The 115,075-nt window shown below is 37.0% G+C and overlaps 1 protein-coding gene across 3 annotated transcripts; it reads left to right on the top strand.

Annotated features, from left to right (window-relative positions):
- The first annotated feature begins 34,992 nt into the window (after positions 1 to 34,992).
- LOC121975074 (mechanosensitive ion channel protein 2, chloroplastic-like) lies at positions 34,993 to 97,853 on the top strand. Of its 3 annotated transcripts, XM_042526450.1 has the most exons (14): positions 34,994 to 35,231; positions 35,683 to 35,861; positions 35,940 to 35,993; positions 51,429 to 51,586; positions 73,605 to 73,725; positions 73,831 to 73,925; positions 73,998 to 74,111; positions 74,985 to 75,045; positions 76,327 to 76,476; positions 76,606 to 76,716; positions 76,830 to 76,997; positions 77,119 to 77,232; positions 96,476 to 96,532; positions 96,818 to 97,853. In XM_042526450.1, exons 2-14 carry the CDS (start codon positions 35,787 to 35,789, stop codon positions 97,571 to 97,573), a joined length of 2,034 nt encoding a protein of 677 aa, XP_042382384.1. In that variant the 5' UTR covers positions 34,994 to 35,231; positions 35,683 to 35,786; the 3' UTR covers positions 97,574 to 97,853. The 3 variants fall into 3 exon arrangements, with proteins under 3 accessions (XP_042382383.1, XP_042382384.1, XP_042382385.1); XM_042526449.1 differs by having other exon boundaries at positions 34,993 to 35,231; positions 73,831 to 74,111; XM_042526451.1 differs by lacking the exons at positions 34,994 to 35,231; positions 35,683 to 35,861; positions 51,429 to 51,586.
- Positions 97,854 to 115,075: the final 17,222 nt, after the last annotated feature.

Raw genomic sequence — 115,075 nt, 5'->3', positions numbered from 1 at the left:
CATGAGTTTTCATGCCCTAAAACACCACAACAAAATGGCTTAGTAGAGCGTAAGAATAGAACCTTATAAGAAGCTGCCCGAACCATGCTAAATGAATACAATACACCAAAATACTTTTGGGCTGAAGCTGTTAACACAGCTTGTTATGTTCAAAATCAGATTATAATTAATAAAGATAAAAATAAAACATCCTATGAAATTTCTTTCAACAAAATTCCTAATATAAAATATTTTAAAGTTTTTGGTTGTAATGTTCATATTTTAAATCTTAAAGATCACTTAGGCAAATTCACTTCAAAAACTAACTTGGGAATTTTTCTAGGGTATTCATCTACAAGTAGGGCATATAGGGTTTATAACAAATCTACTTTGAAAATTGAGGAAAAACCAAATGTAACATTTAATGAAATTGATACTGATTCTACTACTCAACCTCATTCAAATGGTGATCAAGTAGATGATGAAGAATTACCTAACCTTAAAGAATCTGATAATTCAAAATTATTAAAATCTAACCCTCACCATCCGGTCAATCAAATCATAGGAAATCTTGAATTGAGAGTTCAAACAAGATCTGCTTTTAGAAATCTAAGTCAAATAGCGTTGATATCTAAAATTGAACATAAAAATATAAATGATGCATTAATAGAACCAGACTGGGTAATTGCAATGCAAGAAGAATTAAACCAATTTGAACGAAATCATGTTTGGGACTTAGTACCTCCACCAATAAATAAAACGGGCATTGATACTAAATGGGTGTTTAGAAACAAATTAGATGATCAAGGAAATATTTTAAGAAATAAAGCTCGTTTAGTAGCAAAAGGGTTTAGTCAAGTCGAAGGACTAGATTACGACGAGACTTATGCCTCGGTAGCTAGACTTGAATCAATTAGAATGTTGTTAGCCTATGCTGCATTTAAGGGGTTCAAGTTGTACCAAATGGATGTTAAATACGCTTTTTTTAAATGGCGTTATTAAGGAGGAAGTCTACGTTAGTCAACCACCCGGTTTTGAAAATCTAGAAAATCCAACCTATGTCTTTAAACTTAAAAAAAGCTTTATATGGATTAAAACAAGCACCTAGGGCTTGGTATGAACGTTTATCTAGTTTTCTAAAATCCAAGGGTTTTAAAGAAGGCCAAATTGATCCTACACTTTTTATTAAAACCTTTAACTCAGATATTTTTATAGCCCAGGTTTATGTAGACGATATTGTATTTGGTTCAACTAATTCAAAGTTCTTAAAAGAATTTGTCACCTTAATGGAAAATAAATTTGAAATGAGTTTAGTTGGTGAATTAAATTATTTTTTAGGTCTCCAAATTAAACAAACTAAAGATGGTAATTATGTACATCAAACTAAATATACAAAAGAACTTCTTAAAAAAATTGGTATGGAAAACTGTAAACGGCTTAAAACACCAATGGCTAGTAATCTAACCCTTGATAATGATGAAAATGGTATACCTGTTGATTTAAAATATTACAGAAGTATGATAGGGAGTTTACTTTATCTAACTGCAAGCCGACCTGATATTTTATTTGCAGTTAGTATGTGTGCCCGATATCAAACTTGTGCAAAAGAAACCCATCTTTCATTGGTTAAAAGAATTATCAAATATTTAAAAAGCACTATCAATGTGGGAATTTGGTACCCAAGAACCTCACATTTTGACTTAGTCGGATACTCGGATTCAGTTTAAGCTGGGTGTAAGTTAGATAGAAAGAGTGCAAGTGGAGGTTGTCAGTTGTTAGGATCTTCTTTAGTTAGTTGGTTTAGTCGTAAGCAACAATGTGTTGCCTTATCTACCACTGAAGCCGAATACATAGTAATGGGTGAATGTGTAGCTCAATTGTTGTGGATGTCTCATACATTAAAAGATTTTAATCTAGATTATAAAAATGTAAAAACCTACATTGATAATATTAGCTCTATAAATCTTACTAAAAATCCAGTACATCACTCTAGAACTAAACATATAGAGGTTAAGCATCACTTCATTAGAGATCATGTGCCTAAAGGGAATATTGAACTTAATTATATTGAATCCAAATCTAACTTGGCAGACATTTTTACTAAACCCTTACCTGAAGCAGAATTTAGTAACCTTAGAAGACAGCTAGGGTTATGTCTTGTAGAATAGGTTCTTTGTTTTTGAAAATTACTACGTAGTTTATTTTTCAAAATTATTTTTGTAAAAATTCTCATTTCAAATTTTTGTTTCAAAAATACTTTGAAACTATTTTTCAGTCTATGGAATAGCCTAGGTTTTACCGTAGAATTGCATGATCCTATATTTCTAGGAGCCAGCATCTCACAAGCACAGTAGGATCCCTTGTTTGATAACTTAGAATGGGTGAGATGCTTAGGTCCTAGCCCTAGATTTCAGATGCATATGTCAGTGCATCGCTATAAATCTGGGCTTTAAATAACAAACATTGATCAATTTGAGTTAACTAGTAAGTAAAACCTTACTAGTTATAAAATGCTCAAATTGACCAACCTGAGTCAACTTGCTACTATCTTGTGATAGCTAGTCTTGGACAAAGGTTGGACATTTCATCATAAGGACTTTTTCCCTTAGTTTACCAAACCATGCTTGGACTTTTAGGATAAATATCAATTTTAGGGGGAGTTATCTTCAAAATAGTTTTATAAACTTTTTCATTGTTTCATATTATTTTCTTTAAACACGTTTTCAAAATTTTTCACTTAGTCTATTTATTTTCAAAATTGTTTTCTCTAACATCTTTTTCAAAACATTAATTTCAAGATTGTTTTTTTAACTTCCCCTAGTTTTGATGTGTGTCAAAGGGAGAGAGATAGTGAATTCAGGGGGAGATGATTATTTCAGGGGGAGAAATAAGAATTGAAATTGCTTGTTTATTTACTAGTTGCATATGTTTAACTTAACTTTGAACCTTGGTTGTCAAACATCAAAAAGGGGGAGATTGTTGGTGCAAGATGCACCAGAATCAAACCTGAGTTTTGATGTTGTCAAAGATTCAAGTTAAGTCTTGTTATGATCTAACAAGTTTACTGAGTGTGCAGAATGTTTACTCAACCGGAAAAGACCTAGTTGGAGGCTAAGCAGGAGAAATCTTAGCAGATTGTGGAACCCAGGTGAAAGTCCAAGTAGGTCGAGGGGAGACGAAGCTTGGCAGTGTGATCGAGAGGTCTGAAGGACCGAAGATCAAAGGAAAAGTCCTGGGGAGCCGATCAAGGCTAAGTGAGAAGTCCAAACTAGATCTGGAGGATCAAAGTTTGGCAGGTAGGTTGAGGTAAGCAAACTAGAGGAGCGACAGTGAGGTCGGGTTCTCGGAGGGAACAACCTTAGGTCGCTGATCCAACTGAAGAAACCGGGAAGGTTTCCAAGTTAAGATCAAGACAGTTCTATTGCTGTCTTTTATATTACTCATTGTGCTATCTTTTATTCATTATTATGCTGTGTGCTAACATCTGTGTTACAGGAAGTTTTTGTTCTAACACTGTGTTGCAGGTCAGACTGGATCGGTCGACCGAACCAGCGGTTCAGTCAACCGAACATGAGCATAACAGAAAGCAAACAGTTCAGAACAGATCAAAGTCAAAGTTCGATCAAAGCTTGATCGGTCGACTGAATAGTAAGATCGGTCGACCGAACTTGATGACTCAGCAAAGCCAGCTCGTCAGCACTGATCAGCAAGCAAAGGAAATAAGCTGATCGGTCGACCGAACCTGGGGATCGGTCGACCATTCCAATCAACATTAATCGCGCATTAATTCAAGATTCTGGCAGACTTCGACGAACAAGGTAACAGCTTGTTCGGTCGACCGATAAAAGGGTTCGATCGACCAAATCATTGAAGGCCAGTTAATGCAGAATTTACGAGCCAGCATCAGATTCCAACTGTGGGTGATCGGAGCTGGTTCGGTCGATCGAACAGAGGGATTGGTCGACCGAACCTCAGTCCACCTATAAATTCAGACTCGAAGACAGAGACTTAGATATAACTTTCTGATCACAAGTTACTACTCTGCAAGCAACTCATCTTCAGTGCAAAGCTACGTCATTTGGAAGAACCGACCTACGCTACATCTTCGATTCATTTGTCGGTATACTTGTTTTTTGTTTTATACTTAATTGCTAATAAGATAGTAGGTTTGTTACTATCTTATTCTATTGTACTTATACGATCTGCTTCTCTCCGAGGAGTTTGGAGAGAAGGGTTTTAGTGCTTTGCCCATCGGTGCGGTCAAGGACCGCGGGCCTTCGAGTAGGAGTCGAGCTAGGCTCTGAACGAAGTAAAACATTTGTGTCTCTATTTACTTTCCGCTGTGCACGACTTTGATTTAAATACGAAAAGAATATTTTTTAAAAAGAAGCGATATTCACCTCCCCCTCTATCGCGCTACTCGATCCTATCAAGATGATCTACTACTAGATTCTCCTTCCCACTTTTATCGCGTATCTCCACGTCGAATTCTTGGAGTAGAAGCATCCATTGAATCAACCTCGATTTCGCATCGGCTTCTTGAGTAGCTATTTCAAAGCTGCATGATCAGAAAATCCAATCCATGAGGCACAATAAATATGATCTGCACTTCTTCAACTCTTTGTGCTAATACTAGCCTCACTGTAAAGTTTGATGCATTACACATCACTTTGAATGGAAATGTCCAATTCGGAGGACTAATAATTGGAGCAGAAGTGAGAGACTTTTTGATCCTATCAAATGAATCTTTACAATCCTGACCAAAATTAAACTCCACATCCTTCTATAGTTGAGAAAGTGGCAAGGCAATCTTGCTGAAATTGTAGATGAAGCACCTATAAAATCTTGCATGTCTAAGAAATGATCATACATCTCCTATGCATATAGGGTAAGGCAAGGATAAAATAACATTAACTTTTCTAAGATCTACTTACATACCTGCCCTAGAGACTATATGACCAAAGACTGCCATGTTCAACCATGAAGTGACACTTCTCAAAGTTTAATATGAGGTCAGTCTCCATACATCTAAGCAACACTCGGGCTAATTTATCCAAACACGTATCAAATGATGAGCCATAAATAGTGGAGTTATCCATAAACACCTCCATGCAATTCTCAAGAAAATCAGAAAAGATACTCATCATTCATTGTTGGAAGGTACCTAGAGCGTTGCAAAGACTGAATGGTATTCATCGATATGCGAAGGTTCTGAAGGAACACATAAAAGTTATCTTGTCTTGATCCTCCCGAGCTACAGGAATTTGGAAATAGCCCATAAAACCATCCAAGAAATAGTAGTGTGATTCCTTGCAAGCCTTTCCAACATATAATCAATGAATGGTAAGGGGAAATAATCCTTCCTTGTGGCTTGATTTAGTTTGCGGTAATCAATGCAAACTCTCCATGAATTTTGCAATCAAGTGGGTATCAGTTCATTCTCTCTATTGGCCACCATCGTGACACTGGATTTCTTAGGTACTACTTGTACCAGGATATATGATACATGCCTGCAAAAGGTTGGTCACCTATGCCTTGATAGCATCCAGCATGAGCGGGTTAAGTCGATGCTACAACTATCTAGAAATACCTGATGCATGCATATAGATGGACTGATACCCAATATGTCTACAATCATCATGGCAATAGACCTTCGATGTCGTCGTAGCAGATCTAACAATCTAGTTTCTTGATCTGCATTCTGAGAAATGATAATCAGTAGTTGCTCACCCTCTTTCAAATAAGCATACTTCATATGCCCAGACAATTCAACTCTAATTTAGATTTTGGATCCATTAGTGGAAGTGATTTTCATGAACATGCTTCCATCACTAGCATTCAATTATCCTTGGCTTCCGAACTACTGTCACAAAGGGAGTAAAGTCCACTGCTATGATTGTGTATTTCTCCTTAGTCAATGGTTGTTTCAATCAATGCACAATCTGGGTGGTAGAATAAATCTGTCAACACTTTGAACTACCTAACACCTCAAGATCCAGCTCACCAATACATCAATGCTTAGGAGTGAATGGTCCTCAGCTAGATATCTCATTGCATCAAGGATGTTGAATTGCACTATCGTATCACCAAACTCCGTTATAAGAGTCTCAGCATTCATAACGATTTTGGTCCTAGCAGTTTTGAGAAATGGTCTTCTAAGAATTAAAGGAGCCTTACCAGAAGAAATATCTCCCTCCATGTCCAGGATATAAAAATCTACTAGAAAGATTAAATCCTTAACTTTAATTAAGATATCTTCTACCACTCTAACCGAATGCACAAAACTACGATTGACTAGCTGAATGACTACCCTAGTGGGCTGTAAGGGTCCAATTCCAAGTCCTTGGAAGATGGATTTTAGCATGACATTGATTGAAGCCCCTAGATCTAGCATGGCGTCTTTGAAATCACTATCTCGATAATACAAGGTATGGTGAAAACTCCGAGGTCCTTGTATTTCTATGACATTAGTTGAATAAGTGTCGATACGCTCTTTCCTATACTGACCAACTCACTACCCTTCAACTTCCTCTTATGAACACACAGGTCCTTCAAGAACTTGAAATATTTAGGAATGTGCTTGATGACCTTTAGCAATGGAATATTCACTTTTACCTTGCTAAAAGTATTCAGAAGTTTTTGAAATTCCTCTGCCTTCTCTTTATCCTTATGCCCTGTTGACACTGGCCTTTGACGAAATGATAAGTGTACTGATGAATCACATCCTCCTAACTATGGCTCAACTTTTCGCTCAACTTGTATTGAATTTGGAGCTGGTGTAACACCCATAGGATCCCTAGCAATTTTATAAATTATTTCCCATGATTAAAATAGGCTTTATGTAGATTTTTTTAAAAAAAATAAAAAGAAATAGAACCAAAAAGAGGCATAATCAAGGTTTGAACCTTGGACCTCTTGTTAGATGCATGTATGTGATAACCAGTAGCCCCAGCAGGGGTGTGCTGTTAGGAAGAGAAGGAACATTGTAGTTAAAGGTAAGGAAAGACTCCCTTTCACTAAGAAGGAAAAGTCTAAGTTTTCTTCTTCTTCTTTCAATGAGAAGTGGGTTTTGTTTTCTTCCTTCATTGAGAATAAATAGGAAAATAAGAAAGGAGAACTTCACTTTTGCTTCCCTCTCCCTCATTGCTCCTCCTTTCACCGAAATCTAAAGTCCTTCTCTTCATTGTGGCCGAATTCAAGCCAAGGGTTTCTCTCTAGGAAAATTTCACAAAGCAAGGTTACTTCTCTTAGTGGATCAAGCGAGAAGAAGTAAGTATTCCCTCACCTACAGTACAAGTTGCTCTCGTATGTTTTAGGTTTTAAAAGTTTGAAAATCTAGAGATTTACCTACAAGTTTCGTCCAAGATTAGATACAAGGTCTAGGGCAAAGTTTTGAAATGAAAACATGCTTGTTTATGCTCCTTCATGATATATGATCTCTTATATGTTGTTAGTTAAAGTTTTATGCTTCATGTGGTATTAAAAGTTTAGGAACCCTACCTTGAAGTTTCGGCCAAGATTAGATACAAGGTATAGAGCAAAGTTTTGAAATGAAAACATGCTTGTTTATGCACCTTCATGATATATGATCTCTTATATGTTGTTAGTTAAAGTTTTATGCTTCATGTGGTATTAAAAGTTTAGGAACCCTACCTACAAGTTTCGGCTAAGATTAGATACAAGGTCTAGGGCAGAGTTTTGAAATGAAAACATGCTTGTTTATGCACCTTCATGATATATGATCTCTTATATGTTGTTAGTAAAAGTTTTATGCTTCATGTGGTATTAAAAGTTTAGGAACCCTACCTACAAGTTTCGGCCAAGATTAGATACAAGGTCTAGGGCAAAGTTTTGAAATGAAAACATGCTTGTTTATGCACCTTCATGATATATGATCTCTTATATGTTGTTAGTTAAAGTTTTATGCTTCATAGGGTATTAAAAGTTTAGGAACCCTACCTTGAAGTTTCGGCCAAGATTAGATACAAGGTCTAGAGCAAAGTTTTGAAATGAAAATATGCTTGTTTATGCTTCTTCATGATATATGATCTCTTATATGTTGTTAGTTTAAGTTTTATGCTTCATGTGGTATTAAAGGTTTAGGAACCCTACCTTGAAGTTTCGGCAAAGATTGGATACAAGGCCTAGAGCAAAGTTTTGAAATGGAAACATGCTTGTTTATGCTTCTTCATGATATATGATCTCTTATATGTTGATTAGTTTAAGTTATCATGCTTCATGTTATATTAAAAATTTAGGAATCTTACCTTTAGGTTTCGGCCAAGAATGGATAAAAGGTTTAGGAAAAGTTTTGAAACCTAACTATATTTGTTATGCTTCCTCATGATGTATGATCTTTATATATGGTTGGTTTAAGTTTTCATGTTTAAGTTTTCATACTTAGGGTTTGTAGGAAGTGCAAAACCCCAACCATGCATGATAATGATTTTTCATGATATGATATAGATTTTTATATCACCATGTTATATGTTAGGTGCACTTATGCCATCATATATGTTTTCCTCTATGATAAGCTATATGTTATATGCACCCTATGCCATTATGTTTATGCAAGGCTTATGTATGAGAAAAAAAAAACCTAAGAGATGCTTCCCTTAAGTTGGGATTAAGAGCACTCTTCATGATATGACAAGAATATGATATGCCATGATATGACAAGAACATGATATGATATTATATGATAAGAACCATGACATGTTATTTTACTTTGTATGGCTTGTACCAGGGATGAGCTCCTAAGTTGCCCCTAGGTCGATGGTCTATGAAACGGGCCTAGTAAAAAGGGATGGGCTCCTAAGTTGCCCCTAGGTCGATGGTCAATGAAACGGGCCTAGTTCCTAGTAGGTTCAAGATTAGCTACCTTGGATCTACTTAGGATGCGCGCATTCATATATGTATGTGGTACAAAGCCGGACCCTCATGTTGAGATTATGTTCAAGTATTTATATGATATGTTTTCAAAGGACATCTTGCATATACTCATTTCATGACACATGTTTTCAAAAAGACATCTTGCATATACTTATTCATGACAAATGTTTTCTTATGTGTTAGTAAGATGTTTCTTGGAAAGAATATGTTTATGATGCTTTGACGATCACGCTACTACTTTATGTATGAGCTCTCACATGCTATGTTATGATTTACTTACATGAGTATGACCCTACCTTATACTAGTATGCAAGTTGATATTATATGAGTATGTCACCACTTCATGATTTATGATTTTGTGAGTAGGAAAGAATCTTACTAAGTCTATGTGCTTATAGTTTTATGTTACATTTTCCTTGTACTGCAGAAAAGGGTAAAGAATGGCTACACTAAGAGGAGCAGCAGGAAGGGCGAAAGATGTGTGTGGCAGTGACATGGTGGAATAGATCCATTGTGTCTCAAAACTTATATATATATCTAAGTTGTGCATGTGAAACATGTTTTGACCTTATGCTTATGCTTTTGATAATAACTTGAGCTCGTATGGATAGCTATGCACTTATGTTCTTCTTGTTCATGTTAACAAGCTTATGATATCATGAATCATGTTTTAAATGGTTAATATTAAATCAAGTTATATGCATGAATACTAGGATGTTCACATGTCATGTTGAAGGGATTAGCTTGTTAGCATGTTTAATATGTGATATGATTATATTCTTCACATACCATGGTTAGTTAATATGCATATGATCAAATTGAATCTTTAAACCTTGCTTCCGCTGTCATGATTTTCATATGTATATATATATGTGTGTGTATGTATGATTCAAGTAAGTAGCCCCGTCCCTCCCTTAGGGTAGTAGAAGGGGCGGGCGTTACAGCTAGGACCAATGAGAAGGTTCAATGGTGGATCTACCACTCTGAAGTGTAATAGCACTAACAATTTCCCTTCGGGATTGGGATGATTTGCGAGGGTAATTGGCCAAATCCCTATGATTGTAGATGAGTGATGCACGATGTCATTTGACTAATTTGTCTCTCTAAATTCTAATGATTACTCATCATTAATTATATCTACTGAATAAGTTATTCCCACTTCTGTGTTGTAGGTTCTGGTTTAGGCAGTTGAGTTATGGTGCTCTATAAGGAAGTTGGGAAAATTACGATGCAACTGGCCTCTAAAATGAAGAAAGTGGCTGGAATGGTTGTCGATATGGCTACTAAACTGAGTTTTTGTACCTCAAATTAGGATGATTTCTCCATCCTAGATTATATATGGGAGAAAAAGGGTATAGCTGCTTGTTCCCATAGTATTACTGGTAAACCTTAGATCGAGGTTGAAGGTTGTTAACTACTGCTACTTGGTCTGACAAAGAAGAAATCCCTTCTTGCTGCAGCTTTGGACATATGTCTGTAGTATGAGATGAACAAGAGCAAATCCCACAAACCATTGTCATTTGTATCGATTGAGCTGCGGGTTGTGAAGAGTGGCTGAGTGCTATCTATCTAAAAGCAAACGTCATTTCTTGAGGCAAACTATTCATGATTTCTTAGGCATTTGTCCTAGATAACTAAACCTCATTCACTCCTTTAGTGACCATATGTTTGCTACCAAACTATTGTACATTAGCTACCATAGTATAAATGAGTTCACATGTCTCTACAGGTGTCTTCTTTATCAGTTCTCCTCCACTAGCTGTATCGATTATGCATCTATCCATGGGTAACAGTCCTTCATAGGAATATTGTATGAATAGGTGATCACTAATTTGATTATGTGAACAACTTGAACATAGCTTTTTGAACCACTCCCAATACTTATACAAAGTCTCACCATAGAGTTGTTGAACGTTGCAAATCGCCCTCCTAATGGCTCTGGACCTCGAGGTAGGAAAGAATTTCTCCAAAAATAATCTCTTCATATCAACCCAACAAGTAATTGTACCTAGGGCCCTAGAGTATAACCAATCCTTTGATGCTCCTACTAAAAAAAATAAGAAAGCTCTCAAGTATATATCTTCCTTGCCAATGCCATAAGGTTTCATGGTGGAACAAACCGCATGGAACTCTTGTAGGTGCCTAGAAGGGTCTCCTCCAACTAACCCATTAAATTTTGGAAGAAGGTGAATGAGCCTAGAACACAACTCAAAATCCACATCCAACTCAGGGGTATTAGATACATAGTCAATTATAGGAAACATCTTGTGCAGCAAGCTCCCTAAGCATTCTATAGTTTTCCATGTTGGATTCACTCTCTGGAAGGCTGCTCATAAAAGTCACAAATGCACCCCTCTGATTCCTCATTGAAGTATGAAATGTTCTGCTAATTTCTAGGTCAAAATCAAGTAAATCTTTGGTTGATGTTCTAGTCATGCAATTTCACACTATCACAACTAAATATTAAATTGAATTTATTGCAAATCTAAACACTAACTAAGATCATAAGTTTCCCCAACAGTGGTGTAAAAAATTGATACCGAAATTGAAAATGATGATTAATAAACATATTGCTGTAGGGTTCATACTACGGTACCAACTTAATTTCTATCCCTATTTTAAATTAAACAGTATAGATATAGAAAAAGACATGGACTCTAAGAGAATTATTCAGGTTGGTTGAAATTGTTACCTTACAAATTGAAATGCCCTAAGTTGAAGACACATAAGGCCACACTAATTAACAACAGCAGACTATAAAGAAAAGAATTAACTAAAAAAGAACATAAAATCTAGTCATCGAACTTTACAAACAGCTTGAGTACAAAAACTGAACTAAACTAATACTTAGTGCAAAACCATGAAATCAAATGGGAGGGGAATTGACAATGCAATGCTTAATGCCAAAAGAAAAGAAAATAAGATAAGAGTGACCAATTCAATCCTGAATATGCTTGAAGATGAACAAAACATCACAACAAGAGTCCCTTGGGGTCTCAATTGAAACTTCAAAAGTAGATGATAGGGGTGAGGTGTATCAAGTTCCTAAATCTGGGAACCAGGTGGAAATACGAGCTCAACTAGATCTAGCTACACTTGAATGTATGTTATCAGACGCAAACTCCTCCTCGAATCTGTAGGGAAAGTGGATGATGGTGGAGTGAAGGATGCTTGCCAGGATGCCTTGATGGAGCGATCTTTGCCTTGAATCCAAGGGAGAAGAAATGACGTGGATGAAGATGGAGGTAGCTGCTAGGGCTTCTAAGTCGAAAAGATGTCTTATCTACTTGAAATTGGAGTTTTATACTTCTTTCACAACAACCCATCTGACCATAAAATGGAGACTTGGGCTAGTTCCACTAGTTAGCTATGCGAATATGACCCTAAAGCCCTCCATGTAATCTTTGAATCCCTACACAATACAATAGCATCAAATTAGTGCTAGGGATATTAAATTAAAAGATATTTGTATTAAAGTGATAAAATCAACCCAAATTTATAAAATATGATAAATATAATGAATTAACGTGCGAATGGATTAGAATATCTAAAAGAATGATAAAAAAATATCATATCAGAATGTGAATCACGTGTGCAGTGATTCCGAGGGACAAGAAGCTGAGAAAAAAGATTACTCTAGGAGAAGGTCGGAGTTAGGTTCGGATGAGCTCAACTTTGGATGACCGGATAATCACCCAAGGAACCAAAAGAGAAAATGGTCAACTCTAAAGTTGACCGTGTCCAGAGGCTCGAACCAGGTCTAGGCGCCCGAAGCAGTATCCACCAGGTCAGCAAGCCATTGCAATGAGGATCATACTAGAGTCCACGTCAACAAGACTCTAGGCGCCCGTACCCGATCCAAGCACTCGGGAACCGATAAGACGTTGATGAAGAGTCATTGCAGAGTGGAATGAGGCAACCAAGTTTAGGCGCCCGAACCAAGTCCAGGTGCCCGGAAGTTGTCACATCAACAAACGGCTAGTTACAACCGGTGGATTATAAATAGAGCCCTAGTCATCAAAGTTGTACAACAACACACCATACTTTTATTTCTAAATTCATGTTTTAGTTCTATTTGTGCTTAAATGTTGTAAGGGGCTACTCTAGCTCTGACTCTGTCGAAGAAGGGGCTTGATAGTGCATGTTCTACTACCTTGAATTAGTAACTTCTCCGGTTGCAAACCAAGTAATTTTTAATGTTCCCTTTTCTTTTTATGTTATTATTTTTTATTAACTAATGTGTGTTTGTTTTTGCTCTGTTTAGAACCAAGAGAAAGTGCTAATTTATTTTTCTATGCTATTCACCCCCCTCTAGCCGACCTCAATGGGACCATCAATATTAACTCAAGAAACAAATAGAGTAGAGTCATGGTAAGTAAGTAAATGCTATCAATCAATATAAATGAAATAAAAATCATGCATTAAGATCAAAAATCTAAAGAGGTTAAAGAAGAAACTATCCACCTCTAAAGTGTAGAATATTCAATCTTTAAATTAAATGATCTATCTCTAGCTTGTATCTACAATTATAAGATACAAAGAAAAATCTAAGGATCTATACATCAATTAATCAATCTATTGATTATATTAATCAATTAATACCCAATTCTCGATTACCTACTTAATTAAGTTATCTAAATTAAATATGAATGTTTAAATCAATTAAACTTCATTAATTGATATTTTTTTTTATTAATCAGGCTAGGTAACGTCGAGTCTGGGGTAATTGGCCTGGCCCCATGGAAGTTTTCCACCGACCACCAGGGTAAATCGGGAAGCGCTCGTAGTGGGCAGCCAAGGAGTCCAACATCCTTTAGTTGTGTGCCCCATTTGGAGGAAAAATTCCTACAAATTCGTCATAGCTGGGGCTCGAACAGTGGGTGCCTCGGTGACAATCTGGATGCCCTACCGCTGCACCATGCCCCGAGGGAAAAAAATGATTAATCAGGCTGGGTAACGCCGAGCCTGGGGTGACCGGCCCGCCCCACGAAAGTTTCCCATCAGCCACCAGAGTAAATCAGGAAGCGCTCGCAGCGGCAGCCCAGGAGCCCAGCATCCTTTAGTTGCATGCCTCATTTGGAGGAAAAATTCCTACAAATTCACCATAGTTGGGGCTCGAACCACGGGTACCTGGGTGACCATTTGAATACCCTACCGCTGCACCATAACACCGGGGGCTTCATTAATTTATACTTTGCTAATTAATAACTTATTTATTCATTTAAATCTTCAAATAAGTAATTTACCATTATCAACAAACTATTAATTAATTAATCAACATATTAATTAATAAATCTATTAATTATTCTAATTAATCCAATACCATTGGTTCATCAATCCAAAACTTGATTAATTGTCTAGTTAAATAGATTATCTAATTAAACTCATGAATCATATAATATTAACAATTAATGAATCTTAATTAACCATCTAGTTAATCCATTAATTAAATTGGTTAATCAGTTTAAATCAATTAATCAACATTAATTCATCAATTAATTTGATTAATTAAGCAACCTAATCATTAACTAAACATAAACCCTATTCTTCCCCTAATCATTAACTAATCCAAAAATAAAAGGTCTCTTAAGGACTTACCTTAACTTACTTGCTAATCATCTAGTCCAAATGATATGTTTGGACTTTTTTTGCTTAGTATCTGATTGATCCACCAAGACTTTCTTCTTTACATGATGTCTAATCCAACTATCCCATCAAGTTTTTTGCCAGATCAATTCGGCTGGTCTTCTGTCCAGTGTCTAGTCCTTTTGATTCACTAAGACTGCATTGTCTAGTGTTCAGTCCTCCTAACTTACTAGGACTTTCGATGTCTAATGTCCTGTCCTCCCGACCCATTATGACTTTCCATGTTAAATGATATGTATACTTAACTCTCATATCAAATACAAAATATAAGTTTAATTATCGATGTTACCTGCATCAACACAAGAACACTATTTATATCATTCTAGAGTGAATCAAAAGTATCTACCTATAGATATGAGATTGTATCAAAAGTAAATGAGGTTGAATTTTTTTAAAATAATTTATCTAAATTGATAGAAGTCACAAGTCAAGAGTTTTTGGTATGGTAAGACTTGAGGGACTAGAAAGAACTAATTAGACCTAAGTTGGACTAAATTTGACTTGTCTTTGTCAATCAATGAGTTTGATCAAAACTCATTCATAATTTAAATGCTTCTAGAATTCTAAAAATTTGACATGGACAAGATTAAGAAAGCATAAGGAAGATATTTAGTGTTATCCTAAAGTGAATCAAAGACGTCTAACTCAGATATGATACTGTGTCAAATGTAAATAAAATTAAATTTTTAAAACAATTTCTCTAGATTGATAAGGTTTATAAGTTGGTTGGACCAGCTATGCCATAAGAGAGGGTGAATAGTGGGTTTGTCTTTATTTTCTTTTCATATTTCATGCTTGTCTACAATCATTAGTTCATAACGAAAAATATATTACAACAAAAGGTACAAAGACACAACACCTATATTTACATGGTTCATAACCCCCAAGGCTATTATTCCATAGCTTATGTGTCTCACCATATACCCACTATCTTTCTCCTTACTAGACACTTTTAAAGAAGGAGAAATGTCTTACAAAACCCTACTCTTATATCAATATATACAAATATAAATGATATAAGTAGATATAATTATAATAATGTATTAAATAAAAGATTATAAAGAACTTGATCACTGGGGTTGCTTTAGATTGCTCTTCAAAGATCCTACAATGTACCAACACTTGCCCTAGAACTCCTTCAAATAGACCTGCAAAAGCATTTTTTTTATTATGAGATGAGCAGCTTGTAAATTTTTATCTTCATCACAATCATTTGACTTTCTATGCACCATCAATTGACTTTTCTACTTGATATGATTGATATTATAGAAAATAGTTAGTTCACATCTTCAAGATCCTCATTAATCACTTTTTCAAAATAGCCATTAGTGGATTGTTTGTGTACAATCAGTTGATTATTCTTTATAGAATCGACTTCCCAAGTCAACTTTTGAACCTTTTGATCATTCTCAAAAAGTATTTGTTGACTCCATCAGTTGATTGAAATCCTTTCTATTTAGTCCCAAATTGCTTTAGTCAACTTCCCGAGTTGACTTCTTAACTTTCTATTCATTCATTAGTTACTAAAACACTATTTATAATACTGAAAACACTAATCCTAGTGAATTCTCTCGTGCCAAGAGATCCAATATCTCCTGACTTGCTCGTATGCCTTATACAAGTTAATCTCAACTGACTAGGACTTCATCCTTGCCCACAAACTTCTCTTCTCTAGAACTTAACCCATTGTTTGGCCTCAAGTTACCCTTGACTTACTAGGATTTCCACTATTTAGAATGATTTTATGATACGACTTTTAACCTTATCAAGGCCCTTCTTGAACTTTACTTACCTAGTATCCAACCTTCCTTACTTGTTAAAACTTCCACCTTGCCATGACCCCTCATAGATTTCAATTGCTTGGCAATCAAGCCTTCCTTGCATACTAGAACTTCCACCATATATCTCATCCGATCCTCTATGATTTGTAAGGCTTTCCTTCACATGCCTAATCATTAGCTAATCCATGACTTATTAGCTTTCCCTCCTATGCTTACATCTAGTGTTCCATAACTTATTAGGACTTTCATCACATGCCCGACATCTCGTTCCTCATGATCATTCAAGACTTTCCACTCACATCCCTAACTTTTAGTCACCCTTGACATATTAGGACTTCCATCACCAATACTAGTTTACTTAAGTATCAAGTGTTTAGTCAATCATAATCCATTTAGACTTTCAAATATTATGTCAACCTTCACCTACTTAACCTCTTACTCAACTATCAAACATATTAATTAAACATCAAAATCTAATTCAAGTTTAGTTAAATTGACTAGATCAGGTTGATTGCATACAGATTCCAAAGTTTTTTTTTTTTTTTTTGAATATGGTGAGACTTAAGGGAGTGAAAGAAACCTATTGGACTAAGTCATTTGATCTTTCACTTGTTGGAATTGCTTAAAGCTACTTTGATGAAAAAAAATTCGAAGATGATTTTTTTTAAAAAAAAAATCTTTCTTTAAATTTTGTTTCACTGTTCCTTTTTTCTTACAAATTAACTATTAAAAAAATATAAAGCATATATTTTTAGAATTTTATGTTCTTTTGTAATTTTTATATTGTTAATTTGGATAAATTTTTGTGACTCACCCGTTGGATATATGTTAATAGAGAAGATATGGAAGAGAAAAGAAACTCCATTATGAATAGGACTTTAGTCACACATTGGGAGTTTCAAGACATATTATTTAGTTTATATTGATTCATATGAATTGATGATGTGAACAAATAAATGAGAAGAGACTCTTTCTTTATGCATGGGTGAGCAAGGGGGTACAAATCTAAGGCCCAGATTGCACTGAACCAAGTTAACTAATGTGCGAGCACGACTTATGCGCGCCGAATATCGGACTAGTCAGGGCAAAATTTACCCAAGTAAAGCAATCAACATTTGACCACATAAATCTTTTTACTACATATTTAAGTGTTAACAGATGCATTAAATTAGAGATTAATGCTGAATGTAAACGGCTGAGTGAAACGTTGGTGTTTCACAACTCAGCGAGTAATGATCATTAATCAATCATTAACACTACCTATTGGTTTAACCTTCTATATAAGGAGGCTGCGATCATAGGCTAAGAACACACATAAGGAAAAACATAAGCTCTCCACTTACGTTCCCCCTCCTCCTCCGTCGTGCATCTCTTACTCAGCGGAATACCCATGATAGCAGTCAGGTACCTTTCAGTGCTTGGTGTGCATCACAGTTCACCGTTGTATCCTGGGAAATGGATGACCCGAGAAAACCTCGAAGAATAGCCAGAGGTAGGGTGAATCTATTTCAAGGAAACTGCGTCCTTCGCAGACCTCGGTCTGCTTCGCCTATTTGGTCTCTTTGTCACTAGGGCCGCTCTGTCACTCGGGCTGCTCTACCTTTAGGCCGCCCTATTTTTCTCACTCGATCGCTAACCCAGTCAGCTACTCTACCCAACCGACCACTCTGCTTGGTCTGCTGCTCGACCACACTACCCACTCGACTGCACTTCCTGGTCAGTCACTCGATCATATCTGCAACTCGACCGCACTACCTGCATGATCACACTGCCCGAACGGTTGATCTGTCAGCTCGATCTCACTACCCAGTCGGACACTCGGTCAAATTTATGACTCAGTTGCACACTTGACGGTATCTCACTACCCAGTCGGACACTCGGTCAAATCTGTGACTCGACTGCCCACTTGACGGTTCTGCCACTCGGTCGCTCAGCTCGATCAACTACTCTACCCGCTTAGCCAATCTACTCACTTGGCCAAACTTCCAGCTCGACTGTTCGGCTATTAGGATGCTTTGCCCGTTCAGCCGCTTTGTCAACTCTGCGACTTAGCTGCTCTACCCGCTCTGCTGCTCTGCTTGCTTGGTAGCTGTAAAGTCTGCACTCAACACTTGGTAGAAATTGGCCCCAGCTGACAGCTTGAAATTATCAGCTCAGGTCATCATAACAGATAAGTTGAATTTAATTTAGTATAATTTAAATTTAGCTAATTCTCCAAAATCTCCAGCAGATTATCCAACAATCTTGAAACAGCTTCGATTTTGTTGAGATGGTTATAGAACAAAGTGTTGAGGTGCAACAGACTCAACACATCAAGGTCTCCTCCACCCTGATTGGAACTGTGCTAATCAATCACGGGGAAAGGTTAGAGAAGTTCACTGAAATGAACTTCAAGAGGTGGTAGCAGAAGATATTCTTCTACTTGATTATGCTTAATCTGGCTCGGTTCTTGACCGAGAACTTTTCCAAGTGTGCTAAGGATGCTGATGTATAGATCATAAGTACAGTGGAGGCATGAACTCATTTTGAGTTCCTTTGCTAAAATTACATCCTCAACTACCTTACCGACTCGCTGTACGCTGTGTATAGCATGAAAAGAACGGCTAAGAAATTGTTGGAGTTCGTGGACAAGAAGTACAAGATAGAGGATGCAGGGGCCAAGAAGTTTATCGTAGGTTGATTTCTGGACTACAAGATGGTTGACTCTAAGATGGTGATCAGTCAAGTTCAGGAACTTCAGGTGATCTTGCATGAGATCCACTCAGAATAGATGATTCTGAGTGAAACCTTCCAGGTGGCTGATATCATTGAGAAGCTGCCTCCTAGCTAGAAGGACTTTAAAAACTACCTAGCATAAGTGGAATGAGATAAATGTGGAGGAACTCATTGTTAGATTTGCATCAAAGAAGATAATAAGAATTTTGAGAGAAAGTTATTCTCTTAGGATACTGTGAAAGCAAATGTGGTTGAGCATGGTTAAAACTCGAAATGGAAGAACCCTAAGACCTCTAAGATGGGACCTAGAGGAGAGATTAAGAAATTCTCTGGGAAGTGCTTCAACTATGGTCGAGCCGATCACAAATCTTCAGAATGCAGAAAGCTGAAGAAGAAACAGGAGGCCAACCTGAATGAGAGACCAGAAATAGACGCCCTATACGCTGTTGTCTCCGAACTAAACTTGGTCAGTTCAAACCCGCAGTAATGGTGGATCAATACTGGAGCCACCAAACATATTTGCTGCAATAAGGAGCTGCTCCACAACTTTGAAAAAGTCAATAGAGACAAGCTGTTCATGGGGAATTCAGTAACCTCAGACATCATGGGCCAAGTTTGTGGTGCTGAAGATAATCTCGGGCAAGGACCTTACTCTAAACAATGTGTATATTCTGGAGATTCGAAAGAATCTAGTGTCCAGATCACTATTAAGTAAGCATGACTTTCGTATTATTTTTAAGTTTGATAGAGTTGTATTGTCCAAAAATAGTATATTTATAGGAAGGGGCTATGTATCTGATGAGCTATTTAAGCTCAATGTAATGACCATTAGACCTAAGATAAATAAAATTTCTTCCACTTATATGCTTAAATCTTCATGTTTATGGCATGGTAGACTTGGACATGTTAACTATGATGTGTTGCATAGATTAATAAATATGCAAAGCATACCTACATTCTACATTAACCCAAAATATAAGTGTGAGATTTGTGTTAAAGTGAAAATGATAAGGTATTCCTTTCAACATGTTGAGAGAAGCAACGAACCACTCGAGCTAATTCACACCGACGTGTGTGACCTCAAAGGTACACCAATACATGGTGGGAATAAATACTTCAGCACTTTTGTAGATAATAATACAAAATATTATTATGTGTATCTTCTCAAAAGTAAGAATGAAGTTATAGAGGAATTTGTTCTCTATAAGAATGAGGTTGAAAACTAATTTAATAGAAAGATTAAGGTGGTTCGAAGTGACCTAGACGTTGAATATGTATCACTGTTCGCTGAATTGTGTGCTGAACATGGTGTTAGATATGAAATAACAGCACCTTATATACCTAAGCAAAATGATGTTGCTGAGCGAAAGAACTGCATTATAAAGGAGATGATGAATGCTCTTCTATTGAGCTCTAGACTGCCAGAGTTTATGTGGGGGGAAGTTGTGTTAACAACTAATTATCCTTTAAATAAGATGCCCTAGAAGAAAATAGAGAAGAACCCTTATGAGTTATGGAATGGAAGACAACCATCCTATAAATATTTACGAATATAAGAGTGTCTAAAGAATCGAAATGAAGTGCTAAAGGAGGGGTGAATATCACTCGTTAAAAAAATTTTCTTTTACCGAAACAAACAAAACAAAGTAAGCAGTGAAAAAAGAAAGAGCAATAAGAATGAATTAAATGGTTACTTGGTTCAGAGCCTATATCAACTCCTACTCCAAGACATGCAATATTAAGGATTAATTAATATTTTAAGTAAGTTTAAGTGATTAATTTTAGTTTAAGTTATTAAGTTAATTTTTATTTAAGTTTTTAATTTCAGTTAAGTTTTAATTTACCTTATATTTCAATTTTAGTTTAGATTAATTTTAGTTTTAAGTTTTATTTATAATCAATTTAAATTTTAATTAATTTAGGTTTTAATTTAAGTTTTCATTAATTTAGGTTTAAGTTTAAATTTATTTTAATTTAAGTTTTAATTTAATTTTAGTTTTAAGTAATATAGGTTTTAATTTAAGTTTTAATTAATTTAAGTTTTCATTAATTTAGGTTTAAGTTTAAATTAATTTTAGTTTAAGTTTTAATTTAATTTATGTTTAAGTTTTAATTAATTTCAGTTTTAATTTAATTTTTAATTAATTTAGGCTTTAATTTAATTAATTTTAGTTTTAAATTTAAATTTTAATTAAGTTAGGTTTAAGTTTGAATTTAAGTTTTAATTAATTTTAGTTTTAATTAGTTTTAGTTTTAATTTTAAGTTTTTTAGTTTTAATTAAGTTAAGTATTAATTAATATTTTAATTACTTTTGAATTAAGTTTTAATTAATTTTTAATTGATTTTTTAATTAATTTTTAATTAAGTTTTAATTAATTTTTAAATTAATTTTGAATTAAGAATTAAGTTTTAATTAATAAGAATTTTTAGGAAAAGGTTGTTCAACTCATATTAGATTCAAACTTAGTTTTGGGTTAATCAAACAGTTTCCTAAAGATAAGTTTTCAGTCAATAGCGAGGCATATAACCTTCTTGTGTATCAATGGTAGACCACTTTCTGAATACTTTTTAAAATAGTCCTGCCCAAAAAACTTAATACTAGATTTTGGTCTAACTAATCCATATTTAACTGGGGTAGCTTCAGCCAGATCTACTAAGTCTAGTGCACTAGGTAGAATACATAGGATTTAGCCTAAACATGTCTTTGACAAAGTTTCCTTGATGTACTATCATCCCAATCCATTCTGATGCTATATTATTTTTCAACTAGCCATTCTAAGCTAAGCAGAAAAATAAACCTAATCCTAAGCATGCATATTTAATTAATCAAGTAGGTTGAACAATTTTTCCATTTGCTCCCCTTGAGTCATAGCTTAGATATGGTCTATCTAAGAAAAGAATTTGACTCTTAGGAATCAAATATTGGTTTGGTTTAATTGGTTTGGTTAAGCATGATTTAGGAATCCATGCTTGGACTTGATTTCTAATATTATGATTAATTAATGATAGATATGGTTTGTTGATTTTGTTTGGATTATAGCCAATTCCGGATTTATTGTATACAGCTCGTTGCGATCCAAGTACCATATTTAGATATTTGGATCCCAATTCAAACTTTTCCAATGTTTTCTTGAGTCGATCCACTTGACCTTTCAAGTTGAAATTTTTTTTCATCCTCAAGTTTTACAACTTGAGTTGAAGTTCCAACTTGAACTTGCTTAGTTGAGTAACTCAACTTAACTTGCTCTTTAAAGTGGTCAATTTTCTTAAATAGTAAGTTATTTTATTCCTCATAATTTATTAACTTTTTAAATAAATATTTAATTACTTTAAGTAAATTTGACTTAGAATAAAATGTTACCATATTAGGACCTTCGGAAATGGATATAAATCCATGACTTCTCTCGGACTCGATATCGGTCTCAGACTCGTATTCTTCCTCAGACTCAGAATTTTCATTTCTTGCAATAAAGGCAAGATGGCTTGAGTGCTTCGATTCTTCAGCGTCAGACTCCTTGAAAGATAACTCGTCCCATGTTGCTTGGAGGGTTTTCTTCTTTCTTGTCGACTTAGGCTTTTCTTCCTTCCGATTTGAGCATTTGTGTTTGAAATGCACATTCTTATTGCACTCATAATAAATCATTTTTGATTTATTTTAAGTCTGGTTGACTGGTATCTTCTTGGTGCTTCTCTTGAACTTCTTCCTTATTAGCAATCTTCAGACCATGTTTTTCTTCTTTATTTGCGAGTCTAACACATATTTCTTTATTCTTGATTTGGTCTTCTTGCTTAGTCCTGCATATAAGGCAATCCCTTTCTCGACTTGGCTCAAGTTAGATTGCTCATATAATTTACTTCCCAAAATAATTCGTCTAATTTAAGAATTGAAAAATCCTTAGTAACTTTGTAACCATCTATTATTGACGCCCACAAAGTGTTCCGAGGAAAGACATTTAGAGCATACCTTATTGTGTCGCGATTCTCCAAGTGGTGTCCAATCAGGTGGAGGTCATTTAGTATGTCTTTGAGTTGAGCGTGCAGTTGAGTGGTTGTCTCTCTGGGAAGCATTTTAATATTAAATAAATTATTTAATAAGAGATCTCTCTTATTTATCTTTGATTCATCGGTTACCTCATGTATTTTACTAAATGATCACAAAGTTCTTTACGTTGTCGTAGGGCCCGACTTGGTTTAGTTCCTCCATAGTGAGCCCACATTGGATGGTGTTAATCGTCTTGTAGTTCAGTTGTGCCTTCTTGATAATCAGGGGAGTCCAGTCTTCTAGTTCTATTGGCTTTCCATCTACCATCAGAGGTGTGTACCCTTTAAATATAGTGAACCAAAGCTTGATGTTGGACTTGAGGTAGCACTATATTCTATTCTTCTAGTAGCTAAAATTTTTTCCTTTGAACAGGGGGGCAGACAGTGCTATAGCCCTCTTGGTAGGAGTTCGATATTCTTGCAATTAAAGAATTAAAAGAAGAAAAATTTCCAAGACTTGCATCTTGCGATTAGCAGTGTGGCATAAAAGAAATAAGCGTAAAAGAAAAATCTCTTTAAGAAAAAAGAAAAAGTTTTAAAATTTACTCAAAAACTGTTAAGTAATTTTAGAGCAACCAGGCTCTGATATCAATTGAAGAATTGAAATAAAGTGATAGAAGGGGGATATCGCTCATAAAAAAATTTTCTTTTATCAAAACAGACAAATCAAAGTAAAGCAGTGGAAAAAGAAAAAAGTAATAAGAATAATTTAGATGGTTACTTGGTTCAGAGCCTATGTCGACTCCTACTCCAAGACCTACGATCCTTGATCACATCGTTGGGCAATCCACTATGATTTTTCTTTCTGAAATCTTCGGAAAGAAGCAATGCATACAAATACAAATAGAAGATAGTAACAACTACTATCTTCTTTCAAATTAAATATAATGCAAGCTTGAATAAAATATACCGACAAGAATAGTGATAAAGATCATCGGCACTTTATTGGAGTAAAATATACCGACAAGAATAGTGATAAAGATCATCGGCACTTTATTGGAGTAGTAACTTACTTAAAGATCAGTAACAGAGTAGCATGAACAAGAGCTTTAGCATAGAGTGAATTAGAATTCAATTATCTGCCTCAGACCTCGAGCTCCCCTTTTATAAGCCTTGTTTGGTTAACTGAAAAGTCATTCGGTCGACTGATCCTTTTGGTAGACTAATCACCCTATCAGTCGACTGAACACGCGTCCTTCCTTCTTCGATGAGATCTGATCTTTGCATAATTAAGAGCATTAATTGTTCGTTCAACCAATCACCTTATTCAGTCGACCAAACAGAGTACTTTCCATGTTCGCCGTAATTTGAAATTAATTCACCTTTAATGCTTTTATTGTTTAGTCGACTGATCCTTGGGGGTTCGCCGACTGATCATGCTGATTTCCATTTTTTACTTTGGCTCAATTTGATAACTGCTCTGTGTTAACCTGGTTCGATCGATCGATCCATAGGTTTGGTTGACCGAACAGACTAATTTCTGCAAAACAATGTCAAATAAAATATTCTTGAAAAATAAAGTTAGACCAGTAATATAAGATACAAGAGTAGTAAATGACAGTAGAATTGTCTTGATCTCAACTTGAAAATCTTCCCGATTTCTTCAGTTGGATTTGCGACCTAGGGTTTGTTCCTTTTTGGAACACGATCTCACTGTCGCTCCTCTCCAGTTTCTTACCTCAACCTACCTGCCAAACATTGGTCCTCCAGACCTGTTTGGACTTTGCCGCTTAGTATCGGATTGACTCAACAGGACTTCCTCTCAATCTTCAGTTCTCTAGACTTATCGAGCTTTCCTGCCAAGTATCGGGTCCTCTCGACCCACTTGGTCTTCCTTCCTAGCTTCCACGATCTGCTAAGACTTTTTCGGTCGAGTAAACATCCTGCACACTTAGTTAACTTGTTAGATCACAATAAGACCTAACTTAAACATTTGATAACATCAAAACTCAGGTTCGATTCTGGTGCACCATTCACCAATAGTGTCTTTGCCAAAGTGTTGGTGCCTGATCCGAAAAGGATTATGATAGGACTAAAAACTATTGATTGTATATTTATTGGATATATACATAACATCAATGTGTATCATTTTTTATGTATGAGCCACAAATACTGGATATACACAAGAACTCAATAATAGAATCTAGAAATACCTCGTTCTTCAAGCATGTGTTTTTATATAAGACTCGAGAGGAAGCTAGCTCCTCAAAATGGGTATATGAAACACAAGATGAAGATGATGATGAGGAACCAGTTAAGATTGAGCTTAGATGGAGCAAAAGAGCTCGGATAGGAAAATTTTATGGATCAGATTTTATCACTTTTATATTGGAAAGTGAGCCCCAAAGTTACTCAGAAGCACTAAGCTCTTATGATGAACCTCATTAGAGAGAGACAATTGCATCTGAAATAGAATCTATCTTTCAAAATCACACTTAGGAACGTATGGATCTTCTTCCCGGAAGTAAACCACTAGGTTACAGTGGATTTTCAAGAAGAAAGTGAAGTCAAATGACACAATTAATAAGTATAAAGCCAGATTAATAATCAAAGGATATAGACAATGAGAAGACTTTAATTACTTTGATATGTATTCTCTGGTGTCAAGAATAACTTCCATTAGGGTGTTGTTGGTTATTATAGTTCTATAGAATCTGGAGATACATCAGATGAATGTAAAGACAGTCTTTCTAAATAGGAATTTAGAAGAGAATATCTACATAGAGCAAACTGAGAGGTTTTTTTGTGTTAGGATAGAAAAATAAGGTTTGTTGATTAGTGAAGTCATTATATGGATTAAAATAAGTACCGAAGTAGTGATATGGGAAATTTGATAATGCCATGAAGGAGTGTGAATTCAAGATTAATGAATGTGATAAATGTGTCTACATGAAAGTCACAGAGAATAACTACGTCATCTTGTGCCTATATGTAGATGACATACTTATCATTGGGAGTAATGATAAGATAATCAAATCCACTAAAGATATGTTGAACTCAAGATTTGATATAAAATGTTGGTGTAAGGAGCACTAGATGATCAAACCTGTGTTTTGATAATGGCAAAGGTGTAGGGATCTAGTGCATTAAACACGCTTAAGCGCAGCGAAAAATTAACTAGATCCTCTTCAGAAGATCCATACAAAGGAGGAAACAATCATATACTAAGTTTTACATGAAAGGTATACCTTTGTTGTGTGCCCTTCGCAATCCCGACAGCAACCTTTTTCTTTAGATGCAGATCTTAACGCGATCAAGTGTCCACGCCTCTACGGTATCCACATGAACACATCCTTTGTTAGTCACACGAACGAAGCCTTCGGAGAAGAACCACCTTCATGGTGTTAGCCACTCATGGAGATTCGGCCAAGAGCAAAATCGCCCAAGGAGGAAGAAGGAGGAAGAAGAGGGAAGATAAAGAGTCACCATTTTCATCTCTTTCTCATCTTATGAAAAATTCATTCAAAAAAACCTATATATATTCATCCCATGAATACCAAGGGTCTTTTGTCTCTCTGTATTCATCTTAATGGGTTAGATTATTATATTGGATTAACCATTAATCCAATAACCCAATAAGTCTAACCCATTGAGTCTACCCCATTAATCCAATGTGTCTAATTTGGATTGGACTCAATCCAATGAGTGAGTTCATTTGAGTCTAACTCAATGAGTAACCCAAAAGGCTTAATCATCTCATGATTGACTCTTAGGGCTAATTACTAACAAAAGAGTTCAAAGTTAAGCTATCTTATTGTTAAACAAATGTGACTAAGTTTGCAGAAAAGTCCTAAGTTATTTTAGGTAAAAGTCCTAATGGATTCTAGGCAGGTGGAAAGTCCTAGCTGCGATTAGGCAATGAATTCCTGGTCTAGGAAACTGGGCAAAGTATTGGTGGTTCAAAGACTTTGGGTGAAATCCTAAAATCGAGAACTCTATGTGAAAATCTTGGGAGTCGTGGACACTAAGTGGAAGACTAGATGGGTCAGGGATCGAACATTCAGCATGAAGTTCTGAAGTCTCGGGCCTTGAGCAAAAGTCCAGATGGTCTAGAGGTTCGGTCTCGCAAAAGGTAATTTCTCATGAGAGAAGTATGTGAGGATACGTTCCCCAAAAAGGGAACAGTAGGCATTAGTTTGATCTAGAGTTTCAACAAAACTCAAAGTCAGGATCAGATAGTCCAAAGACTGTCAAAAATTAATTTTTATATATCGTTTGCCTATTATTCTAATTCTATTTTGCAAGAAGACTAACATTTTGCATGTTAGGATTTTGCCTTGATCAGTTGACCGAACATTGGGATTAGTCAACCGAACCCCAATGATCATATCAACTCACGGGCAGCCTCGACCAAGGTATCAGTCGATCAAACGTCGGGCTCAGTTGATCGAACAATGGATAAGCAGTGACTTGATCAAGCTGGGTTGATCAGACCAGATAAGTTGAGGAGCGTCGAGGGTTTGGTCAACTGAATGGCATGATCAGTCAACCAAATGAAGATCTTACCTAGAGCGCCAACATCTGGACAAAAAGTCGGATGAATTCAGCGGGTTTAGTTGACCGATAGGGGGATCGGTCGACCTATCAACGTCGAGTCAAACTGTGATCCCGAGATCAGTGGATCTGGATCAAGTTCAACTCGGCTATAAAAGAATGGCTCGATCAGCTTTAAATTATTATTCCAAGTATCTTTAGCTTTTGTACGCTGCTCCGATAACCTCTATAACACCTGAACTCTGCTCCAATGACGGAAAGTACCGCCTTCTAGATCCTTAGAAGTCGTTGGTATTTTTTTAATTGTAGTATTTAAAGTTATAAATATGTTATACTCATATTTATACTATTCCGAATTGATAGTGAATTGTCCAAAGTAAATACTTAACAAATGTGGGCATTGGAGTAGGAGTCATCACAGGCTCCGAACCAAGTAAAATTACTTGTGTTCTTGTGTATTCTTTTTCTTTCTTTTATTTATTTTTAGTTGCGTTTTATTCTGTGTTTTCCAAAAATTATGAAGAAGACACAAGTGTTATTCACCCCCCCCTTAGTACGTCTCAATCCTAGATGAAAGACATGGACCTAGCTAATATGATTCTAGAAATCAAAATTCTTAGAATAATAGAAGGACTTGTTCTTAGTCAATCTTATTATGTGGACAAGATTCTTGGGAAATTCATCAAGGGTGATACTGCATTGGCACAAACGTCGATAAATATGAGTCAATATCTATTAAAAAATTGAGGTGAAAGTATTTCTCAGATACAGTACTCTCTAGTGATTAGAAGTCTTATGTACCTGATAAATTATACACGACTAGACTTGGCCTACGCAGTAAGTAAACTGAATAGATACATGAATAACCCCAGTGTTGAATACTGGAAAGGGATAACAAGAGTATTGAGGTACTTGAGGTATACTCATGAATATGAACTATATTATGTGAGACATCCTGCTATGATCGAAAGATACAGCGATCTAAGTTGGATATCTAACATAGAAGACTCTAAGTCTACGAGTGGATGTGTATTCACTCTAGGAGGTGCAACCATTTCCTAGAAATCTTCTAAGCAAACGATAATAACTAGATCTACAATAGAATATGAGTTTGGGAATCTTGACAAATGTGGTAAAGACGCAGAATAACTATGACAGCTTTTAGAAGATATTCCAAGATGGCCAAAATTGGTGCCAGTAATTTGCATACATTGTGATAGTTTATCAGCAATTGGTCGGGTACAGACCCATCTATATAATGGTAAGTCTAGACATATACGGCGTAGACATAATGTCATTAGATAACTAATCTCAATGGGAGTTAGCAATGTTGATTATGTGAAGTCAAAGAATAATCTAGTAGATCCATTAACTAAAGGGTTAAACATAGAGTTAGTTGCAAGATTATCGCCAGGGATGGGCTTAATACTGATGGGAAATGTGGTGCCTGAAACCACTTATTTAATTAAAGAAATTTATTAGGTTAAATTATAATTTAATTAGAATTTAGAATTATTTAATTAAGATGGTTCATTTGATTTAATTAAGAGTTAATTAATATGAATAAATTTAATTAATTAAGTCTACAATTATGGAATTTGGAATAATCAATTATAGTAGAATATAAATATATAAAGACATAATATTTACATGTGTATAAATTTTTATATAGATTATTCATCTAATTAATATAGAAATAAAGTATAAATAAAATTAAATAAGAAAAAGATATAAGATTAATGTACATAATGTGTGTATATATAACATGTAAAATATAATATTATATATATATATACACGAAATTTGATCCAATATCAAATTGATGGCTTGGTATACATATAATAAAATTTATATGACATAGTTGATAGAATTTAGATAAAGTCCAACTTCTATCTCTTTAAAACCCTTACCTCTAAAAACCCCATCCCCTTTGATGTGCCACCGGTCCTAAGGAGCTCCTATCCTCTCTATTGTTCTCTATCGATTCTAGAGCTCTAAGAGAAGACAAGAAGAGGGAGTTAGCAGCTAAAGAAAAAGGTATATTCCCTACTTTGTTAATTTTTTAGTTAGTTTCTATAGTTTGTGAATTTCGAGTAACATGGTTGATGTTCTTGGCTATTTTTGGGAGCATGATACTCATGCTTTAGGTTCTCTTCTTATGCTCCAAATTGTTATATGAATGATACGTTTCGGATTTATTTAGGGATGATGTCCTTGCTCTACAATTTGTGCATGTTCTATACTTTTTGTGCATTAATCAATTCATATAATGATGTTTATATGTGGAAACATAGGAGGTAAGTATTTCTTCATGTCCATTATGATCCACGATTTCTTGTTGATGAGGGATGGTAAGGTTTAATTAGTCGAGATTAATTCCAGGCTGCTTGGTATTTATTAATTAAAGTTAGTTAATTAGCAAGGTTTTGAGGTTGTTTAGAATTTGAGTAATAGTTAACAGATTTATTGAAGTAGTAATTCTGATTTAAAAGATTGAACGATGAAGTATTAAAGATAGATTGAATTACTAAGTATCGTCTAAAGCTTGATTGATTTATTAGCTAGTTAGTCTAATTAAAAGGTTTATTTGAGTATTAATCTGTTTAATAAGTATTTGGGTTACCAATTAATGGATGAATTTATTGGGATTAATAATTCGATTAAAAGTAAACTAGAAGATTGTTTGCAGGCTTACTGTAGATGTACCTCTATGGTCTGGTAGGAAATATATAACACAACTTCCTCTTGTAGGGAAATATTAAAAAGGATGGCATGGATTACATGTTTTCTATAGATACACCTCTATGATGTGTTTTGTCATTTATATGATCATGGTTGGTTTTCCCTTAACCCCCATTAGGAAGTGTGGAATGATTTTAGATTGTTAAAAGAACGAACTAGTCTGGATAATACTTTAACGTACTTGTTCTGGATCACAATTAAACAAATACTATGTGAAGACATTGGAAAATAAATACCATAATTTCCTTGTTAAAAGTCTTGGTGTACTAGTTTTATAAATTTCAGTTTAGGCCTTAGGGGAATTTAGAAATTTTGCTTATGCAGGTTATGAATTTCATGATAATTTGGTATGAGTGTTACGAACTTGAAAACAATCATCATAGGGTTCAGATCTTTATGGATTAGGACACTATAAAATTAACCTTGGTTTCGATAACTGTGTAGTATAGGTTAGTTTCAATTTTTATGGTTTAATAAGTTATGAAACCGGCCACTACTTTGATAACTTAGCATGCTAATTTAATTTCAATTTATGGTTTAATATGCTATGAAGTTTGCTATGCTGTTGATAACTTAGCATGCTAATTTAATTTTTATTTAGGTTTATGATTATGTCATGTCTAAGTTGTTATGCATGCTCATGATATGTTGATGCACAAGTCTATGCTTAAGCTCATAATATGAATTTGCATGCTTATGTTTAGGTTTACGATTTTGCTATGTTTAAGTTGCCATGAATGCTCATGCTATATTGATGCACAAGTTTATGCTTAAACCTATGTTGTAGATTTACATGCTTAGATTAAGATTTACGATTATGCCCATGTTTAAGTAATGATCAAGTTGAGGGCAAGTGCATGATTATACTTATGTCCATGTCATTGTAATTATGATGAAGAATTTGTATGAAACCATTGCATGCATGTAGGTATGGGACATACATAATAAAAATCTAACATGGTCATTGTATGAGTATAGATAACTAGGTTTTAATGATTATGCATGATATGGATTTTATGATAATTAATAATTATGCATGTTATGGATCTTATGATAAATAATGATTGCGCATGTTATGAATTTTATTATGGGTTAAGTTATACACCAGAGACCTAAGCCCGGGGAGCTCACCAAATCTACGTGGTTGAGTGTGGCTAGTGTCCTTAGACCGGGAGCTCACCAAATCTATGTGGTTGAGTGTGACCGGTGTCCATAGCCTGGGTGCTCACCAAAATCTACTCGATTGAGTGTGACCAGTGTCTATAACCGAGGAGCTCACCAAAATCTACGCGATTGAGTGTGATCGGTGTCCATAGTCCGGGAGCTTACCAAAACTATACGATTGAGTGTGACCGGAGTCCATAGCCCTGGAGTTCACCAAAATCTATGCGGTTGAGTGTAACCGGTGTCCATAGTTCGGGAGCTCACCAAAATCTATGTGATTGAGTGTGACTGGTGTCCATAGCCCGAGAGCTTACCAAATTTCATATGGTTGAGTGAGACCGGTGTCCTTAGCCCTGGAGCTCACCTATCCCACGTCGTTATGCTTATATTTATGCTTATGTACATGCTCATGATTAAGTCTATTCTTATGTGTATGTTTATGTCATGCAAGTATGCTTATGTCGATGCTTACGGACATGCTCATGTTCAAGTCTATTATTATGCCAAGTTCATTTACATGCTTATGTTTATGCTTTTATGCTTATGTAGATGTTTATGCTTATGTTCATGGTATGTTAGTAGGAAGGTCCCCAGTTACCAAGAATATGGTTTCCCTTAGTACACTAGATTATATGCGCTAACTATGGCATAACACATTTTGAATATATTGAGTCTCTCAACTCACAGATTTTAACTTTTTTACAGACAATCAGGCGAATGAGATAAGAGGCAGTGACCAGTGAGCCAGCTCGGGTCAATGGTAGTAAACCCGAAGATCTTCCAGTTTATTTTTCGCATTATTCTATGTTTTAAGAATCATTTATGCAACTTTGTTGAATTGAGAACCCACTATGAAAATATGTGCAAGTGATATCCGCAGTTATATTTGTATGAATGGTTATGAAAGAAAATGTAAACAAAAAAAAACTAGGGATGTTACAGGAAATGTTGGTGCAAAGGAAACCTAACCTATGTAGACTAGAGATCCCAAGAACTAAGTTCAAAAGGATAATCTAATTGTACCGACAAAATTGCTCACTGTGGGGGAATGACCTAATGAACCAATGAAGGATAGAGATTGAACACACGACTCTTAATAATCGAAGAAGAGTAATGTGAAATATTATTAAGAGATCACCTATGTGAGAAAGAAATAGGGTCACTTCAAATAGAATTGGAGGCACAATTCTTAGAATTTCTCATAGAACCAGGAGTGTTTATGGCCAATAATGAACACACTCATGAGAACTGAGTTGTATCAGGGAAAGTTTTGGGTGAGATATGTCAATACTTACATAGACGCATAACAGTTTAAGGACAGGTTTTCACAAGGGAAGGTTCAAAGGGTAAAACCTACCTGTCCTATACTGTACTCAACTACTGAATGCTATCACATACCCTATCTCCATTCATGTAGGGGATTGTTGGATATATGTGAATGGAGAAGAGGTGGAAGAGGAAAGAAACTCCATTGTGAATGTGACTTTAGTCTCACATTGGGAGTTTCAAGGCATATATTAGTTGATTTATATTGATTTACATGCATTGATGATATGAACAAATGCATGAGGAGAGACTCTCTCTTCATGTATGAGTGCGTAGGGGGGGAGGGTTTAAATCTAGGGCCCAGATTGCACTGAACTAAGTTGACTCGTGTACGAGCATAACCTATGTGTGCTGAATGCTGGACCGATCGGGACAAAATTTATCCAAGTGGATTAAATAATATTTTGCCACATAAATCTCTTTACTGCTTATTTAAGTATGTAACAAATACATTAAATTAGAGATTAATGTTGAATGTAAACAGCTGAGTGAAACGTTGGCGTTTAACAACTCGGTGAGTAATTATCATTAATCGATCATTAACGCTGCCTATTGGTCTGAGCTCCTATATTAGGAGACTGCGATCATAGGCTAAGGACACACACAAGGAAAAGTAGAAGCTCTCCACTTGCGTTCCCCCTCCTCTGTAATCATCTCTTGCTTGGCGGAGTACTCGTGATAGCAGTCAGACACCTCTCAGTTTGTCGTGACCACTAGTTCTTGGTGTGCATCATGGCTAACCGTTGTATTATGGAAAACGGATGACCTGAGAAAATCTCGAAGCATAGTAGGAGATGGGGCAAATTTGTTTCAAGGAAACTACGTCCTTTGCATGCCTAAGTCCGCTTCGCCTGCTCCACTGCTTTGCATGCTCGGGCCGCTCTATTGCTAGGGCTGCTCTGCCTTTAGGCAGCCCTATTTTTCTCACTCGACCGCTAACCCGATCGGCTACTCTGCCCGGTCGACCACTCGGCCTGGTCTGCTGCTCGATCGTATTACCAGCTCGACCGCACTGCTTGGTCAGTTACTTAGTCAGATTTGTGACTCGACCTCACTACCCGTTCGATTGCACTACCTGGTTGGTCACTCGGTCAGACCTGTAACTCGACCGTATTGTCCGGATGGCTGATCTGCCGGCTCGGTCTCACTACCCGATCGGACACTCGACCAGATCTACAACTCGGCCGCACTGCCCACTTGACAGTTCTATCACTTGGTCGCTCGACCCGATCAACTGCTTTTCACGCTCGGCTGATCTACCCGCTCGACCATTCTACTACTAGGCTGCTTTGTCCGCTTAGTCGCTCAGTCAACTCTACCATTTAGCTGCTCTACTCGCTCAATCGCTTTACTTGCTTGGCTGTTGTGAAGTCTCTACTCATGGTAGAAACCAGCTGCAATTGGTAGCATGAGATTATCACTTTAAATTATTTTAACAGATAAATTAAATTAAATTTAACTAATTCTTTAAAATTTTAGCAGATTATTCAATATCACCAATAATGTAACGACTTAAATTTAGAATAAATATGAACTGGGTAAGGTCTTCAATGACTTTTCATTAAAACTGACTTAAAAAACTTAAAATATTAAAAATTATAAATAAACTAAAGATGTTATTAGGACTGTAATATTAATTTGATATAAATCTAAATTTTTTGGGTTATGAATGACTTTTGTATAAAAGCGTTTGATGAAATAACTAAGCCATGATTATTATTTTTAGCCTTGATTCAGTTCGATTTATATAAGAAAAATGAATTTTTTAATTTTAATTTAATCCCAATAGACGGGAATAATATTTTGAAAAAATAATAATCCGGATTAAAATGTGTGTAGTGCATAGGTATCCATAATAGTTTCAAGATAGCCACCTTGGCTGGAAAAGAAAAAATAGCATCTTTGCTCCAAAAATAGTCATAACAATTTAACATGCTCTAAAAATAAAATTATTATTATTATTTACCTAGGGTCACCTTCTTAATCCGAATTCATCATCCTTAAAATTATTCAACATAAACTGAGTATCCACAAAATTAACATTAATGGACTGGCCACCCCAGTATTTTTTTTAGTAAATCAATTAATACTGATAAATAACAATAATCTCAAGATAATTACAAAATTCCGAAAATTTTAATATTTTAAAAAGTATTAAAATTATTTTTATGAATTTTGAGGCCGTATAATTCACTCGTGCGAAACGGAGATTCTCACGATCTCCACAAATTCAACGCGTGTCCGACGCAGAGGCAGTCATCGGCTTCGCCGCCCCTTCCCTTCTTCCCCATTCTTCCAACTCGCAGCTTCTTTTGTCGTTTACCTTCCAGATTCGCCTACTCTTCAGCTCGTCTTCAATTCGCCACATGTTTATGGAGACCAATCGCTTTTGATTTCCTTTGAGAGCCAACCTACCTATTTGGACTCCATTTTTCTTTGATATTGTTCTGGTAAGATCCATCTCCATCTGTGTTTTTTATCTTACATTTTCTTTGATCTCTCTCTCTCTCTCTTAAATTCTCTGAATTTGTCGCTACAATTTTTAAGTGTTAGGATGGAATACACTTACTTCTGTTCAAAGTTTATCCGATGGAGATCTTATCTTTTTTCCTTTGTCATTCACAAGTCGAGATTATTGTGTGCGGCAGATAACTGTGAACCATATGTCGAAGTGATTTAAGATGCAACATTTTATTTAATTTTATGCTGGACACTGAAAAAAAGGTGAAAAACAGCTATGATTACATCTCAAGTAGATTTTATTCCCTATACAACATTCGTGCCCATATTCACTCGAATTTGTATGGATTCCAAATACATATTCCCCCTTTAATGTGTTTGTAAAATGCTTATCTTGATGAATAACATCTTACTATCTTTTTATTCTAATGCTTCTAACAGGGTTGAGGGTTTTAAGATAGATATATTTTGGTGATTCACCCTTTGAGAAGTTTTTGGCAAGTGGGATGAATTTTGTTTGCTAAAATATTTACGTCCTTTGAAGAATGTCTCTTGGATCACCCTTAAATTTGTACGAGTTGAGCCTTGTCAAAAGATTAAGCCCACCTAAACAATTACTGGTAATATGAAGTTTGTGACATGCTTTATCTGCTTGGCCTTTTATTCTTCTTTGGTTTCTGAAGAACATTCTTCTATAGAGATTAAAAGCAAAGACATTGTGCCAACCAAAGACATTTCCTGGTTCTTCTCTGGTATGTAATAGTCTTTGAAAATATTATGCATCACTTTATTGATTCTGTTTGGCTTCTTCCTTTTTCCAATGACAATTACTTGTTAGATTCAATGCAATGTGAGCAAGGCCTTTCTTCAGACATTCAATTTTTTGTTCTTACCAAGCTGAATAAGAGAAAAATAGTAGCTCATGAGTTCATGAACAGAACCATTAGTCAAATTAAGAGTTATGCTCATTTAATCGACCACTCATCAAAATTTCACAACATTATTCTATTTATTGGTTTTTTTTTTTTGTGAATTGATGACTCCTAGAAATTTGCAATTAATAATTGTAATCTAGTTATATAGGTTAATGTTCATGTGAATTATAAATTCATTCATTTGACTCTAGTACAAATTTTATTGACAATTTAGTTCATTGAAAATCTGTTAATTAAATGCTAAATTGTTTATCCACAATTAGGACCTTCTAATCACAACTACTTACACAACAATTGATCTTCTTGATCTCTTTATCTAGTTTCATTTGTTTCTCCAATGTTGTCATCAACTCCTCACAAAGTAATGACCAGTTATGTAAAGTTAGACTTTAACATGAAGTGTTTAAACATTTGTCTCACAATTCAATTGTTATTTATCAACAAATATAAATCAAAATAATTAGGGTATCTTTAACATGCAAAATTATGAAAGAATTCTGAGTTTTGCCAATCTAAATTTAGAATCATTATTGCCTATTTCTTTGGAAGTAAAACTAGAAACATGTAGTTCACATAAACATTATATGCCATCTAGTGTTACCTTAGGTATGCCATAGAATACTGATAATTTAGGTTCTCTTTGTTGAATGGGAGTGAAACATCAAGGGGTAAAAGCATGGTTTAGCCGTGTTGAGGTTTCGGTTCTAGATCGGAACAATACTGTTCGGGTATGCGGTGCCAACATAATTTTGGTATTTTTTAAATATAAAATATATTAACTAAAAATAAAAATTTAATCTAAATATTTAAAAATAAAAGATATAAAAAATAAAACATAAAATAATTTTATTATATATATATATATATTAAATTAATTGAATAATTTTATTAGGTTTTAATTAAGCATATTTAAATTATCTCAGTTATAGCTATGAGTTGATTAAATTATTAAAGGCTAAGTTTATTATTAAGACTAAGTAAAATTGCTTTTGCCGTCCCTATTTTGTGACAACCACGAGCACGCTAGCCCACACGACGCATCTAGACTCATTGTCGGCTCGTGTGACGCATCCAAACTTGTCTCTGCGCTCTCACGATGCATCATGACTAATCGCCAGGCTCGAGTGACGGGTCCAGACGCATCACCAGGCTCGAGCGACGGGTCTAGACGCATTATTAGGCTCGAGCGATGTGTCCGGACACGTCATTGGGCTCGAGTGACACGTTTGGACGCATCGTTAGGCTCGAGCGACACGTTCGAATACGTCGTTGGGCTTGAGCGGCGTGTTCAGATGTGTTGTCATGCTCAAGCGACACGTTCGGATGCATTGTCGGGCTTGAGCGACACGTTTAAACATGTCATCGTGCTCGCACGAAGCGTTCGGACATGTCATCGGGCTTGTGCAAAGCGCTAGGCTCGCTTGAAGCATCCGAAAGCATCGATGGGCTCGTCTGACGCATCCAAACTCATCATTGGGCTTACACGAGAGTCTAGATGTGTCGTCGGGCTCGCGTGACATATCCGAATGTATTGTTGGGCTTGCGTGACACTTCCGGACTCATAACCGAGTTCACGCGACGCTTTCGAAAGCGTCATCCGGCTTGCGTGGTGCTTTCGGACGCGTCATCGAGCTCGCACGACACTCCGAATGCGTCGTCAGGTTTGCGAAATGCTTCCCGACGCGTTGTCAGGCTAGCGCGACGTGTCGTGATATGCCGGCGTTGTGCCAATGCCGGTCTATAGGAACGAGATGTGAAATGAAATGAGATTTGAAACCATGGGTAAAAGATGTGAATAAGAACACTATAAGCCTATAAATAATCACCCTATAGATAAACCCTTTTTTATTTTCATTCTTGATTAACCCAAGGCTTTCATTCTTGATTTGTAGTCATATCCAAAACAATACTACCGAGATTTGTAAGATTAATTATATTGTATTCACAATAAACTGATTCTTAACATATTAGGGTTTTCAATCAACAAATGAGTAGATTAAATTATACTACATAGAACATGTAAGGATCATTTGATATCTAAGTTTAAAACAAAAGTGCATTAATTGCTAACAAGGTTTGAAAATGGATGCTTTTTTTTGTTGCAATAATAACAACCACCACTAAGCTTTTATTTCACTATGTGAGGTTGGCTATGTAGATCTTCCTACGTTATTGGTTCGATCCCCTATGATACGATCATCTATATTTATCATTGTTAATTAAGTCCTTTTAGTCTTCCTCTTCATTTATTAATGTGTGTATTATGATCTTACATTATCTAACGGGGCATTTATTATACGCAACTTAAATGTCCATATAATTTTAAATGTATCTGTTGGAGTTTTTCCTTAATAGGCACAACTTAAATTTTCTCTCAAATATTCTCGTTTCTTATTCCTCATATGTCCACACATCCATTTTAACATCCTTATCTCTGCGACTTTCATCTTTTGCTCATGCACTCATTTCATAGCCCAACATTCAACTCTATATAACGTAGCAAGTTTAACTATCGTTTTATAAACCATTCTATTTGTATACTCTATAAGACATCTTTATCAACTCCTCTATCATTTTGCAAAAATAATCTTAGATATTTACAGAGGCTGTGTAGACATACGATATACTTTTGTAACTCGCCATCTTTTAACTTAACATTTGCCTTGCTATATCTAATACTACTCAATTTAATTTCGATATATTTTCTCTTTACTTTACTAAGCCTAAAATCTTTTACTTCCAATGTCTCTCGCTAAGATTTGAGCTTAGCATTTACATCATCAAGTGTTTTATCGACCAAAACAATATCATCTGCAAACAACTTGCATTATGATAATTTATCTTGAATGTGTCCAATGATTCATTAATGACTAGTGTAAAAAGATATAGATTTAGAGTTGATCCTTGATGTAACCTATTTATATAAGAAACATTTCAATTAATCCGTTGGCAGTTTTCACTCTTGTCATTACATCCCCATACATCCCTTGCTTGTTTCAATATATCTACGTTAGCACATTTTTTTTTCTACAATTCTCTATATAATTTCTCTCGGAACTCTATCATTAAGTTTTTACTAGGTCAATGTGTTGGGTTTTTCGGGCCGCGAAAACCGCTTTTCGCGTCGCGGAAACCCCGAATCGCCCAAGCCACGGATCTCGTGCAAGGAAAAATTTTCGAAAACACATGTACGAGTTTAAAACACGATCTACAGTAGATCTAGGAAGGGAAAAACCATTTTACCTTCGATGCGTGCCCTCGCAAATCCCGCTCGTCCAACGGTACGCCGGATCTCGAGAGTGTCAACGTAGACACTCCTCTAATGATATCCACACGAACAAGGAGTGTCTCCCACACTCAAAGGATGGAGAAGAGAGCCCCAAGTGTGCTAGCACTTTCTAGAGCTCTCGAATGGGATTGGAAAGGAAGAAAAGAAGAAGATACAAAAGAAAAACTTATACACTCACTAGTAGTATCCTTCCTTTTGTGACCTTCACTCTTCCTTTGTTCTTGGAATCAACTCAACCATCTTCTCCTCCATGAAACCCACGACCACAGCAAGAGAGGGAGGAAGAAAGACTCAAGGAAGAAGATTACATTAATCACACATAATTGCCACACCATAAAAACCTCCACACACATTAACTCCCCTCATTTAATGTGGGCCGGCCACATTAATTGGTATAAGATGTGTAACCTCCATGAGGTGGCACACCATTATGAGGTGGAAATGATGTGGCAAGGTTAGTCATGCCATGTAGGATGAGTCAACCTTCATGATGTGGCAATACATCAAGTCAAACTTGATGTTTCAACTTCCATTTGGTCAAGTCAAAATTGACCAATTTTCTTCCTTGTTGAGTTAAATCCAACCTTTGATTCAAGTCAATTTTAATTTAATAAATCTCAATTCATTAATATAAATTGACTCAATGAATCAAATCTAAATTAGACTCATTCAACAATTGAATCTAATTGAGTCTAACTCAATAAGTCTAATTTGAATCCAATTGGTTCATCATATGAACCCAATCCAATTGGTTCATCATATGAACCTAATCTCCATCCACTTGTTCTTTGTGTGTGACCCAATAGGTTCTTGTAACGTTGGCAATGTTTCTAAACCCTTTAAACATAAGCAACGAGCAATACATCATCATACCCAAGTTACAAGAAATGCCGAGATCCAACATCACCGCGACTACTAATCGCGACCTCACAATATACGACAAGTGCCCTTCTATCCTGTACATCTGATCGATCAATACGAGGCGTGTCATCCTCGACCAATCTAAATCTTGAACCCGAGTAGACTCACTCAATCAAACGAGCTCAATATCTCATATCGACTCATTTGGGGGCCATACACTTCGTGGTCTCACTCTATCAAGAATATCGATGTCTCTCCCATCATAGGAGGATGATCCCATCTACATCACTCACATCCCTCTGCATAATTTGTTATATACCCAGAATCGCCTTTATAGTACGGGTGACGTTTGACTAAACTAAAGTACATAACCCCTTATGTAGGGATCCAGGTGACTTCATGTCTAAGGACTAATAGTCATACTAATACCCACAGAAAGTATACGACACTCATATAACGATCCACGATACTTTCTCAGGTCATTCAAGATACATTCTCTAACGACACCCACGTGTCACCGATATCTCTATATCCACGACTCATGAGATCAAGTCATCGAGTCGACCTACACGCTAGTCTTATCATTAACATCGTCCCGAATGTTAATACCGACTAGGAACGATTTAGAGTAGTGTTCCCTATATCATCTCACCATCGATTCAACTAATCGATCGATATAGATATGAACCGTTTACTCAAGGACGCTATTATACTTATTTTATCCGACACCAATACAAATAAGCATAATAACCAAAAACCAACGCCTTTATTAATATACAAGAATACGATATACACGAGTCCATACAATCATCAAACGATTGGCCTATGGCTCTAACTAACAATCTCCCACAAGACTAAGCCAATCAAGATAGCCTCAAGGCCCAATGACCCAGCGACCATCACGCTTCCTCCGCCAAAGCCTCGTCAAGGGATCCGCGATGTTAGCCTCTATAGATACTCTGAAATCTTCACATCTCCTCTATCGATAATCTCTCGAACGAGATGGAACGTCAGAATGAACTCCGCCACTCATAGACTACCATTCAAGCAAAACACGAACCTCGATCGCGATTTTTAATCATCCTGCTCGGTCTGGAAGCTAGTATCACGTAACTCTTTACAACTAGCTCATCATCGCCTCCATATATCAAGAAATATTCTTTAGTCCTTCTTAAGTACTTAAGAATATTCTTGACCGCTATCCATGACTTTCACCGATCGATCGGTATCGCTCGTCATACTCAAAGCATACGAGACATCGTGTCAAGTACATAAGACGACGTATACGATCGATCCCACGGCCGAGGCATAAGGGATCCGATCTCTCTCCTCTCTGTAAGAGGGACCTCGAGTCTTGAAAGACTCACGCCACGCGACATCGATGTAAACCTTCGAGTTACGGCAAACCAAGGAGTGCCTCAACGATGATGCACTCGACTTCAGCCAAGCAATCTCTTAGATCTATCTCTATAGATCTTCCTAGAATACGGACGCCTCACCTAAGTCCTTCATCGAGAAGCAACTCCCTAGTCGTCTCGACAGATCAAGCATGTGGATGTCCTTCCCAACGAGTAATACGTCATCCACATACAATACGAGGAAGACAACTATGCTTACAACCTTCAGACACAAGGCTCATCTTCGCTCTTGAAACCAAACTGTTTGATCGCATCATCGAATCGAAGATTCCAGCCCCGAGAACGCTGCTTTACTCGAACCGGTCTCATCACAGCTTCCTGACAGTGGTAGGCTCATCCTCTATGAGCACAACATCATCACGCCGCATAAGAGAAACGAGTATCTCTCAGCTGACGACGCACCCTATCGCACTGCCAAGAGGAATGCCTACTGAACCGGTTGTTGCTCCTCAACTCCTCATGGAACAACATCATCCACAACACTTTGTGGTTCCAGCTCAATTTCCATCGAGGCATTATTGCTCATCTTCAACTTCTTCAAGATCGAACGCGCTCCCACTATTCTGTAAACAAAGTCCCTTTCTAGAAAGACCCCCGCCTTTGCCACAACTACCTTCTGGGAACGTAAAGTAATATCCCTTAGTTTCCTTGGGATATCCAACGAATAACACTTGTCGGATTTGGGTCTATTTTGTCTGAGACTTGACGTCGTAAGCCTCACAACCCCAAATCCTCGTGAAAGACACCGAGCATCTTCCCACCATACGCTATATGGTGTCTTTATCACGCCTATGGAACTCGCTGAGAACGCTGCCGTGTTCAGAGCATATCCCCATGATACGCTCTAAGATCTATGTGACTCATCATGGATCGCACCATATCTAATAAGGTACGATTCCTCCGCTCGATACACCATTCCACCGTGGTGTTCCGGGAGGAGTGAGTCGAGATAAAATCCCACACTCACCTAGGTAGTCACGAAACTCACGGCTAAGGTATTCTCCACCTCGATCGGATCAAGTATCTTAATACTTGCCAAGTCGGTTCTGTACTTTATTCTTGAATTCTTTCAACTTTTCAAAGGATTCCGACTTACGTGTCATCAAGTACACATAACCGTATCTACCGAAATCATCAAGAAACGTGATGAAGTACCTATAACCGCCTATAGATATCAAAGGGCCACATACATCACTACGTATGAGTCCCAACAAATCACCGCCTCTCACCGCCCACTAAAGGGAGTCTCGTCTTACCGTAGGCACGACTCAAATCTCATATGATTCAAAATCAAACGAGTCCAAAGAAACCATCCTTACGGAGTCGATGTCATTGTCATTTATACGACTCCAAGCGATTAAAGGTATGTTTGGTTCGTCATGCCATTCGACTCAACCTCTTGGTATTTACGCTATAGATAGGGCTCTCAGTCAGAACGTAGAGTCCGCTTATCGAGGTGCACTCAATGTAACATATCGCTTAAAAGACTTAACAACCTTTCGTTCTTTATTATAAACGAGTATCCTCTCTTGTCCAAACAAGAAACCGATATTATGTTCTTTGTCAAGGCAGCACATAACAACAATCGCCTAATTCTAGTACAGCCCTGAGGGCGAGATAGATGATAAGTTCCTACAAAGAAGAACTCGTGCTCCATCGCCACCGTAGGTCTATCTCACCTTCGTCAACGCTCGCTATTCCTCAACAGACATTACAAATGTGCGAAGCACATCCCAGATCTAATACCCACGATGAAGAAATAGAGAGGTTGACTTCTATTTCAAGTAGAAATCTTATTTCTCTTCTTAAGATCTTCCGGTACTCTTTGGAGTTCCTCTTCCAATGCCTTGTCCTCGATATAGGTGACAAAGATGTTCAACCATATCATAAGCACCCATCAACTCATGCCGCTTCAAGCTCGTAGTTCATGGTCGCGAGCATAAGACAGACACATCTAACGCGCCATCTCGATGCTTCAAGCATCTCTGGCTGCGTGGCGGTGGTAGGAGGAGCCCTGAACGGGCTCGCCCAACGCATGCCACGCCCCGAGTGAGAACTATTCTCGTGTTCCCGATCAGTGAAATTTGCTCCGTTGAGCTTGTCTTCTTAAAGATGATCGCAGGAGAAAATGTTCGACATGGTTATCTACAACGGAAAATTTGCGAAATAAATATCATATTCTTTTAAAATCATTTAATTAGGCCTTTAATTAAACGACGCTCCCACCGAATTCTATAATTCTTGTGGGACAAGATCCACATCATACTAACCTCGAGTTAGCTTTCACGCCCAAGGCTTAGTATAATCGGTAGGTAACGATTACCAATTACATCTCTACGCAACTCTTGTTTATAAAATCAATATCCGATTTATATTAAAACTCGAGTTAGCTTTGGCTAATACCGAGAGTTAATATAGATGTGATTTTGATCTATCTTTCCAACCGTTGAATAATACCTATAGTCGACTCGATCCAACCGAGTAACAGGAATACTCAATCTAATCGAGTTTATATTCACCTACGCATTGATAGCGGGACCAAGATTGTCCCTCCGCATCTTACCAAGATAATACGTATTCGCCTCGCCGCGCATTCAACAATACACGCGATCGAGGTAGTGATAGGTATCAGTTAGGCATTTTAGAGTTGGTTCGATCTAGATCTAATCTAATCGAGAAGGATGCATCTTGTGCACGACTTAGATCTAATCTAATCGCAAGGGTGCATCATGTGCACGACTTAGATCTAATCTAATCGTCAAGGCACTAATTAATTAATTAATTATTAAACATGCATCAAATACATAACAATTAATTAATTAATCTATTTGTGATTTAGTCATGGCCCTACTACGATCTTCTCAAGCCAATGAGAAGATCGAATGGTCAACCTAGGGTCAACAGCTTCTCCAAGCTCCTCCCTTTGACCACCTTGTGTTGCTCGTGCCCGCCTCGGAACTCCGTCTCGTGTGGACCCTCCACCGCTCCAATTTGTACATTACAATTTGAAACTCGAGTTACATTCGAGTCTAAATCTAATTTACAACAAGAATATAAAAGAAGGCACGACGCGCAGGTCGCGAATAAATAAAAACATACAACACGCGCAAACACATAACGGCACGCAGGCCGTATTATGAATTACAACACAACCAATCATATTGGGTTTTTGGGCCATGACTATCACAAAATTAATATATAATTCAAAATTATATATTTTCATAATTTTCTATAATTTTAAAAATAATTTTTACAATTTTTACAAGTAAAATTTCCCGGCGGACCCGTTTAGCGGTTTCGGGCGCAATCGCGGAACGGATCCCCTTGCGGGGCCCAGGGGCTTCGCCCCTACCCACGATCTAACCATCGTGAGGGTTCCTTTGCGATCCAACAGCGCCTAAACCCGCTGTCCCAAAACGATTTGGGCCGAGACATTGCCGTTTCGGAAAAATCTTCCCGGCGGGTTCGTTTTTAGCGATTTCGGGTGCAATCGCGGAGCAAATCCCCTTGCGGGGTTAGGGGCAGTACCCCTACCCACGATCTAACCATCGTGAGTTGCTCCTTTGCGATCTAATGGCACCCAAGCTCGCTGTCCCAAATGGATTTGGGGCAAAACGAAGCCGTTTTGGAAAAATCTTTCCGGTAGCCGAAGCCTACAAGTGCCGAGACACTTGTGCTTCGCTTCTACGGAAAAATTACTAATAAAAACTATAAAAACATAATTTTACAGAAAATTACAGAAACTTTAGTTTTCAAAAAACCAAAAATTAAAACTCGTACAAGCCTTGCACGTGGCTCTGATACCACTGTTGGGTTTTTCGGGCCGCGAAAACCCCGAATCGCCCAAGCCACGGATCTCGTGCAAAGAAAAATTTTCGAAAACACATGTACGAGTTTAAAACACGATCTACAGTAGATCTAGGAAGGGAAAAACCATTTTACCTTCGATGCGTGCCCTCGCAAATCCCGCTCGTCCAACGGTACGCCGGATCTCGAGAGTGTCAACGTAGACACTCCTCTAATGATATCCACACGAACAAGGAGTGTCTCCCACACTCAAAGGATGGAGAAGAGAGCCCCAAGTGTGCTAGCACTTTCTAGAGCTCTCGAATGGGATTGGAAAGGAAGAAAAGAAGAAGATACAAAAGAAAACTTATACACTCACTAGTAGTATCCTTCCTTTTGTGACCTTCACTCTTCCTTTGTTCTTGGAATCAACTCAACCATCTTCTCCTCCATGAAACCCACGACCACAGCAAGAGAGGGAGGAAGAAAGACTCAAGGAAGAAGATGATATTAATCACACATAATTGCCACACCATAAAAACCTCCACACACATTAACTCCCCTCATTTAATGTGGGCCGGCCACATTAATTGGTATAAGATGTGTAACCTCCATGAGGTGGCACACCATTATGAGGTGGAAATGATGTGGCAAGGTTAGTCATGCCATGTAGGATGAGTCAACCTTCATGATGTGGCAATACATCAAGTCAAACTTGATGTTTCAACTTCCATTTGGTCAAGTCAAAATTGACCAATTTTCTTCCTTGTTGAGTTAAATCCAACCTTTGATTCAAGTCAATTTTAATTTAATAAATCTCAATTCATTAATATAAATTGACTCAATGAATCAAATCTAAATTAGACTCATTCAACAATTGAATCTAATTGAGTCTAACTCAATAAGTCTAATTTGAATCCAATTGGTTCATCATATGAACCCAATCCAATTGGTTCATCATATGAACCTAATCTCCATCCACTTGTTCTTCGTGTGTGACCCAATAGGTTCTTGTAACGTTGGCAATGTTTCTAAACCCTTTTAGAAACATAAGCAAAGGCATCTAGCAATACATCATCTACCCAAGTTACAAGAAATGTCGAGATCCAACATCACCTCGACTACTAATCGCGACCCTCACAATATACGACAAGTGCCCTTCATCCTGACATCTAGATCGATCAATACGAGGCATGCATCGTCATCCTCCCGACCAATCTAAATTCAACCCGAGTAGATTCACTCAATCAAACGAGCTCAATATCTCATATCGACTCATTTGTATGGCCATACACTTCGTGGTCTCACTCTATCAAGAATATCGATGTCTCTCCAGTACATAGAGGGATAGATCCCATCTACATCACCACATCCCTCTCGCATAATTTGTTATATACCCAAGAATCGCCTTTATACCCACCCGGGTGACGTTTGACTAAACTAAAGTACATAACTCCTTACGTAGGGATCCATGGTGACTTCAGGTCAAGGACTAATAGTCATACTAATACCACACGAGAAAGTATATGACACTCATATAACGATCCACGATACTTTCTCATGGTCATTCAAGATACATTCTCTAACGACACCCACGTGTCACCGATATCTCTATATCCACGACTCATGAGATCAAGTCATCGAGTCGACCTACACGCTAGTCTTATTAACATTGTCCCTGAATGTTAATACTCGACTAGGAATGATTTAGAGTAGTGTTCCCTATATCATCTCACTATCGATTCAACTAATCGATTGATATAGATATGAACGTTCTACTCAAGGACGTTATTATACTTATTTTATCTGACACTAATACAAATAAGCATAATAACCAAAAACCAATGCCTTTATTAATATACAAGAATATGATATACATGAGTCCATACAATCATCAAATGATTGGCTCTAGGGCTCTAACTAACACAATGAATACCATGTGTAATTCTTGTTTTTCCCTAATATTATTAATCTAAATTGATTTTAGTCACTTTTGTATCGTTAATTTTTTTTCTACCATTCTTTCCCAAAGTTCATGGTATAGTTTGTTAGCTTAATGCCTATGTAATTCACACAATTTTATACTTTGTTTTTTTATTAGTAATATAGGGACTAGAGTACTTACCTGGCTAGACATTTTCTTATTTTTTAAATAACTTCCTAATCCATTAATACCCTCCTTTTCCAAACACTTTCATAATCCAATTGCTTTTCTATTTTGTATCCCATTTAATATATGTTCCACTTATGAAGTTTGAATTCTTTAATACAATGACACCAACCAAGTCTTATCCCACTAGGTGGGGTTTCCCATATAGATCCTTTTACGTCATTGTATCCCTTATTATATCATCAACTATATGTAAATAAATTTTATTTTATTTTATTATTGCCAACCAAGTTTTTTTTCCTCTTCCTTGTTTGATGTGTATATTTGCCATAGTTTTATATTGCCTAAGTAGAGCATTTATTAGTTTAAGTACATATCCGCACCATCTTAAACGTATCTCTCTAGTTTTCCCTCGATAGGTGAAATCCTAACTTTCTCTCTAATGTCTTATTATTTCCTGTCCATTCTCATATGTTAACACATCCATCTTAACATCCTCATCAATTCTCATTTTTTGCTCGTGGTGGAGTCATAACCCCATTCAACTTCATATTACATAGCAGGTCTAATCACCGTTTTGTAGAATTTCACTTTAAGTTTTACTTGTACTTTACAATCATATAGAACACCGGATACTCTTTTCTATTTCAACCATTCTGCTTATATTTTATAAAGACATTTCTCTCAATTTTTCCATCCTTTTACAAAAAAAAAATTATCCTAAATACTTAAACTTCTCAATTATACGTAACTCGTCATCTTTTATCTTTCACTTCCATTTCTGTCAAGCTTCGAGTTTAGCATTTACTCTTTCACGTGTCTCATTTACCAAAACAATATCATTTGAAAAAAATATACACAACAGTATCGTGTCTTGGTTAATGTAAAAATATAAGGACTTAGAGCTGATTCTTAATATAACCCTATATTATGGGAAATACGTCGTTAGTGCGTCTAAGGCTTCACTCTTGTTATTGTATCCTCATACATATCCCAATATACTCTGTCTCTATGCTAATACCTCTCTTTTCTAGAATTCTCCTTTAGATTCTATTATAAACTTTTTCTAGGTTAATGAATAACATATGTAAATCTTACTTCTGTTCATGATATTTTCCAATTAGTTATTTTAGAAGGTGTATAAAAACTATTGTTGGCCTTCTAGACATAATCTAAATTGATTTTTCGTTTTCGTGGTCTCCTTAGTTTGTTTTTGTTATTCGTTCCCAAGATTTGATGGTATGACTTATTGATTTAATACCCCTATAGTTTACATAATTTTATACGTCTCTTTTATTTTTATTATATATAGGAACTAGAGTGCTTATCCTCATTAGATATTTTTTTTAATATCAAATTGAAAAATTTTATAAGCCATTCAATACCTTGCTTTTATATCTCTATTGGAATATCATCGGCTCAATTACTTTTTCATTTTGCATCCCATTTAAAGCTTGATCTACTTCTGAAGTATGGTTTAAATTCTCGTGTTATATTGGGCAACATGGGTGAAACATTATGTTTTGCTCATTGATCGGCATGGCGGTGGCATTGACACACCGTGCGCGAGGCCATGTGGCTATGTGGACTCCTTATATGAGGCTCACGGTCACGCTGACACCTCGCGCGAACACGTCGCGTGAGGCTTGTTGTCGCACAACCACTTAGACACCTTGTGAAATACCATGGTGGCCGCGTGTAGCTGTATTTTTTTTTCAATTTAAATTTCTTTACTTTATGTTTTTTTGTTTTAATTTTTTAACTATTAATTTTTTTGTTGTTTAATTCTTTTCCTTTTTAATTCTTTCTTTCTTCTTCCTAATATTTTAATTTTTTTTATCTTTAAATATATAATAAATCTTTTTAATTTTTTTTATTATTCCTTTTCTTTTTAAATACATAGGAAAAAATTTCCTCAAATCGATGAAAATAAATTAAATTCAATTTAAGTTAAACTTATTTGGTCCTAATCATTATGTCTATACTTTAGTTAATTCTAAATTAATTTTTACTCAATTTTATTTTTTTAAATATTATTTTAGCATAATAAGTATTTATAGTAATCAAATATTATAATAATATTTTTAATTAATATATCTTATATGTAAAAAAGTACCGTAACGACATTGACACGACATGATACGATCGTATCGTTTTAATCATAAATCGAAACATCGATATGATTCAAAATTTTAAATCATGTTATAAAATTTGAATTTTATGATAAAAATTTAAATTTCTATATTTTTTTGACCTACTTAAATTATCTAAGCTAAATTGGTTACTTAAACCTTCATTGAAAAGTTAATAAAACTACCAATTCCATGCTCTTTTATCTCCTCATCATTCAATAATACCCTATTGCATTCATGTTTAATGCATCTTATTTGGATATATCTCTTGTCTTCCTCTCGCTCATTTTAGCTATTCTTTTCTCCCTTCTTTTATATCCAGTTGACGATATAAGCATTCAAAAGTTTCATTCTTAGGTTTATTCACTCTTTCTTGTCTTTTTTGGCTAAGTGTATAGGTTATTCATTTTTCCTTTACTTACTTCTATATCACCAAGATCTTTTACTTAGTGCACCCCTTTTGACTTACTGAGTACACTCTTGACTATTATTTTTAATTTTAGTGTAATTTTATCTCATGTCGTATTCGAGTCGCTAGGTGTTTCTCCTAATACCTATACTTCTACCCTCTACTTAACTTCTACCATTTAATTCTAGGAGTCGTGCATATTTTTCTTCTATTTAAGACGCATATCAAATACTATTAACGTATGTTGGTTAATTAATATATTTTCAGGATTATCTTACAATCTTTATAAATCTTTCAATGCTTCTTCCTAATTATTAGAAAGTCAATTTATGACTTATTATTCTCATTTTTATACGTGACCTAGTGTTCTTTTTTCTTGAAAAATATATTAACTAATATTTATTCTTTTGTGTGTCTCATCAAACAAAATAATAAGATTTAAAATATCATTAACAAATGCAAAATAATTCTATGAAATGCCCTTGAATGCAACAATGTGAGTTTTAATGAAGTTCTTTGTCATATGAATAAGCTACATAGCAAAACATATTTCTATAGAACTAATAAAATTAGGGAATATTCCTGAAACTAAATTAAAGAAAAGAAGACCTACTTTTGACAAGCAACCATAGACCTCACACTGAGATGTATGAATTCACTTTTAGATAGCTTTTAATTGAACACCAATGGTTTAGTCATAATTTTTTGTTCCTCATTCTATTAAGGATACCGTGGTGGTTCTAGTTTGCTTTTTGGGTTTCAGTATAGGTAGGGAAATCATAGAAAGAAAAGTCTCATCCTTACTCCCAACAAGTTCTAAAGTAGGTCATGGAAAGTTTTTATTAATCATTCTTTCTGAATCAAGCTGAGTTCAACTAGTCATCTATAGGTTAATCAGGTGTTGGTAGTTTGGGGCATGGCTGAATCATTTTGTATTTCTTGTAGCTTTGGCTACTGAACTTATGGAAAGAAGTATCCTTGTTCTGGTTAAGGTAGCTAGGAGGGTACACTCCACGATTTAAATCTTGTGCTACCCGGTAGGGGTGAAACATTTCGTTCCTCCTACCGACCGACACTGACAAGTCCTGAGGCCTCAGGCATTGTGCGGGCCCAGTGGCCACTGCGACTCATGATGTGTGCTTTTGAAAATTTTCTCATTTGGGAAATATAAGTTTTTGTACTCCAAGAAACACTTAGTTCTAAATGTTCAAAGTCTTTTCCAATATCTCCATATCATTTTCATGCAGCGACAAGATGTATGGGATGGTCATGTTTCATACCAGATATACAAGCCAATATTGCCTATTTCATACAAATTCCATGTCTTCAGATGTCAATCTTCTACACTGCCAAGCTTTGAGCATGTTTTCCCACTTCTGAGAAATGTGACATTAGCTTTGACTAGGTATGGTTTTTTATTGGCACTAAGTTTTTCTAAAAGATAATTTATGTATGAACTTCAGATTTTTTTTAACCTTCTACTTTGTCAACACAAGCTGATGACTTTGAAAAATATTATAGGTGTTTAATCTACACTAGGTAGCTTCTTCATGCACCATAGTTTTCATTTTGAGCAAGAGTCACTTTGCATCTTAGTTCTTTTCCTACAGTGTCAATTATGTGGGAAAACATGCTGTTAGAGTTAGGATTTTTTTATTAGAAAAATCTAATCTATAAAAGAGGTTAAGATCCCATGTATTTGACAATTTTCAATTTCCAACATGGTATCAAACCAAACCCTACCCTTCTCTTCAAACCCTATTCATCACTTCAAATTCTAGCCATTTCTTCTATCACAACCATTGAAGGACTACTAACCCTAGCCTCCTCTTCCCTTGTTGATCAGCATTGACAGTCCTTTCTTGCTATTGTTGCGAGTAAGCTTCCCACTTTTCTCTCATTTTCACCATACATTTTTTGCTCTTGATCGACCATCATTGCCATTTTTTCCCTATTACCTGTCTTTATAACTGGATTTTTTTTTCCTATTGCTCGGCTTTCATTGCTGATTTTCCCTGTCTCTCTCACCAATATTTCTGTAAGTTTTGACTTATAAAAATATTAGAAATTGTAGAAACAACTACTACTGCACTGTTAAAAGCTCTTGATCGTGATAGTTTATGATGCAACTATTGTAAAAAGACATGTCATACTTGTAAATGGAGTTGAAAGCTTCATGGAAAAGCTCCCAACCAATAGTGGAGACCTAAAAGAGAATAGATAAGTATTAATAGTTCGATGCATATGACATACACAACAAAATAAAATAGCACCAAAGGAGTCAGGTGGATTCACCATGAAGAGGTTGAGAAACTTGAGACATTTATTCATTGGTGCATTTTGGATTGCTTCCATCCTCCATTGGATTATATAACTTTTTTCATTTGGATCAAGCATTCAAAAGCTAGCGTTTATATGATCCACTCACTAAGTGTCTTTTCCACATATTCCCTCTCTAATAAGAAAATATCCACAACTTATGGAATACTGTAGCAGATTTAGAAGATGTTAAAATAAGTCCATTATTGATCTTAAGAAATGTTCATACTCTGATTATGCGTAGACCTTATCTCTATCCAAAAATTTACTAGAGATTTATGTTGCAATGGGATTATTTATCATAGTTATTAGTTATTGTTATTGTGAATTTCAGAATAAGGATTCAGGAAAGATGATTGGACTAAAGAAAGGAATGAGTTCTACTATTTTGAAATGTTGGGTCAATCAAACATTACTGTGTAAACATGCTAATTACACATGTGCCTTTTCCATTAAGTAATACAAGTCATTTTCCATTTTATCTCATTCACAGTGATTTGGGTTCTTTTACACTAATGTTTCTGGATAAAATGGTTTGTGTTAATCATTAATGATTGTACTTGTGTTGTTACTTGATTACTTAAATAAATCTGATGTTACTAATGTTCTCTTAATTTCTCCCAATTTTTTGTTCCGTGACCTATTTAGGGTCTTTGTCAAAAGGGTTTAAACAGATAATACTAGGGATTATTTTAATTAGGTCTTAACTCATTATCAAAAAGAAGGGATAGTACTTGAGTCATCTTGTGTACACCATAATAAAACATGGTTATATAAAGAAAAAAACTTGTCTTCTTCTATTGTCAACTTGAGTCCTTTTATTCTAGAAAAGCTATGCAAATCTTGTTTTCGGGGAAGCATTTCTGGCTACTGTTTATATTATAAATCATTTTCCATCCTTAGTTTAAGAGTTCAATGAAAATACTCTCAACATTCTATCCAAACATACACATCACAAAAGATCTCGTCCCTTGAATATATGGGTGTCTGCCATTTGTTAATGTGCAGTCAAAACATAGGGAAACTAATCCAAGGGTGTTATAATATGTATCTGTAAGGTATTCTTCAACTACTAATGTTATCATCTTTCCAAAGAAGTTTTTGTAGGGCCGTTATGTGCGCTAGAGGGGGTGGTGGTGAATAGTGCTTTTAAAAACTTATTTTATCTTTTAGAATTAAAGTAAAATATGCTGCGGATAAATAAGGTCCTAATGATCCATTAGGTGGATCGCTATAAAAAATTTACCACTATTGACTATGCCAACTTTTCCGTTTCAGTTCATTTTGCTGATCGGATCTAATAAGTCTCATAGACAAACTTTTGGTCGTTTGATCACCAACCACTTTAGCAAACCGTAGCTTACTTCGGCCACATCAACAATCTAAAACTTATCTTTCTCCACATCTGTTGCCATGTTAGCAATCCGAGACTTATCTCTTGCCATATCAGCACTTTGAAACTAATATTCCTCCACGCTAGCTGCCAAGTTAGCATTCCGACACTTATCTCTTGCACGTCAATATCTTAAGACTTATCTCCTTGCCATGCCAGCTTTTTGAGCCTTATCTACTGCCATATCATCTGTTGGTTGATACTCGGAATATCGTACCGGTTCCCTTGTACAAAATTTTTGTACAAGTCCTGAACCATTCCTAACAACCTATTGTGTTCTTTAGAAATTAAATTAGGAATTGCAAGTGAAACTTAATATTATTGATTCCAAATTTAACTTATCTGTTCTTAGAGGTTTAGATTTGGATCGCAAATGATACTTAACATTATTGATCCAAATCCACCCATGTTACAAATTCAATTAAATATTAATTTCAGAGATTGGCTTCCAAGTTAAACATGGCGAGGCACTAGGCCTTCTTGGGTATGGGAGCATCCACCACTTCCTAGACAAAGCCTTTCAACGAAATTTAATATTTAATTTCCTTATAGTAACCCTAGGTTTAACCAAAAGGAACAATCGAATCACAAGATCGAAAAAAAAACAAAAGAACACAAACTCGAATCACAAATTCGAAACCTAGAATTACTAGCCTCTTGTGTTTGGTATTTTAAGATCTAAACAAAAAGATAAACTAGTTATGATGCGGAAACTAATAACTAGTTATACCTTTTATAGCTTATAGACTTCACGATCTTCTGCCGTATTCCTCTTCTTATCTCGGACGTCGTGTGAGCGACGATCTACCGAGACGAGAATCCTCCCAAGCTTCCTTCTTCTCCAAGCAAGTTTCGGCCACCACAAAATCTCCAAGAAAAGATGAGGTCCGGCCACCACCACCAAGCTCCAAGGGATGCTAGAAACAAAGCCTCCTATCTCTCCTTCTTCCTCTAACAAAATCCGGCCACCAACCAAAACCCTTGAGATGAAGATACCGCCGGCCAAGGAAGAAGAATAGGAGATGGAGAGGAAGAGAGGGGCCGGCCACCAACCAAGGAAGAGAGGAACCAAAGAAGATAGATTGTTATAAGGTGAGGCACCTCTACCCTCTCTTTTATATTCCTTGGTCTTGACAAATAAGAAATTTTTTATTAAAACTTCTTTATTCTCTTTGCCAATGAAAAGAAAGTTTAATAAAATTTCTCTTTCAAAGTATGTATGACCGACCACCTTAATCCCTCCAAACAAGGAAAGTTTTAAACACAAAATTAAAACTTCCTAATTTATTTCCGGAAATTTTAAATAAAATTTCTCTTTTGAAAATTTCCTTCATGGTTGGTCATAAAAGGAAACTTTTATAAAGTAAAATCTCTCTATTAAAACATGTGGATGATTTACAAAAAGGAAAGTTTTTTCTAAAATTAAAATCTTCCTTTCAATCTACAAATAAGGAAAGATATCAAATCTTTTCTTAATCTTTTGTAGAAACTATAAAAGGAAAGATTTAATTTTAAAACTCTCTTTTAAAATCATGAGGATGGTTTCATAAAAGGAAAGTTTTATCAAAAATTAAAATCTTCCTTTTAACTACAAATAAGGAAAGATATCAAACCTTTCTCTTAATATTTTGTAGAAAGCTATAAAATGAAAGATTTATAATTTTAAAACTCTCTTTTAAAACCATGAACATGGTTACAAAAAGGAAAGTTTTATCAAAAATTAAAATTTTCCTTTTAACTACAAATAAGGAAAGATATCAAACCTTTCTCTTAATCCTTTGTAGAAAGCTATAAAAGGAAATATTTAAATTTTAAACTCTCTTTTAAAACCATGGTTTCCACATAAGAAAGATTTTAAAAAATAAAATCCTTTTAATTTATTGTGGCCGACCACACCAAACTTGGGTTCAAGCTAGGGCCGACTACCTTAAGGTGGGTAAGAAGGTGGGTATGGGTGGGTATAATATTTTATAAATAAGAGGCTATGACAGGGACCGAGAGGAGGAATTGGTTTTGGTCTCCCGATGAACTTGAGCTTCCCGTGTTCGCCCCGAACACACAACTCGAGTTCATCAATAATAACTTATACCACTAAAATGCTATTATTGAACTACCGCACCAATCCCATATTACTATATGGTCTCCTTCTTATCATGAGTGTGTTAATCTCCCTGTGTTTAAGATATTGAATGTCCACTAATTAAATGAGTTACTGACAACTCTCTTTAATTAATATCTTAGTCCAAGAGTAGTACCACTCAACCTTATTGTCGTGTCGGACTAAGTCCACCTGCAGGGTTTAACATGACAATCCTTATGAGTTCCTCTTGGGGACATTATCAACCTAAATTACTAGGACACAGTTTCATTCTATAATCAACAACACACCATATAAATAATACCATTTCCCAACTTATCGGGCCTATTGATTTATCGAACTAAATCGCACCCTTTGATAAATCAAAGAAATGAATATTAAGTATATGTGTTTGTTATAATATCATGATTAAGAGCACACACTTCCATAATAACAAAGGTCTTGTTCTTTTATTCAGTCAGTATAAAAAGACTTACCTTAAATGGTCCAGCTCAATACACTCTGAGTGTATTAGTGTAATTTTATAGTCAAGATAAACTAATACCAAATTACACTACGACTATTCCAATGGTTTGTTCCTATCCATCTTAGTCGTGAGCAATTGTTTATAATTTATAAAGAACTGATAACATTATCTCCTGTGACACCACACACAATGTTATCTACAATATTAATTAATTGAACAACTACACTTAGTATAAATGTAGATTTTTGACCAATTTGATTCTTTATTTCAAAATAAATGTTTACAAAAAGCTAGGCTTTTAGTATACACTCTAACATCATCATGTTGAGAATTTATTCATGCCACATCAGCAACATTGCCACGTCATTTGCCATGTCAGCAAGTTTGTGTTAATCGAGACATCCGATTATATTTTCCGATTGCCTCATTATTGTGGTTGACTAAAAATCTTTTTCGATTAATTGAAAATTTTAATTTATTTTTGCATCACAAAGTTAGCACAATAAGTATATGTATCATATAATTGATACTATGATAGTCAAAATTGTCTTTGACTTGACTTCGAAACTCCTATTTATTTCTTGGTCAGGTCAACACTTAGTTGTAAACTACCTATGTCTTAGAAATAAGATGTTTCTTCACCGTCTTTTTCGCCAAAAGGTCCTCTCCTAGACTTACTTTGCCTGGAGCTTCTTATCTTTGCCAAATGTTTGGTTTTGCTGACCCATTTGGACTTTTCCTTTTAGATGTTGGTTCGTTAATCCATCTCAACTTCCCATGCTTGGTGTTTAGTTCTCCTGACCCATAAGGGCTTCTCTTGTTAAGGGAGTTGCGTTTGCACACTTAACACGGAAGTTAGATCTTTCAATGCTTAATTGTAAACCCTTTGTCATATGGCAGAGAATGAAATCTTTAGCCGTGTGGCTTAAATGGACGATTTTTACTGTTCTGATTTAGTTAGGTAAATTTTCTTTATAAAAAATTACTTTGGTTGTTTCAACTTTTAGAGTATGTTTATTATAGACTCTATAAGCTATATTGGTTGTGGAGTACCCTAAAAAGATTTTTGTTGTTGATTTTGCTGAAAATTTATCTAAATAGTCTTTAGTGTTTGGTATATCGACTTTACACCCAAATACTTTTAAATAATTTAAGTTAGGAATTTTATTATAATATATTTCATAGGAGGTTTTATTGTAAAATTTATTAATTAATATTTTATTTTGTATATAACATGTTATGTTTATTGCTTCTGCCCAAAATTGGTTACTTAGCTTATATTCGTTTAACATGGTTCTAGCAGTTTATTGTAATGTTCTATTTTTTAGTTCTACTAGACCATTTTATTAGGGAGTTCTAGGACATGAAAATTCATGATTATATCCATTAGTTCGATAGAATTCGGTAAACTTATGATTTTCAAATTTTCCCATGATCACTTCTAAGTCTTTTAATTTTTGTATCTTTTTCATTTTCTATTAATTTGCAAAAATTATTAAAGGTTTCATCCTTAGTTTTTAGAAATTTTACTCAAGTAAATCTTGAGTAATCGTTAATTATTACTAAGCAGTATTGGTTTCTACTTAGTGACCGGGCCCATGTGAATCTAATAAGTCTAAGTGTAGGAGCTCAAGTATTGAGTTGGTTCGATTTAAGTTTGTTAGTTTATGAGTTGACTTAGTTTGTTTACCTTGTTGACAAGCATTACAAATTGTATTTTCTAAATTTTTTAATTTAGGTGGATCTTTAACTAAGTCATTTTGACTCATTTTGAAATGAGTCTAATGTGAGTGTGACCCAATCTTCTGTGCCACAATTTGGTTTCCTCTTATTGTATCAAAAGATATTTTAGTGAGGAGGTTGGTAAGTCAATTGTGTAAATATTATTTTTCCTAATTCCTTTAAATATAATTTCAGGATTTTCGATATTTTTAATTATACATTTAGAATCAGAAAATGTTACTAAGTAACCAGAGTCACATAGTTGACTAATATTAAGTAAGTTAAACTTAAATTTCTCAACTAATAAGACCTTTCTAATAATGAAATCGGAATTTAATTCAATATTACCTATTCCGATTACCTTAAGTTTTCCGTTGTTGCCAAATGCAACTGACCCTAAGTTATTGAGTTTTAGCTTGGTGAACTTTAATCGGCCTTCAGTCATATGTCTAGAACATCCACTATCCAATATCCATTGGTCTAAATCATTATGCTCCTACGCATAAAGTATTTGATTTGGATTCAATAAAAATGGATTATAAGATAGATAGATTGAATTCAATTCCTTAATTTTTCATCTCACCCTGTTTAAGTTGGCAATCATATTATACCTATGGGTGATCGTGAGATAGTTAATTATTTTTTAGTTTGATTTGATTTAGGTTTAATTTGAGTTTGATTGATTTAGGTTTAATTTTAATTTTAAATTTAATTTGGTTTAGGTCTAATTTTAATTTGAAGTTGAGTTTAATTTTAATTTTACTATTTTAACCTAAATCTATCTCACCCTTTTTTATATTATCAATCAGGAAACTTATGGGTTTTGTGAGATGATTATTTTAATCTTCAATTTAGATTAAAATCTAAGAATTGATTTATATTTGAGTTAGACTAAGGTTTAACAGTTAGTCAATTAAACATTTATTTCAATAATTGACTTTCAGGTTGTGGCGAGACACTGGTCTTCTTGGATATTGGAATAACAACCACTTCTAGACAAATCCTTTTAAAGAAATTAAATATTTAATTTTCTTTCTGAAAATCCTTGGTCTAACTAAACAAATGTTGATCAAGCCTAAGTTTTTATCTATCCTAATATATGTAGGTATAAGAAAAATAGTAAATCAAGCATCAATCAGGTTTATCTAATGAAAATGGTCTTTCTATTGGCTCCTCCTGGATTATAGCCTCAATAAGGTCTATCAAGGTAGTAGATTTGATCCTTAGGGATCTAATATTAATTAAGTCTAACTTGATTAATTAAGTTGGACTTGGGGATCCATGCTTGGACTACTTTTCTATTTGTTCGATTAACAAGAGACAAGTAGGATTTAAATTTACGTTTGACTTTATATCCAAGTCCGGATCGGTTGTATACGACCCTTTGTTTTCCAAGAATTAGGTCAAGGTTCTTTGAACCAAAGTGAACTGTTCCAATGAGTCTCTAAGTTCCTTGACTTGTCTTTTCACGTTAGAATTTTCTTCCTCAAGGTGTTCGACTTGAGTTGAAGTTCTATCTTGAGCCGATTCAGTCAACGAGCTTGGGTTAGTTACTTCCTTGAGGGCTTTGATCTCCTCTTGAAGTGACTTACCCGAAGGTTGGACTTAGCTAACTTTTTCGACAAGTAGGAAATTAAGTTACGCGATCTAATTAAAGAGATACTTACATTGGTTTGGGAACCTTTTGAACCGGATACGGATTCGTGACTTCGCTCGGACTCAACTTTCAATTCTGTCTCGGACTCGGATTCGATGACTTGCTCTCTGGTCGGAAGTGCAAGGAAGATTGTCTGTTCGAGATCTCCATTGGAGTCTTCCGATGTGATTCATCCCATGTTGCTTGTAGCGCATTCATTTTTAGTTATTTCTTCGGTTCCTTTTGGTTTGGACAATTCGCCTTGATGTGTGCCTTCTTGTTACAACCATAGCAAGTGACTTCAGATTTCGTTTTCGAGTTTGGGCTTGGTTGCGTCGTCTTTGACTGGATTACCTTTTTGATCTCGTGTTTTGTGAAGTCCTTTTTCTTGTACAATTGTCGTACAAGGCTGACGAGTTCGGTGGTGATCTCGTCGTCGTCTTCTGAGTCTGATTCATCTTTGGGCTCGGGTTTGGTTCGACGCTTGATTTTTGGTTCCCGCTTTCTTCTTATACGTGCAACTAAAGAAATCCTTTCTCTACCGGCAGTGCATTAGTTTGTTTGTGAAGTTCAAATTCCGAAAATAGCTTGTCTAATTTAATTAATGAAAGATCTTTAGATACTTTGTAAGCATTTACCATGGATACCTACAAAGTATTCCTTGGAAAGACATTAAGTTCGTACCTGATAAAGTCGTGGTTTTCCATTTTCTGCCCGATCGCGTGAAGTCCGTTGAGTAGATTTTGGATTCGAACGTGTAGTTGACTTGTCGATTCGCCATCATGCATTTTGATGTTATATAATTTATTAAGAATTAAATCTCTTACTTACCTTAATGTTGGAGGTGCCTTTGTGCAGCTTGATTCTCTTTTGCCATAACTCCTGGGCACTGTTGAAGGGACCGATTCGGTTCAATTCTTCTTTGGTTAATCCACATTGGAGGGTATGGGTTACTTTGGCGTCGACCTTGATCTTCTTCCAGTTTTCACACGAAACTGGTTTTCCATTGCCGCTGAGTGGAAGCGCGAAGCCGGTTTAGATGATAATCCATCTTTCGACTTGCGTTTTGAGGTGATACTCCATTCGGCTCTTCTAGTAGCTGAAATCCTCACCGGAGAATAGTGGTGGCTATGCCGTGTTGTTGCCTTCTTAGTGAGCCATTTAGAAAAAGTCTCTTGTAAAGAAAAAACAATGAAACTTATTCCAAGACTCAGTCTTGGATTAGTAGTATGGTAGGAAAATAAGGTAACAAATCGACTCGATGTTGCACCAATTTTGAGAAAAAATTCAATGAATCAACAAATTTATTAGGAGAGGTTATTAGACCAATCCTGACTTATAGCAAAAATTTAACGAATGAAAAAGCGACGAAAAAATGCTCGAATGATAGTTGTACCGATTCAAAGCGGCCCCACTCTTATACTAATTGTAGGATTGGGATGTGCTAGGGGGTGAATAGTGTTCGCGACTTTCACACTTTTTGGAAAACAGAGAATAACACGCAGAGGAAATAAAGAGATAAACAAAACGACACAAGTTGGTTTTACTTAGTTCTGAGCCTATGACGACTCCTATTTTGAGTGTTTACTTTGGGCAATTCACTATCAATTTGTCAAATTACAAAGACAAGTACAATCAATTACAATGGAATAGATTAAGTGCTATGACAGTAAACTATACCGACGCCTTGAGAGAGTTGTAGATGGGAGCTTTCGGTCGTCGGAGCAGTGTTACGGCTTCGTGAATTTATCTTTGGAGCAGCGCGCAATCGAGAGATCATAAGAATTCGTTTTCTTGAGCATATGGTCGAGGAGTCCTTTTTTGGACTATTGAAGGCTCCTTCAACTCCAATGAAGGCGCCTTCAACTCCAATGAAGGCTCCTTGAACTCCAATAAAGGCGCCTTCAACTAGGATAGTTATCTCAAAATACTCGATGTCTAAAACCTCTGTTGTATGCGCTGTTTATTCATCCGAAGGCACCTTTAACTCATGGAAGACACCTTTCATTTAGCATCTAAGGCGCCTTCAAGCGCTTGGAAGGCGCCTTCGCGCCTTTTTACGCGGGCTTTTGGCCAAGCCTTCGGAGGCGCCTCCAACACCTTCGGAAGCGCCTTGAGCTTCATCCGAGCCTTTTATGTCCTTATTGTTCCCTTAACGAGGAATGCACCCTCACCTACTCCTCTTAGGAGAAATTACTTTTTGCTAGATCGGTCGTCCAGACCGTCTGGACTTTTGCTCAACATCCGAGGTTTCAGGATTTCTCCGCTGGACGTCCGATCCCGGGCCTAGCTAGTCTTCCACCTGTCCAGGACTTCCACCTAGAATCTGCGATCCTAGGATTTCGCCTGACATCCTCGACCTGCTAAGACTTCGCCTAGTCCTCGGACTAGGATTTCGTTGTCTAACCGCAGATAGGACTTTCCTTTGCCTAAGATCACTTAGAACTTTCTTGCACACTTAGTTCAACTTGTTAGATCACAAGACAACTTAACTTTGAACTCCTTTGCTATTATCAAAACACAAGTTCGATCGTTTGGTGCTCCCTGCACGTATGATTGAAATACGTGCTTCATGAGATTTATAAAGATCGTTGGGGCATTTGTCACCTCGAATGACATCACCAGGAACTTATAATGCCCATAACGGGTCCGAAATCTTGTCTTATGCACATCTGCTTTACCCTTAACTGATGATACCCTGACTGAAGATCTATCTTTGAGAATATCGAAGCTCCTTGCAACTGGTCAAATAAATCCTCGATCCTTGGAAATGAATATTTATTTTTCACTATCACTATGTTCAGCTCTTGATAGTCGATATAGAGTCTCATGCTTCCTTTTTTCTTCTTTACAAAAAACACTGGTGCTCCTCTTGGGGAGAAACTGGGGTAAATAAATCCCTTATTTAGCAACTTTTGAATTTGATCTTTCAGTTCTTTTATTTATGTAGGTGCTAGCCGATACAGTACCTTACCTTGCATAAATACAAGAGATAATGTGCGGAATTTGTCTATTCTTGACTGCCTCAAAGGTAAACAATTTCCCTCCGGGGGGGTTAGATCTGTCGGAAATCCGAACATACTCCGCGACAGATAGGTCTCCTTGTCGGAGACTCATGAACTCCCTCTTCATCTTTGACTGCATGCCTGCTGTGAAGTATTTCTCGTAGAACTTCTTTTTCAACCCCTCCCATGTTAAGGTGTTCAAGTCAACTAACTTCTCTGCTCCTTCTCACCATAATGACGCATCCTTCTTTAGTAAATAGGTGGTGCAATGCACCTTGTTTGCATCTGTTATATCCATAAACTTGAATATTGCTTCCAGTGCTCTAATCCATCCCTCTGCCTCGAATGGTTATGTAGTGCCAGAGAAATCCTTGGGATCCATCCTCCTGAAGCGTTCGTATATTGTTTCTAGTCAAATCCTGCGAGTAGTTTCAGCGTGTTGCTCTGACAGTCTCACCATACCTTCTAGCATTCTGGTGCGCTAGCATTTGAGGGTGGAGGCGGAGGAGGCAGTGCCTCATGCCTCGCCTCTGATGGAGGCGGGGGCGGTGGCGTGTCCTCATGCCTCCCCTCCTCCGACACTCTAGTCCTCCTCATGTACCGCCTAGGGGGCATCTCTGTACATATCCAAACCGAAAAAAGAAACAACACAAAAATCACATGCATAAATGAGGGTCTTATCGTTATGTTCTTGCATTTCCCAGAGTACTTATTTGAGCATAAAGAAAATATATTACACTAAACTTTTAAACATACAAACATTGAGGCTTAACTTCTTGAGCTTCCCGTAACCGGCAGTAGGCACAACCCTTAGTCAGAACCGTTCACTCTGATATCAACTAAAACACACTCAAGTTTTTACCATTCATAACTATCTAGTCAAAATATGTGTCTAAACCGAGTTCAGTTTGGACTCCAACCAAATTAAACATACATCATAATAATAGAATGAGGAAAAAGACACTCCAATGTAAAAGAAACAATCCAAATATAAAACAAGTCAGTACATGGACTCAGGACAATAGAAAGAACCTAAACCGTCTTCCTCAACAAAAATAAACAACTTAGGCTAAAGCAAACCAATGTCCTAATGTATATGGAACTTAGTCTTCTAGAAAAGTGTCATCGGGTGTGCACAGCCAAATACGAGCGAGCTCATCTATCAAGTCCCTCCGTCTTCTCATTACCTACACCATAGGATTTAGTGAGTCTAAAGATTCAACAAATTTAAACATTTTAAGAAATAAACATATATTTACATGCTTTTCAATATATATATTTTTAAGAACATGTCTTGGACATTTAAAAATTAAACTTTGCTGATATTTAGTTCCATAGGCCTTTAAATTTTAATAAAATAACATTTAACATTAACTTTCAACGTTCAAATAGTTAGGTGAGTTCATATCATTGAATAAGACATCTTTTTACCTCAACCTATGATCGTTTGGCTAAACTTTTAACTTAGTACTAGGTTCTTAAGCTAGGTTCCCTAATCCCTCGATTTTAGTAAGGTTCACCGATCCCTTTTTACGCCGGATTCCCTAAGCCCTCTATTATGGTAAGGTTCACTGGACCCTTCTTAAGCCAGATTCCCTAACCTATCGTATAAATTCATGCAGGTCATATTAATAAACAAAACATTTTCACTTTGCATGCATACAAAGTCATTGCTAAGAGTATATAAAGTTTACTCGCATAATAATGGAAAGACAACTAGTATACATGGAAAGTAACAAAAATGGAAATGTTGTTTAAGGACCCTACCCCGTGCTCCCTCATCCCCTCTTCCTCCCTCACCCGAATAACACAGATTTCTAGCCCTCCCTCACCTGAACAACACATATTTCCAACCCTCCTTCACTCATCCAAATCTGCCCCGATCGTCAGTTGAATTTGCCCAAAACTTCAACTTACTTCCCTCACCCGAACAGCACATAAAAGTCCCCAACCTCCTTCCTCCTCCCTTACCCGAGTAGCTCTCTCCCTCCCTCACTCTAGCAACTCCCCAAATTACCAACCTCCTTCCTCCTCCCTTACCCCTTCCTTATAACAGATCCGTATAACCCCAGCTACAGCTGATTCCTCCCTGATACAACCCTACCTCAAAGCTTCCAAGACTCTAACCCTCTCCCTTGCCATTCGGTCCCTCCTCAGCCCCTTAATTCTCTTCCCACCCAAATCCTCAAATTTCTAGCAACAAGTTTCCAAATCAAACGACGTTAGGATCTTGTCAACCATCACAAAATTTTCAGAAACATTAAGGAAAGAAAAAAAAGAAACCCTATGCATCAATCATTAACCATGCTTAATATAATCCATGTAGTGCAGAAACGCATAATAGAAAACCTTACAACATAAATCAAAATATTATACTATGATCCATATGGTGTAGTAAATATTAAAAACAAAATCCTTGCCTTGAGGTTTTTCGTGCGAACGTAGGGAAACGACCTTAGGTAACCCCTACAAAGCTCTTCCTCCACCTCCAAGTTTGCTAGGGGTTTGGTTTTGAGGGGAAAAAGGGGGCGGTAACAACTTACCAAGAGATGGAAAGATTTCAGAAAGTTGGGAGTGGTGGTGGCAGCCGCCGACTTCAAAGGGGGAAAGGAAGGGGAATAATTAAAACCCTTAGAAATCTTTAGGGCATATATATATATATATATAGTAAGCCGGGTCGGGTTAATTTATTAATTTATTAATTACTTAACCCATAACTTCCCCCATGTCTTGGCCATTTGTATTAATGGCTAGTAGCCACCTGTGATTTACTTCCTCCATATTGGCCTAGGGACGGGTTGGCGGGGCGCTGAGGGCGAGCGAATCGCCTTTTGCCACATTTAAGTGAACCATTTTTTTTTTAACGCTATAGTTGTGGTACAATCTAGTGCAAAGGTAGAATTCTAAGCAATGACTCAATGTGCGTGTGAACTACTTTGGTTAACAATCATCATAGAACACTTGAAGATCAAGTGGGTTGGTTCAATGAAACTTTATTGTGATAATAAGTTTACAATTATCATGGCTCACAATCTCATACAACATGATCGAACAAAACATATTGAAATTGACGCTTCATCAAGGAGAAACTAGAGAGCGGGCTGATTTGTACCTCTTACGTATCTACATATGAACAAATGACAGATATACTTACTAAAGGGTGAAGTAACTCATTGATTCAACTATCTATTCAACAACTTAACGAGGAGTGTGGGAAAACATTATTTCGTAACAATATGTGTAGTTTTTTCAAGTTTGATATGAATATATAAAAGAGATAGGTTCTTGTATTGTACAAAATTTTAAAATAATATAATTTTCAATTTTCAACAAATTATTCTTTGTAGAACAGGGTTCAAAATCTCTAGCCGTGTCAAAGTTTCGGTTTTTTATTGGAATGATACTGTTTTGGTTTGGTACAGAAGTTTCGATGCATAGTGCCCGTAATGGATTGGAGTTGAAGGAGATGAAATATAGGAAGGAGATATTGTAAGTGATCGGTGGTCGGCTTGAAGGGGGGTTGGATAGCTAGGTCACCCCCAAATCGATTGCTTCTTCTACAAAATTAGTGCGCAAGCGGAAATACAATTAACTAATGAAAACAATAAAGAAAGAATAGCAAATCGCTAACAAGCTCGATGTAACATGGTTCGGAGATTGCTTGCTCCTACTTCACGACGTGTCCTTGAGGTGGACGAACCCTTAATCTTTCGGTGGATCAATCCCTGGCAATCTCTGACTAGAGCTTTCTCCTTCTCGGTGGAGCAAACCTCTCTCAAAGGATCTCTTCCTCTTTACAATGATGAAGTTTAGGTTTGGGAAGAAGAGAGTAGACTTGGAAGCTTTGGGCAAAGATTAAGAGTTATTCAATAAGCATGAGTAATCTCCTTCAAGCCCCAAAGCTTCCTATAAATAAGAGGAGAGAGTTGATCATCATATCAACTCAACCCCGACATCAGTCGACTGGTCCATGCACCAGTCGACTGCTGTAACCATTAGACACAGCCAACGACTCTCCGCAGAAGCCATCCTCTGCCCACGACCATATACCAGTCGCCTGGTCATGGGACCAGTTAACTGGTCCCCTTAGCCGAAGAGCACAGAAGCATTCTGTGCTTTCTGTGAAATTGGATCAGTCGACTGGTCCATTACATTCTCACACACTCATCTTTTCCGGAGTCGCCTTTGAAGTCCTCTTCCTCGGTCTTTGTCCCTCAGATGCACCCAAGCCCGTGGCTCCTCTCCGTGCCATCCTTCACGTTGCCTTGAAGTCAACTTTCCTCGGCTTCACTCCATTGCTCCTCGTCTGATGGTCCCTTGGATGTCTTCCATACCATCCTTCACCAACTCAAGGATCTGAGCCCTTGGATGAGCTTTCTAATCTTGGCCGCACCAAGTTCCTCATGTGTTTCACCAAGTCCTGCAAGACTCAAACACATATGAAAGCCTAACTTAAACTCTTTGACACACATATCAAAACCATGATCATACCGATTAAACTTGGGTTGATTGCACCAATAATCTCCCCTTTTTGATGTGTGACAATATGTTTAAGTTAGGTACAAATAATAACTTTGAAAATTACAAGCAATATGTAAACATGAGGCATAAAACCAAACTCCCCCTAAACATATGCTCTCTTCCTTAATTTTCAAGTTTTGCACACAAGTATGGGAATAAAGGTTTCTAACTTAAACCTACCCATTTCTCCCCCTTTGACACCATCAAAAAGATTGTACTAGACAATCATACACTATATGACATTAAGTGTGATCAAATTTTGACCAAAAATTTGATTTCAGAAAACAACAGTATGCTGGAAAGCTGGTACCAATCGACTAGTACATTTTGAAATTGAATTTTCAGCCTTTTGCAGCCAACCTCAGAAATACATAAAAAATTCCAGAAAATTCGAAAAATCATAAAATTTTGACAACATATTTCTTGAAATATATTTTAACTAGGAAAAATATGTTTTCATAAAAAGTCAAAGTATTTTTGAAATTTTGACCAAATCTCAAAAATCACAAAACATGCAATTTATGTATCAATTTTAATCCCAGTTTTGCAGTCATATGTTTCAAAATAACTATTCATTGTAAATAAAACATAGAATTGTTTTCAAAACATTTAAAATGTCTAACTATGATCTATGGGCAAGATGCCCATTAATTAAACATTTGTTTTCCCCATAGTTGGTCTATGATTACTAAGAATTGATACATTTCATTTCATAACTCATCAAAATGCCATAAGCATAAGTGAATTATTTGTATCATCCTATCATCTCACATCTATGTTTAGAAAATAGTGAAAGTCATTGTGAGATGAAGTAAGGTAACCTCTACTTAGCCTTCTTTATCATGAATTTCTATCAAGGCTAAGTGCTCCCTCTTAAGGTCTCAAATCAATCATTTTTCAAAGATTTGAATTATGATTTCAATGGTTGACTAACCCAAAATCCTCTAACCCTTGAGGATTGACTTTGACACCCAATAGAAATTCTTTCTAATTGGGTTTACCAAATACTCCTTAGGAATCCATTTCCTATCTATGGTCTTTGTCTTGGGTTGCCCCTAGCAATTAGACAATGATAGACTTTTTTATTGTTGGATTCCTTATACCCTAAACCCTTTTTGTTAAAACTTGCCCTTTGGCTCCCAATAATCATGTTTAGGGTTTTAGAGCCAATTTCAAATTTTTTAAGGGTATTGGTAAGGTATTCTACCTTTTCTCTTAAGGCCTTATTTTCTTCTAATAAATATGAATCATTTGAATTTAAAGAAGAAGCATGCATATCATTGTCCTTAGAACACATGAATTTTAATTTTTCTTCAAGCATGTAAATATCATGTTTCAAAGACTTATTTTTCCTTTTAGCCTTAAACAAATCATCATTTGTACTTGTAATAATTTTAATTAAAACATGAGGAGGTAGATTATGTACCTTACTTACCGAGAAGTCTGAATCCGAAGTTTGACCTCCCCCTTCATTTGAGCTCCCTTCTTCATCTTCACTTGAGCTCCTTCTTTTCTTTCGGATGAGGTGGAGGTAATGTCATCAACTCCCATTAATGCAAAGTGGGAGACATGATGTTCTTCTTCCTCCGATGATGATGGATCATCCCATGTAGCCTTTAGGTTTTTAACCTTCTTCCCCTTTTCTTTTGACTTCTTCTTCTCTTCCTTCTTATTTTCTTCTTTCTTCTTCAAGAGAGGACAATCATCCGTCCTTCTCCTTGGCAATTATAGCAAATGACCTTCCTATTTCTACTCTTGCCCCTTGAACTTCTCCTAGCATGTGATTTGTTTGTAGAAAAAGATTTAAATGTTTTTCTCATCTTCCTTACCTTATATGCCTCTTGATCGCTATCCATTGAGGCACTTGACTCCTCAGAATCGGAAGATGATGGAGATGGAGCTTTCTTCTTCTTCCCCTTTCCTTTGTTTGCCACAAGGGCTATCCTCTTGATCTTTCTCCATCTAGCCCTTCAACTCGTGTCTCATGAAGCTCCATCGTTGAAAAGAATTCATCTAGAGAGCTCTTCTCTAGGTTCTTTAAAATATAGAATGAGTCTACAATTGAGCGCCATGTTGAGTTTCTTGGGAAAGCATTAATGGCTTTTATTATGATGTCTTGGTTTGTAAGTGTCTGTCCTACACTTGTTAGTCCATTTAAAATTTCCTTAATTCTAGAATGCAAAATTGATACCTTTTCTCCTTTTTCAAGCTTGATATTGGTGAGTTGAGTTCGAAGGAGGTCTCTTCTTGCTAATTTTGCTTCCGATGTTCCTTCATAAAGCTCCACTAGTTTCTCCCACAAGTCCTTTGCGCTTGTGTAGTTTCCAATCCTAGTCACTTCTTGTTGGGGAAGAACAATTTAAAATTTCCTTAATTCTAGAATGCAAAATTGATACCTTTTTTCCTTTTTCAAGCTTGATATTAGTGAGTTGAGTTTGAAGGAGGTCTCTTCTTGCTAATTTTGCTTCCGATGTTCCTTCATGAAGCTCCACTAGTTTCTCCCACAAGTCCTTGGCGCTTGTGTAGTTTCTAATCCTAGTCACTTCTTGTTGGGGAAGAACATTTAGTAGGTGATGCATTGCCTTTGAGTTTGCTAAATGCTCTTCCTTTTGCTTCTTGGTCCATTTTATTATGTCGATTGTCTCATTGCGTTCATCCTTAGGTGATTCAAAACCACTTCTCATGATTAGCATTATATCAAAATCGGTATCGAAAAATACCTCCATTCTTTTCTTCTACCAAGAGAAATCTCCTTCGAATTTGGGTGGATGAATGCTTGAGCCGACCATTTGATGATGTTGCTCTTCTTGGCGATTAGTCTGATCAAGAGCGTCCTCGCTCTGATACCACTTGTAAGTGATCGGTAGTCGGCTTGAAAGGGGGTTGGATAGCTAGGTCATCCCCAAATCGATTGCTTCTCCTACAAAGTTAGTGCGCAAGCGGAAATACAACTAACTAATGAAAATAATAACAAAAGAATACCAAATCGCTAACAAACTCGATGTAACGTGGTTCGGAGATTGCTTGCTCCTACTCCACGACGTGTCCTTGAGGTGAACGAACCCTTGATCCTTCGGTGGATCAATCCCCGGCAATCTCCGGCTAGAACTTTCTCCTTCTCGGTAGAGCAAATCTCTCACAAAGGATCTCTTTTTCTTTACAATGATGAAGTTTAGGTTTGGGAGGAAGAGAGTAGACTTGGAAGCTTTGGGCAAAGACTAGGAGTTATTCAATAAGCATGAGTAACCTTCTTCAAGCCCCAAAGCTTCCTATAAATAAGAGGAGAGAGTTGATCATCACATCAACTCAACCCCGACATCAGTCGACTGGTCCATGCACCAGTCGACTGATGTAGCCGTTAGACACGGCCAACGACTCTCTGCAGAAGCCATCCTTTGCCCACGACCATATACCAGTCGCCTGATCATGGGACCAGTTAACTGGTCCCCTTAGCCGAAGAGCACAGAAGCATTCTGTGCTTTCTGTGAAATTGGATCAGTCGACTGGTCCATTACATTCTCACACACTCATCTTTTCCGGAGTCGCCTTTGAAGTCCTCTTCCTTGGCCTTTGTCCCTCAGATGCACCCGAGCCTGCGGCTCCTCTCTGTGCCATCCTTCACGTTGCCTTGAAGTTCACTTCGCTCGGCTCCACTCCATTGCTTCTCGTCCAGCGGTCCCTCGGATGTCTTCCATACCATCCTTCACTGATTCAAGGATTTGAGCCTTTGGATGAGCTTTCCAATCTTGGCCGCACCAAGTTCCTCATGTGTTTCACCAAGTCCTGCAAGACTTAAACACATATGAAAGCCTAACTTAAACTCTTTGACACACACATCAAAACCATGATCATACCGATCAAACTTGGGTCGATTGCACCAACAGATATTGTATGTGCCAAGTATGATTTTAAATCTTGTACTACGTTGAGCGAAACATATTATTCAGACAAATTATTGAAACTTGATACTGTTCAACTCAGACAATCCAATATCTTTTTGTTCAAAGACTGAAGCTATGACACAACTCAAAATTTTGAACCTTAGTGTCCAATGGTATAATGATATGTTTCAATTGTTTCGCGTTGTACGGTATGAGATTTCAAATCATGTTGTATAGTAGACTTAGAAATAAGGACTTTGCATTTAATTTATCAGCCCAGTAGGTGCAATTTTCATTTTCTAGATCTATAATTAGGGGGCACTTTATCATGAAAACCCTTTTTTTATTTATTCACAATATGGAGATCTTGCAATGAGCATATACTTATATTTTCAACAATTCTTGTATATACAGCAAATGTTCTGTGGTGCCAGATTTGACTGTATTTCAATCCCTTTTTTGATTTTTTGCACAGACATGCATTACTCAGAAAATATATAGTGTGTCTCCCACATCAAAAAAATCACAAAAGCCTCTCCTATACTATACAACCAAAAAAAGAAAGAAAGCAAAAGCAAAAGCCTCTCCTATAAGACAATTATACCCCACCCCCCACCAAAAAAAAATAGTAAAGAAAATTAACAAGAGTATCCATATCTTAAGAAGGGGAGCCTTGGTACAACGGTAAAGCTGTTGCCATGTGACCAAAAATGTCACGGGTTCGAATCCTGAAAATAGCCTTTTGCAAAAAGTAGGGTAAGGCTGCATACAATGGATCCTTCCCCGGGACCTCGCATGGCGGGAGCTTCGTGCACCGGGTTGCCCTTTATCCATATCTCAAGATCAATTCACAGTCCTTCAAGAGAACACCCATATTCAATTGCCAAATAACATTTAAACACATGAATAGCAGTTGCAACCTTCTTGATAGAACTAACAGCCTACAAACAATTGGACAGACCCGAGATTAGCACGGGAATAGGTTTAGGAGATAGCAGCAGCTCAACAAATTTCTTTTGTTTCTGAATTTTAACACTTGTGTTCATGAATATTTACTTTTGGTTGAATTTGGACTTCTTTGGTTGCTTCATGGATTCTAGTATTTCTTTTCTAAATTTGGGATTCCTTTTTTACTTTTTATTAATGAATTGTGTTTCCGAATGGACAAGATGGAAACATAATGTTTTTTATGTTGAATATTACCTTGCTATTAGTTATTCTTAAGAAATTAAACTAATGATTTCTTTAACTTTTCTTTTCCACTTTCTTCTAATACTTGTTTCTTTTCTTGTATTTCGTTTATTATATGACCAAAGTGAAAAATTCTCCTTAATTTAAATAAATTCTTGTCTTATGTTAAAAATTTGGTCATATCAATTGTGTTGTTGTTTCTCATTGATTTTTATCAAAACAGTTTAATTTCTTTGATATATATGTTGCACAACTTCTATTATAATCATGGTTTAAAATTTTGTTCCATGTCGAGTGAAACAGGTGAAATTTCATTTTGCTCAGCATTGGAACCATAGCTAGAACTGGTACAGAGGCTGGAATCGACACCGCGGACCTCTATAGGGTCGTAGGCACACTTTGGTGACTTAGGTTAAAATTTTAAATGTTTAGGTTAATAATTTTCATCAACTCCTACATATAAATAGGATAACCTAAATAGACTTAATAAAAATCTAATAAAATTATCTTATTAATTTAATATATATATATATATATATATATTTATTTATTTTAATTTAAAAAATATATATTAAAATTTTTGTTTTATTTATTTATTTATCATATAGAAGAGCAGCGATCTCATATTTTTTTCTTTTTAAAAAAGTATTTTTTTTTAATTTTTAATTAATATATTTTATATTTTTAAAATACCGAAACTATATTGGCATGACACAATACCAAAATCATATTGTTCCGGTTAGAGATCGAAACCCGGACATGGGTCAAATTTTAAAGCATGACTATAACTATTCTTTTGTCAAAAGTATATTTATGGTCATATGTATTGATTGATAAGACATCATTTTTGGGAGCGGTATTCTATTCAACACTTTTATTGCCATAAAATATTCTTTTCAAGGTCATTTTTGAATAACATATTTTCTGCATTTAGCTTAGTCTTAAACGTTAAAAAGATTATGCTAGGTTTAGCCATATCTGTGTTTTCCTGTAGGAAGTCTGAACTTTAGATATTTAGTTTCTTAGCTTTTTTACTAAATGCCCTTGCTAACGTAGATTGTTGCTGATAACTTGTTTTGATTGGTATGCTTTTTAGATCTAACAGCATCTCATTGATTTTTCCTTAGTTGTAGCTACGGTTAGAGTTTAGAAGAAATTTTTTAAGCCTGATTGGCTATGTTTGTCTCATAGGTCTTGCAATTCTTATCTTGGAAGTCCTCTATATATTCAGATAATCCCTGCTATTGGGATCATTGCTTTTGCTCTATGGTTTCTTGGGCCATTGATGCGTTATCTGAGAAGCCATTTTCGTGTAAGAATTATGGATGATTTTTGTCTCTCTCTCTTTTCCTTTCTATATTATCTTTTTTCTACAAATTTTTATACTACTATGTTTTTTTATTAATGCTGTTAACAGAATGACACTAACTGGAAAAAGAGTAGAGCATACCATATTTCCACCTCGTATGTTCAACCACTGTTGCTTTGGTCTGGAACCATTATTCTCTGCAGGTTTGCTGAATTACTTGTAAAAAAGGCATCCTTATTCTTTTCTCATTTTAATCAAAAGCTGTACCCTTGCAGCATTCTTGATCGTGTAGTTCTACCCTTAGAAGCAAGCCAAGCAGTTAAAATACGTTTTCTGAACTTTGTTAAGTCTTTATCAACAGTGTTGACAGTTGCCTATTGTCTGTCAAGGTGAGTACACAGTTTTATGAGAATTGCTATACATGATATTGCAATTGGATTGCTGTTGCAGCTCCTGCTGGTACATATTATTTAACTTGCATGATTGTGTAGACACATTGTGTTTTCTTTCCTTTTGTGAGTAAACTGGACAAGGCCAAAAGTTGAATTCAGGAACGTTGAATTAAAATATAGAAGTCTCAGTTTTTATTTCTAGTTTGCATCTTAAGGAATTAGAAGGTACATATTAGTAAATTGTAAATTGTAAATTTGTAAGTGATCTCAAATAGTTGGGGCAAAGATGGGGTAAAGTTGATTGTCTACCATTTATTCCAAAAGCTCAAGTTATTAGGAAAGGAAGCAATTTATATATTTATGTTAACACTCTCCCTTGAGGGGAGCCTTAGCGGAATAGTAAAGTTGCTGCCATGTGACCTTGAGGTCATGAGTTCAAGTTGCGGAGAAAAGCCTTTTGCAAAATGCAAAGTACTAGACTTGATTGACTCAACCTCCCCGACCTCCCTATATAAGTTGATTTAATATTTTTTTTAACACAAGTGAGATTCAAACCCCACGTTGATTGGCTAACCACTTATCCTAGAAGATTAATCTGTTTAGAAGAAGACCAAAATATATATTTATGATGTTAACAATGGGTTATTGTGATATTCTGTATTTTTTTATTGATTAGAGAGGATATTCAACAAACAGATCTGGTTCTTTGTTGAAAGAAAGGATAATAGTCCCAAGGATTGTATCATTTCTCAAGCTTACTTTTCTTGTCTGCTTGTCATTTTGTTGAATAGCCTGTAACAATTGTATAAAGAACATGGCTGAAAATTCTACAGAAATGATAAAAGGCACTTATTTTACTTAGTTTTTCAGCTTGATTCAGCAGTCACAAAAATTCTTCATGGAAACTACTGGGGCTGATGATACAAGAAAAGTATGCTTTTTTCCATTCAATTTGCTACTGAAATTCATTTTGAGATTCTTTAAAATGAGGATTTTCCATAGAGATTTACTAAAAAGACTGGTTTGCTGTGTTTAATGTTACATAGTCTGAATTTAGTTCTGAACTTCATTTTAAAGTTCATAGAACCCATGGAGAGCCACTTTAACATAGTAGGTGCGCTTTAAATTTTTCTATGTTATGTATTTTAAACAGGTTTTGGTATTGCAACCCTCGCAATATATATGCATGCATGAATGCATGCATTCATGATATTGTTGTCTGTAGATAATGTATAGTAGTTTAAAGATTGATGTGAAACTTCCATAATTGTATTGATGGATCTGTGTAATTCATGCAAACTTAACACTTATCTTTTCTCCTTGTTCAGTTACAAAAAAATGTAAAAAGGACTTTCTCTATGTTCGGAGGACTGATTAATCATTGATATCCTAAATGATTATGGGAAATGACCCCTATTGTTTAAAATACCCTAGTAATGTCAAACCCCAAAACTCTTATTAAGGCTCCACAAATATATTTCTGATTCTAGTCACCATGGTTGGTGAATGCACAACCAAGTTTTACCATGTTTCTATGTAAAAATACGAACAGTTTTGTTTCCATAGTGTCTTAACATGGAGTTTATAAAAAGAGGAGCTCTAACTCAAGTTTGTATGAAAAAGGTCCTCTTAGTGCTTCTGCATATAATATATTAAAAAAATCATAGGTATTAGTTTGCAATAGTATCCCTTTGTCCAGAAAAAGTAATATATAGGGATAGGATGACTTCTGGTAAACCTTTCGAAGCTACATCAGAAATCATCTTCTTCCTAGGGAAGCAGTTCATTGGAAAAATTCTGTCAACTACCAAAAAAGAGACATAGGAAATCATGTTCTTCCTAGGGAAACAGCTTACATGAGAATGTTATAAAAAATCACCGTTTTCCTTTTTTTTCTTCTTTACAGTCTCATTTTTTAGAGTTCAGTAGATTCTATAGTTGCACGATTTGAATTGATAGAGCGGAAGCTGCAAGCAAATATTGTAAAAAACATATTAGCTTATTTAATATTGTTAATGATTTGAATATAACCTTGCATAATGCTCAATGGAGAGAGAAAATCCCAAATAGTTCGGACAGAACGCTTGGCTTGAAACTATGGCTAATGATGAGATAGTTCCATTGTTTGAGAATAACCTTAGTCTATCTTTTAGCTTGCTTATTCTTTTTAAGTTGTGTAAATATTTTGTAATGTTGAATTTGTATTGTCCAGATGGGGTTTGAATTTGCTGGAAGGGCTATTTATACTGCAGTGTGGGTTGCTTCTGTTTCTTTATTCATGGAGTTGCTTGGCTTTTCCACCCAGAAATGGATCACTGCTGGTGGTCTTGGGACAGTGCTGTTGACTCTTGCTGGTCGTGAAGTATGTTTGGAACTTGCATCTTTGTTATTTGTTTTTCTTAATTTGGAAGTTTATCTTGGATCTTGGAAATGATTGAAGTACAAAGTAATTGTTGTGCGAAATATCGAGTTTAAAAGTGTTTATTTGCAGATATTCACAAATTTTCTTTCAAGTGTAATGATACATGCAACACGACCATTTGTGGTGAATGAGTGGATTCAGACAAAGATTGAGGGCTATGAGGTTTCTGGTACTGTGGAGGTTAGTTACACAAAGTTGTATGAAGACTGAAATAGTTGCCTATATGCAATTGATATGGCTTATTATCAAGAGTTGTGTCCAATATCATATTTGATGTTGGGACAAATGTGCAGCATGTTGGCTGGTGGTCTCCGACTATCATAAGAGGTGATGATCGTGAAGCAGTTCATATTCCAAACCATAAATTCACTGTTAATGTTGTGAGAAATCTGAGTCAGAAGTCACATTGGCGTATTAAAACCCATCTTGCCATCAGCCATTTGGATGTTAACAAAATCAGTGTGAGTAAAAAGGAGCTTTTGTAATTTAGTAATGATTTGTTGTTAATATTGCCTCTACTTAATGTTGGAAGAGTTTTTTTTTTTACTAAGTTCTATTTTATTCTTTAAATTTTTTTGGCAGAACATTGTAGCAGATATGCGAAAAGTTTTAGCAAAGAATCCTCAAATTGAACAGCAAAGGTTGCATAGAAGAGTATTTTTGGACAACATGGACCCAGAAAATCAAGCACTTCTGGTGAGAATCCTCAAGTGACAAATTTTTGTTTTAATTTGAATTCATTGAGTTTACCTAATTGTGTAATTAGTATAAAGGATTTATGTCTCGGTTTCAGTTGGTGTTGGTTAAATGAGCTGATGGAAATTAGGAATCTTATTTTAATTTAAAAACTTCCATACATTTTAATTGTTTATCTTGGTAGATCTTTTTTGTTTAGTAGAGTAAGATATTTAATGTAGTATTTGGTAGAGGTCTTGTTGTTTTAAGGTATTTTTTGGTATAGTTTATGTATAATTTAATTTGGTATGTTTCTAAGCATGTTTGGGTTAGAGTCATTATATTGAAAGAGACTCTAATTTCCATGTTATGTCCACGTTTTTTAATGATATTTTTCTTGGTGAATTTTTGTTTTGTAGAAAATGGTATCAAAGTTGAACTCAATGTATTCTTCATGGTAGTTGCTCAAATTAATCACAAAGGAAGTCTTGAGTGCTTGCCATACTTTGTGAATCCAACAGAAGAATAATCAAAGTAGAAAAGAACCTTCTCTTATCTTGTGTGTGACATCTACACCCATGCTCATGGCAGCTACCTTCGTTGTGGAAGTTAATTGTGCTTATATATTTAGTGTGTAACACATTACTCCCTTTAGGTACTCCTTTTTTAGCGTTATTGCCTTCAAGTGAGGGTTATAGCTGTGATACTCTTATCATGCTTGTGTAGTATTGTCTCCTGCACCGGTGGATTTTGTTTACCACCTTCATCCCACCAATGTAATGTCACCACCATTGCCTAGTTGCCATAGTAGGCTTAACTCTCCTACATGACCTATTGCCTTAACAGGAGAAACACCCTAGCATTACTCACAAAAAAAGATACTTTACATTTATTGTTGAGCAATGACATTGTTTTGATCATCAACAATAGGAAAACCCTTGATATCTCTTCCTCCTTTCTTGTTGGTTTAATAATCCTCCATGATCCTTTTTGAAACCCTACGCCCCCCTCTCTTTTCCCTCTTGCTAAAGACTTGTTGCCTCTTTCTCTTCCTTGAGCCACTATGTTAGGTCAATGATCTAGTGTTTTACCACACGTGAGCCTTCCATCTATTGCCTCTTTATCTAACTAGTAGCTTCTATCTTCCGAACAAGCCTGTTATCCACTAAGAACCTTGGTGTGTTCACCATTTGCATGTCCAACTAATCGCCACCAACCATTCATGTTTGGTACTTCTTAGTCATTGGCTGGCCACATCTAGTTGCATCACAACCACTCTTTGCTCAACTTCAATATGCAAGTCACAAGTTCATTCCATGGTGATGCAATGATTTTTTTTTTCTTTGCTGGACGTGAATGACGAAGCTTCTCCTCATGATGTGGCTGGATCTGTATGGATTAACACGTGTGAGAGGGTAGTGGGAACAAAACACCTTTGGTGCTTAGGTCATGATGGCCACAAAGCTAAGGCCACGAATTGTGGAGAGAGAGAGAGAGAGATGGATTCCTTGACATCGGTTAGTAGTGGTGCAAAGGGTCTCTGTGGTGAAGATCTTCAACGAAACCTCGAGAAGCAAAATGACAACCATTTTGATTGATTATTTGTCTTCCCTAGGGGGTTCCTTTGCTCTCCTAAGGCGGTAGCGAATTCTCATTGTTAATGGAGGTGAATGGCAAGGCAAGAGGAAACATCTTTGAGTTTGACGTTTCGGCTGCCCTGCCATTCTTTTCACTGGGAGGCTTGGACCGTGATCTTGCCAATAAGAATTTTGAATCTATGGTTATGATTTCAGTTGCATAATCAAAACCCTAATCAAGAGATCGGGTGTGGTGTGCCTAAGGAGATCTATAGAATGGGCTTTCACTCGTTGCCCCCTCCTGCCGCCACTAGCCTCTAGAGGTGTCTATAAAGAGTTTTCTTCATTCTCAATGTCTTTTTCTTGAGTTCCCACTAATGCGCTAAAATGATGCGGTGAAAATCTATCGCATCGCAGGTAGGGGTGTAGACGAGATAAGCCAAGCCAAGCCAAGACAAGCTTAGTTGTGCTCAAGCTTGTTTATTAAACATCTTATTGAGCTCGAGCCGAACTCAAGCGTGTTCATGAACATTTTTCAAGCTTTTAATTGAGCTCAACTATCAATGTTGTTTTTCTTATAATTTATGTTAAATTTTTATCTATTCATGAAGTTTATACTATTTCTTATTTTTAACATATTATGAATATTAGGTTTTGAAAAACCTAAAAAAATTTATAAAATTGTGTATGAATATTTTTCATATATATTTTTGGCAATTAAATTTTATATAAATTAATAAATATATGCATTCATAAATTATTCATATACATTATTCATGAACATTGACGACCTGAGTTCACTAATATTCAAGATTGTTTATTGTATATATCCTTTTACAATTAAACGAATATAAACGAGCTTTATCGAATTGAACACTAAGCTTTTTCATGAATGTCGGTTCATTTACAATCTTAATTGCTGGACATTGTTCACGAAACTTCTCTGTGATGAGGTCGAATCTGCATGGATTAACATGTGTCAAAGGGTGTCAGGAATCATTCTGGTGAGGTCTCATTGTGTCATGGAAGAAAAAAACCCAGTAAAAATGAAGAGGAAGAATGTAAGGTTAGTGATTCATACTAGAGATTTCACAATCGTACCGTTGCCAATCTTGTATAGAGGATCCTACTCTAAAATCCTTATAGGTTATTGGACTTGTGGATTACAAGATGTGGGTCATGTGTGGATTATACCTAATTATACCTCATGCAACTGTATTGGAGTCTGGTCAAGTAGGCTGGATGCTGAGTTGGAAGAGGATCATTATCCCAGGGTATCACGTGGGAAAAAAATAAAAAAGGAAGTGACCACTATTCAATAATTAGTTATATTTTAGATCTTTTGTAAGATTCGATTCAGTCTAAGAAAAACATAAGAATAGGATTTAGTGCAGGGTGATCAAATTTAATACAAGAACTTTCAATTGAGACTAAGAACTTGATTTTGCCTCATTGATTGATATCTTACGGAAATTTTGATAGTTAGTCTACATTTAATTTCTCTCATATCATTCATACCTTCATATCATATTCATGGAAAAATAATATAGAATCATACTGATAGTTTTTTTATTATCTATATGTAGTTTAAACATCATTCTTTATTTAAAATAATGCAAAAAAGAAAAAAATATTTTCTTCATTATGCCCTAGTGCATCTTTCTATTCTACTTAGGTATTAATTTGTCAAAAACCTTTGATCAACATGTTGAAAGAAAACACCTTTACTCGTATTGTTGTAAGAGATATAGATGCTAGGTGCAAAGGTTTACAGCTATTGTTATAAGAGATATAGATGTTAGGTGCAAAGGTCTCAAGACAAGGTTAAATTTAAGAAAATTTGGACAACCTTGACCCTTTTTTTTCAAATAATGAAAATGAAGATATATAGTCTTTAAGTAAAAGCATCCATGAGGCTGAAAGATAACTTACAAGACTGTGTAATAAGATACACATTAAATGACTTGTATGATAATTAGAGTTTCATCAATGTCATTTCCATGATGATCCTTACTATGATTCAACTCACATCTTATCTAGTCACTCAAGTTATAAATTTGCATAGGTAGATAAACATCCTTCCCATCAAAAAGAGTTGTCTATTTATTATCTAAATGAGCTTGTACATGACATGGTATGTGATGGACCTCATGAACATCGCTTATGTTATTCTTCGTGGGCATGGTTATATGATCTCTCCCTTACACAATGAAAGGGGGAATACATGTACCTTGAAATACTGAGAACATTAAACTTGGCCAAAGCTAATCCTTCTAAATCTAAACTGAGAAAATAATGAAGAAAACCTTTGAGAACCTCACATTAATCTATACTAGAAAATAAGTGAAAGATCTAGGAGCGACGCCAACCCAGTGCCCTAGGAAACAACAACAAAAGGCTCTTTTCCTAGAGTCATCCTTGTGAAAGAGTCCAAAGATAAATTTAAAATAGTGATGATTTAGTTCATCTTTAACTTTAGGAGAAAATTAAAGTACTTTAAATGATTTCGATTAGAACAAGAGATAGTTCCTACCTTACCTAGTGTTTCTACACTACATAACCTTTAAATGAGCCATTATATTTAACCCTAGAAGAATCTCTTGATAACTTACCCTTGTAAGAGACATCTAGTGACACTAAGCATGCCATTAATGGTATTTAGTGACATATCTTCTGGGATAGAAGAGATCCCACCTCTAAGGTGCATTGAACATGCATTAATCGTGGCCTACTTTCTCAATTGATAGACTATCCTAAGAGAATAAAAAAAAACTAATTTTAGGTAACATAAGGACAAATTAGGAATATGAGTCTCTCTTTTACTAATTGATAACTTTGTTTGTAACTTTGTTCATAATCATTTTTTTATAAGAAAAAATATCATATCATACGTCAAGAGAACACAAAATGGTCTATATTGGCTATGCATAATTGACATAATATCAGATCAGAGTACACCCCTAAAGACCTATATATATGTATACTCACACTCCTGAATATCCCCTTAACATTCAATTGCTCAGCCTCAAAGATACATTTGTTTCTAGCTCTCCATACATAGTGTATTAACGAAGATAAAGTCAAGTACCGAGCCTTCGTTAATACCCTATTCCCACAATAACATCTCCCAAACACCCTTAAAGTCCGTTTGAAAGTGGACATCTCTTGCCATATATAAAGCCAATCGTTGACCCTCCTTTATAACTTAGCAATAGGGGGGCACCCAAAAAACAAATGCTCCTATGTCTCCAACACCTGTTGACAAAATGTACACTACCTATCCTCCAAGCACTCCTGATTGTCTTTAGTGTGAAGACGCTCCAAGGCCATCATCCAGCAAGTGGTAGAGTGACGAGACTACAAGTACGTCTTCCACACCGTTCGTGCCCATACCTTCTTTGGACTGGGATGTCTAAAGAAGTCATATGCCCAAGCCACTCCACTATCTTGTGCGAACCAAGTTGCCCGTCTTTGTCTAGCAGCAGTCGACGAACACACATCTGAAAGAATTCCATCCCGTATTAGTAGTAACCTCTTAATCAAGGGGGAGTATGTAGAGGCTACTTCCCAAGACCACACATTTGTACGCCTTAGATACATGTGGTGGACCCATTTAATCCCAAGAGTATCTGCTTTCACCTTAATCTGCCAAAGTACCTTTAGCTAGCAGAGCTAAGTTCCATCTCTTTAACTCTCGGAAACCCAAGTCTGCTTTCTCCTTTGATTTACACATATTAGCCCAAGATACTGGATGGTGCTTAGATATCCACATAAAAGACCTGCAAATGCTATAGATACCATCTATGACTCCAAGAGGCACAGGCAAGGACATAAAACATTTCACACCTTGAAGCACCGAGGAAATAAGTTGCGCCTTGCTCGTATAAGATAGAGTGTGTCTTGGCCATCCATTAACACGCCGGACTAAGGAGTCAAGGAGAGGGCTCTAGTCCGAAATCCGAAGCCACTCAATTGGAAGAGGAACTCCAAGATATCTAGATGGTATAGCTCCTTCCCGAAAACCTATGCTGGACAACAACCTCATGCCCAGATCCTTAACTCCAGCCAAGTAGATGCAGGATTTTAGCTTGTTAACCCAAAGACTAGTTGTTTCCTTAAATTCATGCAAATAGGTAGATAATACAACAATCGAATTCTCATCACCCTTATTGAATAAGAGGACATCATCAACATAAGCTAGGTGAGTTAGCCCTAGGGGCACACATTGAGGATGGAATCTAAAGGCCGAGCTAACTCTGCACTACTGAATTTATCTCCCAAAATACATATTCCAAATGGATATGGTGACAATGGATCTCCTTGTCGTAGCCCTTAGTTCCCGGAATAACCCAAAAGTCCCTCCATTAATGACAAGTGAGTATGAGGTAGTGGTCACTCACACATTCCGTAATCCAATCTATAAACCTCCCTAGAAATTACAACCCAAGAAGAGCCTCCTTTAGGAAATCCCAGACCAAGTCGAATGCCTTTTGCCGGTCAATCTTCATAATGCACCTTGGAGACAATCATTTTTGGTTGTATTTCCTGAAATGATCTTGGTCAAGTTGATGCTATCTATAATGAGTCGGCCCTTTACAAATGTAGCTTGTGATTGATGTAAAAACTTGTCCATAATATTTGCTAGAAGACCTACCAATAACTTTAAGATGACTTTGTAGAAGACTGTACAACAGGAGATAAGTCTATAATCCATCACTTTACTGGCATGGGAAGACTTCGGGACTAGAGAAATCAAAGTTTGGTTCCATTTCTTAAGTAGCTTCCTGCTGTTGAAGATTCGTGGACTACATTAGAAAAATCCCCTCCAACAGTGTCCCAAGCTTGCTCAAAAAACCTTGATCCATAGCCATCTGAGCATGTCAAAGAGTGCCTCCTTGATCTCACCAACTGTCTCACGGTGGACTAGTTGATCATGCTATGTCGTTTGAATAAATTGACCAAATTGCAAGCAAGATGTTGGGAATTCAGTCCTATCCACCTGTGTGCCAAGTGGGTTTTGAAAATAATTAATAAATGCTCCAACAACCTCCCTAAAAGATTAAGTAAGATTGCCATCCTCCCTCTCCATCACTATGAATACATTGCGTTGGTTATTTCTTTTTACAAGCGTATGAAAAAATGAGGAGTTATGGTCCACTCTAGCTTGGCATGTTGCAGTTAGAAACTGTGTGAGCAACCTATTGAATTTCTTTGTAATTGGCATCCATAGTGCCACAGGACAGTCAAGCTTTTTGAGCTTCCTCCAATCTTAGTGCAACTGCTGCTCGTGCCGAAATGTGCTGAAAGTGCACGACATTCAAAGCTTTCAAGTCTAATTTCAGAAGTTTTAGAATTTACACAATTCCGTACTCCATTTTTTCTTGGCCAATCTATTGCTTGTAGGTTGTCCACTTGGTGTTAACCATCTCCAAGAAGGTGCTCTGCTTGGCCCACATATTGAAAAACTTGAATGACTTAAGAATTTGAATGCCACTATTTAGAAAAGAGACGGTGTTGACCGAATGATCTGATAGACAGCCTGGAGGTGTGAAGCTAGCAAAACTCAATAACTCAGCCTCGACTAAGATTTATTCGCTAAAGCTCAATCAAGTTTACTACACATGTGACCGTTGGACCATGTGTATCTACATCCTGTCCAATCACTCCAACAAAATTCTGGAATTCAGTAAGACTGCTTTGTGAGAGAGGGAGTCCTCCATACTTATCCTCTATTAATAGATAAGTATCGAAATCCCTTACGATAACCCAAGGTAAAGCTATATCATCTGATAGACGCTGTAGGCTTTTCCATAATGGTCTCCTTCCAATAGTAGTCAATCTGCCATACACAAAAGTGATAGCTATGGGTCCATGTGTCACTTTGCAGTGTTGGCGCTATTCGGAATTCTGTTCTGTTTCCCCTGTATAAAAATTTGTACAAGCACAGAACTTTTCCTAACAACTCATGTGCTTTTCAGAAGTTAAACTTGGATTGCAAACGAAACTTAACATTATTAATCCAAGTTCAACCCATGTGTTCATAAGAAGTTAAACCATATTACAGAAGTTGATTAAATATCTATTTCAAGATTGACTTCTAGGTCGTTGGCGAGACACTCAGCCTTCTTGGGTATGAAATCATCCACTATTTTTTAGTCAAAGTCTTTCAAAGAAATTGAATATTTAAACTCCTTACAGTAACCCTAGGTTAAACTACAGAGACCTCAATCAAAGCACAAGATCGTTAGCCTCTTGTGTTGGTACTTCAGGATCCATACAAAGGAAAAATAAACTAGTACACAGCAGAAACAATTAACTAGTTATACGCTTCTTTGTAGCTTAAAGATCTCTTGATCTTCTGCTGTATTCTTCTCTTCCTCTTGGACGTCGTGTGAGCGACGATCTACCAAGACGCAAAAACCACCCAAGTCCTTCTTTCTTCTAAGACTTTCGGCCATCGGATCAAAGTTAGGAACACCACCTCTTGTTCTTTTTTCTTCCTTGCAACTCGCCGACCACAAGATGGTTGAAGCCTCTTGATGCCGCCGGCCTTAGGTGAGAAAGCAAGGGGAGAATAAGAATATGAGGGGGTCTGCCACAAGGAGAATAAAAGAGGAATAGAAATTGTGTAGATGATTATTACCTCTAAGGCACCATTTATCCTCTTTTATAATCCTTGGTAATGGCTAAAAAGGAAAGATTTTAACAACAATTAAAATCCCTCTTTTAAATTTCCTATTGTGGATGGCTACAAAAGGAAAGTTTTAAAATTAAAAATCTCTCTTTTAAACATTGTAGATGGCTACAAAAAGGAAAGATCCATTGTAGATGGCTACAAAAGGAAATATTTTTTAAATTTAATACTATCTTTTAAAACCATGTGGATGGCTTCAAAAAAGAAAAGTTTTTAAAATTTAAAATTTCTTTTTTAAAACATTGTAGATGGCTATAAAAAGAAAGATTTAAAAAAAATTAAAAAACCCACTTTTAAACCCATCTTGGCCGACCCCTTGCTTGGGCACCAAGCAAGGGGTGGCCGACCCCATGCTTGGGCACCAAGCAAGGATGTGGTCGGCCATAAGGATGACTTGGGTGGATACGAGGCTTTATACATAGAGGCTACAACAGGGATCTAGAAGAGGAATTTGTTTTGGCCTCCTGATGAGCTTGAGCTTCCTGTGTTCGACCCGAACACCCAACTCAAGTTCATCAATAAAAACTCATACCACTAAAGAGTTATTATTGAATTACCACACCAATCGCATATTACATTATGGACTCCTTCTTATCATGAGTGCGTTAATCTCCCTGTGTTTAAGATATCGAATGTCCATTAATTAAATGAGTTACTGACAACCCACTTAATTAACATCTAACTCCAAGAGTAGTACCACTCAACTTCATTGTCATGTCGGAACTAAGTCCACCTGTAAGGTTTACATGACAATCCTTATGAGCTCTTTAAGGGGACATCATCATCCTAATAAATATGACACAGTTTCCTTCCATATAAATAATATTATTTCCCAACTTATCGGGCCTATTGATTTAATGAATAAATCTCACCCTTTGATAAATTAAAGAAATAAATACTAAGTACATGTACTTGTTATTATATTGGGATAAGAATACGCGCATCCATAATAACAGAAGTTCTGTTCTTTTATGCAGTCAGTATAAAAGGAACAACCTTAAATGGTCCTGCTCTATACACACATAGTGTATTAGTGTAATTTTATAGTCAAGATAAACTAGTACCAAATTATACTACAACAATTTCAATGGTTTGTCCCAATCCATCTTGGTTGTGAGCTTCTATTTATAATCTATAAGGAGCTGATAACATGATCTTCTGTGTGACACCACACACCATGTTATCTATAATATAAATTAAATGGACAACTGCATGTAACTAAATGCAGATATTTGACCAATGTGATTTCCATTTTAAAATAAATGTTTATACAAAAAGCTAGGCTGTTAGTATACATTCTAACAATCTCCCACTTATACTAAAAGACTTTGCTGCCATATATGCTGCCATACATCTGATCCCCATCCCCTCAAGATGCCCATCAAAAGATCTCGCCGGAAGGGCCTTAGTGAAAGGATCTGCTAGGTTATCTTCTGATGCAATCTTGGCGACAACAACTTCTCCTCGCTTTACGATGTCTCGTATCAAGTGGTACTTGCGCTCAATACGTTTACTTGCCTTATGGGCTCGTGGTTCCTTCGAGTTTGCTACTGCACCACTATTATCACAATAAATTGTGATAATTTTGGGCAAACCAGGAATCACATCTAAGTCCATCAAGAAGTTTCTGAGCTATACAGCTTCTTTGGCTGCCTCAGAGGCTGCCACATACTCAGCTTCTATGGTGGAGTTCGAAACGCATTTATGCTTAACACTCCTCCATGCTATGGCTCCACCTCCCAAAGTAAACACATACCCTGAGGTCGACTTACTGTTGCCCCTATCTGATTGGAAGTCTGAATTCGTGTAACCCACAGGGAGCAAATCATATGCCTGGTAAACTAGTATATAATCTCTAGTCCCTTTCAAGTACTTCAATATATGCTTTACGGCAGTCCAATGTCCTTGTCCTGGGTTACTTTAATATCTGCTAACCATGCCCACGGCAAAACAGATATCCGGTCTCGTACATAGCATCGCATACATTAGGCTTCCTACAACCGAAGCATAATGAATTGCCTTCATGTCCTCTATTTCCTTTGATGTTTTCGGAGACATCTCTTTAGATAAAGTTACTTAATGCTGAAAAGGTAGAAAACCTTACTTGGAATTTTGCATGCTAAAACAAGCTAGAATAGTATCGATGTATGAAGCTTGGGATAAGCACAACATTCTTTTCTTGCGATCTCTTATTACTTTGATTCCAAGAATATGTGCACATTCTCCCAAATCCTTCATATCAAACTGCTTGGACAACCATACCCTTACGTCTGACAATACTTTGACATTGCTGCCAATGAGCAAAATGCCATCTACATATAATACAAGAAATACCACCACGTTTTCGTCACTCTTCTTGCATACACAGTACTCATCCATACACTGAATAAATCCATAAGATTGGATCACTTCATTAAATCGGATGTTCCAAGATTTCGAAGCTTGCTTCAGTCCATAGATAGACCGATTGAGCTTACATACAAGATACTCTTTGCCCTTCGCAATGAATCCCTCTGGTTGCTTCATATGGATATTTTCTTCAAGATTTCCATTAAGGAAAGCTGTTTTGACATCCATTTGCCAAATCTCATAATCCATATGAGCGGCAATAGATAAAAGAATCCGGATAGACTTAAGTATGGCTACCGGCGAAATGGTTTCCTCATAATCGATTTCCTCTTTTTAAGTATACCCTTTTGCAACAAGCCTTGATTTGAAGGTTTCTACCTTCCTGTCTGCCCCTCTTTTTCTTTTGTAGACCTAATTACATTCAATGACTTTTACACCATTTGGTGGTTCTACAAGCTCCCAGACCTGATTAGAGTACATAGATTCTATTTCAGAGTTCATTGCACTTTGCCAAGATGCTGCATCTTTATCTTGGAGTGCTTCATCATATGTCCAGGGATCAGATTCATGTTCATTAGAGATCAAGTCCGAAGATTCTCCCAAAAATATGAATCTATCAGGTTGTCTAATAACCCTCCCACTACGACGAGACATTACTTGTAATTGTGCATCATTTGTGACACGTGTTGCAGTTTCTTGTGGTATCTCATCTTGTATCGTTGGTACTAAAGTAGATGTGTCTTCTCTTATTTTCTCAAGAATAATTTTACTCATGGGCTTGTGGTTCATTACATAGTCCTCTTCTAAAAATCGGGTATTAGTGCTAACAATGACCTTTTGATCTTTAGGACTATAAAATAAACCACCTTTCGTTCCTTTAGGATAACCCACAAACAAGTGAACTTCTGTACGTGATTCCAACTTATCAGCGTCTCCCTTCAGCACATGTGCTGGACTACCCCAAATTCGAATATGTTTCAGACTAGGCTTATGCCCATTCCACAATTTTGTGGGAGTAGAGATTACTGACTTAGAAGGTACCAAGTTCAGAATGTACACCGCCATTTTCAGAGCATATCTCCAAAACGAATTTGGTAATTCTGAATCACTCATCATTGATCTAACCATTTCCATAAGAGTCTTATTCCTTTGTTCCGCCACACCATTCTGTTGAGGTGTACCAGGTGCAGACAATTGAGATTGAATCCCAGCCTCTGATAAGTAACTCCTAAACTCTCCTAAGAGGTACTCTCCACCACGATCATACTGTAGTGTCTTGATACTTTTACCATGACTTTTCTTCACATTAGCCTTGTACTCTTTGAACTTATCAAAGGACTCAGACTTGCGGCGCATCAAGTAAATGTACCCATATCTCGAATAGTCGTCTATAAAAGAGACAAAATATTTGAAACTACCTCTTTCCTAGATAGTCATAGACCCACATAAATCAGAATGAACTAATTTCAATACTTCTTTGGCTCTATATCCCTTTGCCTTAAAAGACCTTTTGGTCATTTTTCCTTCCAAGTAAGACTCACAGGTCGGAAAGTTTTCCACTACCAATGAACCTGAGGTCCACAGCTATTAGCCTTTAAATTCTACTCAAGTTAATATGCCCAAGCCTATTATGCCAAAGATATGTTTGGTTTATTTTCGAAAGTTGCTTTCTCTTATTAGAATTAGAAGATGTGTTATTAATTTCCATTTGTTGTATCGTGAGAGTTATTAGATTTAGAGTATACAAATTGCTAACTAACGTACCAGAACAAATAACTATCCTATTTTTCTTGACAACTACTTTGTCATCAAAAGAAACAGAATATCCATCCATAAATAGTTTAGAAACTGAAATCAAGTTCTTTCTAAAACATGGTACGTAAAGACAATTTCTCAAAATCAATGTTTTATTTCTATCAAAAGATAAATAAACACCTCCCACTGCAACAGCCACCACATTTCTAGCATTGCCTATGTAGACGGTAATCTCCCCTTCATGTAGTCGTCGAGTTTCTTGGAACCCTGCAATGAATTACAGACATGATCAGTGACTCCCATATCTACATACTAGGCACCGGTAGATAATACCACTAAAAATGTTTCAACCACTAGAAAATAAGATATATTGTTCTCCTTTTTGCGAGGACAGTCCACTTTCCAATGTCCAGACTGCTTGCATGTGAAGCACTTGTCGCAGCCCAGTCCCTAGAGATCGATTCACTTTCTTTGAATCAACTTGTTTCTTTTGCTTCTTCCGCCTTTTGGCTTAGAAGTAGAAACATTTTCAATGTGAATTTGAGAACTTTAATGAAATAGCCCTTCTGCTGTCTAAGTCAACGAATAAATCCTTTTGTTCGTTGTAGTTCAAAGTGAACCGCTTAAAACTTTAGCGATGTTGGAGAATGATATCGACCTGAGTTTCCCCATCGATTTCTGCTCCAAGGACTTTCATCTCATTCAAAAGAGCCATCATTTTGAGTATATGATCCCTCACGGGTGTCCCCTCAGTCATGGTGGTCGTCATCAAGTTTCTCATAGCCTCTTGCCTAGCAGCCCGATTCTGGTGTCCGAAGAGTTCCTTGAGATTGCGCATCATGTCATAAGCGGTAGGCATGACCTGATGTTGATGTTGTAGCACATTTGACATAGAAGCCAAAATGTAACACCGCGCCATCTCATCTGCCCTGACCCATTTCTTATGATCCTCAATCTTCTCTTCACTAGAATCGCTATTAGGCTGGCTTGGACAGATCTCAAAAAGTACGAACTTGTAACCTTTAGCAGTTAAGACAGTGTCCAAGTTTCGTTTCCAATCAATATAATTGGGACCAGTAAGTTTGTTTTCTTTCAATATAACAGCAAGAGGATTGAAAGCCATTTGAAATCCTAAGAATCACAAAATATTTGATCAAAACTTTAGAATTTAAAATAATATTGATTCCTCAAACAATATTATTTAAATTCACCAACACCATGAATTTTGTATGCCACGATAGTGTGGACGTATACAAAGTCAAACATTTGTAATAGAGAGTTTTACCCATTAATTTTATTATCTTGTCAACCTAACTTTATGATAAATAAAATTAATAGTTGATTTTTCTTCGGTCACACAAATAATAGCAGTGACTTCGATAGGGAGGATACTATTAAATGCGCCTAAGTGTATACCATTATTTGATACTTAGTCCATTAAATAGGATTATGCCCCTTTAGATGGAGAAGATCACACAAAACTAAATAATTTCCACCATAAAAGGAGTTTGATCTAGTGATCCGCAAACAAACTCATCCGATGTGGAGGAAGACACTCAAAGCCAACGCGCAAGTTTGAATGCATCACTTACAAACCAGTAATGAAGACCGTGAAATTTAAATAATTCCTCTCCTACTTATTTAAAACGTGGAATTTTAACATGCACACACACACAACACATATAAACAGCATAAAAGACAATAAATATGAAAAATAATTTTTTAACTATTATGGCCTCATCCATAGCTGTCCTCCATGTGCCACCAACCCTAGCCGCCACCAACGGGTCATGTCGTCGCGTCTATCTTGCTTCGTTTTCCGCTGCGCCTATGGTCCTCAAATAGCACGACGTCTCGCAAGGATACGATCCGCGACAAAAATAAAATTTTACATTTATCGATCCTATATTCCCCAAGGGAATGTACATGTAATCTAGATCGAACAGAATGTAAAATCCTAAAACTAATACAGCTCCTGTATTTAATAATTACAATCATGCACACACATAAAATGCCCTCGACATGCCCGATGGTCCAAATCACACACAAACACAATAGGGCCATAATAGTTGGAACTAAGATGCCTACAACTATAGAGTTAATCTATTTGCACATCCTACTATTATCCTGCCTAAATTTATGTATGAAAAATGCATAATTTAACTGAAAACTAAACACACAGAGGTAGAAAACTAGCTCTGATACCAATTGTTGGCGCTACTCGGAATTCTTTTCTTTTCCCCTGTATAAAAATTTGTACAAGCACAGAACTTTTCCTAGCAACCCATGTGCTTTTCAGAAGTTAAACTTGGATTGCAAATGAAACTTAACATTATTAATCCAAGTTCAACCCATGTGTTCATCAGAAGTTAAACCATATTACAGAAGTTGATTAAATATCTATTTCAAGGATTGACTTCTAGGTCGTTGACGAGACACTCAGCCTTCTTGAGTATGAAATCATCCACTACTTCCTAGTCAAAGCCTTTCAAAGAAATTGAATATTTAAACTCCTTATAGTAAACCCAAGGTTAAACTACAGAGACCTCAATCAAAGCACAAGATCGTTAGCCTCTTGTGTTGGTACTTCAGGATCCATACAAAGGAAAAATAAACTAGTACACAGCGGAAACAATTAACTAGTTATACCCTTCTTTGTAGCTTAAAGACCTCTTGATCTTCTGCTGTATTCCTCTCTTCCTCTTGGACGTCGTGTGAGCGACGATCTACCAAGACGCAAAAACCACCCAAGACCTTCTTTCTTCCAAGACTTTCGGCCACCAAGGGATCAAAGCTGGGAACACCACCTCTTGTTCTTCTTTCTTCCTTGCAACCCGCCGGCCACAAGATGGTTGAAGCCTCTTGATGCCGCCGGCCTTAGGTGAGAAAGCAAGGGGAGAATAAGAATATGAGGGGGTCGGCCACAAGGAGAGTAGAAGAGAAATAGAAATTGTGTAGATGATTATTACCTCTAAGACACCATCTATCCTCTTTTATAATCCTTGATAATGGCTAAAAAGGAAAGATTTTAACAACAATTAAAATCTCTCTTTTAAATTTCCTATTGTGGATGACTACAAAAAGGAAAGTTTTAAAATTAAAAATCTCTCTTTTAAACATTGTAGATGACTATAAAAAGGAAAGATTTTTAAAATTAAAACCTCTTTTAAATCATGGTTACAAAAAAGGAAAATTTTAACAAAAATAAAATATCTCTTTTAAACTATTGTAGATGGCTACAAAAGGAATTTTTTTTAAAATTTAAAACTCTCTTTTAAAACCATGTGGATGACTTCAAAAAAGAAAAGTTTTTAAAATTTAAAATTTCTCTTTTAAAACATTGTAGATGGCTATAAAAAGAAAGATTTAAAAAAAATTAAAACCCACTTTTAAACCCATCTTGGCCGGCCCCTTGCTTAGGTACCAAGCAAGGATGTGGCCGACCATAAGGATGACTTGGGTGGATGTGAGACTTTATACATAGATGCTACAATAGGGACCTAGAGGAGGAATTGGTTTTGGCCTCCTGATGAGCTTGAGCTTCCTGTGTTCGACCCGAACACCCAACTCAAGTTCATCAATAAAAACTCATACCACTAAAGAGTTATTATTGAACTACCGCACCAATCACATATTAAATTATGGGCTCCTTATTATGAGTGCGTTAATCTCCCTGTGTTTAAGATATCGAATGCCCATTAATTAAATGAGTTACTGACAACTCACTTAATTAACATCTAGTTCCAAGAGTTGTACCACTCAACTTCATTGTAATGTTGGAACTAAGTCCACTTGCAGAGTTTACATGACAATCCTTATGAGCTCCTCAAGGGGACATCATCATTCTAATAAATAGGACACAGTTTCCTTCTATAATCAATAATACATCATATAAATAATATTATTTCCCAACTTATCGGACCTATTGATTTAATGAATAAATCTCACCTTTTGATAAATTAAAGAAATAAATACTAAGTACATGTGTTTGTTATTATATCGGGATTAAGAGTATGCACATCCATAATAATAGAGGTTCTGTTCTTTTATGTAGTCAGTATAAAAGGAGCAACCTCAAATGGTCGTGCTCAATACACACATAGTGTACTAGTGTAATTTTATAGTCAAGATAAACTAGTACCAAATTAACTACAACCATTTCAATGGTTTGCCCCAATCTATCTTGGTTGTGAGCTTTTATTTATAATCTATAAGGAACTGATAACATGATCTTCTGTGTGACACCACTCACTATATTATCTGCAATATAAATTAAATGGACAACTGCATTTAACTAAATGCAGACATTTGACCAATGTGATTTTCATTTCAAAATAAATGTTTATACAAAAAGATAGACTTTTAGTCATGTCATTTCTGCACAAATTAGTCATGTCATTTCTGCACCTCAAGTTCGATCCTTTGTTCATCCCATATCAACAATATCCTACTCCAAATATCCAGTTGTTCCATCTGGAATTGCTGAAACTGCCTAATTTCAATTTCTGATAATAATTTAGTTTCCAACCGTCTTAACACTATCAATTTGTTGTTACAAAGGAAGTTTTTCACTCCCTTTTGTTTGAGGCCTTTATTGAGGCCTCGTATATTCCAGCTAGCAATCTTCATTCTTGTTGTCGGGCGACTTGCTCCCGCTCACGTTGTATCCTCCTACTAAGTTCAGTATCAAAAGGAAGACCCTCTCTCAGTAACAGTTCTAGTACTGTTGTATCTGCTGCTGCTTTTTGTTTTCCCTTGCTTACCATCTCTTTTTGCTTGCCTAAAGGTTTTATGGCACTCATAGCCCTGCTCGTGCTCCTGGTTATAGGGGCTGTATTTTGGAATTCCTCCATTTTTGAACACAGTTTTTGAGCCTGTGCCAGTTTACACTGCTGCAATAGTTTATGAACATGTGCTAGTTTGCACTATTGTAAAAGTTTCTGCCAATGCCAATCCATATTGATGTTTCCTGCTTCCTTTCTTTCTTCCATATTGCTGAACCACCCCTTTCTCAGTTACAATTGCTTTGCCTTTATTCAGATGTGCTCCATTTTGATGAGGCTTCAATACTTCCCTCTGTTTTGCTATTTGGCCAATCTCCTATTGCCCCAAACTGATTTGAGGAGTGTCAGGCAATGTGGCCTCTCGATTGAGCTGGTGGACTCCCAAAATTGGTACAATTTCCTTGCCTTTACTCAGATGGAGACTGCGATGTTTCTCTCGGATTAGCTATTTGGCCAACCTCCTGCTGTCCAAAAGAATTTCTGGCAATGTGGCCTCTGGTATGAGCCGGTAGACTCCCGAACCATTGATAAAAATGAGGGTATCCCCATGTGGTCCGGAAATCAGCTGAGTTGAATTACCACACAGAATCATTCTGATCAGCGTGCTTACAGTGCTCTTGATAATGACCCATGTGCTGGCATTGTTCACAGAACTTAAATTTTGATTCGAATTGAAGAGGAACAGCTACCTCAATACCTCTGGTAGCGTGACGGGGATAGAATCTAGTGGTTCTTTGGTGATGGATGTCTACTTCCACAAGCACTCGGGCAAAATTAATTCATCCTCTTTGCCTCGTCACCTGGTCTGTATAGAGCAGCCTGCCAAGTAGCAAAGCTATTTTGCTCAGAGCCCGCACTGTCTTAGCATTCTAGCGGGAGATTAAAAATTTGAACCCATATTGGCAGCCATTGGAGCTCCTCCTGCCAAAAAAAGAAACCTGTAGGTAATGGTTTCTGGTATAGCGGGCAACCTAATGGGATGCATCGACAATCATGTAACACTTTGTCACAATCCTCCGCATTAGCCACAGTTTTATGTAGCTGAACTTCGTATTTGACACTCCACCTGTTTGCCATGCTATTGATGGCCATCCAACCGGGAAACGTCCTACGAAACACCCTACTAAGCAGTTTCCAATAGCATCTTCAATTGTGTCTACATCTTCAGTGCAACACTCCTAGGTCTCGATTGAACAAAGTGTAATGTGTTTTCTTCATTGAAAAGTCTGTTGGACGAGAACAGATTAGTCCATATAGCAGACTCCACTTAATGGGATAAAGTATAAATGAGTATATAGTAGGGGATTGAACTCAATAACGTAGGAGGATCCATATAGCGGACTCCACTTAATGGGATAAAGTATTTGTTGTTGTTGTTGTTGTAGAAGAGATGACTAAAAAAGGGAAGATAAGAGGAGATTCACGAAAGTGAAGAAATCATACTAAGAGAGTGGGAGAGACACTTTTTTTGCAAGTATGAAAATGATAAAGAGTTTGTTTAGAGGCAAGTTCTCCATGGTTGGATAAAATAATGCAAATTTGAAATTTTATTTTAATTTATAAAGGGTTATTTATTTAGAGTTTTTTTTAGAATAATGAATTATTAAAGGTGCTTTTATCTTGGGTAATATCTTCCTAGAGAATAGAGGATTTATCTCAAACTCAATTGAGTCCTTTTATGATAGAGATCGTTTCTTTTTGTAGAATATTTGCAATTTATTTTAAATTTGTATGGGTTAGTTAGCCTTTTAAAAGTTTCCATTTCCTTTATGCTAATCAAATTTGTGATATATATATATATATATATATATATAGAAGGGGTTTTCTGCACACCGCGTTTGTGGGCGACTGCCGGGCGACTCTCATTGAGTCCAAGCACCCGGTCGCTCGAGGCGCTCGGGAGGGTTCCGGGCGTCCGAACTCAATGAGAGTCGCCCACGATCGCCCACGAAAGGGGTGTGCAGGATATATATATACATATATATTTTCATTTTGAGGGTTCCATTTTGGTGTTGCATTGACTAACACTTTTGATGTTTGTCAACCAATTTTCTTTATCGCTTTCTAGTATATTTGTCGCTCTATACTTTTATCTTCTTTTGCAGATTCTTATTTCATGCTTTGTCAAGACTTCACACTTTGAAGAGTATCTGTGTGTAAAGGTACACATGTACTCATCCCTTTCAATTATGACTTGAGTGTTTGTAGTGTTTTCTTTTTGAGTATTTTGTGATTTTCTTTTATTGAAAAATAGAAGCACGTAATGTTAGCTATGATAAATATCCACTTAAATAGAAACACTTAAACATCTTCTCTCTGAACCAACCTACTTTCATCTGCTCTAGTACCTGATCCTAATGTTAAGTCGCCTAGCTCCATTTCATGTTTTGCTATTCAGTTCCTCTATTACACCTGATACTAACAAAATTGTGTTTTTCTATAAAAAGGAAGCTGTTTTACTCGATCTTCTTAGAGTCATAAGCCATCACAGGGCTAGGCTTGCTACTCCTATTCGTACTGTCCAGAAAATATATGGCGATTCAGAGATAGAGAACATTCCTTTTGCAGAAAGTGTTTTTAGACGTTCTGCTGCAGTTAATCGTCCATTTCTTTTGATTGATTCTGAATCAAGAATCAATGGCGATGACAAAGCCAAACTACGTGCAACACCACGTGTAAATGAAGACCAAAGCAACAAGACAAACATGCCATCGGAACCAAAATATAACTCAACTGCTGAAAGTGCAACATCAGATGACTTTGATAAGAACCAAGAGAAGGTGGCATATCCTGAAGATGTTTCGCCTAAAAGCAACAAGGACTTTACAGCTTCACTGCACTCTAATTTTCCCCCCAGTTCACAGATGGAAAGTTTGGATTCCTTACATACAGCTTCTAAAGCAGGCAACCAAAAACCTACCATGATGGAGTCTACCCATGAACAAATTGACGTTAAGAGTGAAAGTGGGGTTCAAGCAGTCAAACAAGTTGCCAGACCTGCCTTTGAAGATAACATTGTCCTTGGTGTTGCTCTTGAGGGATCTAAACGCACCTTACCTATTGAAGAAGGAATAGGTCCATCGTCCACACAATTAGAGGCAAATGAGTTTGCAGCTGAACGCAATGCGAGTATGTCTGCAACATCCTCCAAGGAGAGCAAGGGTTCAACTCCGATGGTTGATCAGAAGGATCAAGACAGCTAAGTAATGTTTTTTAATGCTGTCAAGGTGGTTTTCATTTTTTTAGAAAATAAAGGCACGGTGTTTGCTGAAAGGATGGCTGAAACAATTTAATGGGATGAAATCGTTGCTATTATAGTTGTACAGGGCGTACATCCTACGACACTAAATGATTTCCTTTGGAGATTTGGGCCCTTTGGTTCATCAACCAGAACCTGTTTGGTATATCATGTAGTAACAAATATGATCATTCTGAGTTTGGGCACGTTGATGTCTAAAATTGTTGAACACAACTTGCCCGTAAGATCATGTTGTAGATCCGATCATAATTATAAAATTTATAGTAAAAATAAAATGCATACATGAGGGTTTCAAACAAAATGATAAAGGAGAATTAGGAATAAATATCTTTTTTAGAATGAACATGTTGACATAGATCAAATGTTTAAAATGATACAAACACATGGATTTAGAGCCTTGAACATATACTCACATTTGACATTCTTTGAATTTGAGTAAATGTTCATGGTGTGGGATCTGATGTGAGCATGCCCAATAAGGAATATAAATCACTTTTAATTTTATACACTTATCCAAAAAAATATTATCAAATATTGTGTTTTGGGAAATTTGTGATTAAATGTTAATAAAGTAACCACTTTCTTCGTGTTCTAACAATAAATAAATTTGAGGGACTGGATGAAACAAGATCTGGCATACATAATTAATAAAGGCCATACCATATACTCATGTTCAGTTAAGCCTAAATTCATATTGCTGTTTCACTTGAATCAACTTAAGGTAGCAACTTGACTTAAATCTGTCTTGAAACTTTTTTGTTTTGAGGTTTATGTAGTTTTAAATTTATTTTTGAATTTGATATTGTTCTGCAGTTTAGAATGCAGTTGCCTCATAACCAGTCAATTGGCTTTAGGTTCAATTTAATTAACACCATGTTATAGTTGACAGAAAGTTAAAGTTAAGAAATGAGACTTTCAATATGCTTTTGGTGATGTTAACTTGTGTATTGATTGTGATCCATATGGTAGATTAGAAATACAATTTAATGATTGATTTAATCACATAAAGCAAGCTGTTTCACTTGAATCAACTTAAGGTAGCAACTTGACTTAAATCTGACTTGAAACTTTTTTGTTTTGAGGTTTATGTAGTTTTAAATTTATTTTTGAATTTGATATTGTTCTGCAGTTTAGAATGCAGTTGCCTCATAACCAGTCAATTGGCTTTAGGTTCAATTTAATTAACACCATGTTATAGTTGACAGAAAGTTAAAGTTAAGAAATGAGACTTTCAATATGCTTTTGGTGATGTTAACTTGTGTATTGATTGTGATCCATATGGTAGATTAGAAATACAATTTAATGATTGATTTAATCACATAAAGCAAGCTGTTTCACTTGAATCAACTTAAGGTAGCAACTTGACTTAAATCTGACTTGAAACTTTTTTGTTTTGAGGTTTATGTAGTTTTAAATTTATTTTTGAATTTGATATTGTTCTGCAGTTTAGAATGCAGTTGCCTCATAACCAGTCAATTGGCTTTAGGTTCAATTTAATTAACACCATGTTATAGTTGACAGAAAGTTAAAGTTAAGAAATGAGACTTTCAATATGCTTTTGGTGATGTTAACTTGTGTATTGATTGTGATCCATATGGTAGATTAGAAATACAATTTAATGATTGATTTAATTGTGTTTAGTGTATCTTTTTAGTTTGTGATAAAAAAATAATTAACTAGGTTAGGTAACGTCGAGCCTGGGTGATCAGTCTGGTCTCATGGAAATTTTTTACCGATCATCAGGGTAAATCGGGAAGCACTTGCAATGGACAGTCCGGAAGACCAGCATCTTTTAATTGCAAATCCCATTTGAAGAAATTTTTTTTACAAATATGTTGTAGTTGAGAATCGAACTGTGAATATTTAGGAGACAACTAAATATCCTTACTACTGCACCAAAGATCAGGGCTTTTTAGTTTGTGATAAAGGGAGAAGGGAAAGCGGTTAAGTTAGAAACATTATCTAAATCAAAACAAACACAATAGCAACATGAGAATTTTTACTTGGCTTGAAATCTTCAGGTTTCTACTTTACAATCTATGTTTCAATACGACTTCATCACTTTTCTATTTATCAGACACCTAAAGTTGGAGAAAACTCTTACAGATCCGTTCTAACAAACAAAACAAGAGCAATAATGGTAAGGGAAATACAACAAAAATAAACTTAAATAACTTACTGAAATGAAGTTGTTGTAAATTGCTTTGGCTTGCTCTATGTAGCTTCTGGGATGAACACCAATAATAGTCACGAAGTAGATGTTGAATGTGGGAAAGATATTAATTCTGAAGTCTCCTCCGAAGCCCTTTTTATAATTCTTGGATCATGTTTTGGACGCTCATAGCTCGTTGTTATCCAACGGTCCTTTCTTTGTTGTTTATCCGATATCCCCGATTACCCACACCAACTTTCAATCGATCGGACTTCTTCCATGTCAACTTCTCCGTCTAAATACATTGCACATTGATGGCCAAAAATAGCAAGTCCACGTCTATTGCCGACTAATAAAAAATTGATCCAATAGAAATTATAAATCTCGTCAGAATTATGAAACAGGCTATCATAATTAAAAATGGTGAGAATCATCAATTTGTGGGAGAAAATCAGTTTTAAAAAGTAATTCTAAGATTTCGATTTTATCATGATAATTATTAATACTTTAAATACTATTCATTTTATTCCTCAATATTGATATACATGGAGATAGTCTATCCTGAGATCACTGATATAGATTTTTAGAATTATATTGGTATTTCTACCTAAACACGATGTCTACTTTTAAGATAGCTTTACTAAAATGATCGTTTTCATAACGAGACTCTTATCATGATACCCCCATAGTCCCCTAGGTGCGATTTCCTATTTTGTGACATTGAATTGGGATAAACTCATTAAATTCTATGATAGCCAATGGTACTCTCATGAGGTTTTGAACTATCGTGAATAACCCCTTAAATCTTGGTCCTTGTAGTTCGGAGAATTGGGTTCACCTAAGACGTCACGTCTCATGGGATATGAAGATGCACGATTAGTATTATAACCATGTATGCACAATAAGGCCGGATCATGGATTAACATATCATATAATAAAAGAAAGATGAATAAATATTAAAGTAATATTAACAACGCATCGCGCTACTCCCTCTTCCTAGAATCAAGAGACTACTCCATAAAGATGGAGGTACAAGCAAAAGACATGAAGGAAAGCATTTTTCAACTCAAATCAAAGAGAAAAGAGAAGAAAGCTAAGCCGTAGTATTCATGGTTATCTTCGACTTGATCTCCAAGATCCTTGGTCAATGGAATCTCGATGGCTCTTTGGAAACAACTCTCTGCTAGGGTTCCTTGTATCAAGGAGACCCTCTTAGGAAAGGGGAGAACCCCTTGATCCCTAGATGTCTTAAACAAGTGGCTCTTGGTTCCTTTATAGCCTCGAAGGATATTAAAACTAACAAACTTTCCTAATAAATTTGGGACACTTTCGTAGGATACAAAATCTCCATAAAAATAGGAGGCACCGCCACATGTCCATGAAAAATATATTTTGGGGCCTAAAACTTGGATGTTACGGTTTCCACCCTATGCCAAATTGTAAATCTTAGAACAAGTTTTGATTTTATAAGTTGTGGGCTCCATGGTTTGATGTGTGTAAATTATACCTGTTTTAAGCATCGTTTAACATATATCTTGTTGCATTTCACGAGCATGATTTACAATTATCACATCCTATTTCATTATTATATCATACTTATATTTTTTTTGGTTCGAAGATTTACTCTTTTCATATTTTCATTGATAGAATACATTTTAGAGAAAAAACATGGAGCATAATGGACAAGATTGGGGTGAAAGAGGCAAAGCGTGGTCGTGCCTATAAGGCACGGTCATGACATCATCAGCCAACTATGGCCATGCCAAAAGGTACAACCATGTCATTTGGAGGCTCTAACATCTTCCATGATTTGGCCATGCCTACAAGGCACAACCGTGCCTCTCCAATAACAACAATTATGCTACGACCATGCCTCCCAGTCATGACTATGCCTTACATCTCCTAAAGCAACATGTTTTATGGCCAGACCATGCCTCACAAGCACGACCGTGCCTCTTCATAGCTATTTCCATGGTCAGGTCTTGCCCATAAAGCACGATCGTGCCTTACATTTTCCAAAAGAGCAGAAGGCAGTGGAGTTTCTGTCATGGACATGCCTTATAGGCATGACTATGCCTTTTCAGCAGTGGCAATTATGCCGTGGTCATGCCTTATGGGCATGGTCGTGCCCTCTTCAACAGTAGATTTTATGCCACCACCATGAAGGCACGATCATGCCTTCTTCTAGTGGGTTTTATGCCATGGTTGTATCATAACACATCCGTGTGGCATAAAAACAAGGTTGTACCCTATTATAAAAGGGCGTAGAATCCCCCTTTGAGGGATAACATGGGTTTGGGGCTTCACCCCTTTCCTTAGGGGAAGGCTTCTTCTTTGTGGGGAGCCTTAGATCTACAATCTAAGAGCCGCCATGATGATCCATCCACCTCCCAAGCAAGGAAACATCCTGAAGACATCGACAATCTCCACACTAAGCATTTCTTTCATATATTTGATTTGTTCTTCTTTCTCCATGAAGTAGACCTCTGAATTTTAGGATGTAGGGAGTAACTATGATGTGATACTGATGTATGAACGATATTTTGATTATTTCCCTATTCTATGATATGTTTGCGGCTTGTTCTATTGTGTTGTGCTTTGTTTGTATTTGATTAAATGTTTGTGTGGTGAATGCATATGGATGTAAAGGATATGCTACCTCTTTACTTAATAACATTAATCTAACGTTAAGAAGTAAATGAGAGAACTCTAGACAGTAGAACCATAGAGCCCTTAGTGACAAAGGGTATCCCTTTAAGTAGATTTTCTAGAATTTTTTCTTTACTTAATGGTGTTAGGAATTGGTGTAAACACTCAGGTGTAACCTTAACAAGTTCATGCCAATAATTTGATTATAATCCCTACAAGAATATAAGTATGGAGGTAAGAAGATGAACAATATATAGGGACATTAACTAGTATCATAGTGAAACCGAAATTCTAGAATCATCTTCCAAATTTCAACTTCTTCCTTTGATTGCTTGTCTTCCATTGACATTCTCTACTCTAAGTCCTCTCTCTCAAACTTCTCTCTCTTGCTATCTCTATTTCTATCTCTTTTACATTCATGACTAACACAACTTTTGATTATCTAGATAACTTAGTTAGTGCTTAATCAATAGTCCCTGTGGATTTGATATTTTATTATTTGATGACTTAACTACGCACTTGCGGTTTTGACAACATAGCTTAATCCAAATCAAAAGTTATGTCCATTTGAAGTTTGGTTTTTTGTTTTTGTCTCGTGACAACAACGAACATGCACGTGTATGCTAACACGGTCTAGCCATGTTCCACTTAAGATGCTCCAATTTGATGCTTTTTGGGTTCTGCTTCTTTCTGGATGATCCACGACCATGTTGGTGTTAGAGTGTATACTAAAAACCTAGCTTTTATAAACATTTATTTTTGAAATAAAAGAATCACATTGGTCAAATGTCTACATTTATTTACTAAGTGTAGTTGTTCAATTAATTTATATTGTAGATAACATGGTGTGTGGTGTCACACACAGAAGATCATGTTATCAGTTCTTTATAAATTATAAACAGTTGCTCACGACTAAGATGGAAAGGAACAAACTATTGGAATAGTCGTAGTGTAATTAAGTATTAGTTTATCTTGACTAATAAATTACACTAGTACATTCTGAGTGTATTGAGTAGGACCATTTAAGGTAAGTTCTTTTTATACTGGCTTAATAAAAGAACAAGACCTTAGTTATTATGGAAGTGTGTGCTCTTAATCCTAATATAATAACAAGCACATATATTTAGTATTTATTTCTTTAACTTATCAAAGGGTGAGATTTAGCTCGATAAATCAATAGGCCAAATAAGTTGGGAAATGATATTACTTATAGTGTGTGTTGTTGATTATAGAAGAAAACTGTGTCCTAGTAATCTAGGTTGACAATGCCCCCAAGAGGAGCTCATAAGGATTGTCATGTTAAACCCTGCAGGTGGACTTAGTCCGACATGACGATGAAGTTGAGTGGTACTACTCTTAGACTAAGATATTAATTAAAGCGAGTTGTCAGTAACTCAATTAAATTAATGGACACTCGATATCTTAAACATAGGGAGACTAACACACTCATGATAAGAAGGAGCCCATAATGTAATTTACGATTGGTGAGGTAGTGCAATAATAACTCTCTAGTGGAATGAGTTATTATTGATGAACTTAAGTTATGTGTTCAGGGCGAACACGGGATACTCGAGTTCATCGGAAGGCCAAAACTAATTTCTCCTCTAGGTCCCTGTCGTAGCCTCATTAATGCCTCAAATCCACTCATGAAAAGCTCATCTTGGTGTCCAAGAGGAGGCCGACCCATGGCTTGGTGACCAAGCCATAGGGGCCAGCCACTTCCTTTTCAAAGGGGCCGGCCCTATGCTTGGTGCCCAAGCAAGTAGGGGCCGACCACCATAATTTAAATTAAGAGGGGTGTTTTGAATTTTTAAAATATTCTCTTTGTAGATATGTACAAGTTTTAAAAGAGAGATTTTAAAATTATAAAACTTTCCTTATTTGAATTAGGCCACATGGTTTAAAAGAAAGTTTAAAAGTTTTAAAACTTTCCTTTTTTAACCATACTCATAGTTTTTATAAAGGGAGTTTTAAATTTGAAACTTTCCTTTTTTGTCACCGTGTTAAAAAAGAAAATTTTAAATGAGAAGTTTTAAATTTTAAAACTTGGTTTTAATTTTTAAAACTTTACTTTTTTAACATCCTCATTAGGAAATTAAAAGAGAGCTTGTAAAATTTTATAAGAGCTTTCTTTCTTTGCTTATAAAATTTTTACAAAATATTTCCTTCCTCTTTTAAGGGCCAGCCACCCTTGCTTGGTGCCCAAGCAAGGGGGCCAACCATACTATCAATTAAAAGGAGAAAAGGAAAATTAAAAGGAGAAAAGGAAAATTAAAAGGAGAAAAGGAAAAACAAGAGGAAGATTTTAATTTTTGTAAAAATCATTCCTTATTTGCCTTGGGCAAGTATTATAAAAGAAGGGGAGGAGAGACCTCATGAGATATCAATTCTTATTCTATTGTTGGTGCTCTCTTTTGTGGCCGGCCCTCTCTCCCTTCCCTTTCCCCTTGCTCTGTTTTGTTCCTTGGTGGTGGTGGTGGCTGAATATTAGAGAAGGAGGAGGAGTTTTGCGTGGTGTTCATCTTGGAGGATCGTCGCCCACACGACGTCCAAGAGGAGGCGAGGAATACGGTAGAAGATCTCGAGGTTATTAGCATACAAAGAAGAGGTATAACTAGTAATTATTTTCCACATCATGCTAGTTCTTCTTTGTATGAATTCCAAACACAAGAGGCATATGATTCTAGAGTTTCGGATTTGTTTCGAAGTTGCGTTTCTTTTGTTTTATTTTTCGGATTTGTGATTCGATTGTTTTTTCGGTTAAACCTAATATTATTTTAGGAAATTAAATATTGAATTTCTATTAAAGGCTTTGTCGAGGCAGTGGTGGATGATCCTATACCTAAGAAGGCATAGTGTCTCGCCATGTTTGACTTGGGAGCCGATTTTAGAAATAAATATTTAATCAACTTTATAACATAGGTGGATTTGGATCAATAGTGTTAAATTTCGCTTGCGATCCAAATATAAACCATTAAGAACATATAAGTTAAATTTAGAATCAATAATGTTAAGTTCCGTTTGCGATTCCTAATTTAATTTTTAAAGAACACAATAGGTTGTTTAGAAAAGGTTCGACACTTGTACAAAATTTTTGTACAGTAGAACCGGTACGATCTTCTTAGGACCAACCAACAGTTGGGTAGTACAAGATGGCTGTAGATCATGTTGTGATGTGTATTCCTTTATCTTTTCATCTCCAAATTCACTCTAAGCATCAAGATGTTCACGTCTTATCAATAAAAATAATTAAAAAAAAAATACAAAGAGCAGTTCTTCATACAAAAAGATGAAAATAATACAAAAGCAATGAATGCATACAAAAATAATCTCACTTGATGAAACAAAATGCATACAAAATAACACCAAAAATTATGCATGAATTACACATATCAAATATCTATAGACTTGAGCTTTTACTTATTCTCAAGCAAAATTTACAATCTAAATCTATGTGTTTGAGCGATGCATTATCATCATCCTTAATAAATCAGTCTAATCCTATCATATAATTTCACTAATGAGCAAAAATAAAAGAATTATCCTAATGTGGTCTAAGTCTCTGTTCTCAATGGCTTATCTCTCAAGCTTCAGTTTCCAATTATAGTTAAGTCGTCATCTAATTGTGTTCTTATGCCTTTGGCAATAGACACTTATTTGTCACATATAAGGTTCATCCCCCCCCCCCCCCCCCCCCCCCCCAACACACACACACACAAAGTTCTATGCACTGCCTACACAAGGTCTAAAGGAGTACTCAATATCAAGATAAACTAGTATGTATTTTGTTAGTAACCTAACTCGGTTTCAAAGGAGTACCATATCGTTTCTACCTATGATGACTATTTTTTATCCTTTATTTTATACTACTAAAAAAACAAATCTCTGCAACATACTTTTTTCTATTTTTTTAAAATTTTAATTTTTTCCAATGACTACTACGATCCAAGTTTTTTCTCCATTAACCAAAATGCAGTGAGAGGTCATGAAAGAAAAATACTAGTCCAGTTCTATAAATCATAACTATTCTCAAATATATATCAATTTTCAAGATAAAGCAAAATGTGAAAAGAGATCCTAAATAAGTAGGCCAACATCAAAACTCTTATGACTAAACAATGCTTAAGTAATGTTACTATCGATATAAGAAAATATCGCTAAGCATACTAGCATACTATCACAAAAAAAAAATAATCTATCATGCTATAGTCATGTTATAAGAACAATCAAATAAAATGCATGATGGCATGGTAAATGATCAGTGTTATTCATGCATGCTTTTTAACACTATTTTGCCTATGTTTTGTGATATTTCATGAGCATGTCCTGCATTCATACATCTTCTTGTTGATGCTTTCTATACTTTTAGGTCAAAGAACTATGTCTTGTTCTTTTGCTTGATGGGATGTGATTGCAGAGCAAAAAATGAAGAGAAAAGTCTTGGAACAAGAAGCTATAGAAAGGAATACACTCTAGCCGTACTTTATGACATGGGTGTGTTCCCTCGAATGGATTTAGAGGCAAAAAAAAAAAAAAGAGAAAAAGAGGTTTGCTCTAGTTGACAAAGTCGTACCCTCTCTTGGCATGACCATGCCATTCTCCACATAAGGTCATAGAAGGTTTCTTCTAGCTGACACAACCTTGCTACCTTGGCACGGTTGTGCCAATCTACAACATAGATTCTGATTCAGTTGACATGGTCGTGTCACCCTAGCATGACCATGCATGCCAATCTATACAGTGTATTTCCTTCAATTACTATGGTTGTGCCTTGCTCAAACATATAGTCATGCCCTGCTCAAACATATGGCTGTGCCCTCCTGAAACAATCGTGGCACGAGGAGACAGACCCGCTGTTGAGTGGTTTTTAATCATTTTTGACAGTTATTTGGGCCTATAAAAGGGCTCTGAAGTCACCTAGTGTAAAATACTGGAAAAATGACGAATATTAATAAGGGAATTTTCTAGAATTTTTGGATATTTTTCGGGAATTTTTCGGAGCTCGTATGGACGAGTTAGCGGGGACCAGAACGGGGCCCAGAAAAGCCTGTTTGGGCTACCCGATTTAAGTGAGGAATTGTTCCTTTAATAAATTCTTTTATTAAATATTTCTTATTTCTTTATTCTCTCTTATATCGCCGAATCCCTCAGCCCCGATCCGCACCTCATCTCTTCCCCGACGCCGCCGACTACTCCAAGCCCTAACCGCTGCCCTCTCCGCCGCCGAAGCCTTCACCCCTCGGTGCCCTAGCCACCCGGCGCCACCCGACCGCCTGCTTTCTGCCCACCGGCGCTGACGCCGAGCACCGCTCCTCCCCGCTGCGTACGGTGATCCCGACTCCTCTGTGTCGGCACCCGAGCCCTAGAGCCGACGACCACCTTGTGCCCTAGCCGACTCCTTCCCGACGCCACTGCCCTAGGTTTGGGCCACAACTTTGCATTTCCTTTCCTCTGCCCTTTGCTGTGGAGTTTACAGCCGCCGACCACAAATTTGCATTTCCTCTGCCCTTGATTCATTCAGCACCGTCGGCCACAGTTTTTCCTCAGCCTTCTCCACTGCACAGTGCTGACCACGACCTCACCTTGTGCCCTAGTGCTCTTTGCCTTTGATCAAGTCCACGGTGAGGTTTTGTTTGGTTGGAAATTTAGTAGGTGCAAGGATTTTTATTTTTGATCTGGTTTGCTTGTGGTGTGCTTTGGTCCAGCGATTCACCTGGTTGCCAGTAGCAACGATCTTGGCAGAGGATCATCAGAAGAGGGGCTGTGAGGAAGAGGTAAGGTGTAGTAATTATGTTCATGAGTACTTGGATTTAGGTTTTTGGATTTCTATCTAATGGTTTGTTTAGAGGTAAGGTGTATAAATTTGTTCTGGTATCAGGTTCGTATTTGGGAGAGTTTAAGTTGATTTAGGTTTAGACCTAAATCAAATTTTATAGTGGAACGAATTAGGGTTCTGGTAAATAAGGAATTTTCTTTAGCTATGTGATATATATGTAGCTAAATTAAATGTGGTTATTACAGGACTGGTCGCGAGACGAGTATCTCGATATCGGATTGGACCTTTCTATTTTCGAAGGCGGGTACTTTTGACTTATGTCATTTTATATGCTTAGTAATTAAATTTAACATGTTGCATTAATTGTGTTTCTTATCTGTTTTCGGTTAATCACTACCCAAATCTTACATGCTTGATTGATTGATTGGTTTTGCATCTCAGGTATATTTTTACCTGTTTATACATGCTTATAGGGGTAGTGATATGCCATGCTTGACCATGTTCAAGACCTAGGTTTTTATACCTTCTGTGTACCTTGATATGATATGATTCTTTGACCTAGGGTGCACATTTCTATATATATGGATTAGGTCAGGATGTTTATATGGTTATTGCCATGCATCATTTGCATGATTGCATGCTGTGCGATAGTCCGCTCCATTATTGCTGAGCACATCGCCAGTTACATGGATCTGCACACACCACCACTCATGGGTTAGTGGTCGATTCAGGCTGAGTGTGTTGCAGCAGGGACTCTGTTAGGCACCGTTGGTCCGCTCATGGGTAGTGTGACACAACGTGTTATCCGGCAGGGATTCCTCCCCGTCATTGTGTACCGGGAGTTGAGAGCATTGCGCTCCCCCATCTATGATTTGGGGTAGGAGGATATGTGTACTCCGACAGCATCCCGTCCCCTCGGTCACTCATCAGGAGTAGTGACGACAGAGTGCACGGTTGTCACAGCCCTACCCACTCGGCCTCACTTTTGTATGAGATGATCGACTGGCGTCAGGGGTGACCAGGACGCATCATTGGCATCATATGCATGATGCATTTATTGCTTGTGTTTGTGGTTGCTGCATTTATATGCTGCATATTGTTTGGATACCTATGTTTGACATGCATACAGGATTCCTATATCACTCGGACTGTTTGACCTTATACTCAGGACCTGGTTAGTACAGCATTCTCCTGTTTACTTCAGATGCATATTTATATCTTTCTTATATCAGGAGACTGTACGCATGATTAGTGTTAGGTGTTATTTCTTTACTTTGCATATCAATTGTACCTGCTGAGTGTTGGACTCACCCCGCCTCCATTGTTGATATTTTCAGGTTGATGCTGTCAGGAGGGAGTTCCAGTCGCTAGTCCCCACTGCACGTAGTGCTGGTCCTGCAGACCTCCAGGATATGTTTGGTTTTCTTTGGTTTCTTTCTGTTCTAGACTGTTTGAACTCGTTATGTTCTGGATTTATTGCTTATGGACATGATATAGATTTTATTATACTGATGGATTTGGATTTGGTTTTTATTCTACTACATGCCTGCCTGGACGGCAGAAGAGGTAAGAAAAATCGGTTTTGAGCTTTACGAGTGTAGCTGAGTAGGGTGGTTTTTGAGTCAGAGTATTATTACTGCGTGGTTGTGTCAGCCAGAGGCTGAATATATATATAAACTGCGTGGTGATTGATTTTTATTATTGTTATGATTCCAGCCGCATGTGGCTGAGTATTTAGTGCTTGTAGAAATTTTTGATTGTCCGCCGTTCAGGGGAGATGCTGCCGAAATTTTCTCGGACAGGGACTCCTCTGGGGCGTGACAATTTAGTGGTATCAGAGCCAGGTTTTACGATCTTTTGTTTCGTATTTTAGATTTTCGGGATTTATCTGATACCAATTTATTTGGTATCAGAGCGGGTTATGATACCTGCTTTCGGTGTTCTAGAGATTTATCGGATACCGGTTGTTGGTATTCAGGATTTTTGGGTTAGCCAGGTTTGCGAGTCAAACTGGGCATTTTCGGATTTTCGATATGGTTATGTTTCGGATTTCCGTTTCGGATTTATTGGATTTCCGGCGATATGTACGTTCGGAATTTTGAGGTCAAATTGGGGACTGGACAGCGATGGAACATCTCCAGACAGCAAATAGGTATGTTGTTATTTTATGGTTGTTATATTGGTATTGATATCTGTAATTTAATTTAACAGATATGAGACGATCTACTCGTATTGCTGCGAGACGTGGTGTTGGACGATCACGTGGGAGGACCACGGGATCTCTGGATATGCCAGAGATGCCCACTGTTAGTGAGCCTGTCAGTCAGGGACAGACTCAAGATGCAGCGGGAGCATCGGGCTTTCAAATCCCGATAGCTCCTGTAGAGATACCTACTTTGGCCACACCGACGGTGTCCACGCCTATCCTGTTTACAGTACCATCAGGGGTACCATTGGTGTACCCGACATCTGCTCCAGCGCAGCCTACGGCGTATTCAGGACCACCGCCACTTGGACCTATAGTGTACCCGACACCAGTGGCACCTGTGCCCCCAGTGCCTACAGTAGCAGCAGCTGCACCATATCCAGTACCTTTTCCTACCGTACCTCCAGTTGCCACCACTTTTGTTCCCTAGGCAGTACCACCGACGGTTTATGCTCCGGTATATACAGCAGCATCGGGAGTCCCTCCTCCGGTCTATTCCGCGGTACCACCTGTAGTATCAGCTCCAGGGTTTCCGCCAGTTCCTGCAGCCGTTCCGACACAGATCACTGATATTGTCGCTGCACGAGCTAGGATTCCAGCACTGGCCGAGTCGATGAAGACTCGTTTCACTCTTTTCCGTGGGGATCTCGATCCGAGTATGGCTCTGTCATGGATAGAGACTATGGAGCAGACTTTCTTCTATATGGCTTGCTCCGAGTGGGAGAAAGCAGAGCTGGCTGCTTACCATTTACGGGATGAAGCTAATGCCTGGTGGGTTACTCAGCGTGCTATTATTGGTGAGCGCAACGTCACATGGACCAGGTTCAGAGAGGCTTTTGAGAGCCGTTTCTTTCCACTGTCCTATCAGATGGCTCGCCGACAGGATTTTATGAGTCTGAGGCAGAATAATCGCTCTGTGACCGAGTATAATACTAAATTCCTCCGGTTGGCTCAGTTTTGTCCAGAGTTAGTTGCGGAGGACAGAACTCACATGATGCAGTTTATACAGGGATTGGACGGATATCTACATGTACAGCTTGCCGGATTAGGGATTACATCTTACTCTGATGCATTGAATCGAGCTTTGATGATAGAGTTAGCTCGGCAGACAGCATATCCGGACAGGAAAAGAAAGTATACGGGTCAGACATCAGAGCAGGTCCAGCAGACACAGGCGACAGGACAGCCACAGAGTAGTCGCAGACGGTCAGGTCAGGGTACTTCTGGGGCGTCTCGTAGGCCTCAGAAATCAGGGCGGTCTGCTTCAGGACGTTCCCGGTTTTCTCAGCAGAATCGGAACCACCTTCCTGATACTCATTGTTTCGTATGTGGATCCGAGATCACCTCACCCCTTGCTCTCGGTTTGCTTTTATTGCAATCGCCGGGCACCAGAGCCGAGATTGTCACCAAGGCTCAGACACGGCTCCGGAGGGTCACGAGGGCAGTCTAGTCGGTCCGGTACATATCGAGGAGGCGAAGCCCAATCTTCACAATAGGAGCAGCTCCTCCGCAGCAAGATTTGGCATGCTTGGACAGAGTACTCAGTTTCAGTAGCACCCAGTTTTGCTCCAGACCTTATTATCCGACTCGTGCTCGAGACTCGCCTCACCACCGACAAGACGTCACCATCCTCTCGTCTTATCCGCACATAGTCCAAGGCGTGCCGCCGCAGCACCGGCGAGTTACCACCTCCTCCTCAGCCAGAGACTGGACGTGTTCATGCGATTACTAGAGAGGATGCGCAGTGAGCCGACGGATCCATTTTCCGCGGTATGATTTCCATTTATGCATTTTCCGCTGATATATTGATTGATACTGGTAGCTCGCATTCTTTTATATCTCGTACCTTCATGCGGGAGATTGGTAGATTACCTACTTTTAGACTACAGCGATTGACCATCTCCCTACCGTCCGGTGATACTTTAGACGTCACCCAGGAGATCAGAGGTTGCCCGTTAGACTTTGGCAACATGATACTTATGGTAGATCTTCTAGTATTGGAGATGGTCGAGTTTGATATCATTCTTGGCATGGATTGGCTGTCAGTATATCATGCTACCGTTGATTGCCAAACGAGGGTGGTCACCTTCCAGCCTCCGAACCAACCCTCGTGGAGTTTCACTGGCATCAGAGACGACGGCATCTCGATTATTTCGGCGATTCAGGCGCAGAAGCTGCTGTCTCACGGCTGTCATGGTTTTCTGTTATCGTTGATCAGTACTGAGGACAGTAGTAGTTCGCAGCTCTCCGATGTTCCTGTAGTCCGGGAGTACCCAGATGTATTTCCAGAGGAGCTGCCAGGTTTGCCTCCCAGAAGGCCAGTGGAGTTCGCTATTGAGCTGATTCCGGGAACCTCACCGACATCGAAAGCTCCGTATCGTATGGCACCGAAAGAGTTGAACGAGCTGAAGGTTCAACTCCAGGAGCTTTTAGACAGGGGATTCATTCGCCCTAGTGTTTCACCATGGGGTTCTCTAGTTCTATTTGTCAAGAAGAAAGACGGCACCATGAGGTTATGTATTGACTACAGGCAGCTGAATGCAGTGACCGTCAGAAATAAATATCCATTACCACGGATTGAGGATTTGTTTGATCAGCTCAGAGGTACATCAGTGTATTCTAAGATTGATCTGCGATCCGGATATCATCAGTTGAGAGTCAGAGATTCTGATATCCAGAAGACAGCTTTCCGTACCAGATACGGTCATTATGAGTTTTTGGTAATGCCATTTGGGCTTACCAATGCTCCAGCGGTGTTTATGGACTTGATGAACCGCATATTTCTGGAGTATCTGGATCAGTTTGTTATCATTTTCATTGATGACATATTGGTCTACTCTCGTTCCAAGGAGGAGCATGCACAGCATCTTCGCACAGTCTTGGAGATTCTTAGACGGCATCAGCTGTACGCGAAGTTCAGCAAGTGTGCATTCTGGCTATCTTCAGTTGGTTTTCTTGGACACGTGGTTTCTAGCAGAGGTATTTCAGTTGATCCTCAGAAGATCGAGGCTGTCACCGGTTGGGAGCAGCCGAAGTCAGTTCAGGAGATCCGCAGTTTTTTGGGATTGGCCGGATATTATCGACGTTTTGTCGAGGGCCTCTCGCGTATTGCTATGCCACTGACACGTCTTACCCGGAAAGGCGTGAAGTTCATATGGTCCGAGGATTGCGAGACCAGCTTTCAGGAGCTGAAGCGGAGATTAGTGTCGGCTCCAGTTTTGGTTTTACCTTCTGGAGATGATGGATTTGTACTTTACACCGACGCATCTCTTCAGGGTTTGGGCGCTGTTCTGATGCAGCACGGCAGAGTAGTCTCTTATGCTTCTCGTCAGCTGAAGGAGCATGAGAAGAACTACCCAGTTCATGACCTGGAGTTAGCTTCCATCATCTTTGCTCTGAAGCTATGGCGACATCATTTATACGGTATCACATTTGAGATTCTCACTGATCATAAGAGTCTCAAATACATTTTTACTCAGAAGGAACTTAATCTCCGACAGAGGAGATGGATGGAGTTCTTGAAGGACTACGATTGTACCATTAGCTACCACCCGGGAAAAGCTAATGTGGTTGCAGATGCACTCAGCAGGAAGTCCAGAGGGACTTTGGCTTGCCACCGGACTTCAGTCACGGACTTGATTCAGAGTTTCTCGGAGTTAGATCTTGAGGAGCAGGGACCGACAGAGCAGGGTATTCTTGTTACCATGGTTGCTCAGTCGTCGATCAGGACGAGGATCCGAGAGGCACAGGCCAGTGATCAGCATTTGCAGTTTATTAGCAGTCAGATAGCTTCCGGGCAGCAGACCGAGTTTACACGAGACGAGGAGGGTATTATATTCTTCCGAGGCAGATTATGCGTATCTCAGTCTCATCCGGTCTTACAGGAGCTATTACAGGAGGCACATCGTTCTCGATTTGCGATCCATCCAGGCGGGACCCGCATGTATCGAGACTTGAGGCGTTCTTACTGGTGGAACGGCATGAAGAAAGACATCGCGGATTTTGTAGCTAGATGTCTTGTCTGTCAGCAGGTGAAGGCTGAGCACCAGAGACCTACAGGATTACTTCAGCGGATTCCTATTCCTGAGTGGAAGTGGGATCACATTACCATGGACTTTGTGGTAGGGTTGCCGAGGACACGACGAGGCCATGACGCGATTTGGGTAATCGTTGATCGATTAACCAAATCCGCGCACTTTTTAGCGATTCGGAGGACTGATCCCCTGGATCGATTAGCAGATTTGTATTGTCGAGAGATTATCAGACTACATGGTGTTCCGTTGAGTATCATTTCGGATAGAGATCCACGGTTTACGTCTCGTTTCTGGCAGAGTCTGCAGCAGGCCTTGGGCACACAGCTCCGTTTCAGTACAGCTTTCCATCCGCAGACAGATGGACAGTCAGAGCGGACCATTCAGACTTTAGAGGACCTGCTGAGGTCATGTGTTATGGATTTCGGAGGCAGTTGGGAGGACCATCTGCCGTTGGTTGAGTTTGCCTACAACAATAGCTTTCATTCGGCTATCCAGATGGCACCGTTTGAGGCGTTGTATGGTAGACCTTGTCGGACACCCGTCCTTTGGGATGAGGTTGGAGAGGCCCAGTTGTTGGGACCTCATAGAGTTCAGCAGGATGCAGAGTTGGTCCGTACTATCAGACGGAG

This window comes from Zingiber officinale, chromosome 4B, assembly GCF_018446385.1.
Source record: "Zingiber officinale cultivar Zhangliang chromosome 4B, Zo_v1.1, whole genome shotgun sequence".
Classification (NCBI taxonomy): Eukaryota; Viridiplantae; Streptophyta; class Magnoliopsida; order Zingiberales; family Zingiberaceae; genus Zingiber; species Zingiber officinale.
The sequence above is the reverse complement of the archived record's forward strand: the minus strand, read 5'-3'. Positions and strand labels throughout refer to the sequence as shown.

Excerpts from the sequence above, each read along its gene's own strand:
- LOC121975074 (XM_042526449.1), top strand. The coding sequence starts at position 35,787 with ATGTCTCTTGGATCACCCTTAAATTTGTACGAGTTGAGCCTTGTCAAA. Across the intron at positions 51,587-73,604 it reads GTGACATTAGCTTTGACTAG|GTCTTGCAATTCTTATCTTG; the intron begins GTATGGTTTTTT and ends TTTGTCTCATAG. Across the intron at positions 74,112-74,984 it reads GTTGCCTATTGTCTGTCAAG|CTTGATTCAGCAGTCACAAA; the intron begins GTGAGTACACAG and ends TTAGTTTTTCAG.